Below are 144179 nucleotides of genomic sequence, written 5' to 3' on the forward strand. Positions count from 1 at the left end.
AATTGGAGTTCCACTGAGGAACTTTCCCAAACTTGGGGCTGGAAGGGTGTGCTTCACAGTGACAGTATAACAGGATCCTCCTCCTTCCCCTTTGGGCTTGTCAGTGAGGCTCAGACCAGACTCTCACTCACCCGTGGCGCCCACTTCCTCTTCTTCCCGCCGGCGGCTTCCTTCCTTCCTCCTCCTCCCCCTCCTCTTTCTCCTGCTCTTCCTCTTCCTTGTGGTGCCAATGCCCTGGGCTACGGGTTAGCCCGGGGTGTCGGCGCCACGAGGAGGAGGAAGAGCAGGAGAAAGAGGAGAAGGAGGAGGAAGGAAGGAAGCCACTGGCGGGAAGAGGAGGAAGTGGGAGCCACGGTGAGTAAGAGCCTGGTTGGCCTCGTAGCAGACCAGGCTCATGGAGCATCCCATCCTCCCTGCGTGGTTATAGTGGAGAAACGGGGCCACCGGGGTGGCTTGGACTTAGGAGGAGAAGGGCAACTCTCTAAGGCATTCCCCACCTCCCAGGCCAGCCCTGGAGAGAGTGGCTTGCTGGAGCATGGAAGAAAGAGGCTGACCCAGCTAGCTCGCCCTCCTCCTCCCTCCCTGCCCTTCAGGAGACGTGGAGCTGCCCCAGGGCCGCTCAGTGCCAGGGGATCCACTGGGAAGGAGGCGTCTAGGAGCAAGCCCCCAAGAAGGCCCTCTGTGGTGGGGAGAAAGAGGCAGCAAGAAAGAGGAGTGGCTGCTGCCATCCAAAAGTCTCCGATTTGGGGGCTTTTTGGGGGATCATCCTGTGTGACTCAACCAAGCAGAGATGTATCACATCGTAAAGACCTGCTCTTGGTCTTTACTCGGTCACCTCTGGATCTCAGAAACAGAGCCAGTCCCAGGAAAAAGTTCAGGAAAACTGGCCCCACCGATGGCTGGGTAGCTCTCTCTTCGGCAAACCTAAACAGCAACGCGCTCCGTGTTTCCCCAAAGTACTGGGCCTTTACCGGAGGGAAGAGTTTCCTCTATCCAGCAAAGGCTTGGCCTAGGGAAACCCGGAGCGCGTTGCTGTTTCTTAGAACTTTTGTTTGCCTACCCCCCCTCTCTCTCTCTGAGCACTGAACTGGGAGCCTCAATAGCGCCCCCAGGGGCTTGGTGCCTTCCGCATTTGCATACTTCGCTTACCGGTTCAGCCGCCTAGAGTGCAGTTTAAACTGAACCTACCTGATTGTCAATGAGTTTAATACATACACTTAGTTTATACCTCAATTCAGAAGACTCCACAAGAATTTGAAAAGGGGTTCCTCTTAGCAGGAAAGCTAAATTTAGTGGTTTTGTGAGTAAAAAAGAAAGCAGATTTCAATAGTTCCCTATATAACCAAGGCTAGAGCAGTGTAGTTCAGGGTAAGCTTGTGGTTATTATTTTGTGTCTTTGAGTCATTTCCAGTCATGGAGACCCCATGGAAACTGGTGATATCATTTGTCAGAAGGCTTGCCATTACCTTCCTCCAAAGTTGAGAGAGCTTGATTTTCCCAGGATCGCTCAGTGGGTTTCCACGGCTGAGTGGCAATTCATTCCCAGATTCCTAGACCAACACACTCAAATCGCTACACCATGCTGGCTCTCGAGAATTAATTTTTGAATGCAAACATATGCTCTGCATTGTTTGGGGTATTATTAATAACAAATGCAAGATCCCATCTGGCTGTTTCTTTGAGATTGTAGTTTGACTTGGAAGGCTTAAAAGCATTAGAAGTCTGTTCAAAGATCAAATATGTGGTGTTAATTTTTCAAGAGCTTGTTTTCTCTGTGTAGGAGGATATGCTCCTCCTTTCTTAATTGCTTTTTAAGTGGATTCTGGCACACCAACTACAGTATATGTGCAGTCTGTGGGAAAGATACTACTATGGCAGGGCACATGCAGACCATTGCAATGCTGCCAACAATATTTCCTGTGCAATACTGGTTTTAATCTTGTGCTATTCTTCCAAACACAGATGTTTGGGATCTTGTTAGTATTTTTTTAATCTAATTGGGGTAATGGTCAGTTTATAAGTACTAAGGCATTGTTCCAGCATAACACATAATGAGAATTACTCTACTGTTCTGTACCATCAAAGAACATTCTAAACAGTGGATACTTTCAAATAGCCCCTATTATAAAAGTAGCATATTGTTTTTACTAATGCTTAGAGTATAAAGATCTTAGATTTATAGTGTACTATCTTTTAAGCCTGGTTTAACATTGCTAACCTTTTCCCCACAAGCATGAATGATAATATTATTAAAATTTATTTTTGGTGGTCATCTGTCAGGAATGCTTTTATTGTGTGTTCCAGCATGGCAGGGGGTTGGACTGGATGGCTCTTGTGGTCTGTTCCAACTCTATGATTTTATGATTCTATCACAATACTCTGGAGATTGACAGCTCAGCAGGACTCTCAAGAATTCCCCAAAGGAAGTAAAACCATAGAGCAATCAACCCATGTCTATTGAGGCTTCATTGAGGTAAGGCTATTGAAGTAAGGCTTCATTGGTTGGTAAATTTAGGACAGTCTGGCAGTGGTGAATTGAAGTCCATGTGTTCCAGCCTGGCCAAGACCACATTGGTCCTACTGGACCATCACTTGCCATCCATGTTGCTATTACCACTCCCAGATAGCCACAGAGCTCTGTTTCGTGGACACCCATGTTGACATTAGCAGAGGCCATACACTACAAGGGAGAAGGAAGAGACGGATCTCCCCACCTTCTTCCTGGTCATACAGGTGCGTCCACTGATGTCAGCATGGGGCATCCATCGATGGCCAGGCTGTGGCCATTTGGAAGCATCTTCAGCTGTAATAATGGGCCTAATCTGTCCTCTTTTTCTCTGCAGTGTGGTGTCTGATATGAACAGCAAACCAGTCCAAATTAAACCCAGTCCTGCTGTCTACACTGCCCCTAAAATACATCCCCTGACTTTTCTTTACACAAGGCTAAATGGATTAACCCACTTTGCCTGGCAAGACTTACTGAAAGTGCAAGAACAGTGTGGGGACAGTCAGGAGTGAACTCAGAATGAGTATGGGTTACAATGCCCATGTAAATGAAGACTCGGTCTCTTAAGATCTGTTAATTATTATTTGTTTTGCATCCTCATCCAATAGCTCCAAATTCCTGCTGCATTACACTATCCTCCTCAGCTGCTGCACTGCACTCTGACTGCAAGCTCTTTGGTGTGAGAGATGAAATCTTGCTGTGAGCAGGAGCATCCAGTCTGCACTGCGTGTGAAAGAGCCTCTGCCTGGCAGGTTCAGGAACAATGCCTTTGCAAGCCAAGAGCCCACCTGGAGGAGGCAGCCTGGGATCTCCAATGAAATGAAACTTGATGCTTTTGAGCAAAGACACACCTCTTTCAGGGTGGTGTTGTGCAAATTTCTCTATTTTAATCCTAGGGACAGGAAACATGAAATGGGACAGCCAGGATCCAAAGTGAAGCTCTCCCATAGCCTGAAGTTTGTCAGCACATGATAAAAAGAGAATCAGAGGCTTGCAATGGAGCCCTTGTCACAAATATCCTGGATTGTCAGGAGCTTGGACATTTGAGGAAGTTGCTGCTTCACTACACAAACAGTTGGTGTGGGGTTTTTTTTTGGGGGGGGGGGTTGTTGTTTTGTTGTTTGTTTGTTTTTCCAAAACAGCATTGACATTACTCCTTCTGTCTGGAACAGCTTTACAAGACTTTTGTTTTTCCGTTTTTGCTTCTCATGCTTTATTATTTCCTGACTCTCTAGTGGGATGGGTTTCTTTCAAAAGCTTCTGATTCCTTCAGTAGCATTGGTCCTGGCTGTCTGTTTTTATTCAAGAAAGGAAGACTTTAAACCTGGTAAGTTATTCAAAACAAAGGCATTTTAGGACAAAACGGGGGTGGAGGAGAGAAGGGACCTTGCCGGAATGCCTTTTTAAAGAGAAAGGGGAGAAAACTGGTGTAAAGCCGAAAACAAAACATGTCTAGGCATTTCTTGCATTGCTGGTAATAGATGACTTGGCAAGGCTGTGAAATACATTAAGTGACAAGCAACCTTCCCCACCCCACACCCAGCAAACAGGTGAGATAGAAGGGTTGCGGTTTGGGTTTTCCGAGAGAGTTGATAGTTTCTCAGTTTAAGGAAGATGAAAAGATTTTGAACAGTGTTAAATGAAAGAAGGAATGTTGTTTCATTGTATGACTGCTTCAAAGCATCTGAAACGTCTAATATGCAAAATGGCTAAAAAAGGAATGCATGTTCTATATTCAATGAGAGGATTTTAAAAAATACAGACTTCCCTCTTGGCATGCCTCTGTGTCCTGGTGGAATGTTAGCAATTCTTGTTCCTAGCAATTTCTTGGGAGGAGAATGTGGGCTCAGTCAAATGACTGTTGGCACTGGGCACTTTTGGAGGCTGAAATGTAGGGCTATCCTCTTGAGTTTCTTGTCCTTTAGAGTTTTACTTGGGCTGGGGAAAAGATTTAATGGCATATTTATCAATAGATATTTCTGTATCTTACTTTCAGAAATGCTGAAAGGGAAATATGTGATTGTTACTGGGGCAAGCACTGGAATCGGCGAGCAGATGGCATACCACCTGGCGCGCATGGGCTCCCACATACTGATCACTGCACGGACGGAAGCCAAGCTGCAAAAAGTAAATGTCAAATGCTCAAATACACATGCCTTTCCCCAGGAATATTCCTTTAAAGGCAATCTTCCAACTATCAATGTAACCATGTGAACATGGAATTCATATTTGTGTAAATCGTGATAAACTGGGAGAGAGGGAAAGAAATCGGCGTTGCATACTTTATAAGTATCCATATTTACTAGACAGAAGGAATAGTCCTCCATACTGGGTGACAAATTTTACAGTACATTATCTACAGCATATTACTTTTAATACATACATATAGCTAGTAAGGAATGTGTCAACATGGGTGCATGTAGGTACTTCTAACTGGAGCATAATTGGTGAAAAGGGGATTTTCTATAATGAGTGGGCAGTCACCACATGTCAGCAATGCAGTGCTCATCCCCTTTAAAACTTATTTTATTTTCTATTACTTATGTAAAAGATTTGCACAGTAATGGATAAAACCACATGGCAGTTTCTCATAGGATACATTCACAAATACAAGACTACACTAAGCATTTTCAAAATATTAACACACCATACATTTGTCATTTTTATATAAATAAGAGTGTGTGACCTAAGTGTGTTTACAACCATCAAGAAGTAATTCCCAAATCTGTCATTACAAGGGAGGGGTGTGCGACAGTCCAGTGTACAAGTGTTGTATCATTATACCTACAAGGCTAAAACTCTATGCTGATTTACATTTTGAACCTTCTAATTCACATGCATTTTGGTCAGAGCTAACATTAGTACTCAGTTACAATGACACTTCAAATCACATGTTTTATCTACATATACTGCAAGCACATGCTGTTATTGATTTTTATAGTCACTGATTTTATCAAATATTCTTTTGATATTTTAGCAATGATATTGTGATATGACCTGATATAAAGGGAGTCCCATGAGAGGGATAATATGAGTTGCAATGGGTGACACCAACCCTAGTGATGCCACTGGATGTATAATTGGTTTTAAATTAATGGTCATATCCAGCTGATGGTGGCAGAAGTTGAGGCCCACATGTGGAGCATATACTGATGAGCATCAAGTGACGTGTATGCCATCTAATGGACCTACAGTTCCATTAACAGGCATGAGGCCTACTGGAAAGACCTAGTTCAGAACATGTATCATTGCAAGCCACAGGCATTTTAACATGGGTACCTGTATTGCAGTAACATGGCATCCAGTATAAGGAGAGCACAAAGTAAGTGGAATATAACTGTTTCAGGGATTATTTACACTATACTGTGCCAAAAAGTGTTCTGTGCCTTTGGACAATACTCTAAAATCTACCACTTATATAGATGCAAAACAGTTATTCCTGGTGCTGAGAATCCACTTTAGTTTTAACAACTTAGGCAGTGACTTGGACCAGCTGATGATCAGGTTCACCCATGTGAGAATCTGGCAAGCAGCAGAAATGTTGGGAGTTGTTGTGCTTGCACTTCACAAGGAGGGACAAACTAGAAGCATCCACTAGAGTTATAAATCTGGTAATAATGTCATCTATTTGGTGTGAGCCTACAGGCAGTCCCCAAGTTACAAACATCTGACTTACATCTGACTCATAGTTAAGAACCAGGGTGAAATATCTACCCCTCGGAAGAGAAATCCACTCCTGAAAGAGTTATCGTAGGGGAAAGGTGTTTCCACTGAAGCCTACAAAATCTATTGTGTTCGTAACTTCATGACTGCCTGTATAGGAGTCCAGGATCCTGTCTATCTGACCAGTGAATTAATTTTACAGGAACAATAATGAACACTTATGATAAGGTTATCTGCTGTAACAAAACAAAACCAAAGCAAATTGTAATCATTGCACATGCTCGAACTGAAGTAACATCTACACTTGGTTTTCCTTATTATTAATGGGATACAAAAATCTAGATACGAACTAGCTCTGGGCACCTCCATAAAGGAGCCCTGTTAAAGTAGCCACTAGCATCTGCATATTTCTCCTCCTCAGATTTTTTTTTAAAAAAAATCCCACTGGGCCCTAAATTGAAGTGGGCAGGAGAAGCGAAAGGCGAGGGGGGGGGGCTGTAAGTCAGTGAAAAAATTTGAAGGCCATAATTCTCTTGTGGCTTTCCACTAGCATACTAGGAGTTGGTCTAGTATAATTACATTGCGTAAGCCAGTATGCAATGTAAGCCAGTACCCACTTATGCAAAATTTTGCCAGAGCTTCACAGTGGCAACTAGATGACACCCAAGTGGAGCTGCAGCACATATTCCAATACGGAGGCATACCAAGAGGGCTTACTGTACTGTCACGCAAATGGATGCTTTTGTCCTCCCATTACAGCATCTTGATTTCCCCATATATGCATTGGTGGGACTTTGTGCTCTGCTAGGTTCAAACACATTCTTTGCCTCTGAAAGTTTTGTGAAAGTTTCAAGTCTATTACACCACTAACAGGAAATGGTGTACAGTCTCACCAAGAAGGGGCTAGGTTCTGATGTTAGATCCCCAAAACTGCAAGCTTTAATATTCAACTCTCAACACTGAAACCATGTGTGTTTTGTCAAATGAAACTCCATGATCTTTCAGCTGCACATTTTCAAAAAGCTTTTTTTCCAATGGAAATTCCCCGCTGATAACACTGATCCGTTAAGCAGGCAGACCGAAAATGTACTATCCAAAAAATCCTTATAAAGTGAACTATCCAGCTGTTTCTTTGCAGTAAAGTAAAGGGATTTAATTTGGTAGGAGGGGCAGGGGACTGCAAGAGCAATGAACTTCCATAAATCTCCTTTTGTATTTGTCTTAGGTAGTCTCTCGGTGCTTGGAACTGGGGGCAGCCTCTGCCAGGTATGTGAATGGCAGCATGGAAGACATAATATTTGCTCAGTTAGTAGTGAAGAAAGCAGAGGAATTATGGGGTAAGCTGACTTCGTGAACATGTTAAAGGAGCCTTTCTAAATCAGACATCAAAACGGTCTGGTCTAGCTATGGATGTAATATCTTAACTTATTACAACTTCATACAGAATTAAAAATGCACCAAAGATGTTCTCCTCTGTATAAAGTGACAATAACGTTTTGGTCTGTCTCAGAAAGTGTGTGTGTATTTACAAGACTAGTTTTTGCTCACAATGTTCAATATTGAAAACTAGCAACTGCTACCTTTTTGCATTATTAAAAAGTAGGCATGTTGGAAAAAACATCTCTGCCTTTGTGAGCATTAGCCTGCTTTTTGGTATTGGGTTTTTCAAAAACAGGAAAAAAAATACTGAGGCATTTGGGGGGGGGGGGGAGCACTTAATGTCACAATCTCCAAATGGAGGCGGAAAGTCCTGCATGGATTGGAAACTCAACAGCATTATCACTGTCTTTTTTCATCTTTTTTCCTTTTATTCTTTTCTTTTCCTTTTTCCAATTTGATTTGGGACTCAACGTTGCTTAAACGTGTCAAAACAAGCATAGCTAAAAACTAACAACATATAAAAGTTACAAATGTAATTAAACTAGTAAAAAAACCTATTAAAAACATAAACCATTAAAATGAAACAGCATATATGAAAATCAAGCTCATTATACAAAGCCTATTCCATTAAGCAAAACGTCTTCTAAGGCTTAAAAAGCCCACTTTACCAGCCTGCAGAAAATAGCAGGGTAGGCACACTGAGAAGAGGTTTACAGAGTCTGGAGGCAGCCACCAAAATGCCCTCTTGTGTTCCTACCAGATATAGCTATAGAGGTAGTGGGATGGAGAGAACGGCCTCCTCAGAAGATCTGAAAACATTGTCAGGTTTACATGGCATGCTGTGGTATAGCATCTCTTAACTGTGAACAAAAACTTGACAAAAATCTTCACCTCCTCAAGCAGTGGAGGCCAATGGGCCTCACATCAGTAGGTCTGTGGATCTGCTGTGGTTTGTAGCACCTTGGAGAGATCCTTTGAGGCTCAAATTAAAACCCAGAATAGATTTACCATCCAAGGGTGCATCCGGAGAGTCCCTTTAATGTGGGATTTCCCACCACAAAAAGGAGGCTGTCCAGATGACGTCTTTGGAAAACACGAATTAATTTGCCACAAACCAGGAAAAATTTGCCACAAACCAGGAAAACCCTGGTTTGTGGCGAATTAATTTGTTAGTGGGTTTATTCCAGGAAGGCACAGGATAAATCCACTACTTCTGCTGTCTGGACTGCTCCCTCAAAAGTTCCGGACTTTTGAAGGGGCAATTCAGACAGTAGTCTGAATCAACCTGGAAAACTGCAAGGGCACCAACCAACCCCCAAAACCCCTCACAAAACCCTAAAAAATAAAAAAGAAACTCACCAGGAGCCATTTGGTTTCTCTTCCTATCTGATGGAACATACCAATGATGCCCAAATAAAGAGGGGGGGGGCGAAAACACTCCTGGACACCCTATGTTTTGGGGCATCATTGGTATGTTCCCTCAGGTAGGAAGAGAAACCAAATGGCTCCCCGTGAGTTTTATTTTTATTTTTAAGAGGTCTTTTGGGAGAGTGACCACATGTCACCCCAGGATTTTATGTGGACAGCCAAAGGGGGAAGCCCATTTTTTCCCCTGCCTGTGTGGATTTAAACCCCCTTTGGAGTGGGTTTCTTAAACCCGCTCTGAAGTGGGTTTAATGTATGTGTGGAACCGCCCCATGACTCATGGGAACCACCAGCCACTACTAAGGCCAGTGTTGTTTCCCACAGTGGCCAAGTAGACCAGAGATGTGAGAAAATAGCCATTTCCCACTGTTGCTCAACCATAACATATGTTTAACAGCATTCCATCTCTAAACCTACAGCTTGCTCAAGTAGTCATCATGGAACCATGATGTGAGTGGTTCTGTGAGTGGCCTTCATGAATTTGTCTTAGACAATTCTGAGAATGGCACCTTTATATATGTTTGGACTTCAACTCTCAAGATCCTACAGATAGCCTTGCCACTGGTCAGGTTGCCTGGGGACTATGGGAGTTTTGGTCCTATCATCTGATGAATGCCAGACTGGGAGAATGTTGGTTCAGACCTGCTTTTAAGCTGTCTAAACTGTAACAGGCACTCTATCCCACTCTATTTGTTCTATGAGATATTTCTTTTTGCATGACTAAATCATTGCTTTTTCACTACCAGCTGGATGCTGAATTATTATGATAGCTCCAGGGTGGCAATTAAGGGAGTGCTTTATTCTCCATAACTATTTCACAGTCTTTGTCTCTGCGGGCAAGATCTTAAGTATGTTTATTCATGTGCCTTAGAAGGCGTGCTTAGAATTGCAGTCTTTTTCCAGTCAAAGCCCTCTCACTCACTGGACCTATTTGTGCACTTGCACTTTGCTACTCCAATGAAAAATAAAATAAGTATATTTCTGACCCCTCAGGGACAAAAAGAGCCAGCCTATTCCTTTGTCAGTCATGGGCACTGTCCCTGCTATGGTCTTTCATTTTATTAGAAGGAACACTATTAAGAAAAATATTTCCCCCTAAAGATCCCTTCCACTTAGGGAAGCTTTTACTCCTTCCTTTTACTGAATTTAAGTTTTACGTGTATCTTTAAATTGCCTGCCAACTTATGACATTTTTAGAGTTAGGCAAGTAACACTCAGATGTGGTTTTACCTGTTAAAATCATAGCAAATATTCTTGTCATCGGTGAAAAAAGAATATATCAACACTTTGGGACACTCCACTAAGAACATCCTTGCCTACTCTTCAACTACCCTGATTTGATGAGGGATTAATCCTCTGTTATCCCACTTTTTCATGATGTCCTATTTCTTGCTAGTCCTCCCACTTTCCTTCTTTCTCCTCAACCTATTTCAGTTGCTGCAAACTGATCTCAAAGTGCAAAAGTGTTTTACATTTAGTTAACAAACAGTGGGGAGAGAAGAAGTGCCAGATTCCCCAAAAGACTCAGGCAAAGGCAAACTGCTGCAGAATCTCCTAGCTTGTCTATTCTTCTTCATTAATAACTTTGCCATTTTAACCACATTCTGATGTCACTTGGCCACATATATCTGGGTTTTCATATGTGAAATGTTGAAAAAATCCTTGAGGATTTTTTTGCAAAAATAATGTTCGGCAGATAAAACAATTCATTTTATACAGAATACACTGCTTTCTGTGCAAAAAATGTTGTCTGCCCAACCAGTATTAAGATGATGTTAGCTGAAATTTGTATTATTATGGTCCATGGAAAGGGAATAAGACAGACTTAGAAACTTTTGAATATTGCCCAAGCATACCACTCAAGAAGGTGGGGGGGGGGGGGGGCAAAATGAGGGCACTGCTCCCAAATAGGAATTTTGCCCCCTCAAATTTAGTCACCAAATTTCTAGCATTCCAGAGTGAGACATTAAAATAGCTTACATCTAGATATCCTATGTTTGTGTTCACATTCCCTTGGTAACCTTGCCTATGTCTTTTCTTTTGATGCCTAAACTCTATTTCTAAATGTCCGCTTAAACATACTTCAATGCTAGAAATTTGGGACCTGAAGAAAAACAATATTTTGGTAAAGTGGAGAATTCTTACTGTCAAATTGCATTAATTCTTCAGTGCAGATGCACCCTAAAACAACTTTCTATGCACAGCAGTACATTAAAGGGAACATGCAACACCATTGATTTAGTTGCAAACATTGTTGTACATTACCTTATCTCTGGAGTCGGAATGACATAACAATGTTATAGCAACATGTGGCAAATAAGAACATAGGACTACTTGAGCCTTAAATCACCATCTACAATTGTCCACAGTAATACTGCTGAGCAGACATAGCATTTCTGCAATGACGGGTGTCCTCTACAGTTATGTCTTTGCCTTATTTATTTAGTATTCTGCTATTCTCCCAACAATGGGCTCCAAGAGAGGATTATAACATGCTTAAAATCTAGAAACAGTTAGAAACATATTGTGAAAGATATTATGAGTCACAAGCTTCAGAAACTGGGAAAGCATGAGAGACATGACAGTCTGTCACTGACCTTCCAAGTTCTGACATCTAAAATGATCAAATGAGCACTGCAGGGCCTAAGCCCAAAAATTCACAAGAGTAAGCAACTAAATGCACAGATCACAGATCAATACATTTCCAACTAAGCTGCTTATCCCAAGAAGGAAAGTTCCTATCAATCTTTGTAACTTAAAAGCAACTATTAATTTTAACCCAGGCAACTTTCAATAATACAAACATATAAAGTGAACCATATATACAAATTTATGAAGTGAACTGAAGATCAATATTTTGATATCTCTGCCATTTAAGTTTCCATTCGGCATTAAGTTTCCATTTAGTATTGATGCAAGAAATGTAGGAAAGGGGGGTTTAAATATTTTTATATTGGTGAACCTCAGTAAATTAAGTAGATAATATGTTATTAAACATTATATCTTTTACATTGGCAGAAATAACATGGAGAGAATAGGGATTGGTTCCTCTGCCACAAAAAAGGATCTCAACATGTTCCAATAATAGCAAGAACATTCATGTGAAATGAAACCACCAGACCACAGAAGCCACATAAGTTAGCTAACACATTTTGGACCATTGAGATGCCACATGAAGACTTCTTCCAAAAGTTGTCCTGGGATGAATATTTCTTCTTCCAGAATCCACTCTTCTTTTGATGTTCATTCTGGTGGCTAAACTTACAGATGTGTTTTAATTTGTTGACAATAGTTAGTGTAGGAAACTTGTCTGCTCTCCCCTTTATTAGTTTAATGTTCATAATACAGTTAAGGATTCTGGAGGCAGCTGCTGTTCGCCTTATGTGTTGTAGGCAGGCACACACAGCTATCACAAGATTCAGGCTATAATCTCATTCTTTCCTTGCTCCATCTTTATTGTCATTCACCACAGACATGTTACTGCAACCTGGTACTAAAAGTTTCCTCCTGATGTTGATGCTGGTTAAAAAAATATATCTCCCAACTAGATAAAGGACAAGAAGGAAAAGGGTGAGGAGAGTGGCCATAAAAGGATTGCAAAAAGGAGTGTTAACTAAAATGTGCTATATTCTGTTTTGTCAGGGAATTCGCAGAAACCCTTTTAACTATTGATGTAATAACATTACATTTTCCTGAGTCATGAAGCATAGGAAATCTTTGGAAAAAAAATATTTTGATGAATAAAACTAGGATGGGGAACTACAGAAGGTCCTTCTGGGGCTTAATAAAGTCATACTTCTTAAGATATCTGATGGGTGTGGAAAGCTGCCTCATTCTTTTTCCAAATATACCAGGGACCAGAAACATGTTTATGCCCATTGGCCATGATTGCTTCTTTTTCTTGGCAACTCCCCTTGGGCCAGCTATCAGTAGGTCACGGATTAGCTAACATCACTTTGGGTAGCACCCTAATCATGCCACTTATTTTTGGTAATAAAAATAGATTTTATTTATTTCGGTTTGTTTATTTGGGATCGAGTTTTCCATCCTAAAAGACTGAGATGTTCTTTAAATTCAAATATGCTGGTATGTAAGGCCATGCTTTTTGTCTTTGGCACTGATATTTATTTGGGCTCTCAGGTTGAAACAGGTACACCCCCCCCCCCACACACACACACACACCAATTGCAATATAGATTCATCTGGTGTGAGGAAATTGTTGACTGATCAATCGGGAAAACAGAATAATAGAACTAGAAGAGACCACAAGGGCCATCCAGCACAACCCCCTGCCATGCAGGAACAAACAACCAAAGCACCCCCAACAGCTGGCCATTTGGTCCCTGCTTAAAAACCTCCAGAGAAGAGTCCTCCAGCAGTGGCGGAGGAGGCAGCAGTTTCCATTGCCCAACATCTCTTACACATATCTTGTTGTGTGCTGTTAGGGAGTAACCAGAACATTTTATAAAGAAACCAACCCTAAAAGCCCCCCAAAACCATAAAAAAATCAAACCCAGATTAAAATATGCAAACATCAAAGGCAGACCTAGTTCTGGAGATTGCACATATTATAATTCAAGTGGGTCTTATTTTTGAAATTAGGTAGAAATGCCATAACAAATTCTATTATGGTATAAAAAAGTTATCATCTATTAACTTGACTTAAAACAATTCTTTACTCTCCTCAGGAAACCTAGATATGCTTATTCTGAATCATGTTGGCAGTTCCTACTTCAAATTTTTTGACAGTGATGTTGGGCATGTGCAAAAACTCCTGAACATCAATTTTCTAAGCTATGTGAGCATGACAGTAGCAGCTCTTCCCATGTTGAAGAAAAGTGGAGGGAGCATTGTAGTAGTTTCATCTATGGCAGGTGAGTATAAACTGCATGGAAGCAAGGAGTTGCATGTGTTGAATAATAAACCCATATATGATTGTACATGCAACAAGTTGCAGCTTCCAACTTTATGTAGACATAGATCCATTCTACCAAATGTACAGATTGTTGCATTTGATAATGAGATCACAACTTTAATGCTCTTAAGATGCAGCCCCCTGAAAAACAATCATAATCTTCAATGCAGCTCAGATAAACATTCATGCTACTAAGCAACATCAAAGGTAACACATTTTTCAGAGCTGTGATTCTGAATCAAGGCCCTACAAAGTACAGACAATATACAATGTTTTATTTGTGTGTACACACAGAAAATCATAATCTTCAAAGCAGCTCTCAATAAATATTCATGCTACTTAGCAACATCAAGGTTAAGACCAACCATGCAATAATGAGACCAGACATGGGAAGTTGGGTTAAATAAGTATGTCGATACTATTTAAATTGAACCTAAAAAGAATAAAAGAGGAGAGCACCCTGCTGTGGGTCAAGCTGAGGTGGTGTCTACTCCGAACTACTTCCTCATTCTTCCCTTGGGCAAAATGTATAAACTCTTGAGCACAATCCAATTAACCCAGATCATTCATACCCAAGTTCCAGGACCTTACAAGTGAGAACATAACCCCTAGGTGAGCCTCAAGGGTAGACTCATTTCCAACCCATCTGGTCCCAGGTCTTATAATTAAAGAGGTACAAAGAGGGGGGAGGGGAAATATTGGGCTTTAAATAGATTATCACCCACCCTTCCATATACTATGTTCAACCAACCTGCACAACATGCAAACTTCCATGCAGCTCGCCACATTAGCCCTCAAAGGAGTACCTTCCCTTGCAACACCTTTTGTCACTCTAGTCCAGGTCTATATTTTCAGAGCTGTAATTCTGGTGTTATTTTTCTATATGGTATGCACAGTACATCTTTTGTGAGTTGTTTAGACATGTCAACACAATTATTCCATATCCTGTAGTATGTCTGGAATGATTAACCCTGGTCACTTTCTGTGTTTGCGACATATTGCTATGTTTGCAGCCTAATTAGAAAAGTATCTTGTCTCAGAACAAGATACTATATTAGATGATTTTCCTACTGAAGATTACTAAGCTAAGGCCACTTCATAATATTGGGAGGAAGGGGGCAGATATTTTGCTCTTTGAAGTAAAAGCTAAGGTGGTGTGGCCATACCTCTGTTCCATAAACAGGCAGTGACTGTTTATGGGTAATTTTATTTCAACTTCTGTAATGTTGTGCCACATCTTTTTGGTGTGCGACAGGTTAAGAAGGCATACCTCTGTCATCTTAATGGGAACTGGGGATTATGATGCTCAGCATGAGGAGCTGCCCCTGATGCCCCCCAGCATTTGCACCTGTGCCAGTTACCTCACTTTGTCTAATACAGAGGTATGATAGATCTGGGCTGCAATTTGTATCTGTTTCTTACACCCTCTGAGGGCAACGAAAAATGCAAAACAACAACACAGAAGAAGCAGAAAGCTTATGTCTTTAAAAAGAGAGAAACAGATTTGCAGGGTATACTTTGCCCAGCTCAGCCTAATGTTAGGATCAACCCTGGTGTGGGATTTATCACAGTTGGGTTTAACAGTACCAGCTACAGCAAAAGTAGATTTCAAATTAACAGAATAGAATTAGATTAAGAAATGCCTCTTGAGCATCAAGGACTTTTCAGAATCAACAGCTTTCCCTTTTTAAGCATTCTTATCAGTACCATCTGAGATCTATGGCAGAACGCAACAAAGAGATGCTTACCAAACTATCAAGGGGATTTAATCAGCTAAAGTGAAGGGAATTAATTTCTATGGCAAATCTCAGAATCTGAAGAGGTTTGAGGCTTATAGCCTGAAACAGATATGGGATAGTACTTCCATGGCTATGATGTGGAATCAAAAGGGCCCAATGGTAAAGAAACACATTTCATTTCCATTCAGATAATCTATGGCTTAGAACCATGTATAGAAATAAAACTGGAATTTCCTTTTCATGGAACATTACACTGAGATTCCGTTTTACCTGGATGTTCTGGGTGCATACATATAAATTCCAATCTCTTCTAAAATTTCTAGTGTGAAGTATCTTGCCAGATCACAACTCAGAGGCCCTGCCTGTCCCTTTCAACTTTCTCAGTGTTCAGTACTGGCCCTGTCTTTTCCTTTTTCACTTGCTATGAGGCAAACCCTTGAGTTCTATTTGCTACAGTAAATAGGAGAGGCTGTCTCAGAACATTTATAGAAAACCGTGTGTGTTAATTAAGAATTATGTTCCACCAAGTTAAATATGACTTATTTCCAATGAAATAAATATGTATAGAATTGGGCCACTAACAGACTGGCATAATTTCTGAGTTGTAACATGGGCACCCTCACTAGGCACACAAGACTAAGCTTCTAAAAATTGTGATTATGTACAAGTTTTATTGCATTTGGTGACAGCATCTACTCCTATGTCTATGGGCTGGTGAATCTGTTCTAATTCAAACTAAATCAGCTATTCAGGGTGATGAGTCTATGCAGTCAATATGGTTCAGGACCTTGGAAAGCTCATTTGAAATTCAAACAAAAATCTTGTTGAAATTGAATACAATAGCCGATAGTATTCATTCAAAATTCTACACAGTCTATAAGAATAGTGCTCTATCACTGCTAACACCCCCAAATCTCTTTCTTGCCAATTTTTCTCTCATTCATATGTACTAATATCAATTCATCTTGAAAAACTTAAAAGGTATGTAACATATGTTTTTTAACTTTATCACTCAAGTAGCATCTCATGTTCAGATTTTGAACACCCAAATTATATAAAAACAAGTTATAAATAAAATAGTGGAAGTAGGGAGAAAGATACCAACCATGTTGGGGAAATCTATCACAGTGACAAGAACCATAGACCATTATGCTTCCTTGGCTGCCTTCAGATGAAGTTCCTTACACTTAACTGCATTTTTTATGTATTTCTAGGGAAAGTTGGCTTTCCATTTACTGTTCCGTATTCTGCAACTAAGTTTGCCTTGGATGGATTTTTCAGCTCCTTGAGGCAGGAATTTGTCATGCAAAACACCAATGTTTCCATCACGCTCTGTATCCTTGGACTCATCGACACAGGTAGGATTGTTTATCATTCTTATCATCCAGCTTTCTTCAGCTGTGCTCAGAATCCTTCAGATTTCAACCTCTATCATTTTAAAACCAGTAAAAATGCTTGTCATTTTTCCCCTGACCCAAATATTACAATGCCATAAAATAGCAGCTGAGAAGCAATACTGACTTACATTCTTCTGAAGCAGGGATTGCTTATAAATTATTCTGAGAGAGATGTGTGTTGATCCTGGTGAAACAAGATGTGGGAAATTTCTCCTGAAAAGATCATGTAAGCTTTTACAATGATGATGAAAGGTTATTTGTAACTCAAAAGCACCTGCCATGACCAGCAGACTATAAAGTAGCCTCCCAAATGAGATTGTTAACTTGGCATGGTGATCGGGGGCAGTGGGCTTTGCAGTCCAAACACATTTGGAAGACACCATGTTGAAGAAGTCTGTCACAGTTTATTTAAAACTAGCTGTACCCGGCCACGCGTTGCTGTGGCCCAGTCTGGCTAAATGGGAAAGAAAGGATAGAGAAAGAGGTTTCAGATATATGTGATTTCACAATGCTTGTGGATATGCGATATTTTTGGTTGATCCACTGTCTGTGCAGATTTAGAGATTGTGTGGTTTGCTGACTCTGAAACACACAACATATTATTGTCCATGTGAGTTGCAAGCAGGGGGCATGGCCCCTTGAAATGGGCAGGGCCTGATTGGATAAGGACTACTTTCCCTGGCAGAGGTATACAGTGAGAGAAAGGAAGACGAGGAAATTGAAAGAGAAAAAACCCAACAGCGTTACAAAATGGCAGCACTCGGGAGATAGAACAATAAGGCCCAGGGCAGTGTCCAATAAGAAGCCAGGATTCCTTAGAGCGGCAAGCATGCAGTCCAGTCAGCGGCGTCTCCCTCTCCTTAGCCCCCCCCCCCCTTCGCCTAACCCTGTGAAGCGTTGCTGAGCAGGAGGCTGCTGCCGGCTATGCTTTTTTTTTAACGTCTCTTGCTCGTGACATTTTTTTCCTTTTTTTAATGTAACCTAAGAAAGCCCTTCCTCTGTCATTTCTCCCTCCCTTCCTCTGTCATGGAGGTGTGGCTTCTGCAGAGGGATCCCCCTTTCTGAGGAAGTGGTGAGGCCTTGCTGCATGTCTTCTGTAAATTTATCTGTCTCAGGTGTGTCATTTGTGTGGTGTGACTAGCTTAAAGCACTCGCTTGTTCATATGCTGCATTGTGTCAAAATTTCGTAACAATCGGTGAAGTGGTTTGGGAGATATGATGTCTGTCATGAATGGACATTTATATTTTTATTTATATAGGTAGAGAGAGCAACTCTGCACTGAACTGCATTCTGATTAACACAGGAAACATACAACCTGTTTCCCAGCATGTTCCATACAGTTTTAAAAGATGTATTTCCAAGCCTGGTGACTTAATATCAAGCTTCTCTTCATTCAAACTGCAGAATCCTTGTAAGATCATTGAAAGGTCACTAAAAATGGACCAAAACACTTACCTCCAAATACATGACAATTCTTTAAACAATAATTTCTACTTATTTTGTGCACAAATTACAGGTTTCTGGTTATCTATAATTATTACACCAAGCCAGGTCTCACCAATAGATATGTTTCTGGCATCAGCTATGATTATTACTGCTGTTTTGCTTCTCTTCTCCTGACATCAGGCCCATTGCAATCAAAGCAGGGAATAAAAAGGGGTGTTGGATCTGAATGGGTAAAGCCTGCACATGGTAGCTTATGTTCTTTGTACATAAAGGTAAATGTAAAGGTTTCCCCTGACGTTAAGTCCAGTCGTGACCAACTCTGGGGGTTGGTGCTCATCTCCATTTCTAAGTCAAAGAGCCGGCGTTGTCCATAGACACTTCCAAGGTCATGTGGTCGGCATGACTGCATGGAGCGTCGTTACCTTCCCACCGGAGCGGTACCTATTCATCTACTCACACTGGCATGTTTTCGAACTGCTAGGTTGGCAGGAGCTGGAGTTAACAGTGGCCGCTCACGCCGTTCCCGGGGTTTGAACCTGGGACCTTTCGGTCTCCAGCTCAGTGCTTTAACACGCTTCTCCACTGGGGCTCCTTTGTACATACACACACTTTTATCCTATGTGAGACTAGAGGGGTTTTGTGGGATGCATTCTCTCAAGAAAGCTTCAGAGACTACCTCCTTCCAGATATCACAGCCAAATGTCCTGCAGAAATGTCAGTGATGAACACAGGAAACATCTTGCTCCAGACAGATTATTGATGGGCATAGAGCACTCAAGGAAAGCCCTGTTTCCTATCAGAATCGCTGCATTTTCAAACAGCCATTAAGTAGTACTAGTAGTAATGATGGGTACTCTTAAGGCAGTTCAAACAACGAACCAGGCCTGTATTGCTCTCCTCTACATTATCATTACAAATACACATCGAACAACTTATATAACTGTTTCTGCAAGCATGATATTAAAGAGTGAAACAGATTGGATACTTGTGCAAGGTTTTTGCATGTGGCACATACTTTGGCTAGCACGGGGGGGGGGGGGGAATGAATCTGTGACCCACCAGATGTTTGACTACAAACGTCATTAGCCCCAAGAAAAATGATCCCATGATAAAAGATTTTGGGGAGAGCAGTCCAAAAGATCTGAAGATTCCCAGATTCCTTACCTCAGTGGAAATGGGCCAAGACCACATTTGGAGCATGTTCACACCACACATATATAAGGTTGAGCAATGATGCTATATCAATTGTCATGGCAAAATTATCTGGATTCCTGGGGTTTGTAGTTTGGTGAGGCACTACAGTTCTCTAGCTCAGAATCCTAAGTCATCCTCCCTAAACTTCAAATCTTAAGATTTTATTTGATGTAACTATGATAATTTGAGTGGTGCAGAAGTACTATAATGACACCCCCTGTCCCCACAAATATTTAAGTGGCAGTACTTTGTAGAGACAAGTAATAAACTTCTGAAAATTACATCTAGGCTATTTAAGTTGGCAATTATGGTTTATTCATTACAACTGCATTTGTTTACCTAAGATTTAGTCTTACTGAACACACTGGGGTTTACTTCTGAGTAAGAAATCAGTACAAAAAAGCACTTAGCATTTGAATAACTAAGCAGGCAACACATACTAAATCAAGTTCTTTTTCTTTCCTTAGAAAGTGCAATGAAAGCCATTTCTGGCGTTTTTACATCTCCAGCAGCACCAAAGGAAGAATGTGCACTAGAAATTATTAAAGGTGGAGCCTTGCGTCAACGGGAGGTTTATTATGAATATACATCTACAAAGATCCCTCTATTAATCAGAGAATGGGCTCCAGATCTTTTGGATTATCTCATCAGGAGGAGCTATAATATGGAAAAACTGAAAGAAGATTAACTGAAGTTTTATGGTTATTTTGCTTGTCCTTCCATTTCTCATGTTCTGTTATGTATACTTATAGCGTTGCACCTACATCCCTTTTCAGGCTTAGGCTATTATTTAGCTTGAAGAGATGAAATTCTTCATTATGGTTCTCCTCAAAAGGACTAATTTCAGCAATTTTCTTCCCATTATGAGAAAGTCTTCAAAACCCATGCAGTTTTTGAATGCTATTTTCAATTTGGGGTCTACTCTATTGAAATGTTGCAGGTGTTTGTAGCCAAAAAAGCACTTTCTGTGCAGAAAATAACATGTTCTGCACAGAAGATAATATTTCATCATAGAAATGTTCATTCTTGCACAGATTTTTTTAAAAAAAAAATCACAATAAGTTACATCATTTTCTGTGCAAAAAAGAAGGTTTTTTTAGGAATTTGTTTATGTATGGAAATAATTTTTTTGGTATGCAAAAATACTATTTTGTTTACAAAACAGCCACAGGAATTTTTTTCACTAATGTCCCAAACTGCAAAGATAGTCTCCAATTCAGAATTCCTCTTCTCAGAATTCTCAGACCCTAAAAAATACCTTCTTTATAATTTTTCTAATTTCCCCCCATTCCTCCTAGCTAGTATGATGAAGGATTCTGTGAATGCTGGGATACTCTCGACCATTACATCCTAGATTTTCAGACTGCATACCTTAACTTTGAAATAAGGTATAAAACATGAATAGTAACTAATGAAGTGCCTTATGTTCACAAAATAGGTTTGGGCTGTTTTCAGACTCCTTCCATCAAAGGGTTCTGAGCAAGATGTTTTACAGCAGATCGAAGTATGAAAGAGAAAGTCAATGTGAAAAGAAGTTATAATGGAACAGTCCCTGCTAAGCCATTGTCTCTCTTCTTTATGCAGATATTCATGAATAGGTACAAACCATAATTTCTCATTGATAGTAAATCAATGCAAGCAGCATGATGCAGTTACAAAGACAGAGAAAAATTAGAATATTAACATGAAAGTTTACCCACACTGAAGTTTTAAAATTTTCATTTTATATTTGTTTTTAAAAGGTTGTATCTTATGGTTTCTTTCCAGATTAAAATGTATAGTTGTCATATTTAATATATTAGTGCTTAGCATGTAAACAACTACTGAACCATATAAGGTCAACAAGATCCATAATTGAAAATATTGTAGCTTTAAAAAACATTCAGGTTATATGATTTAGAAGATGATTTATGAGAAATTTCTTCCAAGTTAATTTCAGTTCCCACCACCTATAATAGGTGGAATGAGATCCTGAATTACTCTTCACTGCCTCATATTACAATATTCAGAATGTTCCCTCGCCAAGAACATGGCATAATTGTTTCATGTTTAAATTTATAATTAAAGGTATAATATAGAATTGACTGCATAAGCAACATACTTGTATAAGCCTTTTCAAAAGATGTTTTTGTGCAAACAATGGCTCCCCCTCCTGGCAAATGAAATTCACAGGCTGTATATGCCAGTGAGCTGAAACTGGAGCCAGGCACCTTTCAAGCTACGCAGTCTTCTATTGAATTGCATCAGAATACCCTAATGTTTTTTAAAAAGTTGTATAATGTTCTTGTACAATCTCTTGGTGTTTCATGTCAAGATGAGATAGCAAGTTGGACAACATGAAAATCTGCCTTTTAATATCAGAAATTATTATGTGTTCTAATGGCCTGGGATATTTAAGCTTTCTTCTCTGACTATTGCAGTGACCTGGTATTACTGTATATAATAATAATAATTATTTATTTATTTGACTAGTCATTTGACCATTTCAAAATACAACACAGATACATACGAGGCAAAAAGGAGGAGAGGGCAGTAGCTGACCTTCTGTTTACAGCCAGAGTCCTATTTTCCTGATTCTTCTTTCAGGAAATGTGCTCTTTTCTTGAAAGCTTTCAGAACAAAAAGGCTTACTCTGATTATGGTGGATCTTTCTTGTCCTTGCAAGAGGAATGTTAGTAGATCATTTATGTTGGGGGACCTGAAATTGGATAGTAATGGATGTAAATATCTGTATTGGAGTTCAGTATATGCTGGGCAGTCAATCAAAAACTGTTTGATATTTTCCACCATCCTTTCTCTCCAAATACAAAATCTCTCACTTCTTGGGATGTTGCTGTAGCAACCAGTTCGCATCATAATATCAATTTGTTCAAACCTAGCCCTGGTATATATTCTTCTTAGGGGTAACGGAACTGGAATAGTCAGATAGTGTTCTAAATGCACATTCATTTTGTGAGAAGCTAAAAACTTTGTGGCAGAAGACCTACCTATACTTGCTAAGTCCAATGGAGCATAGATCCCACGAGTGCGTTGCATGAGCACTTGTTTTGCCCTAGGTCCTAGATCATTCAGAAATTGTAAAGGAAGGCCAATTTTAGCCATCTCGTTGTTTAAGGCCACTACCCATGATGACTTGTGGGCACACTGGTCTTGATCCTCTAGACATAGGTGAGGAAGTCTACTGGAATTCATCAGATTTACCTTTGACCAGTAATTGAATTGTCTCATTTTACTGTATATAATTATTCTATGGACTTAGACATTTAATTCTAAGGTTTTTCTTGTCTCTCCAAGAAGTGCATGATTACTAGAAAATATGCCGTATTTTATTCTTGTTCCAGTGAATGGATGTCCTGTTCTCAGAACACCATGAAACAATACAGATCATTTTAAAATGGCCGACATCTCCTTCGAATAGCTATAATGCTCTTTACAATGTGATAACAGTGTCCCTACAGCCACAAGACAGAGAGAATCTCCCCATCCTGGGGAAGCTATAGAGGGAGATCTGACTCTGAAACCTTCCTGTCTTCCACTTTGCTTGATTCATATTGGTAGGAACTGGAAAATATCAAAGATTCCAGCATCATGTCATCAGGGCCCTTTCACACTACAGAGAGTCCCCATGTTATGAACAACATAGGTTCTGTAGGTTTGCTCTTAAGCTGGGTTTGTATGTAAGTCAGAAAAGGTACAAGTGTAACTCCAGCCAAATATACATGTATAGCTTTGGATAGCATAGGGAAGGGTTAACACCCATGGCGTTTGTTTTGCTATCTGTGCTCCTGTTCAGAAGATTTCACCTCACTCTATATCCGTGATAATTGGATTTTGAAAAATTCGGCTTGTTTGGAAACAAGGATCCACTAATGCCTTTAGTGGAGACACCTTTTTTCCCTGTGATAACTCTTTCAGGAGTGAATTTCCCTTCCTAGAGGAAGATTTATCTCATTTCCTGTTGTCTTCGCTTGGTTCTTAATTATGAGTAGTTTGTACATCAGATGTTTGTAACTCAGGGGCTGCCTGTACACAATTATAGGACTACAGTTCCATCTTAACTACTATGACTACATCCTATGGAATACTGGGTTTTGTAGATGGTGAGGCACAAGAGCTCTCTGGCAGAGAATTCTAGATACACATTGCTAGGCTTCAAATCCTAACGTTCCACAGCAGTTAACTGTAGAATTTTAGTGCTCGGACTGTGTAATCAACCCACAGTTACTGATTTATCTTTTGTGGTTTTGAATATTTGTGGAATTGAATGAGAACCTAGAGAGGCACAATCTCAGGTTTAAAGGGGTGGCTTTTATTTGTAGTTTTTCCACTTTCACAGGAGTTCTGCATCCCAACCCCCCATGGAAGTGGAGGGAACTGTAGTGTTAAAAGAAACCTAAGATAAAGATTAGAATTGTTTCATGACCAAGCCTTACTTAATTATATTTGAACAGAAAATCAATATCCTTTATTTTGTTCACAACTTTAAGGCATTCTGCCTCTTATTATCTCTCCTTCAGTACTCAAGCTCTCATTTTGATGTTCTGCTGGTAGCAGGAAAATACCCATCATTTTTTTATCATGAGAACTGCTGGCTGTGCCACAGCTCTCATTCAGTCCTTTATATTTTGATTTATTCTAAATGGTATTCATGCTGAGTAAATGGGAAACAAACTATAAAGCTAGAATACTTGTTTCTGTATTACAGCATATACTAGTTAGATTATCAGACTACCAGGCTTCAAACTTCCATACTCAGGAAACACATTATTGTGTCAATTATGACTAGAGGGAAATGAAGATATTACATTGATTAGAGCTTGTTTTTTTTTGTTTGTTTGTTTATTTTTTTGTTGCCAGGACAGGGGATCATGGTAGTTATACAAAGAGAGTTAGAGCCCTTCTACACAGACACTAAAATCAGTCCTGAAGCTGGCTAGAGGTTGGGGCGTCTACAAAACGTATAGTCCCCCCAGTGTGAGTTACATCACAAATCTTGCCAGAAAACAATGTGTTAAAAAACTCATGGGATATCCTGGATCAAGCCATAAAATCCGGTAAAGTTTATCTGTGTAAACAATGCATGGCACGAAGCAAACGACAAACATGGAGCACTTCCCAAACATATTCATTATTAAGCATTTATATTTTTTTACACACACACACACACACACAGAAGAAAAGCGGAAAAGTCATGTAAAAGAAAAGAAAAAAGAAAATATATAAAGAGGTGAGGTGGGAATAATGGAGTTGTTGTTAGTAATTTAAACCTTTAAAAGGTAAAGGTTTCCCCTTGACATTAAGTCTAGTCGTGTCCGACTCTAGGGTGTGGTGCTCATCTCCATTTCTAAGCCAAAGAGCTACCTTTATCCATAGACACCTCCATGGTCATGTGGCCGGCATGACTGCATGGAACACTGTTACCTCACCTCTCCAGATTTGAACCATCAACCTTTTAGTCAGTAATTTCAGCAGCTCAGCAGTTTAATCTGCTGTGCCACTGGGGGCTCCAATTTAAATCTTTACCAATATCTGATATGTCATAGAGGAGGGGTGAGAAGTTGAGGGGGCAAGAAACTAGGCATTGTACAGAATTGTAATTATTACATCTATTTTTCATTTATATGACACTTACAAATGTTACTTAGAGTATTAAAAGTTCCACATGCCCTCTATAACAAAGAGAGCACTTATACAGGGATCGGATTGTGGTCACTGTCCCTGCTTCCATCCAGTTTGTGGAGTGCCTGTGTAGGCACTCCAAAGTGAACTCTTCTATTTACATTCTGATTCAGATTACATGGCTATGTAGAAGCAGCTCCAGAAAATGCTAAGTGAACACTCTCAAAATCGGAAGAGCTATTTGTTCTGATTACAACTAGCATAATCTCTCAGGCAGCATTCCAGTGACTGAAAATGTAACGATTTCAAGTGCTGTCCTAATATGGCCAGGTCTTAGTGTGTTAGAAAGAGGGGCATACAAAATTGAGGGATTTGTTCTCCAGGACTACAAATCCACACAAGTCTGGAAATGCACTAAGATATGGTCAGGAACACACACACACACACATATATGCCATCATGGCTCAGTCAAAACAAACACTAATTCAGCTTGGTGTCATATTGGAGACATCTTGTGTCTCCACCAGATAATATTCTTCCATCAGAACATCTGCTTCAGTTTTGATTCTTTAGAATGAGAAGAGACCCACGTTTTCCAGTACTAATTTTCTCTCCATTTTTAATTATTTTTTGCAATGCGTTCCTGCCTCAGGGTGAAAAGAGGCCAGTTGTAACCTACACATGTAGGGTTCCAAGAACCAGTTAAGTATAATTATTTATTATCCTTCCAATAACAAAGATTCACCCTGGTTGCATTATATTTGTAAGCTAATTAATGCAGGATTACATCATGTTTCATGCAGTCAAACTAGATTTTATTTTAGTTACTTTAATAGTTACAGGAGCATAGGTTCAATACATGGAGGAGGAAGAATATCACATTGTTCCAGTGCTAACTCACGCTATGCCATATGCAGCTGCCTTATGCTCAGCTCTTGGTGTTGACTTAGCAATGAGAGGATGGGAGGAAGGTAGCTTTTGTACCAGAAGGCCAGCAGCACATAACATTCAGATTTTCCGCCAAAAGTTATCCAAAAGAAAAAAATAAGCAACTTTAGGAAAATGGGAAAGTAGAGGTTACTCTTTAAAAAGGTTTATCACGTAACATACGATTTTCCTCTGTCCCAGAAGTGCAACGATAAATAATTAGATACACAGTTTTAGACATAACATTCCAAGCTCTGATTCTGTTTACTCCAACTACCCTATCTTCTATTAAATTGCATTAGAATTGTCTAATGTTTTAAAGAACTTGTATACTGTTCCTGTATACTCTTAAAATAGGTCTTTCACATAGCACAATATTTTCCCTGGTCCCAGAAGTGCAATGATAAATAATTAGATATACAGACATAACATTCCAAGCTCTGGTAGATTCTGTTTACTCAAAGCTGTTCAGTATTCATTACTAGGTCTTTATATTCATTAGATTCTCTTTTACTTTTATTATGGTTTCCTTCATCCCTGGAAACAGTTATTGGGTAGCACAGTGGGACTTGCTGGGATGAATTTAGCTAATGAGCCTTGTTCAAATTAATATGACCATCCTAATCATTCCTTATATAATTTTTCCCAATTAAGTCAATAAGTTATATAAGAAAGGCAGCATGCTGTAGCGGTTTGAATGTTGACCTAGGTGACAAAGAGAGTTTGAATTCTTATTCCTCCATGGAAATCCAATTGGTGAGCTTGAAAAGTCACATCCTCTCAGCCACAGAGGAAGAAATAAAGAAAACTCCATGATAGGGTCACCATTAGTCAGAAATTATTTGAAGGAAAAAATAAGTTATGCAAAGCATGAGAATGGGTTTGTTTAGGATGGGAGAAGAGCAATGACCAACCTCGATGAAACAGTGAAAAGCAGAGACATCACAGTGGCAACGAAGGTCCACATAGTTAAAACAATGGTATTCCCCATAGTAACCTATGGATGTGGGAGCTGGACAATATGGAAGGCTGAGCGAAGGAAGATAGACGCTTTTGAACTTTGGTGCTGGAGGAAAATCCTGAGAGTGCCTTGGACCACAAGAAGATCCAACCAGTCCAGGAAATAATGCCCGGCAGCTCACTGGAGGGAAGGATATTAGAGACAAAGATGAAGTATTTTGGCCACATCATGAGAAGACAGGAAAGCTTGGAAAAGATCATGATGCTAGGGAAAATGGAAGGAAAAAGGAAGAGAGGCTGACCAAGGGCAAGATGGATGGATGGGATCCTTGAAGAGACTGGCTTGACCCTGAAGAAACTTGGGGCGGCAATAGCTGACAGGGAGCTCTGCTGTGGACTGGTCCATGAGGTCACGAAGAGTTGGAGACAACTGAGTGAATGAACACACACACAGGATGCGTATAAGTTCATTCTTTGCCTCCTTAAGGCACACTATAAAACATCAGGCCAAGGATAGATGGGAAAGCAGCCTGATGGGAAGGCAGCCTACAGATTATTGTTAAAATATTATCTTTGAATATAAATAATTGATACCCCCTTAGTTTGGAATTCCATTAACAGAATGTTAGGCATAGGGTGACTTTCATATCTTCTAGGCCTTTTGGAGGGATTTAATGATGGTGGTCCTTTTAGAGACTGAGTGCCCAAACTGGGGGGGGGGGGGGGGCAAGTGGGCATACAAGAAATATCTAGTTTATTGAAAACATTAAACTGGGCAACGTGATGAGATCATATATTGTTGAGCTTCTCTGTTGAGCTGGCACTCTGAATCTACACTGCCCTATATTCCAGGATCTGATCCCAGATTATCTGCTTGGAATTGGATTATATGAGTCTACACTGTGGGTTAATCTAGAATAATCAGATAATCTTTGATACGATTCTGGGATATTGGACAGTGTAGATCCAGCCTGAGCCACAGTCTATTTATGCCTCAAGTGGCAGAGATGGAAGGAGTCCAGTCACAGAAATAGTAATAAACACACCTGCTCTTCCAGGGGAAATGCAGCACAGGTCATTCACCTAATTCCTGTACATGGGAACCATAAATTCACAGAGCCTCCATTTGATTAGAGCTCAGCTTCTGTTTACTTCCTTAACTATGTGCCTAATTGGTTTCTTTTCAAAGAAAACATTCAAACTTTAGGGTACATATACACCGTACACCGAATGCAGTTTGTCAGCGCTTTAGCTGCCATGGCTCAATGCTATGGAATCATGGGAGTTCTATTTTGCTTAGGGACCAGAAAAGGCTAGAATATTATTATTATTATTATTATTATTATTATTATTATTATTATTATTATTATTGATACTTTATTTGTATTCCGCCCTATCTCCCCAAGGGGACTAAAGACTTGGTAAAACTACACCTTCTATGATTCCATAGAATTGAGCCATGACAGTTAAAGTGGTGTCAAAATGTATCAAAATTCAGTGTAGTTGCAGCATTAAAGGACACATCAGTCAGCAAGTTGAGCAAGGCATTTTATTTTCCCTCTCAAACAAGAAAAGAGCAATAGGAAACATTGAAAAAGAACTAAATCCAGTGCCGCCTAGTGACTAAACTGCATAATGATAAACAAGAAGTTTAAATATGCAGTACATGTTGAATATCCCTTATCTGAAATGCTTGGAAGTAGAAGCTTTTGAGATTTTGAAATTCCTCTATTTGCACATATGTATATAATTAGAAATGGAGATGGGACCCAAATCTAAACATGAAACTCATTTATGTTTCATAGACACACTGATAATGTTTTAAATAATTTTGTGCATGAAACTAATTTTGTTAACACTAAACCATCAGAAAACAAAGATGTCACTATCTCAGACAATCATGTGGGCAGGTTTGGATTCTGAAGTATTTCAGAATGCTGGATAAAGGATGCTTAATTTGCATATATGTCTGTGTACTGGACTCAGCTGTAACCTGGTGCATAGGCAAGTAATTAATTACAGATACTGCATATGTTCTTCACTGCAGAAGAACATGCGGGTCAAGAATAGGTCTCCACAGCCACCTACGCATCCACCGCCAAGACACTACACCTGGAGGACCATCATCCTTGAGCTCCGAGGGATCACCTAAGTAAGTAAGTAAGAGTCTCACTTATCCAAGCCTCGCTTATCCAAGCTTCTGGATTATCCATGCCATTTTTGTGTCAATGTTTTCAATATGTTGTGATATTTTGGTGCTAAATTCGTAAATACAGTAATTACAACATAACATTACTGTGTATTGAACTACTTTTTCTGTCGAATTTGTTGTATAACATGATGTTTTGGTGCTTAATTTGTAAAATCATAACCTAATTTGATGTTTAATAGGCTTTTCCTTAATCCCTCCTTATTATCCAAGATACTCGCTTATCCAAGCTTCTGCCGACCCGTTTAGCTTGGATAAGTGAGACTCTACTGTATAATAAATACCTTATTATAACGAGTTTCTGTAACACAATCAGGCTGAAATGTTGCAGCCCAGAGGATTTCTTGTTCTTTAGTGAAAGGGGGAAAATAGCCCATAGCAGCAAAGTGAATCTGTCCAAATGAAGATGACAGTTACAGCATGTTCAGGTCAAGGGTTGTTGTCGTGCACATGCAAATGCTGACACAATCATGAAATAATTTGCAATGAAGACCAAGCACTTCCAACTGTGAATTATTAAACAAAAAGTTAACAAAAGTCTTCCTGTCTCCTTTTGGTTAGGGAGACATAGGGGAAAAAAACTAGTGTGAAATATGAAACTATTTTTGAATGATTAAGCTGTGAGCAGAGTTCTGATCCAACTCAGGCTCCAGTTTTGAGCATATATTGAAAATCAATTATCCCTTAATTCTAAAAAGATATCCCTATTCTGCCTTCTTTAAAAGAAGCAAGCTCCTTATCCATGGACTCAGTATCCATGGTTTCACCTACCTGAGCTCCAAATCTTCTCTAGGTCCTCCAGTCTCATTCTATGTTATATATCAGGCCCAAGTGTAACCCAAATATAGGGCTTGCTATTCTCTGTGGTTTCAGGTATCAGAGATATTGGAACATATTCTCAGTTGATCAAGAGGATGCACTGTACTTTTAAGATAACTGGATATAAATAAGCAGTGATAGGATGATGCTCTAGGTTCTGTAATATCCTACTGCTGATCAGTTAGGGATGATTTTAGCAAATCATTCAATTGTCTAATTTTGGGTCACATGACTGCTGCCTTACTTGGGCAGCAATATATCTTTCCTTGGGAACCCTGAAAGAAGAATGCACTTATTGACTAGATGAAGTTGTACCTCCTTAAAACTCCCGTAATGCTCTCGCAGTGAATATAACAATATCAGGATAGGGTCTAGGTATTCATTTCAGCACATGTGGACTAAAATTGCACAGCCTTTATTCCATTCCTTCTCTGATTCTGGAGACCAAGAATCATGGAGAGTGGACCCAGAATTGGTAAATGCATATGCTGATATCTAATCCTAAATGAATTGGAACACTAAGGTTTCACACTTGAATGACATTTTAAAGTGGCTGTTTTATTTAAATTGTATGTTAGATTTATACTTAATAGACCTAGGGTAGAAGAAAACTTAGTGCCTTTATTCCTATATTTTGTTATCTAATTTCTCACTTGTCTGAGCTATTATTTTATTTAAACCTGGTTTTTTTCAAAAAAGTAGTAATGTTATAAAAATCAGCAAAGTGAAAATCAGCAAAGTGCAGGCAAATAACATTTATTGTATACTCTAATAGACACAGCTTTATACCAAGAACACATTTAAAGCTGGTGTATGGAAACTTCTCATATAGGTACATATTACATGATTATGGCTCTTACATCAGAGCACATCGAAAGCTGGTGTGTATGTTCAGACCCGGCTTGTGAAGAATGATCCATAGGATACCAATTACCACATCCCAGTTGGCTAGAGGTCCTCTACCAATTTAGCTGACCTGTTTTTTTGGGGGTTTTTTTTGTAGTTCATCTTGCTGAATTTTAATTTCCTTAGACAGATTGTTCATCACATCTGTAAACGGAACAAAGCAAAGCCGATCATAAGGACACTTGCATGTACAGTAGAGTCTCACTTATCCAACGTAAACGGGCCGGCTGAATGTTGGATAAGCAAATATGTTGGATAATAAGGAGGGATTAAGGAAAAGCCTATTAAACATCAAATTAGGTTATGACAAAGTGACTGATATAAAAGATATGGACAAGTTAACCTTCTTATTAAAGAAGAAGGATGGCAGAAAAACAAAAGAGACGGACTGGTCCTGTTTGGAGGATTATTTAAAGAAATAAAGAGACTGTAAACAAGTGAAGGCAAAAACGACAGAAGAGTAGGAAGAGAGAAGCATTAAGACAGGAAGTCGCCACACACCCCCTATTCTCCCCTCTAACTGACCCGTACCTATCATACCTTAGATTCACCCAAACTCCCTTCTCCCTTCCCTTCCCCTTCCTTCCTCCCCATTAGTCCTATCTACATACCCCTCCCTTATCAAAGTCAAAACCTTCTCTTTCCTTCCCTCACTTTCCACCTCCCCTTCCTCCCTCCTTTCCCTTTGTTTCTCCTTTCCCCCCATCCCCAATGTGTTTTGTTTTGTCAAAATTAATAAAAACTATTTTAAAAAAAAACAAAAAAAAACATCAAATTAGGTTATGATTTCACAAATTAAGCACCAAAACATCATGTTATACAACAAATTTGACAGAAAAAGTAGTTCAATACGCAGTAATGCTATGTAGTAATTACTGTATTTATGAATTTAGTACCAAAATATCACGACTACAAAAATGCGTTGGATAATCCAGAACCTTGGATAAGTGAGTGTTGGATAAGTGAGACTCTACTGTACTAGTTATTCTTCCTTTCTTATTTTCTGTTTCTATCTGTACTATTTTCAGTGATCCATAGGACACCAATTATAACATCCCGGTTGGCTAAAAATCCTGCCAGCAGTCTAACTGACCTGTCTTTTACAGTTCATTTTGTTGAATTCTAATTTCCTTGGATTGATTGTGCATCACATCTGTAAATGGAACAAAACAAAGTTGATTGTAACTCAGAACACTTGATTATTATTTTCTGTCTCTATGTGTACTACTGCCCAATTCAAACAATTATGGGAAAGAATTCTCATTCACCTAACATTTGCTAAATTGGGCTGAAAGAAGTCTATCCTTGTGGCAGTTACCCACATTTCAAGTTTGCTGAAAACAACAACATGCTCAGTTGGTCTATTTGTGATCTCTGTTAAAGCAACTTGAGCACATTTAGTAGTAGATCAGATGCAACTCTACATCATTCTGCCAGAAGACCTTCTCACACCTGGCTTGGAAGTATAGCTTCAAGGACAAAAATAGAAGGCTATGACTAATGGATGTGAATAGATTCATTTATTATTCTGGTCATAATTTATTATTATAATAATTTATTATTCAGTGGGACTAAAGAGAAGATGTTTAGATTCTTTCCCTTTATTAATGCAAGACAACAAACAATGTTTGGGGGTCATTTGCTTCCTATGCATGTATAAAAACCATGGACTAACATGGTACCATATGTTGTTTTTCTTTTCCACATAACACTGCATTCCTGCAGTTTTTTCTTATATCATACAAATGTCATTGAAATGTACAATATAGTAAATATTATTCATAATGTGCCATTTTCCTACATGGATACAAACATCTTACACTCATGATTCTTTGAGTTCAGACACCACACTTTTTACATGGCACAAAAAAACTAACCATAATTAGAAAACAACTGCCATGTTCAGGTGTAAAGTTACTGACTTATCCCTTTCTCTGTGAAAGTAACAGAGGACAATGATTTTAAAGACAGGAGCTTGTAGTAATGATCTCTATACTCCTAAATATTTAAAGACATATGAACCAAATGAAATGTTAAAATTAAGGCATTATACAACAGATAAACTGTGTCTGTGGGCCTGCACGGTCATCATTAACCATCCTCTTGAATACTTACCATGCAAATATTTAATTGTTGCACTCTCTTTTTCTTGAGTTTGCAGTCTGTCTGGAATTAATGATTAACTTTTCAGAAATAATACATAATTATGCAAGGCTTTTCTTATAATAGCATCTGCACTAGTTCGAAAAAGAATGACACCTAGCTCTAACCTACAGAAGTCAAAGGAAAATTCTCCCTACTGGTTTATGCAAATCCTTTCCTTTTCTGAATCCATCTGAGTCAGGGTTGTGATGTCATACTGCATTAATTATACAGTGTACATACAACCTTAATTGCTACAGAGAAAATTCTGAAGCTATGTTGCAAATAGGTGGTCAGTACCTCCTCTCTGCCTAAACCTTAGAAGTGTTGTGACCCAGCTTCCCACTTCTACAAATGTCTTACTTTCCACTGCACTGAGATTCTCCACTGAAAGCCTGTTGTCTTCTTTGACATTATCAGGTTTAGCGGAGAGACTTGTGCATTCACTCTCCAAGTCCTGCAGGTTTTGGTGCAACTGAGAGTTCTGAGTCTCTGGCTGCTGCAAAGAGAACAACCAGAAGAGCAAAGGGCTGGTTAGCAAAATAAATGATGAGTCTGTATGGTTCCTCCATATAAATAAATATTGATCTACACACATACATTTGAAAAGAGTAAGCCATTTAGTCCCTTAATTTTTTTAAAGGGCTAATTCAATGCGTTAAAAGAGAAAAAAAATGCCAGCTACCATAATGAACATTTGTGCTGATCCTTTAAGTGTGCCTCTCAGTGCTTCATCATACTTTTTGCTGATTTGCTTCCAAACACTATCTTAATTTTTAAAAAGGTTTAAAAGTGGCACATTTCAATTAGTAGTTGTCTTGCTTATGATGTGGGCATGTCCAGCTCTTTAGGACATATGGAGAAAAGGGGAAAAAAGGGTGGAAACATTCCAACCATAGGGAGAGGGGAATAATACACGCCTGCTTTGATCACCACAATTCACACAATGATAAAAAGAAATCTCACATTTCATTTAGGAAGAAGTCACTCCAGAATACTATGGAAAAAGAAGTGAAGCAACACAAAACTTTTGATTGGTAGAAAAGCATCCGATTTCAAAAAGTATGTACAGGAATACCATATTTATTCCTCTTAACATCTTTGCTCTATCTGGACCAGCCCACAGAATGACATTTTCAGAGATGAAAGCTGGACTTAATATGGTTCCAGAAGATAATAGGCTTTCTAGTCTGCATTAAGCATTTGTATAGAATCACTTTAAAAATGCTCTGCAAGGGGAAAATTGGCATTTGTTTTTTAAAAACAAAATCCATGTGGGGTTTAAAGTCAGTGTCTATGCTTCTGGGTCAGAATAGGTGAACAACTTAACCCATTGTTAGACCATATTGCTCAGGATGAGGATTATTAACATGAGAGACCAGGGATGGAAAACAGTAGTAGGTGTGAGTGCTATTTTTCCTCAAATTCCTCTCCAAATTCTGAAAATGGAATCTTCCCTAGAAATTGACAGAAAGGTGATGTCTGATTTATTTTGGAGTCCCAAATTTGCATGTGTGGGATCCTCTAAAATAATCTGTTGTGGCCCTTGTAACACAATTGTCAGGTTTTTGGCCAAAACACTGGAGGGGAGGTGCTGGGGACCAAAGACAATCTGGTAGGCCATATGTAGCCTAAAGGCCATGTAATTTCTACGGTGGTTTAAGCTTATTCATCTTGATGTTCGACAGTGCACCCAATTTAAATTCTGTTTTTGAGTATTCAAGGCTATAAATCCTAGCTGCTATGGATATTCTACATAACTCCTGGATAACTCCTGGAATGCTGGTTGGGTCTCTGGTGTTTGGCACAAAACAAAAAAATGCCAAGGGACCTTCAACCTAGAACAGCCTTTTAGTTGCTTGCATGAAAAAAAAAATCTAGAACACAATCCTATACAGAGATATAAGGAATTTACCTGAAGTTTGTTTTCCAAGATGTAAAGCTTGTTTTCTTGTTCGGCATGCTTGCCAGGCTGCTGGCTCCAGTCTTGTTTTAATATGTTGCACTGTTCTTTCCAGAGGGTACACTCTTCCTGTACAATAGCTAAGTTTCTCTAGTAGGTGATATGAGAGTCAGGTATAAACTTGTGAGAATCAGGGCATACGCAAGTTACTCTCTGGATGATTACTTCCAGAAGCCCCTAGGCAGTATGGCCATTAGACTTCTCCAAATATTGTTAGGCATATGTTAGCCATAATTAACAAATATGCTTTGTGGAAAGTCAAGTAGCCCTTTCCTATACCACACACATTCGTTCTGGTGTCTGTTTGCCTTTACTTAACTATTTAACTCAACTTCTTAGACCGTTGCTAAGATTCATGCCTATGGCCTGAAGAGTTCTGTTTGGGCAAGGAGCTGCAGATACTTGCTGTTTTTAAACTGCCAAGAACACAATGAAGTAGGCTCTGAAGCCATTGGTGGTCATTAATTGTATGATTTTCATTTCTTTGTGACATATGTTTCTCATAGACAAAGAGCTGTGCAAAACTCAAAAAGTTCAAACACCATTACAACAACTCTTCCTTCGCTAGAAGTATTCTCTAATATTCTGTGTCCCCTATTTATTAGCTTTTTATATGGTGCCATCCAGTGGAGAGAAAAAAAGACTGTAGGGTCAAGAAAATATATCCAATGTATTTCTGGATTTATTTCTCATCCCTTTCAACACCATACTGAGAATTGTTTTGAATAGCAACTAGCATAGTAAAGCAGTAATTTTTCCAAATTTGGGGGCAAAGGAGCTATTCATTCATTGTCAACAAACTAGTTTGGTTTGCATGTATAATAATATTTTGCTGTGGGAAGACAGCATCTTGTTTCCTTTTTATTAAGTAATATTTATCATTGGACTGTCTAAGAACATTGAAATCAGTAATTCATGAATATATAATGAAATAACATCGCACAACATTATTAAACAGTAACAACAGCAATGATAATAGTAATATATAATTCAGAACAATTAGAAGCTTTTTAGTGCTCAAGACATGAAATAAATATTCTTCAAAGGAAAATATCAAGAAAATGCAGGCTTTGCAGCATGCCAGATTAATATAGGTCATTTACAACCTAGGATTCTATTTCAGAACTTTACAATGCTGTACATTGATTCAAAGGGTTAATGGATAAATATATTCATTCATGCATTCTACTGCATGAACATTGCATGGTGTTTTCCTGACAGCTCTCCTTTCCTTCATGAAATCAGATCTGGGGCTTAGAAAGGATGGCAAAGATGTGCTCTGAACCAGAGACTCCTGGATTTGTAGCTTAGCCACTCAACCACCTTTCTGCAACGGTGGCATTTTTCCCCTATACATATTATTCCCTCCACTGGATATGCTCCTGTTTTTCAGCATGGATATATTTCTGTCTATGACATGAAAAACAAATGCTGAGAAGGGAGAAAGAACATTTTCAGTTGACAGAATGGAAATCTGTGAGCATTAGAAATGAAATGTTACTACCAGCAGCAAACCCCAAACCTCCATCTACTGCGCAACAGGAGATGATGCCTCAAACAGAAAGAAACACAGTGATCTGCTTAAGAAGATATTGATCAATCCTGCTCTGAAAACATACTTTGCTCTTGCTGCTTTCAAGTTTCACCTTCCTGGTTCACTTCATATGTAACAAGATACCTGCATGTCAGATGGAGAATGGGACGAAAATTCTGCCCAGTAGCCTAGAGGCACTCTGCTGAAATTTCATACCTACCTGGACATTCTCAAGTTGTCTTTCTAATTGCAGTTTCTCTTGAAGCAACTTCTGAAGAGACTCTTTCATTTTCTGCTGATAGTTCTGCTTTTGATCTTCTAGATCCAGAATAACTCTTTGTAAGTTCCGTTCTGAGTACTTCTAGAGAAAACAACAGAAAACTAGAGAATGATTCCTAGTGTTAATGTATTGGGTTGATACACTAAGGTGAGCAATTTTAACAATATTGTATTGTTTTATATATAATCTCATTCTTTTCTTTTTTTTCTCCTTCATCATTGTCATCATCATACATGCTCTCAGCACTGCTGGCCATTCCATCCTACATTTGGCTCTAGCCTTTTTGGAGATCGTGAGGGACTTTTCAAAACCAGTAGTGACTGTACGCATGAACTTCTACTAGGTCATCTCCTCATACCAATAAGCATGAAACGAGGTTTTTAGGTTTCATTTTTGGGTATATGTGTAGCAAGACTAGTGGGAAAAGACAGGGATCCCTCCGACCAGAGTATAGGTTCTTCACATTTTGTCTTTTTTGGGATTAGGCTTACTGAAATTGATAAGACATCAGTAATGAACAATTTAACTACCAAAGACCTCACTGGAATTCAGTCATGGTTTAATAATTTGAATTCAACTCATTAAAAGCAAGAATAGCCCTAATTTATCAAGATAGGAATCCTATCCTGGATAATTTTTGTACTGAACAACTTAGTAAAATCATTTAGGGAGATTGATCCAATTATTCCCATTAACACAAGATTAAAACTGGAGCATAGCAGCAACATTTTAAATCCTTATGGCTTAGGAGCATTTTTTCTTGTAATACAGGCCACAAAATCCAGCCATAATTATTTTTAACATAATTATTTTCAAAAATTCTGCTCTTATTATCTTTAAAGAAAAGCAGTGATGACATTCCTTTTGATTTCAAACAAAACATTAGTATGCTGCTTTCTCATGCACTTTCAAGACAGTCAAATGTGGTGATGTTTCAGCAATGATCATATTCATTGGCACACAGACCACAAATACTACAGTATTTTTATTTACAGCTCTAACTGCATTCAAGAAGCCATCCTGAGTCCCTTCAGGGAGAGAGGGCGGGTTAAAAATAAAGTTTTTACTTTTTCCAAAAAAAATCCTTTTAGATTTGAAATCCCGCATCAAACATTTTGGAAATGCCTAGCATTACTCTTAAGGAGTCAATGGACAACTAGAAAGAGCTAGGGATTTTACTAGAAGCATAAAAGGGTCAGCTTTGTACTCAGAGTCTGAGGTTCATCACCCTTAAACCAGAGGATGCCCGTGTTATTATATACCTTATCTATAACAAGACTCTGTCAGAATGCAGAAGTTCGCTATGTCTGACATACATGCCCAAGCTATCTCTGCTTTGAGAAACAGGTCTTTTCCTTTTTATCTGATGATGTTACCTGAGAGCAAATCAGAAGCTGATTTGTCAAATTATCCACTCTGTCTTTGAGTTTGTCTTCGTTTAAGTAATCCTGACAAGAAAAGAAAGTTGTAAATTTTGTATCACATTCTAAACATTGGTCAAGAAATGAATATATACAAATGTGTCCATATGTTGGAGTAGACAAAGTCAAGCCTGTGGGCCACATATGGCTCATAGCTATTTTTGTGGCTTTCTTTGTCCCTAACAAAAGGTATTGCCCACATATCCCAGCCAGACCACTATTTACTGCATCCTTATACACACATACATCAAACGTTGTGGAATCTCAGAATAAACATAAAAAGCTACTTTGAAAGCATTGTAACCAAGAAAAGGAAATGAAAATAGAAAAAGAAAATAGAATATTTTGATTAAAATGGTCCCCAAACTCCTTAGATAGCATTCGGGGGTGGGGGGTGCACCATGTTTTCGCTGTTCAGAGCCACTCCAAAAGAAGACTCTCTTAGCCTTAAAACAGTTGGAAAGGGGCATGGATGTGGCCAAACCGCTTCCAAATCCCCTATGAATGTGAAGGGGTCATTTTGAGCAATAAAGATAGATGTTGTACATCTTTATTTATTGCCCCAAATACATAACTTGCCTACTGCCATTCTATATTGTATTTCCAAAAGATAACCAATAATAGGTTAGAGTCCAATATTGAGTTAAAATATTGTTTGCTCTTTGATTAATGGCTACTAGTGCTACCAGTCAAAAGCTATTGCGCAGCTATTCTGTCTTTCTTTTCATAGTAGACATTATGTAATAAGAAAAAAGAAAGATAGGAGAAGAGATGGGAAAATACAGGGAGGTTACAAATGAAATATGGCATTACCTGAACAAGACAGGGTAACTACACAATAAAAGTCTAGCTTGGTTTATTTAAGGTGGGTTGATGATCTGTATTAAAGCAAAGGCCTGATACCATGGACAAATCTTGCCTTCTGTATGTGTAAAAATGCAACTTTGATTCTCATTTTATTGAAAAAGGAACTGACTAATTTCCTATTTTATAGCACAGGATTTTCAACAGGCATTGCCTGAAACACTGAATGCAGATAACAGCTTGTGGGTTTTTTTCCTAGATGCTGTTGTACTTAAAAAGTACATGAAGTACCTGGATTACGAACAAGATGTGTTCTGCAGGTCTGTTCTTAAGTTGAATTTGTATGCAGATTGGAATGCGTAATTTTTTAAAGTGTAACTCCAGCCAAATATTGGTTTAGTTTTGGATAGTATAGGGAAGGGTTAACACCCCTGTGGTGTTTGCTTTGCGTCCCTTTTAAGCGGATTTCACCTCACTTTCTGTCCTGGTGATAATTGGATTTTAAAAACTTTGGCTTGTTTTGAAAAGAATGATTGGAGATAAAGCTTCAGTGGAGGCACCTTTCTCCCATGGTAACTCTCCCAGGAGTGAATTTCCCTTCCTAAGGGTAGGTTTCTTCTGATTTCCTGTTGTCTCCCCTCCATTTGTTAGGAGTCGTATGTAAGCTGGATGTTTGTAACTTGGGGACTGCCTGTATTAAAAAAAACACCTGAGTTTGGAACAAGCTTTTGCTTTTCAACAGATTCATTTTTTTCTCATATTTCAAAAATTCAAGTGTCAATGTTTCTGAGCTGCAATCTGTTTTGAAATCCCAACAGCAAACTAACTGTTGTTCTGATGGAAAGTCAAAAATTGACTGTGGTGGAAATTATCTATCAGAACAGAAATGCTCAGAAACAAAAAGCCTGCACCCACCTGTTGCTAAGCTGAGGTTTGACTGCTGCTTCCTGCCTGCAAGACTGTCAGCCTATTTTTCCTTGATCCGGTGAAGTGTGACAGAAGTGTTACACAGAGGAAGTCTCAAAAACCACAATGCACCATACAAGACATTTCTGTTCTGACAGATCTCTTGCTTATCTTATTTTTCAATCCTTTGGCAAACTACATTGAACTACATTTTTTTCTCAGCAAGATGTGTTTTCTTCAATGTTATAGTTTCAAGACTCCATGAAGCTTACACACTGTGTCTGTCTGTGTGCCATCAAGTCACTTGTTGACATATGGTCACCACATGGCTCTCTTAGGGTTTTATTGGGCAAGGGGAAGCTTTGCTGATTCCTTCAACTTTATGAGGTCTTTATTGTAGAAAAACATCGTCTCCCTTTTGTATTTTCCCACAAACCTTCCCTTATTTTCCCACTGATTCTTCAATTTTTGTTCTTTTCATTCAAAAAAAATCTGAGGGGTAATCTGAAGAACCCTATGTTTCTATATAAGCTGACTGAGTTTTGAAATTTTCAAAGGTGGCCACCACACTCCTAGATGCAATAGAAGAAAACATTCTTGTTGCTTGATTCAATCTTCCCCAGAACGCCCCTTCTATACAGAGGCTAGACTAGATGCTTATTGGCAGCAGATTGAAGATTTTAATTTCTTTGTTTTGATAGATCCTTGGGAATTCTCTGGGTAAGGATTTTTGATAACTGTGTTGTATTGTTTTAAAAATGTGTAAGCTGTCTTGAATTCCAGGAATGGGAAAAGGAAATGATAAGAATTAGTTGATAGCACAAGAAGACTGATTGGAAAAGCCACTTTGATTGAGAGACCATACATTCTGGAGTTCAGTGGATTTAACACACCATCCAGTTATGAACTTCTTCTGTCCTATAGTGGGATATGATTGGATAGTAGAATATTTGGTCTCTGTTTTTAGTATGATATCAATGAAAACATGACTCTTAGAAAACAGATAAAGACCTAGCAAGGAGATAAAATATATGGATGGCACCTGCTAATACCTATAGCTTAGCACCTATAATATTTTTTGAGGCAACAACGTATCGCTCACAATCTGAGTATCAAGAAACATTGTAACAAAACTGAAGAAGAAAACGTATACTTATGTATATATATGCCTTTCTGTCAAAGAAAAACATGATTTTTTCTAACAATAAATGACTTCTGATGAAGTACTAACAGTGCTTTTGAGCACCTCTAAGAAGATACCAATAATTATGTATATAACATTATTAATATCATTAAGGCTTTTTTAAATACCTTCCAAGATTTTTCTGCTACTTGATATAAGTTGGATAGAAGCCCCTGTAAATTCACCATTTTCCGTTTCAGCAGTAGCTCTCGATATAGTGCCTCCTAGAAATGAAATAAATAAATTAGACAGTACAATGTGGACAAAAAATACCCCACTCCTAAGCAACTTCAGATTTTATCCCTCAACGTTTCTGCTGGGAAATGATAACAATGTAGGAGCCATCGTGGACCTCCAAGGGGCAAGACTTCCAAAACTGGGTTGCTGTTGGCCAAAGCCATTGTTATAAATTTGAACATTGCTTTGCTTGCATGGAAAATTAAAGCAACAATCCTGTAGTTATTGTAAGCCCTGGTATAGGAATGTGTATTGAACCAGTTTTGTTTTCCATATTTATTGACAGATTTTATATAGAACCACACTAAATTCTGACTCTGTAGCTTCGGAGCAGCAATATTGGTATGCCATCTTTTCCTGGTAATTTATTTGTCCAATGTGCTCTGAGAATAGTTTCCACTTCACTTTCTATAATAATAAGTTCATCATCAGTAGGTTCTTCCTTGAATGAATTTGTGATGAACAAATTATTGGCCTTGCAAAATTCCATTAGTAACTATCCTGCCTCATTTCTTGGCCCAAGGCCAAATTTTCATACAATCTTTGATTCTATTCATTTTCTTAATTTTCCATTCAAATGATCCATGATTAACAACTCCTGTTTAATGTGTGACCAATTTCCTACTGGATTGTAGCATTTAATCTTTGATCCCCCCCCTTTTTTACCTCTGTAATTGTAGCATAAACATCGATTGTGCCTATATTAATAGGTTTTCTCTGAAGTCTTTGATTAGACTTTGAATATCCTTTGAGTGCTTTTGCTACATTTCTCCCCACTATTTATGCCATCCTATTTCTTCTTAGGCCCCATCTACACTGCTATGATAATGCAGATTGAACTGAAATATGAAGCAGTGTAGACACAGAATCTAGTCCAATGCAGTTCAGTCTGAATTCTATGAGTCTACCGATCATATCCAGTTCAAACTGCATTATATGGCAGTTTAGAGGGGCCTTAAGATTTTCATTTCCTGAGTAAAACACTATGTAGTTATCAGTCTTAAAATGTCCCATTACTGTCCATTTTAGCCCCCTCATGCCAAGCATTGCAATATTTATACATCGCAGCTTGTTCTGTTATGTCTAGCTTTCCCAGATTCATGCATCTTATTTTCCATGTTCATAGAATAAGTCCTGCACAGCTTCAGATTTTCCTACCATCTCTGCACATGTCAAGCAATGAATGTCCTTTTGAACTGAATCCAGTTGCATTGACAGTCACAGTGGTGCTCATAGTTGTCTTATGCTGTGCCTTCCAAGCTTCGAGTTTCATTTTCTGGCACTGTCTCTTCTTTCCACCATTGGTGGATGGGCCCATGGGATTTCATCCCCCATATTCAATACCACTAGGAATCTAATAGTGGGAAATGACTGGTAAGTAGTGGTAGTCTTTACTTTGTTGAAAAATATACAAAACCACATGGTGGTCTTTAGGAAGTTTACTCAACTTCATCAAATGTTATTAAACTATGACCTTGATCAATGTTTTCCTTAATGTCCTAAGGGCAAACGTAATTTTTGTGTACCGAAAATCTGAGGAATTGAAAATTTTATACTCCAGCTCTGTATTTAATGTCTTAGGCACAGACCTATCTGGAGGTAAGAAAACAACCAATTCAGTAAATTCTTTTCTGAGGAAAGAGGAAAAACTGTGGTATTGTTTATTTATTTATATTGTACACAACACCAGAAAAATAAATAAGAATCTTGCACAAATAAACAAGTTTTACTGGCATCTGAGAATGCAGAGACAGAAGACTCCCCATCAGGAAGAAGTTGCAAAGCAGGGACTATCACCAATAAATCTCTGTCATGTCTAAATCTTCATAAATTACGACAAGTTAGTTTAAGAATTACTCACCTCAATGTAGATAGAAAGCTGAGTCACTTCCTGAAATAAAAAAAACATTTATTTATTATTCTATATGTGTTTAACATGGAAATGTCAAATCTGAAAAGGAAATGGAACCGGTCATTAATAGTATGCTAGACTCTGAGAATTCTGTTGGCCAAATAAATGAGCCAGTGTTTTGAGTGCTGCCGAAGGCGTGTCTCCTACCCCAGTCAAAAGTCACATGCTTAAAATTCATTTGCAGTAAGAAAAAGGCCAGAAGCTGTAGCAGAAGACCATGGGAGTACTGCAAGAGAAGGGAAGTGATATGATGTCTGGACTGACAATAAAATCCTAAGGAAGTGGTGAAGCAATCAAACAATAAGATTGTATTAAATCATATTGCGTTTAAATTATTATTATAGTTTTTATTGCTAGGAAGAAGTGCTTGTTAGTTTTTCTGCCCAAGGCCCCCAAAAACCTTGACCACCCTCAACACTCTACACAATGAGTTGGAAGGGAATCCAGGACTCACTGGTTACTTTACCAAATGTAGTAAAATTGTCCTTGGAAATACCCAAAAAAAACCAGGATGCTGAATGATTAAACAAAAGTGAAACATTTACCAGTATTTAAAGTGATAGTTTTGCAATCTTATATAGACAGTATGAAGGAAAAGTCGGGGAATCGGGCCGGCTTACACGGGGACCAAGCCTGACAGTATACAATAAAATACAACCACAAAAATACATGCCAATTACAACAAATTAATACATGAGAACTATACTTGTTTTTAATGTCTTAAGGAAACTGGATTCCCATCACAATTTCAAGTTCTGCTTACCTTATCAACAACTGTTTTTTCACAGCTGAAAAAGAAAAAGCACAGAACTTTATTTTCAGGCACTGGAATAATAGGACAGGGGTCCAGGTAATTATTGAGCATTTCAATGCAAAACAAACAGAAAGCAACCTACTGAAGAATTTACCAAAGATGAAATCTAGAAAGAAAGCTCATTGTCACTAAGTTCTCCCAAGTAGCACCACCAATGGAAAAACAAACTGTACTTTTACGTAGCATCCAAGTAGTAGTATATTCATGTCACATATATTCATGTGTACAAGTGTGAATGTTTGCCATCAGTTTCACTGAACTCATCCATGCTGCTGATTTGTATATGTCATGAAATGGGTTTCTTCACACTCATCACAACACAACTTCAATGAACAGAAACCCACTCATTTACAAAAAGCGTTGTACCTGGAATCACTGTGTCTGAACTACGTTCAGAATTGTTGGAGTCTTAACTGGGAGGTTCATGAGATTTCTTTAATGTTCCCAAGACAAACTGCCATGGGAATTTCTTTAAGATGCTTAAAAACATCTTTTTCACATCATTAGACCATATTTCTATAGGAAGATGTGGCTTGTGAAAGTAAAGTATCTAACAGAGAACTTCTAGAAACTGACCCTGGCAGTATTAATGAAAGACCCCAAACATCCTCCAGATTAAATTATAACTTTTGATACAAGTGGGAGGAAATATTTTGTCATTTATATTTAAAATTTCCAATACTCAATATTCTACATGAAACATAAGAAGTACAAAAACACACAGTAAAATACTTGCTTACTCTGTCTGTTGGCTTGAGTTTTTCTTTACTGCACTGGATTCCACAGTGGTTTGTGTTCCTATATGAACATAACATTCAATTCAAATACTTCAAACAACGGAGATTTAAATATTATTAGAGATTTTTGATAAGACTGTTTTTTTCTTGTGAAAGCAATTAAAGATGGCAGAAACAAATGCAGGTTTTTCTAAAAAATTAAAAGCCCCACTTCTATTGTTTTATTATTTCAATATGCATTTGATTTGTGAAAACAATATTCAAAGAATTTTGTCATATGTGGATAGGTAAAACCATATGTACTAATTCCATGAGTTTAGGGGTTGTACGGTATTAATATTTTAAAGTTTTCAACAGGAGAACAATTGTACTTAAATGTTTTAGCATCCTTGGAAAAATGTTCAAGTTATACACATAAATGTAGGAAATGCACAATCAAGTCACTGATTGGCTAGATGGAAATGTGATTTTAAACTTTTCTGCTTACCTCTAGAGTTTCTAGAAACTTCCACAGCGAGCTTGTTTTCAGAAGAGTCCAATTTGCTATCTACAAAAATATCACTGAGGTCGCACTGAATAGCCTTGTGATGAAGTTGGGTGATCTGATTACTCCAAGACTCCTGAAACAAAATTGTAATTTATTCTTTTGAATCTGTTTCTCCTCTTCAAGATGTTGGCCTTAACCCTGAGAAAATAAGTAATGGCTCACTTCTACTGAATTCAAGTAAACTGGGATTACAAATCTACTTTCTGAATTGTTCCAGTATCAAACTGTCTTCCTTAAAAGTAGCTTGCCTTATTTACTGTCTTATTATTATGCCAAAATAGCACTATTTTGGTACAGTATTTTAAAAAGAAAACAAAGCAAACTCTAACCAAAGCACCATCAACACTGACATTATAATGCAGACTGAACTAGATTATATGGCACTGTAGACTCACATAATCCAGTTCAATCTGAATTATATGAGTCTACACTGACCATATTATGCAGTTCAACCTGCATTATATGGTAGTTTAGATAAAGCCTGAAGCTCCCCCTCTAAGGCAGTGGTTCTCAATCTGTGGGTCCCCAGGTGTTTTGGCCTACAACTCCCAGACATCACGGCCAGTTTACCAGCTGTTAGGATTTCTAGGAATTGGAGGCCAAAACATCTGGGGACCCACAGGCTGAATACAACTACTCTAAGGAAACTGTGTCTGAAGTCAATTTGAAAGGATGTTCAATTATTTATTTGGTGGTAATAAATGAGGCCATTGAATTCACAGGTTTTGATTTCAAATTAACATGTTTTGAACTGGGCTTTAATTGATGTTCCTACTATATTACCTGGTCAGTAGACAAAGAAATAACTAATGTCACGGTAGATTTCTTCCATGGAAATCTTTAGTTCTTACCTCAGTAATCAAAGACGTTTTTGTGTCAGAAAGTGGAGGCACTTCTGTCATTCCAAGCTCTTCAATTCTTACATTCCTCCTTCTGAGAAATTCTTTTTGTCGTGGGTTTTGGAGTTGCATATTGGTCCCTTTCCTTTGGTGTTTATCCTTAAGATGGGATGAGGTCCAGCTTTTCCTTTTAAGCTGGACTTCATGCCTCTCCTGCAGGCGCTCATATTTTTCTTCATAACTCTCAGGATGAGGGCGGCGATGGATATGCGACTGACAAAATCTAGAAAGCATGTTCACTGCATAAGTCCCAACGGTGCACAACTTAGTATATATATCAGAGAGATTTTTTTCTGTGGAAATCAAAAGAAAACAAGTCAGCACTATATAGGGTGTACAATTTTGTGCATCACTGTATATTTCTTTATCGCTGTGTGTCACTACACAATATTATAAAATCAAACATTCTGTTGTGGACAAATATTCTGAGTTCCTACCATAGGAAAACCGTCCTCATTTCAAGTTATACTTTCAGTTTTCAAGCCCAACACACTTATTCTAGGAGCTACAAATTTAGTACTGTTATGTTATTTAGCCTTCAATAACATTTCCCAAGAAAATATAGAAAATAACTAGTGTAATGTTAGTTTGGAAAAGAATTATTCATCCAATCAAATGTTTGGAATATTGTTTTTAAAAAAGCCTTGCTTATGATGGAAAATACATGTAATACCCTAAGCATTAAAATTAGTTGCTGTCTTGAATCCCACTCTTGAGAAAAAAGTGAGAATTAAAGTGAGCCAATCAGTCGAATAAATGAAATTAATACTGCTGAACTACAAAGGTATCCAATGTGGTGCCCATTTTAGCTTCATTTTTAGACTAGAACCATTACTGTAACATCCCCAGAACCACTGCTAATTGTGGCTATGGCTATTTTAGAAAGTGGGGTATCTTCCCTCAACTCCTGTTTTACATTTGCATCTTCTGCTTATGTGCATTATTTGGGAATCATCAAATGAGCAGTTAAAGAAAATTCTTTACTATTCTTTACTATTCCTGGAAACAAAAAAATCACATATTTCTGAAGGCAAAGTTCATTGTAACAATGGACAGTTGTAGCACTTCATTTTAATTAATGTCTGCTTACCTCCTCCAGTGGCTTTCTTTTTCACATTCTACACTCTGTCCAAATTCTACTGTATTCCAGATGCTGTGTTATATCCCTTAATGATAAAACTTTAAATGCATTTACATTCACTTTGAAGGTGTAAAAGCTGAACCTGAAAAACTACTGCTCAAAGCCAGAGATTAATTTTGCTTCTACTTACTTGTTCTTCTGTGTTTATCTGACTATAATCCAAAAAACCTAAGTGGGTAGTACTATAATTCTGTCAGAAGAATGGGGGCCTTTGTCAAAGCATTACCTCGCTACTCTGTGGTATATGAAGTATGATTTATTAATTTTTACTTTTCCTAATTAAAACTTTGATGAGTCATGTGTTGCAATTTTGCTTGCCACAGGGAGTCCAAAGGGTTTAGGTTCTTTTCTTTTCTACTAGACATTGTAAGGAGAGAAAAGTGAACATACTTTCAAGAACCTTCACCCACATATTATTCTTGCTTCTCCATGGCTACTGACTGTGAGACACTCTGTGCCTTGAGCCAGTGGGTTAATCCCTGTAAGAAGGTTCATGTGAGCAAGCCAGGCACTCTGGAAAGAAGGTTGAAATGAAACTGGCAAATTTTGGAGTTAGATGGTTTGCTGGGTGGACACAGCACTAGTTTTGAATGATCTGAAAAGGTTTCTGGCATGCTTCTATGATTAATTAAAGGTACACTAGAGTCTCACTTATCCAACATAAATGGGCCGGCAGAATGTTGGATAAGCGAATATGTTGGATAATAATGAGGGATTAAGAAAAAGTCTATTAAACATCGAATTAGGTTATGATTTTACAAATTAAGCACCAAAACATCATGTTATACAACAAATTTGACAGAAAAAGTAGTTCAATACGCAGTAATGCTATGTAGTAATTACTGTCTTTATTTTGGGGCTAGCGTGGTCTTTGAACTGAAGGCACCCAGTAGATAGACAATCGATATTCATTGAAAAGACTGCTGCAAACCCACTTACAGAAGTGTTAGAATGCTATGCATAGTATATAGGGGTTCTTACCTTAGGCATTGATATTTTCAGGGCAGCAAGGTGGGGATTCTTGTGCTTCTGTTTTCTTTCACTGGACTTCTCTGTACATCGTTAATTTTCATATTCAATTAAGGCACCCGTACACACATTCAGAATATAGTTTCGAGCAAGGTGGGAACAAGACTTATTGAAATAGCTATGAAAAGCTTTTAAAACATTGTGCTCCCATTTATGTTTAAGTAACATTTCTTCTGTTATCTACAGCAACATGATCTCTTATTCCAGCAATGCTTTGTTGTTGAGTTTCCTGACCTTTATTTTAGATCATTACTATAACTCTATAGTGCTCTTTTCTTATTGAAAGACATATTCCACTTTCAGTTGGTATGTGTGTTGTTATTGCGTGCAGTTCCTCCATATGTGCTTGTTGCAGTGCTACAGCGAATTTGATTTATAAGGTGAAAATTATAGTCAGTCTTTGGGTAATGATGTGCCTTTTGTTAGGGGAGATGGTATGGAATCCACTATTGTTATAGAAAGGATCACTGTTGAATTTACTGTATTTACGAATTTAGCACCAAAATATCATGATGTATTGAAAACATTGACTACAAAAATGCATTGGATAATCCAGAACGTTGGATAAGTGAGTGTTGGATAAGTGAGACTCTACTGTATATGTTTCTGTAATTTAAAACCCTTTTTTGGTTTGGGATGAAGGCATGGTTCGCCAGCTACATTCATGCTGTGGATATGAAAACATGGACAGTCACACCCCATTAAATGAAATGGAGGCGCTTTTACTAGCATTTTGGTGGCACAGTGCATTAAAGCGCTGAGCTGCTGAACTTGCGGACCAAAAGGTTCCAGGTTCAAATCCCGTGAGCACAATGAGCGCCCGCTGTTAGCCCCAGCTCCTGCCAACCCAGCAGTTCGAAAACATGCAAATGTGAGTAGATCAATAGGTACCGCTCCAGCAGGAAGGTAACAGCGCTCCATGTAGTCATGCCGGCCACATGACCTTGGAGGTGTCTATGGACAATGACAGTTCTTCGGCTTAGAAATAGAGATGAGCACCAGCCCCCAGAGTCGGTCACGACTGGACTTAATGTCAGGGGAAACCTTTACCTTTACTAACATTTACTAATATGGAGTGTGGCGATCCAGTTGTTGGATATTGAGGATCTGGATCTCATGGATCTGAAAGCGTCCACTGTAACATAAGGATTGTCTGCTCCTGGTATTAAACCCACCTCAAATGTTCACCTATTTAGAATCTACTTAGAATATGACCGTCACCAAATGTAAGGTGAGTGACAGGACATTCTTAAGCCTTTATCCTCTACACGCATCCATTTCTGTGAATTCCAACAAATATTTAAAAACTAGATTTGCTGGGTTGTTTCTATGGGAATATGATTAATGTTCGAGCTTATACAATAGCATGCTAGAAGACAGTAATGAAGAGTGAAATCAGTCAAACTCATGTGAGGTTACAAAATAGATATGGTAACAGTGTGGAGGGCCACATCAGTCTTATGGTTACAACCTTCAAAGTGCTGTTTGAAATTGGAAAACTGTACAGATGTAACTCCTTTGCCCTAGCACTGAAAGCCTCACAGACCACATAAAATGATGTGATGGGCTGGATCCAGCTTGTGGGCTTTGCGTTTGACACATGGGATCTAATGGGAGTTAGGCATATGGTACTCAAGATGTTTTTCTTTTTCTCTCTTTTTTTAACAATTAGAATGTTCTGACACAGCTGGATCCTAGCACTATACAATCACTGCTCAGCTGCAATTGATTTTTCATAGTATTGCAACTATTGTGATATATAGCTAGGTATATGAGAATGTTGCTATATCTAGGCTATATACCGGTACTACTATATTCTGGAGCAATAGTTGGGCCATGATGGTATAGCTAACATGAGTGGGGACATATCAGTCTCAGCACACATTCACAATAATCTTCATAGTGGGTTCCACTTTTAAGGGCACCAATAAACCTAGTATCTTAATGCCATGATGCTATAATATCAGTTCCAACCCACCATTTTAAATGCTGTCAAACTCGAGGAGAATTCGAAGTTTGACAACAATGACAACAATATTAATTCAGCAATAAATCAATAACCCAAGCTGATATTTGTAGGTCCCCAAGTATGCCTTTTGCATTACAGCAAGCCCTCCAATAGTTCATTGGGGAAAAAAACTGGCCAAGAACCACCAGAAGGTAGTTAAAAGAGTCAAAGCTATTAAGCAGGAAAAACAGACAAGCTAGAAGGGGAGGCTACAGGCAAAATTAAAAACTGGCTACACCACCTTTTTCCCTGAAACAAATTAACTGAGTGCAAACTACCTTTGCTTCAGTTTGCATCAACTGAGGTAAAGTGAGGATGAAGAAGGAAAGTGGAAGGTGAGTGAAACTGGGACCTTTAAAAAGCACCTGAAAAAGATAACAGCTATTACATGGCCCCTCTGTATCCACAGACTGAACAATCTATATTTGAAAATATTCCAGTAAGAACAATTCCAAGGTGCAAACCCTGATCTGCCATTTTAAATAAAGGACATCATTATACTAAGCCACTGTATATGGCTTGAGCATCCATAGATTTTGGTATCCATGGTGGGACCTGTAACCAAACCCCAGTAATACCATGGGCCCACTGTGGTCAAGGTAGTCCCTACTAAATGAAGCTAGTTGGAGGATATGCTACAGAGCAGTGCTGTTAGTGTCTGAAAATTATAGTCCTAAAGTTACTTTTACAAACTTTGTATGCTTTTACAAACCTTGTGTAGACATTTGTAACAGATGTCTCATTGGTTCTTTTTATACATGAAAACAAATATCAGATACATATCCTAAAGCAACAGGTGATTTGTCATGAAGTTAATGAAAAGGGCAGCAAAACCTTTCACTGAATTAGTGGAATGTCCTCCATGAACTCACTCACTCTCTCTCTCATATATATATATATATATATATATATATATATATATATATATATATAACACACACCTCTCTCTCGTCTAAGTGCTTGGACTGGCAAGAAACAATTGATGGTACTTATGAAATGCAATAATTCAAAGTAAAGCAAATACCCATGTTTTCTGTTGAACACCCCCACATGTTCATCATTTGCCACAAAAGAAAATACAAACGCTATTGCTGACATCTTGGCATTAATGTGAATTTTCCTCCAAGAATTACTTAATTGTGTAAAACCTTATATCCCTTATATTTACACAACACTCAACACCATATTGCAACAGAACTGCAAGATATAATGAAAGCAAATCAATAACATAAATATGACATTGCATTAAATGTCCAAACAGTATGGTCTTTGATGTACAGTGCAGTCAATGAGATGTAAGTCTATTGGAATCAGAAGTTTTAGTTGCTGCGAAGAGGTACTAATTCAGATGACTGAAAAGGTCATCACTACTAAATTCCTTCTGCCAGACCTTCCTAATGCTTCTGCTAGCTTCCTTGCATGGTGCCTATTTTTGAAAATTTTTAAAAAAAAAAAACCATTCATGGGGACATCATATTCTTTGCCCTTATTACTGAAACTCATGTACTCAAGTGTTTCTCACAGAGGTCCACAGAGTAATTTATAATGGGTTTTTAACTAGACATAAACAGCTTTGCAACCAATCTGGATTTCCATTTTAATGTATTTACTATAAAAACCCATTTTTAAAAGCTAACTACATTTTGTCTAGTTTTAATATATGCAGTGGACAAATATATTGAGATTCTACAGAACTTCCCTCTCCCAACTATGGACTGAGTCCTATTTCTGCATTTTAATTTAGTGACCCTGCAATGCTGCCCTTAGACTCTTAAGCGAAATAAATTGCAGTTTAGACTGCTTTCTAAACTCATTCCAACAAGCTCAGAATAATTGCTTCCTTTCTTTACTCTAGATTAAAACTCACAGCTCAGGATGCTGAAGTTCTACCAAATGAAACCACCATCCTCTGACTTTTCAAGGCCAAGAGAGAACCCTTTATAGCAAAAAAGGCAATGGCTGACTCTGTGGTGTTGAGATGGACTGTACCATTTCAGATTAGAGGTGAATGTCCTCTTATGCTTTTAGGAATAACAACCCTCTGATTTCCTGTAAATCAGAAGTGGAACTACAAGCAATGGACTGGGTCCTTCTCTCTGATGAAGTAGTTTGTTCATAGAGTTGCAGAAAAAGGATTAATGGAGTAGGCTCATTAAAAATGCAACCCCATGGCACAGCCTGAAATGGTACATCCCACTCTACCACTTTAGGATGATTCCACTTTATTCTAAAACAGGTTGTGTGGAAAGATTGGTTCTCCAAAACTGTTGAATTGAACTGCAATTCCAAATATTTCTCATTGTTGGCTATGGTGAGAAGAGATCAGCACATTGCTTACTTCTGTTCTACTGCATTCATAGCTCAGACCAGGCATGGGCAAACTTCGTCCCTCCAGGTGTTTTGGACTTCAACTCCCACAATTCCTAATGGCCAGGCTCTTAGGAAATGGCCCAGACCAAAGTGAAATGTTACCCAGTAAGAGGTAATTTCAACTTGCAGTAAGAGGTGGAAATTTCCTGCAATTCCTGTATAAAAGTAGGAGTAGAAAACCATTTAGATTTCCTCTACCAGTGTCCCATCTTGAATTACCAACCTCTAAGATGTTTTGTAATATATATCTGGAGTTGTATTGTAATTGAATATTTGTTTTTATTGTATGCAGACCATCCCACTATACAACATATATGAATAAGCAACTTCCTACCTGGTACCTTTTTGTTTTTTGCTTTTGTGTTTTAAGGGAAGCCCTGTGTGCAATTGCTTCCTCCCATGCATTTTAATATATGTGCCAGATGGAGCTAAACCACCTTGGAACCCATCTTTTTCCTCCTCCAGTTATGGCAAGTAACCCCATTACTGTGTGTTATGAAAAACTGTCAGTATTGATTAACTGAACAAATCACGTGTATTTGGATGTTACAAAACAAACAATTACAATTACTACCCTGACTATGTAGATGTATATCTCAGTCATATTACCCACTCCACAGTTTTGTTTCAGTTCTTGTTTAGAGGCTATTGGTTTTTTCCTTAATGTTGAAAAAACTATATTTTTATAATATAAAAACAACCAATGTTTAATACTCAGTAGTGATTATGCAGAGGTGGTTGTAATCTCTTCTCTCACTACCCTTGGCATCCGAATTACTTGCTTACTAATAACATAAAATAAACCCATAAGCACTTTTTTCACAGACAACTATCTGCTAAGCCCCAGCTCTATACCTTTCAGAGTTTCTGTATTAAGCAGCTACTTGAAATATCTGAAACTCATTTCGAGCAAGAAAAATGAGAAATATTTGCTCAATTTATTGAGCACATTTGGGCAAAATGATGGGGCCTTATTATTATATTATGGGGCTTCCTTCTCTCTTGGGCCAATATATTTGTCTCGGATAAATGCAAATGCCATTAATCTTTCGGCACTGTTGTGCTGCCCAATTTAAGCAGTAGGAATATTGCGCGTTCATCTTCCAGCATCACGTCAACAGTGCTGGGAAGTGGCTTGGAGAAAAGGTTACTTTTTAAGGCTGTATTTGCTTTCTATAGACGGAGAATTAAAATGGAAGCTTGCTACTAACAATTGGAGTTCTTACCTTGCCTTGCCGTTTCCGTGGCAGGTCTGGATGAGCTCTGAGAAGCTCAGCTCTGCTGTTGCTGAAGCACAAATTAAAAGATGCCTGTTTAGTTATCAAGTACTAACATGCTATAACTGTCATCTTCATTCGGACGGATTCACTTTGCTGCTCTGGGTTATTCCCCCCCCCCCCCCCGCCCTCACTAAAGAACAGGAAATGCTCTGAGCTGCAACACTTCAGCCTGGTTAGTTCCTCTCTTCCCCCTTTCATTCTGTCATATTCTGATATGACAAGGGAGTGACAGGAAACCCAGAACTTTGTAAGCAGGTTCATGTTGTGGTCAGTCAAACCCGCTGTTGTTGGGTGGTCGACATGTCCATTGATATCACGGAGACTCCAGAAATATCTCTTTGCACACTTCACGTTATCAGCACTGGCACCTTGAACCTCACTGTCACGCTGTGAAAATGTGGTTGGCACTCTGGGACCAAATTTAAGTGTGATACTCATGGGAAGAAGAACTTTCTGCCTGAGTAGAAAATAACTTGTATTCGTTTTTTAATATTGTAGCATGCATGCATGTGAATAGCCGTAACTTTGCCAACTTTGAAGTTCGGTGTCTTTAATGTGAGTGACATCTAAGGTGCACCTACACTATCAAATTAATGCAGTTTGACTTCATTTTGACTTCCGGGGCTCAGTGCTATGGAATCTTGGGATCTGTAGTTTGGCATGGAAAGCTAAAGCTACAACTCTCACAAATCCACAACACCGGGCCATAGCAATTAAAAATGTGTCAAACTGCATTAATTTGACAGTGTAGAAAGGAAATTCCACCTGAACATTTGGAAGAACCTCCTGACCATGAGTGCTGTTCAACAGTGGAACTCTCTGCCTTGTAGTGTGGTGGAAGCTCCTTCCTTGGAGGCTTTTTAACAGAGGCTAGATTGCCATCTGTCGGGGATACTTTGATTGTGCTTTCCCTGGATGGCAGGGGGCTGGACTATATGGCTCATATGGTCTCTTCCAACGCTATGATTCTTTGATTCAGGTACATTTTTTAAAGTATAACCAGCCAAACATATATATGAGTTTCACTTTGGATAACATAGGGAAGGGTTAGCACCCCTGTGGTGTTTGCGGTCTGTATCCCTGTTCAAAAGATTTCACCTTACTTTCTGTCCCTGTGATAATTGGAGTTTGAAAAAATCAACTTGTTGTGGAAACAAGGATCGGTGACAAAGCTCCAGTTGAGATACCTTTGCACCATGATAACTCTTGGGAGTGAATTTCTCTTCCTAGGGGTAGATTTCTCTCACTTCCTGTTGTCTCACCCCTGTTCTTAACTATGAGTCATTGGTAAGTGGGATGTTTGTAACTAGGGAACTGCCTATACTGCATATTTAAACTTCTTGTTTATCGTTGTGCAGTTTAGTCACTAGGTGGCACTGGATTTAGTTATTTCTCAGCCGAGTCTGATGTTTCTTGTTGCTGTTTACTTGTTTAAGAGAAAATAAAATGCCTTGCCCAACTTACTGACTGACGTGTCCTTTAATACTGCATCTACACTGTAGAATATAATTTAACACCACTTTAACTGCCATGGCTAGGTGGCAGCATCAAAATGCGAGTTTAAAAGTGTGGCAAACGATACCAGAACCTGTCTGCAAGTCCACACACAGACCTGACAGTCCCGGAAAATGGTCCCCCACTGTCCTCACTCCTTCCTTTGAAGTGAATCAAGATGGAGAGGGGGATGGAGGACATCTGGCAGAAGTTTTTTTTAAAAAAATCTCCAAGAGGTGCTGGACCTCATATGGGTACATGAGAAGATCCCAATGTACACACAAGCGGATTTCTTATCTCTCTCTTCACCCAACTGTTAATTCAAGCTCTGATTAATATGTGTATTATAAGGAACAAAGGAATGGCTGCAAAGAGTTCTAATTGCTTTGCAATTGTGCTTCCCTTTAGTCACCTGTGTGTCCATGGCTCCATTTTTCACAGCCCAATCAGCTGTTTTGAATTTAAACCAGATGGACAGTGTACAGTTACTTTCTGGGAATCAATAGTATTTTGGAGAGTCTCTGAACTCTTTCTCTAGAGCCTCCATTTTTACAATTCAAATCCTTGATTTAAGGGTTAACCTGGGGGTCTGGGACGCAGGCCAGCCAGGGCTTGCTATTCTTGAAGAGTGAATCCACAATTGGCTGCAGCAGAAGAAAACCAGTCCTCCAACTTTCCTGAAGCCAAGGAAGTGGACAGAAAAACAAAACAACTCAAATAATGTTTGGTATTGCCCTAAGGATATCTGATGGTATTGTACTTTTTTTCTACTTTCCGTTTCACCAACCCCTTGTTCTCTCAGCCTTGGGATAAGGAATAAAATATTTAGCTTCGTCTGACCCAAATCTCAACACTTTATGTTTCTGCATGTGAAGAGCCCAAGACATCTTTACAGCATTTCTGGTAGGAGTTGCAGCTCCCCTGAGCCATATGACCAGTAGCAACACTATTGGGTGAGTTTGCCAGGTAGACTTCTCTTTTTCCAATTATGTTGATTGGAGAAAGATAAAAACCTCCCTTGGACCTTGGAGATAATGAGCTATGAGATGAGCTAATGTAGAAAGTATCAATTGTAATTGAAACTGAGCACACAGAAGGTGTAAGATAATAAGGTGTGAGATATGAGGTAAAATCACCTTAGCACTTTTTGACCAATTATGCTAAACACTGACTTCAGAGGATGTCTTTGCACTGCTTTACCTATAAAGTATATGTACTTGGCTGTGCCATCTTTTTGGCACCCATAGTTATGTGTTTTCTGTTTTTATAATTTTTTACTTGTTTTCCAAAATAAAATTCTTCTCTCTTGAAATTAATAATGCCTGGTTGTTGACTGCTGTGTTTTAAAACCCCACCTTTAAGAGATCAGGATGGCAATATATCATATACCACAAAGTAGGGATGTAATGTTTTGTCAAAGGCACCCATTCTTCTGACAGAATTATAGTACTACCCACTTAGGCTTTTTGGATTATAGTCAGATAAAAACAGAAAAACAAATAAGTAAAAGCAAAATTAATCTCTTGCCCTGAGCAGTAGTTTATCAGGTTCAGTTTTTACACCTACCGGTACTTCAAAGTGAATGTAAATGCATTCAAAGGTTTATCATTAAGGGATATAATACAGCATCCAGAATAGAGTAGCAGTTGGACAAAGAGGGGAACATGGAAGAGAAAGTCACTGGAGTACATAATAATAATAATAATAATAATAATAATAATAATAATAATAATAATAATTTTAAAAACTTTATTTTTATTCCACCCTACCTCCCCAAAGGGACTCAGGGTAGCTTCCAATTATAAAAGGCATACATTCAATGCCTGAACATAACAAGCAATAAACACATAATTACAAAAGTTGACAACTCAACATATATAAGCAAAGTGTCCGTTTCCCAAAGCCAGCAAGTTTCCTTTGGGGCAAAGACTGGTCAGTGCTCAAGCTGTCTACTGAGCTAGTGGGCAAATGGCATGAATATGATGATAAGCACAGATCAGTTAAAATAGTGGCACAACTATCCATTGTTAAAATGAACTTTGCCTTCAGGAATGTGTGAATCGGTTGCTTCCAGGAATAGCAAAGATTTTTTAAACTGTTCTTTTCATAATTCCCAAATAATGCACATAAGTAGAAAATGCAAATGTAAAACAGGAGTTGGGGGAAGATAGCCCGCTGTCTAAAATACCCAAAATTATCAGTGGTCCTGAGGATGGTACAGCAATTGTTCTACTCTAAAAATGAAGCTAAAATAGACACTACATTATAATACCTTTGTAGTTCAGCAGTATATTAATTTTATTTATTCAACAGATTGATTGGCTCAGTTTACTTTTTCTCAAGAGTGGGACTCAAGACAGCAGCTAATTTTATTGCACAGGTCGTTAAAAATAATTACAAGAGTTACATGTAATTTCACTTACAGTAGAGTCTCACTTATCCAACATAAACGGGCCGCAGAACGTTGGATAAGTGAATATGTTGGATAATAAAGAGGAATTAAGGAAAAGCCTATTAAACATCAAATTACATTATGATTTTACAAATTAAGCACCAAAACTTGTTTTACAACAAATTTGACAGAAAAACCAGTTCAATACGTGGTAACGCTATGTAGTAATTACTGTATTTACGAATGTAGCACCAAAACATCGCAATGTATTGAAAACATTGACTACAAAAACATTGACTACTAAAAGGCAGACTGTGTTGGATAATCCAGAACGTTGGATAAGCGAATGTTGGATAAGTGAGACTCTACTGTATTCAGAGCCGGCCCTAGGTATTTTTCAAGTGTAGGCAAACAGAATTTTGCACACACCCCCCCCCCCAAAAAAAACTATCACTGAAAAATAAAAGCATTGGATAAGTGAAAATGTTGGATAATAAGGAGAGATTAAGGAAAAGCCCATTAAACATCAAATTACATTAAGATTTTACAAATTAAGCACCAAAACATCATGTTTTACAATAAATCAACAGAAAAAGCAGTCTCGACTGTGCCCCCGTATGTTTGGCGCCCGAAGCGACCACTTAATTCGCCTCATTGTTGGATCGGCTCTGACTGTATTTTCCATCATTAACAAGGCACTGAAAAAATAATTGAAACATTTAATTGGAGGAATGATTCTTCTCTAAGCTAACATTACACCAGGAATTTTCTATATTTTCTTGGGAAATATTACTGAAGGCCAAATATCAGAATAATACTAAAGTTGTAGTGAAGGGACCATAAGCCAGAAAATAGTAGACTTTTGCATATATAGCTTTGCCTCAGCTTATATCATATTAGCTTCATATAGACAAAGTAAGCTCTTTGTATGAGCCAAAGTAACAAAGGACCAGTGCCTCTCCCTTTCTCTTAGGCTGGTACCTTCTCCAGAAAGTTCCAAGGCCAAATGCTAGCTTGAGACCAACAAGTGAGATCATAGACACCACTTGTGCCAAAGAGGTGTGGAGGTGAAGAAGACCCTCAGTAATTGGTCAAGTTTAGATAAGCCGACATATATGTCCTTTGTTTGCGACGCCACGCTTCGCGGCAGCCATTTGCAAGTACAAACTTTTTGGGGTGTGTACGGCTGTCCCACCTTCTCATAGCTATGTGAAAATAAACTTTGCTTTTGTATTCTCACAAGACTGGGTTTTCTGTCTCATTGCCTCCTGTGCCAGAACTCCTTTTTGAGATAAATTGTCTTACAGTAGCTTCTAGAATAAACTTGCGAATGTTGTGATTGGTTTGGAAACTGAAAGTACTACATGGTAGAAAGTCTGGTAGGAACTCAGAATATTTGTCCACAAGAGAATATTTGATATTATAATATTGCATCCTCAAAGTGATGCTATTTGCACACTGTCATGGAGAAATACTTTCTTCACAGCGATTCACAAAATGTTATACCCAATATAATACTGATTTGTTTACGTTTAATTTCCACAGGAAAATATATCTCTGGTATATTTAGAAGTTGTGCCCTGTGGACTTCTGCAGTGAGCAGCATAATTTTTAGATTTTGCAAATCGCATGGTCAGCACTGCCCTCATAATGAGTTACGATGACAAATATGAGCCCCTGCAGGAGAGGCATAAAATCCATCTTAAAAGGAAAAGCTGGGCCAAGTCCCTTCTTAAGGATAAGCACCAAAACAAAGGAGCCAATAAGCATCTCCAAAACCCACAACAAAAGGAATTTCTCAGAAGGAGGAATGTAAGAATCAAACAGCGTTGTTATCTCTTTGTCTACTGATCAGGTAATATAGTAGGATCATCAATTAAAGCCCCACTCAAAACATGTTAATTTAGAAATCAAAACCAGTGTATTCAATGGCCTAATTTATTACTGCCTTTATATGGTCTATGTTTTAGACACGACTTCAGTCTTTATAAACCACTTGAAATCTGTAGCAATATGGCAAAAATAGACCTGTTAGCCTATTTGCCACATTGTTGAAGGGGCATGGTTGTAAAAGATGTAAAAATACTCCTCTTAATCCAAAGTCAAAAGCAGGAGGCCCCTTTTCTGTGAAGAGGGTGAGGAAAAACATCACAAAAGTTGGATCTTCAAACTGCAAAAGAACTATTTATTGCGTGGCCATAGCAATGTGACAAATACATGCATACATGCAATCAAAGGATTTGTCCGAATTTCCAAAATGGTTGCAAGGGTTTTATTACCTCCACAGAAATTAGCAAGCATATCCTTATTGGCTTACAAAGATCATTTACCCCATTTGTCTAATGTTGTCTACGTCACAAGCATCTTAACCATCATGCAATCCCATTGGGTTTCTATGCTGTAACAACATGTAATTCTTTAGACAATGGTGCTTTCATGTTACTGACCCTGACTTGTTGCAAGTATATGCTCGAAATCGTATGGGAACCGGTTCTGACTTGATGTATTGTTATTATTTGAAAATAACTTCTTTTCTCTGGAACAACTCTTTTCCCAAACATCAGCATTTTCTCCCAAGTGCAGGCCTTCCTCAAACATAGGCCTTTTGCAACTTAGGTCAATCAAAACATATGGAACTTATAGTCATTACAAGTATCTTTGAAAATTCTTTTTAAACCCACGTCTCCCTCACTGTAAAGCAGTGGGAAATTAATTGTCTGACATCCAGGGGTAGAGCTAGACTATAATTTTCCCTAGCAGTTGGTCAGACCATGGTGTGATGGAGCGTGCCTTGGTTTGCTTATGTGAGACAGCCACACACCCCGATCCGCCTCTTTGAATCTTTTTGGAAGAGGGAGAAAGCAGCAGTATTAGCTGTTGCCTCAGATTTAATGATTGGAAAGGAGACTGGGGCATTTCTCTGTTTACTTGCTAATATTTTTTATTTACTTACTTATTTGTGTTTTCCCTTTAGTGAGAGGGACGTGGGTTTAGAAAAAGAATTTTCAAAGACACTTGTAATGACTATAAGTCCCATATGTTTTTATTGACCTAAGTTGCAAAAGGCCTATGTTTAAGGAAGACCTGCGCTTGAGAGAAAATGCTGATGTTTGGGGAAAGAGTTGTTCCAGAGAAAAGAAGTTACTTTCAAATGATAACAATACATCAAGTCACAACCAGTTCCCATACGATTTCGAGCTTATACTTGCAACAAGGAATAGATAAGGAGGTACTGAGATCAGGATCAATAACATAAAAGCCCGATTGTCTAAAGAATCACATGTTGTTACAGCATAGAAAACCAATGGAATTGCATGACGGTTAAGATGCTTGTGACATAGCCAACATTAGACAAATGGGGTAAATTATCTTTGTAAGCCAATGCTTGCTAATTTCTGTGTTGATAAAAACCCTTGCAACCATTTTGAAAATTCGGACAAATCCTTTGATTGCATGTAGAATCATAGAATCATAGAATAGTAGAGTTGGAAGAGACCTCATGGGCCATCTAGTCCAACCCTCAGCTAAGAAGCAGGAAATCGCATTCAAAGCACCCCCGACAGATGGCCATCCAGCCTCTGCTTAAAAGCTTCCAAAGAAGGAGCCTCCACCACAGTCCGGGGGAGAGAGTATGCATTTATTTGTCACATTGTTATGGCCACGCAATAAATAGTTCTTTTGCAGTTTGAAGATCCAACTTTCGTGGTGTCTTTCCTCGCCCTCTCCACAGAAAAGGGGCCTCCTGCTTTTGACTGGATTAAGAGGAGTATCTTTACATCTTTGCCCCTTCATTAGTACCTTTAGTAGCTTCCCTTCTTCTTTCATTTCACCTGTAATTAATTTGAGTTCTTTGTTATTTACCTTTGGTGGGCTAGTACAACAAACTGGGACTCCTTTTCAGTTCCTTTCAGGGTCGTTTGGGCTTCATATCTAGGCTCCAGCTGAGCCTGAGCTGTAGGCCGCCATTTGGCTGCTTTTGTCTGGCAGGAGATTGGGCCTCATTGTCCAGGCCTGTTAAGCTTCCCTGGTCATGAGGTGTTTAGGCAGCTCTGATACCTGCTGCAAGAGGTCTAATTGGTGGGCATCCAATCATTATATCACTAGTAGGCCCATGCCATGTGCTCAGCCACCATTTTATTTAGTCATTCATTCATTCATTTATTTAAAACTGGAAAGAGAAGGTATAGGTAAAAACAAGGACTGGGATCAAACCGCAAAATATATGACAGCAGCAATCCAAGCAACTGTAGCTTTTGGATGGAAAGAGCAAAAGAACTGTGACATTTTAAAATGTATTTTATTTGGTTATGCAGGTATAATTTGCTCTCCTTTTATTGATATAATCTTGTAGCATATAATCTGATAAATATTCATACAGTTTTTTAATTTTCCATTTCACCCTCTGTTGTCCTACTTAAAAAGCTGTTTTGAAAATGTCCCAGTCTCTTTCACCTTCACCCCCTACTTCTGCCATGACCTTTGTTTACTTCAAATGCTGCCAACAGAGCTGAAAAAATACTTTGCGCCCAATGAACACAGCAGAAGAGGAGAGGAAGGAACAAAATTTTGCTCTTCTCCATAATATTAGACAAAAGCAGAATTGTTGCAGCTTCCCTTATCTAGTACATTTGCCACCTTTCCATTTTGATATTACTTATTTATTTGTTTGTTTGTTTGTTTATTTTTTTTATTTATATACCGCTCTTCTCCCCAGGGGGACCCAGAGCGGTCTTACACAATGGCAGAATTAGATGCCACATATAATACAAAATGTAAAACACAAAAGTCGATATCCAAATCCAATTAAAATAATAAAACCCTTGTGACTGTTACAACAGGGGCAGTAGAACTGAGCCAAAAGTCAGAGCCAGTCCGTGTTCAACTTCATATTAATACTAAGAATCCATCAGGTCATATCAACCCATATCCTAGGATGGGCCAAAAGCTTGGTCCCACATCCAGGTCTTCAGCTGCTTCCTAAAAGATATGAGTGAGGGGGCTTCCCAAATCTCCCTTGGCAAGGAGTTCCACAACCGCAGAGCCACCACCGAAAAAGCTATGTCTCTCGTCCCCGCCAACCACACCTGTGATGGCTGCGGGAACAAGAGTAGGGCCTCACTCGAAGATCTTAATCTGCGGGACGGCTTGTAGGGGGAGATACGTTTGGAGAGGTAAGTTGGACCAGAGCCATTTAGGGTTTTGTAGGCCAAAGTCAGCACTTCAACAGGTGTTGATTTTACATCAACAGACATCACTTTGACAGGCGTTGATATTACTTCGACAGGCATCTCTTCGTTTTCATTTCTGAAATGTTAAAAGAAACACACTGTATAAATGTTGTATGAAAATACAAAAAGAAAGAAAGGAGAAGATAATAATACTTACAATTTTTGTGTACAGTATTTCTGGTAAGCCCAGTCTAGCAACAGCCAACAAAGGATGAATAAAAATGCTGTAAGGAAAAAGGGGAGAGAAGTTATTTTTATAAGAACCAACCAAAGAGTTTATTTATTTTATTAGGTAGTAAATAGCCCTTTTATCAATTAAAATAAATATAGGTGGTTATTACCAAATTTCCTTCACATACAGTGGGACTATGTGATTTATCCCAGCACTAAACACCTTAAGATAAAAATACTCCAAGTATTTATATTAATTATTCCAAAACAACAGGTCTTTTTAAAGAACCTATAATATCAATGCTTGGAGCTGCCCCCATTCAGTGAACCAACAAAGCCAAAAAACAAACACACACACACACACACACACACTCTCCTGTGTTATTTGTCTTTTCAGCTATCAGTGTCAAACTTTTGAAAATTCAAGCTTCTCCCAGTACCTATCATTGGGAATGTGGGAAGCCTACCAATCCAATATTTGTAAAATGCATGTCAGGAATTACAATTAATAGATCAGACTAAAGTTACTCTCAAAGTGTAAACAATCTAGAAAGGCACATCAAAAAGAAATATGAAGCCCACAGGCATTGTAATCTCATGACAAAGCAAAATATTCATCTGAAAAGTAATAAATGACTTTGCATGGCTTGACCTATTTACATTTTCTCAAATTAAGTAAAATTGGAAACATAAAATCAAGTAAAGGATTAAAAACAGAAGTTTAAAGAGTAATCAGCAATAAAGTTCCTTGCCCTAATGAACTAAAGTTATAAAATTTTCTAGAAAATAATAGAGAATTACTTTTAAACACTAGAAAATAATGTCTCTAGAATGGAGAATCACTCTTTTTTAAAATTTTAAATTTATTTGATACATCCCAACAATTAACAATTTTTTGCCATACATGACTTATTTCAGTGTACATTATTCCAAAAGTGACTATTCCTTAAATGACATTTTAAACGATCCTCGGAAATGTATCACTCACCACCGCCGCTCTCCCCCCCATTCCCCCTACCCCCTAGAACAGCAATATAAAATATTAATAAATGCATCATTTTAACCGTGTGAAACGCCTGGTTCAAGGTGGTGTATCTTTCATCTCCGTCTATTTTGTCAATAAGCACGGATCATTTCCTGAACCAGTCTTGTTCTTTTAGGTTATTTGTATACTTTTTTCCCTTTGATTGATGAAGTCATTAATTATATATTCTGATATATAAGCCCACCAAGTTTCTATGTCCCATTTTGTATCATCCCTCCATCCTCGGGCTATCGTGGCTTGTATTGCGGCTGTCATATATTTTAGTATCTCTGTCCAATTATTGTTATCTTCCTTTACCTTTATCGTGAGAGACATGTATCTGGCTTTGTCCCATATTAATTCTTTCCCTGTTATTTCTTCCATTACTTTTCTTATTTTACTATAAAAGTTCTGAATTTTTCTACAGTCCCACCACATGTGGGAGTATGAACCTATTCCCCCACATTTGTGCCAACACTTGTTTGAGGTATTTCCCGTTATGTGTGCTAATTGGAGGGGCGTCTGTACCATTTAGAGATTATTTTCCTTTGAGTTTCTTTGATTCTTATATGTTTAATTTATTAATATTATAAATCCAAGACCCGATTAGTTTCTCAGTGAAGTTTTTTTTCCTGTTTCCAGTTCTCTATAAGAGTTGTTTTTGTATTATAAGTTAAGGTGGTTAGTTCGTCATACAATAGCCCAGTCATTCCTTTCTATTTTCCTTTTAATTATTCTATCCGGTGAGGTTTCAGCTGTTTCTCTTCTTTTCATGGCCTGAGCTTTACTGGACAGACCTAACTATGCTATCCAGTTCTCTTGACCACATTTATCTTTTATTTTATCCCACTTTAATATTTCTCCATTGGGATCCATGAGGTCCCCAATCCTTTTGATACCATTTTCTTTCAGTGCCCTAATTAGATTCCTGAATGTTCTATACTTATTTTCCAATGTTTATAATGGGAAAGGGTCAATTTTATTTATTTTTAATTTAGTTTGCTATTTTTTCCAGATTAACAACATTGTTAAACAAGGGCAGCTTTTAAGTTCTTTAGGTCTTTTCCATCTATTCTCTCTCCCATTGATGTTTCTTTTTGCCAACTATTTGCTTCCTTTTCTAGTTGCACCCATTTTTGACCCTTCCAATTCGAATTCTAGTAACCTAGCTAACTGACTTGCCTCAGAGTATATTCCCAACGAGGGAGTCCCCCATCCACCCATTTTTTGTTTACTATAATATAAGAAGTTAGCAATTCTGTTTTTGAGATATTCACCGGGAGGATCTGGAACAAGAATAAGAACTTGGGCAAGATCTTCATCTTGTAAATTTTTAGCCTTGTGGATATATCTCGAAATTTCTTTCCCCATGTGATGATTTGTTTGCTTATATTTTTCCATAGATTATTGTAGTTCATTGGTATGATATTATTGATTTTTTTTTTTTTTGGTATATCTACCCGCAGGTATTTCATCTTCCTTTTTCCCCAATTTTACTCCCATAATGTTTTGAACCTTCTTAAGTTCTTTCCATGTTAGATTTTTATGTAATATCTCTGATTTCCCTAAATTAATTGTGAGGCCTGAAGTTTTATCAAATTCCTTGACTGTTTAGACTATTGATTGTAGTGACTCCTTCACCTCCCCTAACATTATCATAACATCATCAGCGTATAGATTGATCTTAATGACTTCCTTGCCCACTTTATAACCTTTAATAACCGGGTTGTTCCTTACTGAGTTTGCTAAGGGTTCGATGGTCAGTGAAAATAGGGCTGGAGAAAGGGGGCATCCCTGTTTAGTTCCCCTATTAATATTTATTTTTCTAGCTTGTGCCCCATTTACTGAGATGGTAGCTTTGTTTTCACTATATAGTTATTTTATTACCTTACACACTTTCCCCCATATTGCATTCCTCACAGAATCTATTCAAATATTTGTGATCTAATGAGTCGAATGCTTAGCAAAAGTCCAATTTTAATATGAGTACTTTAGATTTTTTTCTGTGGCATGGTTCAAAATGTTCAAAATATTCCTTATAGAGTCCGCTAATTTCCTATCACTTGAGCCAGATGGCTTTACAACAAACTTTTAAAAATATTTAAAGACGAAATTACTCCCAACCTATTTACACTCTTTAATGAAATTATGGAGAAACAAAAAGTACCAAATTCTTGTAAATTCTCTGAAATTATCACAATCTTAAAGCCAAATAAGGATGAAACTGATTGTAACTCATATAGACCAATATCCCTATGCAATGTGGATTGCAAAATATTCACTAAAATATTAGTAAATAAACTGAAGGATATAATTCCAGATATAATTCACGAAGATAAATGCGGATTTGTAAAAAAAAAGAAAAGAATGTAGAATCACTCTTAAACGCTGTAGTTGAAGCAAAACAATTGAGTCTATTAAAGATACTTTGAAGTGAGAAGAGGAATTTATTCATCAGATTTTGCTACATAGCCAACATACTAACATTTAGATCTTAATAATTTGAAAATGAATATTTTAATAATTCCATAAATTATTCCAGATTGAACAAGGTTTATTAAAAATAGGAAATGATGACAAAGCTAATTTACTTTAAGTGCCACAGTATTCTTTGTTGCTTTTGCAACACATACAAACATAGGAGAAAATGTACAAGAAATAGTATTAAAAGGGATACCTTCGGTTCTTACAACTGTTGATGCCTACTGCTAGAGGCAATGTCTACACACTTTAAACAAATGTTCACAACATGGTATCATATGCATCTTCCAACATCTTAAGCATTCGCTCAACAAGCGTCCTAATTTGATCTCCCTTGCTCCTTCCCCACTGCAGCCAGAAATGAAAAAATGTGCAGCCAGGATCATTGGTGAATATAGTGGAGAAAATAATTTTCCATTGTTTTTGCCCAGAAATCTTTGTACAGATTATGTTTTTCTGCATGGAAAGCATAATTTGTTTCAGGGAAATAATTGGATCTTTCTTTCCAACTTCTAAGACAGAACTGTTGGCATCTGAGTATTTATGCACGTTTTCATCTGATTCTTATAGGAGCAGATTTGGGAATGGGGTTCAGCACACTGGATATCTCCTTTGAAATTAGACAAAGTCACCAGCTATGCACTGCATGCATTATACACGTACAGTCTCCACCCCAACATAATGTTTTATTTTCATAAGCTTTGTTTAACACAAGTCAGTAAATGTTTATGCAATTCTGCTTTATTTATTTATTTATTTATTTATTTGCGACATTTATATACCGCCCTTTTCACCTCAAAGGGGACTCAGGGTGGTTTACAAGTATATATACATACAATATATTATATTATACAACTATATTGCAATATTATTAGTAATATTGCATGTAATATAAATATACAATTATAATAGTGAATTATAATTATTATTACATTGTATTACATCATAATATTATTAATATTACATGTATATACAATGTATTATAATATTAGTATAGTATAATATTATTATATATCATTATATCATTAAATTGATACAGGAGACATGGTGGAAAGATGTCTTCCCGGCCCCGCCTTCTTCATTCTGCTCCAGATATAAAACTAGCATAGCATGTTATTGCGGATAGGGGCCTCTAGCTGATGTAAAGAGACAAGATGGAACTGTCTTCATGGCTCCCTCTTAGCTCTGGCACCCGAGCGTCAGTTGGAGATGGTGGGAGGGGCCTCAGCTGATGTAAAAAGACAAGATGGAACTGTCCTCATTTTACTAAAAAGAAACAACCTATTTCTGAGGAAAAAATTAAGGAGCCAGGAAATATAAGTTCTCCTACAGCATCTATTTACAAATCTTATACATACTCAGAGAACAGGTTGGCAAATAAAGTGCCCACTGTTTCCCACCAATGTAGCGTATAAAAGATGTCCCTACTAATGTATAGCCAGCATTACACGAAACAACAACACTTATCTTCAGGCTCATAATATCTTTTCTTTCCCTCAATGATCAACCATTATGGATAATTAGTAGAGATATTTCTGATGATGCCCTAGCTGAAAATGAAAATAAATAATTATTAACAAAACAAAGCTAAAAAACGCCTTAAAAAAGCAACTTGTTTGAAAATAGGATGTCCTTCACCAAAGGTAACCCATGTTATGAAAAGAATTCATGTAATGTGATCCAGACTTTTGTATTCAAATTTAAGGTCTATCCTAGATCTTCCTGGGTGAAACATCATTAACAGATTTTAATCTAAAAACATAGGAGAGGATTCCTTAATAAGGTAATAACTTTATGCAGTGAAATTCACTTATACAGTCATCCCAGAACTTCATACTACCATTAAGTACCTGTTTTTCTCTGTGTTTTCTCTCAGAATGGCAATTAGAAATGATGCAATATTACTTCTTGTTACTATTTTGAAGGGGATTGAAGAAAATAATATTTGGGATTATTGTGGAGAGTGTGGCCTGCATGGGGATCAGGTGGTGGAATTGGCCTTTTCTCCCCTGTCCCATCCCTGCCATAAGTGATAGAATGGTGGCCATATGAAAGGAGCTGCAACCATCCAAAGGAACCCAAAACCAGGCAGTGTGCCCTTTGGGGCTCTGGAGCATCCCCCCCCCCCAACCTAGACCAAAGGATGTTGATACATAAGAACTGAATATATACCTACACAAACAAGGTTTCACAGGAGGATCCCACACATTCTAGCCTTGGCATTCTGTAGACATCTCCATTGTGTCATCAGGAAAAGAATTATCCTTATTGCAGGTCATAGTAATACTCATTCCAATCACATCTGTAGATAGCAACATCTGTATTGTTCCATTTACAATTAATGGAGTGCCACATATTTCTGGACCACCTGCAGGAAAGAAGTTTAAACCAAATTATAAAAATAGGAGGTCCATGATTGCACAAAGTTATAAAAACTAGAGGCACATAATACAAAGCAAAGACAGAAATCACTCCCAACATGTATTAATTTCAGTTACCTGCCCTTACATTATCTTTTCAATATAGTGATCAACTCATGTCATGGCTCAGTTTCTGATATCTTATCAAAATTTCTTATCAAATTAACTAAAAACTAATGTCAATTATAACTGGAAATTGTAACAATGTTAAGTTTACACAACACTAAAAGTAACAAGAGAAAGGAAGATATTTGTAAAAGAACCAAGGCAACAAACCAAACAAACAAAAATAAAAGATAATTCCTGTCTCTAGACAGGACATTGGAATTCAGGATTAGCCATGGTGTATCTGAAAAGGGGCCCAAAGGAATCAGGGAACTCTAGGCCAAGAGACCATTCTCTTAAGTATCAAGACCTTCCTTAGGCCCTTGCAACACTACCTTTCATTAATATAATAAAAAGTACATGCTGGGAAGGAAACAGAGAAATGCTTATGGAATGGTACATTGGGAACTTACTGTGAAGGTCCATTCTTGCCTTGGAAAGAGAAATCCAGGAATGGGTTTGAGGCAAGGGATCATGAGAACCAAAGAATGCTGGGAGTTATAGTTTGGTAAGGCACCAGCACCCCTTGGTAGAGAAAGCTAAAAACACTGTAAAATGTTCAACTCCCACGATTCAATAGCATTGAGCTATAGCAGTCAAAATAGTGTCAAATTGCACTAATTTGGCTGTGTAGATATACCCAAAGACTTTGAACCATGGTAGAGATGTTGGGTTACCCTTGAAATATAAAAAAAAATAGTGATTATAACAACATGGAAGGAAAATAAGTGAAGAAGCCAAGAAACATCAGAGGAGTGCTGACATGTTGTTCTGGGCAAAAGAAAAGTGCCTGCACGAGCTACAGAGCCAATGAGAAAGACTTACCGTAGGTCATGTGATCTCTTTCTTGCCTGGGCAGTAGAAGGCATTAAGTCCTTCCCAACTGCCTTCTTCTTTGCTAGCAGTCTGCCTCAGTCAGTAAGAGGGGGCATTTACACCGACCACTTATTAATGCAAAGGGCTGGGGAATCGGTTCCACAATGGCCAAACAAGGGACGGAGCTGATCTGGGTTAACATGGGCCAAAGCTTCTTAAAACAGGCTTGAACCAGGTTAACTAAAGTCACACAATGCTCTGAATTCTCCCCCAGAATCTGGAGCAACTGCAACTTTGGAGCCATGTAAACGTTGGGCCACTTAGTTTTCATGGCAAGAATACTGGGGTGGTTTACAGACTCCAGCAATACATGGAGCAAGAGTTGCCAGATGTCCAAGCTGGGTTCAGAAAAGGCAGAGGAATGAGAGACCAAATTGCCAATATCCGCTGGATAATGGAGGAAGCCAGGGAATTTCAGAAAAACATCTACTTCTGCTTTATTGACTATTCTAAAGCCTTCGACTGTGTGGATCATAATAAACTATGGGATGTTCTTGGTGGTATGGGGGATATCAAGTTACCTTGTCTGTCTCCTGAGAAATCTGTATAAAGACCAAGTAGCCACAGTAAGAACAGACCACAGAACAACAGACTAGTTCAAGATTGGGAAAGGAGTACGGCAGGGCTGTATACTATCACCCTACCTATTCAATTTGTACGCAGAACACATCATGCGACATGTGGGGCTTGAGGAATCCAAGGCCGGAGTTAAAATTTCTGGAAGAAACATTAACAACCTTAGGTATGCAGATGATATCACTCTGATGGCTGAAAGTGAGGAAGAGCTGAGGAGCCTTATCACCAAGGTGAAAGAATAAAGTGCAAAAGCTGGGCTGCAGTTAAACATCAAGAAAACCAAGATCATGGCATCAAGACTGACTGACAACTGGCAAATAGAGGGAGAAAACGTGGAGGCAGTGACAGACTTTATATTTCTAGGCGCGAAGATCACTGCAGATGCAGACTGCAGCCAGGAAATCAGAAGACGTCTACTTCTTGGGAGGAGAGCAATGGCCAACCTCGATAAAATACTGAAAAGCAAAGACCTCACACTGGTAACGAAGGTCCGCATAGTGAAAGCAATGGTATTCCCCATAGTAACCTATGGGTGCGAGAGCTGGACCATAAGGAAGGCTGAGCGAAGGAGGATAGACGCTTTTGAACTCTGGTGCTGGGGGAAAATCCTGAGAGTGCCTTGGACCGCAAGAAGATCCAACCAGTCCATCCTCCAGGTAATAATGCCTGGCTGCTCACTGGAGGAAAGGATATTAGAGGCAAAGTTGAAATATTTTGGCCACATCATGAGAAGACAGGAAAGCTTGGAGAAGATCATGATGCTGGGGAAAATGGAAGGAAAAAGGAAGAGAGGCCGACCAAGGGCAAGATGAATGTCATTTAAGCATTACTTACTTTTGGTATTATGTATATTGAAATAAGACATGCATCGCTAAAATTTTGTTAATTGTTGGAATGTAATAAAAAAAATTTAAACAGTGGAAAATTTAAAGAAAAGAAAAGAAAAAAGATGGATGGACGGTATCCTTGAAGTGACTGGCTTGACCTTGAAAGAACTGGGGGCGGCGACGGCCGACAGGGAGCTCTGGCATGGACTGGTCCATGCGGTCACGAAGAGTCGAAAACGACTGAATGAGTGAAACGACGACGAAAACGTTGGGCCAGTGCTGAGACTGTTGACAAGGCCATCCCATGCTCTCTTGACTCAGGCAGCCTAGAAACATGGGAGGGCACTCATCCCCCCTCCCCGAGATAGTGATATCTTTGTTTTCTGATAATTTAATGTAGACAAAATGTGTTTCATGAACAAAATAATTTAAAACATTATATAAAATTAGCTTTAGACTAAGTATATGTGTATATGACCTTGGAGATGGGACCCAATCTTACATATATACATATATGCAAACACAGGAATTTCATAATTTAAACACATTCAAAATCCAAAACATTTTTGGTCCCAAGCATTTTGGATAAGGGATGTTCAACCTCTACAATCTGTCTCTAAGTTACACACAAGATAGGTTGAATTAGGTTCTGATAGGTTTTGTAGGTTGAATTAAGTTGAATTTCCTTTTCCCCATGATTAATCTTAGGAGTGAATTTCCCTTCCTAGGAGGTAGACTTCTTTCATTTCCTGTTGTCTCGCCCCCGTTCTTAACCATGAATTGTTTGTAAATCAGATGTTTGCAATTAGGGAACTGTCTGTACTGCATATTTAAATTTCTTGTTTATCATTGTGCAGTTTAGTCACTAGGTGGCACTGGATTTACTTATTTCTCAGAAGTCTGATGTTTCTTGTTGCTGTTTTCTTGTTTGAGAGAGAAAATAAAATGCCTTGCCCAACTTGTTGACTGATGTGTGCTTTAATGCTGCATCTACACTGTAGAATACGGTTTGATACCACTTTAATTGCCATGCCTAAATGCTATGGAATCATAGGTGATATAGTTTCACAAAATCTTTTCTGTTAAAGAGTGCTGGTGCCTAAGGAAAATACAGCTCCCATGATTCCTTAACATTGAGCCATAGCAGCTAAAATCATGCATTAAAGATTTCATCTCACTGAAGTCTTTAAGTCATCTCACTGAAGAGCTCCCAGTGGTGCAGTGGATTAAACCCTTGTGCCGGCAGGTCTGATGACTTGAAGGTTGAGTTGCTGATCTGAAGGTTGCTGGTTAGAATCCAATCCAGGGAGAGCGCGGATGAGCTCCCTCTACCAGTTCCAGCTCCATGACTGGACATGAGAGAAGCCTCCCACAAGTATGGTAAAAACATCAAAACATCCGGGCGTCCCCTGAGCAACATCCTTGCAGATGGCCAATTCTCTCACACCAGAAGTGACTTGCAGTCTCTCTTGACATGGAAAAAAAAACACTGAAGAGGTCAAGAATTTGGGAGAGCAGGGTTGCCATTCAGTTTAGGCATACTCTGTTTTGAAATTAAATTGATGATTTTCCTATCTTTATCACACACTTTTCAATCTATCTGCTTTACTCAGGAGTCCTCCATTGATCTGCCATCACACAGTTAAGATTTGTCCCCACCCACTGCCCCCTCCCCCCGCCACCATTTTCTTTGTGGAAAAAAAAACATGAAGAAAATTGCTAACAGTAAAAGATAGCTGCTATTATGGAAAGTTATGTACCATTACAACTATTTAAAATCCATCAGTCCATAGCATCAATATATGGCAGTTGAAGTGGTGTCAAACTGCTGTAATTCGACAGTGTGGAGTATCTTCCACAAATTCCCTAACAGTGTAGAGTATCTCCCACAAATTCTATGCAGCAAAATGGCCAATTGCAGATAATTTACAAAAAGTCATGTGTCAACCAGCTTGGAAAGTGTCTGAAAAGATAACCCTTTAAAATGCTTTAAAAATGCCAAGATATCTCTACCCTACATTTGAAGCCTATGTCATGTGATGAGCACAGTATGTTGCCGTTTCTTCAGTGGGTGGCTTAGTAAAATTTGATGAATGCGATGAAGTGCTAAGTCTATAGTATAGATGCATCATAAGGTTTGGATGTTTCTTTGAAAAGGCACATAATCAAAGGCCAGTAAACTAAAACTGAGCCCTGATCACATGGATGCTCTGTGAATTTGTGGTTCCCACATACAGGAACTGGGTAAATGACCTGTGCTGCATTTCCCCTGAAAGTTCAGATGTGTTTCTTATGACTTTCTGTGACTGGACTCCTTCAATCTCTGCCACTGGAGGCTTAGATAGACTGTGGCTTGGAGTGCCAGTTTCTACTAGTTGTCGCCTTTCCTGGATGACCAAAATAGTTCATCTACTGGAAACTTCCTAACATGACTACTGCACTATATTGTATGTAAGATCATGCTTCAATAAATAGGATCATGCTTGAATTTATTGAGCACATTAAACTGGGCAAAGTGACTTTTTTCATGCAGGAGCGACTTGAGAAACTACAAGTCACTTCTGGTGTGAGAGAATTGGCTGTCTGCAAGGATGTTGCCCAGGGGACACCTGGATATTTGATGTTTTACCATCTTGTGGGAGGCTTCTCTCATGTCCCCGTAATGGACATGGAGCTAACAGAGGAAGCTCACCTGCTCTCCCCGGATTTGAACTGCCGACCTGGCACCCATTGCGCCACTGGGGATTCTGGACAAATTGATGAGACCTTATTTTTATATTATAGGGCTTCCTTCTCTTTTGGGCTAATATATTCATCTCAGATAAATGGAAATGCAGGTTCTGGAGATTATTCAAATGTTAGAATGTTATCCCATGCTGCCCCCACTGTTTCTAGACACTTTAAAAAGGAGATAACACTGTATGATGAAGCCTGTCATAAATCATTTAAAAAGTGTCTCAGACGTCCTTGAAAATGGGAAGGGTTGAGGGAAGAAGAGTTCAGTATATAACTGGAGAAAACAACAAAATAACACATGGGATAGGAGCTGCCCAATTTTCCCTGTGCTGTGGAATAAGGAGCATTTCCATTTTTATTTTATTGATAAGCAAGTAATCCAGATGCGAAAGCCAATGGGAGAAGATATTTCAGCCATCCCTTTTTAATAGTTATTGAGTATTAAAAATCTGGTTGCTCTTTTGTTATGAAACTATGCACATGATTTTCAACAACAGAAGCTAGACAAAATGTTCAAACAAATATAAAAGCAAAACTCTGGAATCGACAATGTGAACGGTCTCTTCCAACTGGTGACTCATTCTCATTGTTACATTTTAACGACTTTAAAACTATTTTAAATTAGTATTTTCAACAGATGGTTCATTTAGTAATTTTTAAACATTTAAATGTTTCCTTTTAGCTTTATTTCTTTTTAATCTATGATATGAGCCAGTTTAGGTATAATTAATACTTTAATCCCCAGTATTTAGGTCAACGTAAATCATAAACAAGATTCCAGTTTACAAAATATGGGCATTATAGCAGAACGTTAAAAACTTATGATCACATTTAAACTGCTTTTAAAATCTTTGGACAAGGCAGTGCCTAGAAGATATGAAAGTTACCTTATGCCTAAGTCTGATGATTGAATTCCATAACTGGGCGGTGGGGGGGGGGGGGGTATCAATTATTTATTTTGAAAGATATTTTAACAGTTATCTGCAAATACTGGTTGCTTTCCCATCCCTCCTTGACCTGCTGTTTTATAGTGTGCCTTAGGGAGGAAAAGAGCAAATTTGTATCCTAAGAAAACCCATTCTTATGCTTTACATAACTTGCTTTTGTTTCCCTTAAAATAATTTCTGACTAATGGAAATTCTATCATGGGTTTTTATTTGCAAGCTTTATTTCTTCCTCCAAGGCTGAGAGGGTGTGACTTGGTCAAGTTCACCCTAGATTTCCATGGACGAACAAGATTCAAACCCTTTCTGTCACCATCCTAGGTCAACTTTCAAACCACTACACATGCTGCCTTCCTTCTATAACTGTATAGGCTTAATTGGGAAAAATTATGTAGGTACTGAGTAAGATGTTAATATCAAATTGAGCAAGTCTCATTAGTCAAATTCATCCCAGCAGGTCCCACTGTGCTAGATAATGACTGTACTCCCAGGGATAAAGGAAACCTTAATAAACATAAAAGAGAATGTAATGAATATAAAGATCTAGTCATGAGTACTGAACAGCTTTGAGAAAACAGAATCTACCAGAGCTTGGAATGTGACATCTCTAGATCTAATTATTCATTATTACACTTCTGGGACAGGGGAAATAGTGTGCAATGTGATAGACCTATTTTAAGAGTAACCTTCACTTTCCTGTTTCTTTAAAGAAGTTTAAATTGTTAATTCTGGATTACTTTCAATGAAAAAATCTGAATGCTATAAGCTGCTGGCCTGGTACAAAACACACCTTTTCCTTTCTCAACAATGCTGCTGCAATATGAATACGAAAATGAGAACCCTGAGCATCCTGAGGATGGAAACTATGAGACAGAAACCAAACTTTTGGGGTTGTTTTTTTTTTTTTTTTTCAAAACACCATTGTGCAGACATTGCTGTGTTATACAAAGATCGCTGAGGCTTCTGCCCTCCTTCTCCTTGCTTTATGAAATAATGTTATCAGGCAAAGCCATGCCCTTCCGACCAGCATTAACTAGGATAGTCATGCCATGGTGATGCTAGCTTGTAGAAATAAGAGATCTCTTCACCTGGCCCCTGGGGCTGTGCTGTTTCGCCAGCGAAATGGCAGGCACCTGGGGCGCCCTCTCTCCTTCCCCCATCACATAGTGGGGACGGGACAAGGTGCGTTGGTACCCTGTCCCCATCAAATGGGTGAAAGGGCAGCAACACGCATTGTGTAATCCTAAAAAATATATACCAAAATCTGATGCCACCTGTGTTAGAAGAACAAACTGAGCAAACTGCCATGGAAGTGTGAAAAAACATGAGAAACAGATAGTGCAATCAGGCTTCTTCTATTAGCATTCTGAGTCCTGAAAATGTAGGCTAGTAATAGCTTTCACAAAGAGGGTAACTCCACATCACATGAGTACTCTAATCATGGTTGAAAAAGAAACATGCCACTGTAAGCAGACATCCAAATATGTTTCTACCGAGGTATGTACCATATAAGAAGACCACTGACACCATTAATCCATTCAGAAGAAATATCAGAGTCACATAAAAAAGCAGGATCTCCAGTTCCTTCACAGCTTTGAAAGGGCTGAGGTATGCTCCCCTATTTACAATCCAACACTTCTGTGTTTGAATACCAGTAGAATTCACTGCCCCTGTGTACATGCAGTACCAACTGGCTAGCACAACCACACTGAAACCTAACTGAATATCCCCTTGTGATCAACACATATTCAGTTAGTTTGCCATTCATAATCATCCAGAATCCACTAAAAATGGTGCTTCAACAATGGTCTTGAAATATGAATAATAAAGACCCATTTCAGTTCAAAAGGCCATTTCTCTTTCCAGAGTTGAAAGATGAGAAAAGCGGCAGTCATTCTCAAAGAGAGTTTTTATGTGGTACCAATGAAGCATTCCTGCAACAGTCACCAGTATAAGTGTAATCCATATTTTCCTACCTGCTCTTGCAACAAATATTGCCAATTCCTTTAGAGAAGCCTCCCCAGTGAATGCTACAGCCCTTAGAAGAAGGAGGCAGTGGCAGCGGAAAATCCTGAGGTTTATAGATGGTGAGGCACGAGAGCTCTCTGGCAAAGAATTCTAGATACACGTTGCTAGGCTTCAAATCCTAACATTCCACAGCAGTTAACTGTGAGATCCTAGTGCTGGGACTGTGTTCAGTCAACCCACAATTACCAAGATATCCTTTGTAGTTTTGATTATTTGTGGAATTGAACGAGAACCTAGAGAGTTTTTTTTCTGGTAAAAAGGTGTTTTTTAAAAATTGAAGTTTTTCTACATTCACATGAGTTCTGTATCCTAACCTTCACAATAGTGGAGAGCCTACTGTAGTGTGAAAGGGAGGGATCTAAGATAAACATTAGGATTGTTCCATGGCCAAGCTTTGCTTGATTATATTTGAATAGAAAATCAACATCCCTTACTTTCTCCCCAACTTTAAGGTATTCTGCTTTTAATTATGTCTCATTCAGAAGTACTGAAGCTAATCTTTTGTTGTTTTGTCACTGGCTGGAAAACGACTATCATTTTCTTATCAGAACTGCTGGCCACGCTGGAGCAAACATTCAGTCCTTCATATTTTGATTTTACTTAAATGCTGTTCATGCTGTGTAAATGGAAAACTCCAGTCCCCATGAAAGTGGGGAAATATTACTGAAGGCTAAATAGCATGAGAACAGTACTAAAATTGCAGCTCCTAGAATAAGTAGTGTGACTTGAGTATTACTTGAAATGAGGAATCGTCCTCATTGGCCAAAGTGGCCAATGTGAATTTCCAAAACTAACGACAAAAATGCAGAATATTTGTCCATAACAGAATATTTGATACCACAGTACTGCATCTTCATAGTGACATTATCTGCACTCTGTCATAAAGTAATACATCATGATGCACCAACTTTTATACCCTATATAATACTGATTTGATTTCTTTTGATTTCCATAGGAAAATAACTCTGATATATTTGGGTTTCATGCACTGGCTTCTGCAGTGAGCATTATTTTTAAATTTTGCAAATTGCGTGGCCAGAACTGACCTCAAATTGAAAGTTATTGATCAGATCAAAGATTTGGGGGATCTCTCTTCTCAGAAGTTAAGCTGCTTCTATGCTCCTTTGTGCCAGGATCCAAGGTCAGTCCAGCTGCGAGGAAGATGCCTAGGTGGGCAACAATGAAGCCCGGTTTATTTTTAAGAGCTCTTTAGGCAAAGATCACCCGTAGAGGACTGTCCCCAAATGCTAGGACCAGGTAGCGGCTGCTCTTTTTGTCTAAAATTTAATGGGACCCCAAGCTGAGTGTCCCTTCGTGGTTGCCAAATGATGTGGAGATCAAAGATTTGGGGGATCCATGCCAGACCCAAAAAGAGGGTTGCACAACACCTGGCAAGCTTGCGAGAAGCAAAATAAAGATTTCCCTATTCCCAATAAAAGGCTCACTAAGTTCGAAGCAGAGGTCACTGAGTTTTACTCTGGACCAGCTGGAGCAGGATGATGGCAGCAATAAGTTGCAAGAAGAACCGGCATGCCATTACACAGAAAAATACACATTTTATACTTTTACAGTTTGAATTTCTGGCTCAACGCCCACCCAGAGGGGAGCCACTGACTTCACAAGGCAGGAGGAGCAGTCTGGGGGCTCGCGCGCCTCATCCAATGGGAGCACGAGCCCCGCCTGTGATGTCTCTCCCTCACTGGCCAATGGGGGAGATGGAGGCGCAGCAACAGAAGTAACAAAGGCAAACATATGTTGATGACAGGATTAATGAATGACCTTATGTCAGGATCTTTGTCAAGTGGTTTGGCAAGAGCCTCAGGCCCTGCAAACCAGACCTAGCTATTAATACCTTGATTGTAATAACAAGTCCCTTGGATGGGAATCTGACATCTGAAAGCCAGTCCTATTGTCAAAAGAGCAATAGCAACGGAAATCTTGATGGGATTAAAATTATTCAATCCAAGGAAGGAAGATGGCTTTGTCTGGACAGCTGTGGCTTACCCTTGTCTCCCCGCAGAGGGGGTAAGCCATTTAGGTGAATGATTAGAATGTCCAAAGGTTTCTTCATTCTCAAATGGTCTGGCCTTGCCCTCCGAGGTTTGAGAAGAAGTCCATTGTTTTATTTTCCAGAGAGTGATCATGGTAATCCATACTTTTAGTACATGACCTGAGGCATCCTGATGGTGCTCAGGTCAAGATGGTGTGCTGGTCAAAAGTTCACACCAGAGTCCCAGTGCTTCTTTTATAAGGGGCAAGATATCATAAAGTATAATAATAAAAATAAAATAAAATTGATAGGAGACACATGTGGGATTCACAATGGGGGAGAAACACGAGCTCTAGCATCCCCATGTGTTGGGAGAAAGACGCAGCTAGTCCCATGAGCCGTGCAAAGGGCTTCGATCTCCTTTGGGTTTCTCATGGGGGGGGGAGAGGAATCCCAGAGGTTCTCCAGCAGCCCAGCAGGCAAAAGGGCGTTTTGGGGTTCCCCTAGAACTGGGAGATGGGGCAAGGGATAAATGGGGTTCATGCAGGGAAAGGGGAAAGGGGTCCCTGATATCTAAAAAGTCCATAAGACATAAAAAGACATTTTAGATCGCGTTAGTTTAGAAAATGGTCTGGAGTGAAATGGAATTGGTCCGGAGTGAATCCGTTGAGTTGCGGATATGGGACCCGGTGGGTTTCCATATCTGTGGTTGAAAGAACTGCATTTCCTTGTTCCCGAGGTGGTTCTGGACTGCCTCGGCCAAGCCGGCTGTGATCGACAGCTCGGAAAGGGGTTTATTGTTAATTTTTGGTTATAGGAAGCAGCCTGCAAAAGAGCTTCTTTTGCAAGCAGAGAAGTGAAAGCAGCAGCGGATACAATTTATTACACTGAGTTAATATGTAACAAAGGACTATGAAGCCTCAATGGAGAGAGGCTGCCTGTGGTTTTTAGCTACTGTATGGTAGGATGCAATGTATCTGTCCGACTGAAGTCCATTTAGAAAGGAAAACCAGGGTTCCTGTGAGCCTATGGAACTCCTGGCAAAAATCAGCTGTGTGTCGAAGCAATGTGAGTGTGGAAGCCTGTGTGCTTGACATCATTATGATGAAAATATAAGCACCTGCAGAACAGGCATGAAATACAACTTAAAAAGAACAGCCTGATCAGGTCCCTTCCCACGAATAAACATCAAACCAAAGTGGCCAATGTGAATTTCCAAAACCAATGACAAAAAGAATTTCTTAGAAGGATGAATGTAAGAGGTAAGAACCAAAGATTTCCATGGGAGATCAACAGTGACATTTGCATTCTTTTTGTATATTGACCAGGTAATACAGTAGGAACTTCAATTAAAACCCAACTCAAAACATGTTACAGTAGAGTCTCACTTATCCAACATAAACGGGCCGGCAGAATGTTGGATAAGCAAATATGTTGGATAATAAGGAGGGATTGAGGAAAAGCCTATTAAACATCAAATTAGATTATGATTTTACAAATTAAGCACCAAAACATCATGTTATACAACAAATTTGACAGAAAAAGTAGTTCAATACGCAGTAATGCTATGTAGTAATTACTGTATTTACGAATTTAGCACCAAAATATCACGATGTATTGAAAACATTGACTACAAAAATGCGTTGGATAATCCAGAACATTGGATAAGTGAGTGTTGGATAAGTGAGACTCTACTGTAATTTAAAAGCCAAAACCTGTGAATTCAATTGCCTGATTTATTACACCTTGATATGAATTAGCCATGTCTGCAGTCTTGATAAACCACTCTAAATCTCTGGAGATATGGCAAAAAGAGACATGTTAAATAAATAACTGAATTGGCCCTGAAACACAGTTTCTTTTCCCTAAAGGGAGAGTTTCACGCCCTATCTACACTGCCATACAATGTAATTCTATCTGCCTTATAATAGCAGTGAAGATGGGATCTTCGTTATAGTTTTAAAATACCAAACAAGAATAAGACAGTAAATGAGACAAGCTACTCTTAAGGGCCCCTGGTGGCACAGTGTGTTAAAGCGCTGAGCTGCTGAACCTGCGGACCAAAAGGTCCCAGGTTCAAATCCCGGGAGCAGAATGAACGCCCGCTGTTAGCCCCAGCTCCTACCAACCTAGCAGTTCGAAAACATGCAAATGTGAGTAGATCAATAGGTACCGCTCCGGCGGGAAGGTAACGGCGCTCCATGCAGTCATGCCGGCCACATGACCTTGGAGGTGTCTACGGATAACCCAACTCTTCGGCTTAGAAATGGAGATGAGCACTAACCCCCGGAGTCGGTCACGACTGGACTTAACGTCAGGGGAAAACCTTTATCTTTACCTACTCTTAAGGAAGACAGTTTGATATTGGGGCAATTCAGAAATTAGAGGTGGGGCCATTTGGGAGACAATCAGATTTCTTTCTAGCTTTCATCTTTGGTGAATTCTTCAGTAGGTTGCTTTCTGTTTGTTTTGCATTGACATGTTCAATAATTTTCTGGACTCCTGTCCTATTATTTCCAGTGCTTGAAAATAAAAGTTCTTTTTTTCAGCTGTGAAGCAGCAGTTTTTGATAAAGTAAGCAGAACTTGAAATAGTGCTGAGAATCCAGTTTCCTTAACACTGAAAACAATTAGATGTGTTATGTAGCAGCACAAAACTGCCCCAAGAAATATACCTTTAATGCCATGAACTATAGACAAATGTTATTTTGCCCTTAAGAACTGAATGAAAACTGTTGTGGAATCTGGGCCGGTCGAACCCAAAAATAACCCTCAGTTAGGTAAAGTTCACCAAATATAACAGAGTGCCAGAACATCAGTTCATAACCCGCAAAAACCGACCATGTGGTGTGCAAAAATATGCTTCATGTCTCAGGATGGCTAAGGATTACAGATTCCCATCTTAAGGTTTCAGAAATTTAATTAAGTAAAAAGAAGTACATTCTTGATAGATAAGGTTTGGAGCTAACTAGCTTACAAAACTTCATCTTCTAAAAAAGAACAAAAGGTAAAAATCCAAAAACTACATTTTTCACTCAGACATAGGCGAAAGCATGCTCTCAGTAAAAGCGACAGAAGTAAAGATGGCATCCAAGACCGCATGGCCTTCTTGTCAGAGGGCAGTCTTTTCCAACAGTACATTCCCTCACAGTATTACATTGCCATGTCATCAACAGGGGAGGAGACAGTAGCTTCTGGAAAGGGAAGGAAGGAAATTTTTCAAACACACACAGGAATGTGTCAGAAGAGATTCCACAGTTGTGCTCTGCTCATAGTTGCCTTCTGTTGTACCCTAAGGTTGAGTGCCTTCCAAGCTTAGAGTTTCATTTTCTGGCACTCTTTTCGTTGGTTATGAACTGATATTCTGGCACTCTGTTATATTTGGTGGAATTTCTCTAACAGGGCTATTTTGGGGCTTAACTGACTCAGATTCCACAACAAAGGGTCTACGGGCCCAGCAACATGTGCACTGAGGAAAAACATTAAATGCAAGTGCAAGATTTTCCATTCCCTCAGATTTAAGGTCCTAGGTCAGAACTTAGGCCCCTTCCACACAGATGAATAAAATCCCATATTTTCCACTTCTAACTGGAATATAGATATTCTGGGTTATATGGATGTGTGGAAGGGCCCTAAGTCTACTTCTAGGATCTGTCAATAAATATGGGAAATGAAATAATGGCTCAATACACATTCCAACACCAGGGCTTGCAATAGCCACCGGATGGTTGCTTTAATTTTCCATGCAAGCAAAGCAATGTTCAAATTTACTACAATGAGGGCCCTTCCAGACAGGCCCTGTATCCCAGGATCTGATCCCAGGTTTTCTGTTGTCTCAGGTTATCTGGCAGTGAGGTCTTATATAATCCAGTTTAAAGCAAAAAACATGGGATCAGATCCTGGGATACAGGGCCTATCTGGAAGGGCCTGGACTCTGACAAATGGCAACCCAGTTGTGGAAGGAAATCCACTTGGCTCCTATATTATTTCCCAGCAGAAACATTGGAGGATAAAAGCTGAGGTTGCTTAGGAATTGGGTGTTTTGTACACATTACACAGCCGAATTTATTTATTTCATCCTTAGGAGGCAGAATATTGAGAACTGCTGCGGAAGTGGAAAATGGTGAATGTACAGGGGATTCTAACCATGTTTAGTCAAGCAGCAGAAAAATCCCTGCTAGCTGCCTATCTCCTTGCTGATAACTATAAACTTGTGACAGATGTGGTCGAGTTCCAACAGAGGGAATATCTGAGCTCCAAAGACCTCCTTCTGTTTTGATTTTTTAAAAACTGCCTTCCTTTGGAGAAAGAAAGGAGGGAGGGGCTCCAAGCGGCTGTGCTACAATTATGTGAAGAAAGACTGAAAGCCAATTTCTGAAGCCAAAATGCACTGGCAGCTATTGCACAGTGAATTACAGTAATTCAGTTGCCACCTTTGAAAACTTTAATTCTCCCAAGGCCGTGAAGTGCCGCTTGTCCACTTACAACCTCAGTGCAAAATCTCTCAATGCAACTGGGTTTCTTATTTAGAGATGAATGTAAGTATGGTCTTACAACAGTGGCCATATGGACAATTGCCTCAAAACACAGATGTATTTATCATGTCAGAAGCGACCCAAGGGTACAGTTATAACTGGGCGTCCCCGGGCAACGTAGACAGCTGATCTTTTCACACCAGAAGTGACATGCAGTAAAATACAATTATTCCCCAGTAATTGCAGAGTGAACAAATAACTATGAATCTTAAAACAATATATTTTATTCCAGGTGCTTGAAACCACTCTTCTCGAAGATAGTGGTGGTATTACATTATTATTCATAGAATCCTAGAGTTGAAAGAGACCACAAACTTCACCATGCAGAAACATATAAAGCACTCAACCTTTTATTTAATGGGATGCTGTCAGTAACTGGATCATGGCCTATACTTATAAAGTCACTGCCGCTCGAGTCACAACTTCTGTTGAAATGCTGAGGTCTGCAAAATAGTCTTGAGCTTTGAAAGCATTCTGGAGATTTCCACACCACGTACTAAGACCTGTTTTCATGACAGGATACAAGATTTCCGGGACACTGAAAGAATAAAACCGGACTCTGAAGTCACTGCTTATCTTACAGAATGTGGCTTGGATAGTGAAGACCCTCAATGGGGATAGAGACAAGCAGTTCTCAAAGCTCTTCTGGGCTGGAAAACTATAGGCTGCTGGAAAGCCCAGCAAAACGCCAAAAAGAGTACATAGATTACATTCAGTGGAGATGATGGGGCTGGATGAAAGGATCTCAGATGTGTCTGCTGCCTGAGCTTTAACATGACCCAGTATCTTAACAAGGTGACCTTTTATGAAATCAACATCTTCGGGTTCACAAAAGCCGGGGCATGTCCTGGAAGCAGCCACATCAATGAAAAGCACAGTGTTCTTTTGCAGGACCGTTTCCAGCCACAGCTCCATCATTTCCAAATTGATGAGGAGGACATTTTCAGCTATGCTGAGAATGTGTAGCCGGCCTCCAAGCTGACTGGTGCTCTGAAGCTCCTGAACATAACTCACAATCTGAGAGATCCCAGCAGGACTGTAATCATACAGGAAAGCAGGTTTCAATCCTGCAGCTACAGCAAAAATCTCCCCAGCCAGGTTCAAGGAGGCCAAGGGGGATAAGCATTTCTTCTTTCTCATTTGGAGGTGACGTCGAGCTGCAGCGATAAGAAGCTGAGAGAATGGCTCCGTCTTCATCATCTTTAAATGGGGTCAGTTTAGGAAGCCTTCAAATTGGCCATTACACCCAGCCTCTAATTGCCTGCTAGTTCAGCCAGGATCTAGGAGATAATACAAAAACAGAAATTAATATCACTGAAACAAAAACCTCAGGAGTACTTTTTTTTTTGCTTTAAAAGCATCATCCCTATTGGAGAACCAATAGTGTATAGGAGGGGTGTGAATCCCAGGTTGTGAGGCTGAATCAGCCCCTCCTTGTGTTTCCCAAAAGGCCCAAGTCCCACTATCACTCTCGTTTGATTACACAAGCTAACTAAATCAAACTTTTCGTTAGTTATCAGAAATGATAGTAGCACAGTTTAAATCAATTTTTTATGATTTTAAATATGTCTTTATTTTTTTTCCATCACAGTAACTTTTTAAAACAACAAATGGTACATTACAGCAGACTACTGTAAAGTCTGTACATTTCACATATTCGTGTAACACAAGCCAACAACTAATTTTCATCAGATATAATTTTAGGTCATTCTTATAGCATTTTTTGTGCTGAATTCAGATTGTGTTAATTTTTTTCTATCATGTAGTTTTGCGATGAGTCAAATCAAATAATGAATGCATTTACACACTGATATCAATCGAATCTAATTGATATTACTGCGCAAATGCATTCCTTATTTGATTAGCCTCATTGCAAAAATTACACATGATAGAGAAAAAATAAACACAGATCTGAATTCAGTGCAAAAAAACCCTATAAGAATGACCTAAAATTATATCTGATGAAAAATACTTATTGGCTTGTGTTATTTCCCCCGTATACATCTGTGTTTGTTTACATGGTGGGACCCAGGGTGAATCTACCCCAAAGTGTTCATGGAGTCTGACACCATTTGAAGTGCCATGGTTACAAGGTATCTCACTTTTCAGGAAGGCCATTTTCCCTTTATGTTGTTAAAAGCTTTCATGGCCAGAATCACTGGGTTGCTTTGAGTTTTCCAGGCTGTATGGCCATGTTCCAGAAGCATTCTCTTCTGACGTTTCGCCTACATCTATGGCAGGCATCCTAAGAGGTTGTAAGGTCTGTTGGAAACTGACTTTAAATACCTGTGGAAAGGCCAGGGTGGGAGAAAGAACTCTTGTCTGTTTGAGGCAAGTGTGAATGGTGCAATTGGACAACTTGATTAGCATTTAATGGCCTTGCAGCTTCAAAGTCTGGCTGCTTCCTGCCTAGGGGAATCCTTTGTGGGGAGGTGTTAGCTGGGCCTGATTGGTTCATGTCTGGAATTCCCCTTTCTTCTAAGTGTTATTTATTTACTGTCCTGATTTTAGAGGGTTTTTTTAAAAAAAATACTGATAGCTGGATTTTGTTCATTTGCATGGTTTCCTCCTTTCTGCTGAAATTGTCCACATGCTTGTGGATTGCAATGACTTCTCTGTTTAGTCTGATATGGTGGTTGTCAAAGAAGTCAGCCATAGCAGAGCACTTGATGGACCAACCTGGACACAGTATATTATTTGAGCACACAGAAATGGTGGACCACTCTAACAACCACCATGTCAGACTACACAAAGATGCTATTGAAATCCACAAGCATGTGGACAATTTCAACAGAAAGGAGGAAATCATGCAAAATGAACAAAATATGGCTACCAGTATTTTAAAAACTCTATAATCAGAACAGTAAATAAAGAGCAACACTCAGAAAATGGGAATTCTAGACAAGAAACAATCAGGGTCAGGTTTTTAAATTTATTTTGTATCAAAAGCATTGCATAAATTAGTATAAAACTGATAAAAATAGAAGGAGCACAAGCAGCTAAATATCTTTTGACCAAAAACAGGCAACAGCGACAGCATTGTCTGTAGCCTCAAACAATTCTTCTTCTGTACATGAGGCAAGACATTGCGGACAAGCATAAAGATGCGGAGTTGTCTCCACAGTCGCACAAGGTGGAGGATGCTTTTAGGTAGTGCCTTTTTGCTAGGTTATCTTTTGATCTGCCTACTCCGCTTCTGAGTCCGTTCAGGGACTTCCAAGTTGCCCGTTCTTGGTTTGTCCTTAGAGGAAGACCCTCGTGGGGGGCCATCCATCCATTTAGGACTTCCTGGTGTAACTGCCCAGAGTGAAACTCTTGTTGTTGATGGGGGAATGTTGAGAGGAGTGGACACCTCCCAACAAAGGATTCCCCCAGGCGGGAAGCAGCCAGACTTTGAAGCTGCAAGCAAACACTATAAAGGTTCAAAACATAAAAAGAGATGTGACATGTAAAGGCCACAGAAATAGTCAGGCCTCTCTGAGTATAGAGCTATCTTCTTTCTATGTGAAAAAGATAAGCAAATACTATAAAGGTTCAAAACATAAAATGCACTATGTAATTTAGAGCATCATGTACAAACATTATTACCTGAGAGTTAACAACAATAATGAAAATAATAAGTACAGTCAACTGTTGTAATTCACAGTAGTATCTTCCAGACTGTAATGTTTAAAGAAAACTGTAATTATCACGGCTTAAATGTGGACTAAAGTCAAAACATATCAAGTAGTCTCCACTATTTAAAGTTTCTGAAGACTCCAATTGGATTTGGCAACCAACATAATATATACACATTCAACCTTTACATTCTCTTCGACATTGTCTAGTATAGACATTTGTGTGTATTTATCATTTGAAGCTGCAAGGCCATTTAATGCTAACCGAGGTGGCCAATTGCAACATTCACACTTGCCTCAAACAGACAAGAGTTCTTTCCCCCACCCTGGACTTTCCACAGATTTATAAACCCCACTTGTCTAGTTTCCAACAGACCCCACAACCTCTGAGAATGTCTGCCATAGATGCAGGCGAAACGTCAAGAGAGAATGCTTCTGGAACATGGCCATACTCAGCCTGGAAAACTCACAGGAACCCATTTTCCCTTTGTTTCTATCTTTCGTTGGCTCTTTAAGGATGGATCCCAATGTCTTTTCCCCAAATGCACCGCTCAGTGGCTCAAAGCACAGCCTTTGAAGAGGGCGCCCCCTTTCGGAGACGCAAAGCGCGCCTCGAGTCCTTTCTTGCCTTTGGAGCCTGCCTTTCCTGCTGGAAACAGGGCGGGAGTCGCTTCGGAAGAAGCCGCCACAGCGCTGCTGTTGCTCCCGCTGCTTTAGGAGGACGCCTCTCCTTCCTTCCCCTCCCTCCCTCCTCCCCATGCATTGTCGTCTTCCGGCCAAACGCGATCATCCCGCATTTCCGCTTCCCTTCTATCAGATGAGGCGCAGAGGGGGAGGGAGGAAGGAAGGTAATAAAAACCCTCCTCCTCCTCCCTTGTCCTCTTAAAGGCAACCTTCCTGCAGCAGGGAGTCACCGCGAGCGTCGTGGCTGTGCTTCTCCGCTTTATAGATGTTATTAATAATCTGGCCAACTCTCAGTTCAGACTCTGCTGGAAGAATATACCGCAGAAAGGAATCCAGGCTGAGCGTCCTTTATCCGAAATGCTGGGGTTTTATTTATTTATTTATTTATTTACAGCATTTATATTCCGCCCTTCTCACCCCGAAGGGGACTCAGGGCGGATCACATTACACATATAGGCAAACATTCAATGCCTTTTAACAGAACAAAGACAAACAAACATGGGCTCCGAGCGGGCCTCGAACTCATGACCTCCTGGTCAGAGTGATTCATTGCAGCTGCTCTCCAGCCTGTGCCACAGCCCGAGCCCTACACTTTACACTTTACCTACACTTAGCAAGTAGACCTTACCCAGTCTACTTTTACAACCTCTCCGTTTTAATCCATGTTTTTATTAGTTCTTGTCATTTGTTTTTATTGGCGAATGTTTAAATTTTTATAATTGTGCATGTTTTTTGGCTATTGTTGTGTTTTATATTGCTATTGTTTTTATTCGGGCTTGGCCCCATGTAAGCCGCCCTGAGTTCCCTTTGGGGAGATAGAGGCGGGGTATAAAAATAAAGTTGTTATTATTATTATTATTATTGACACCGCTTGAAGTGCCATGGCTCAATGGTATGGAATTAGGAGAGCTGTAGGAGGCATGAAGTCTAAAAAGACCTTGTAAAACTACAATTCCCAAGATTCAATAGCATCTAAAGCAGGCATGAGCAAACTTGGGCCCTCCAGGTGTTTTGGACTTCAACTCCCACCATTCCTAACAGCCTACCGGCTGTTAGGAATGATGGGAGTTGAAGTCCAAAACACCTGGAGGGCTTAAGTTTGCCCATTGCTTTTATTCTACAGGGTCGATGCACCTTGGGAGCAGAAGTGCTGGGATTTTGGGATTTTTCCGGATTTGGGGATACAGCAGAGTCTCACTTATCCAACATAAATGGGCCGGCAGAACGTTGGATAAGCAAAAACATTGGATAATAAAGAGGGATTAAGGAAACACCTATTAAACGTCAAATTACGTTATGATTTTACAAATTAAGCACCAAAACATGTTTTACAACAAATTGATAGAAAAAAAGGAGTTCAATACATGGCAACGTTGTGTAGTAATTGCTGTATTTACCAATTTAGCACCAAAACATCACAATGTATTGAAAACATTGGCTACTAAAAAAAAGACTACAAATAAAGATAGAATTGTATAAAATGAACTTACAGTAAGAACATTGTCGGAAGTTAAATCCATAAAAAGTTCAGTTCTGTGAATTTTTTTTTAAAATCTGTGATTATTGCTTGCCTAGAGAAACTGACGTGGATCCGTGCGGGAGGCAGACTGTGTTGGATAATACAGAATAATGGATGAGTGAAGGTTGGATAAGCAAGACTCTAGCTCTATTTGCGTGTACATACATAAGTTTATTTATTTGCTACATTTATATGCCGCCCTTCTCACCCCGAAGGGGACTCAGAGCGGCTTACAAATTAAATTTACGTACAATATTATATTATTAGCATAGTACAATACTGGTAATAAATTACTATATTGTACTGTACAAATATATTGTAATATTATTAGTATAAATAATAATAAATAATAATAGTATAAATAAATCATATATTGTGGACATGGGACTCAAGTATAAACTCCAAATCCATTTATGTTTCACATACAGGTGTTTATATATATATATATATATATATATATATATATATATATATATATATACACATACACACACACACATATACACATACAGTAGAGTCACTTATCCAAGCCTTGCTTATCCAAGCCTCTGGATCAGGGGTCCCCAAACTAAGGCCCAGGGGCCGGATGCGGCCCTCCAAGGTCATTTACCCGGCCCCCGCCCTCAGTTTTATAATATAATCTTTTTATATCATTTTTAATAATATAATATATTGTATTTACATATAATACTGATAATAATATTATAATGTTATACAATATAATACAAATAATAATACCATATAATAATATTAATTATATGTTATATATTACATATACAGTAGAGTCTCACTTATCCAAGCCTCACTTATCCAAGCTTCTGGATAATCCAAGCCATTTTTGTAGTCAATGTTTTCAATATATCGTGATATTTTGGTGCTAAATTCGTAAATACAGTAATTACAATATAACATTACTGCATATTGAACTACTTTTTCTGTCAAATTTGTTGTATAACATGATGTTTTGGTGCTTAATTTGTAAAATCATAACCTAATTTGACGTTTAATAGGCTTTTCCTTAATCCCTCCTTATTATCCAAGATATTCGACTATCCAAGCTTCTGCCGGCCCGTTTAGCTTGAATAAATGAGACTCTACTGTAACATTACAGTATAGTAGTATAGTTCAATATAGTAATATATAATGCTAATATTGTGCAATGCTAATAATATAATATATTCTATGTACATACAGATGCTCCGAGTCCCCTTCGGGGTGAGAAGGGTGGGATATAAATGTAATAAATAAATGTAGCAGATGAATAAATAAATATTTTTAGACTTAGGCTCGCCCAAAGTCTGAAATGACTTGAAGGCACACAACAACAACAACAACAACAACAATCCTAATTAACTTGACTATCTCATTGGCCAGAAGCAGGCCCACACTTCCCATTGAAATCCTGATAGGTTTATGTTGGTTACAGTTGTTTTCATTTTTAAATATAGTATTGTTCTTTCATTGTTGTTGTTGTTTTGCACTACAAATAAGACATGTGCAGTGTGCATAGGAATTTGTTCATTTTTTTTTTCCAAATGATAATTCGGCCCCTCCACAGTCTGAAAGATTGTGGACCGGCCCTCAGCTTTAAAAGTTTGGGGACCCCTGCTCTGGATAATCCAAGCCATTTTTGTAGTCAATGTTTTAAAAATATCGTGATATTTTGGTGCTAAATTTGTAAATATAGTAATTACAAAATAACATTACTGCGTATTGAACTACTTTTTCTGTCAAATTTGTTGTATAACTGTCAGGACCCTGGCTGCAGAGCACCAATAACCATGCGCAGAGACCAGAATCTATCTAATATCTTTATTAAGAAAATATATAAAGTCAATAAAAACAAGTGTAGAATATAGTTCAGAAGTAGACCTTTCAGGAAAGGTCAAATATAGTCCAGGAAAATAATGTCCAATATGTGATATTAAAGTCCAAAGTTATAATCCAATAACCGAAACACACACTTTGCCAAGCAAAGTGTGGGGAGAAGACAAGGTCCTTAAGTCCATAGAAACTTGGCAAATAGGCTGGAAGCAAACTTGATACTTGGCTAGAACAAGACTCGAAACAAGGCAACAAGAGCAAAAACAAGGTCCGTGGTAAACGCGGGACAAGGCAAGGCTGGAAACTTGATCCGGGAAACAGGGAACTGGAGTACGAAGTCTACACACGATCTCACTCCTCCAGCTGACGAATTGACTCCGCAAAGTTTCCTTTGCGGCAAACACCTAAATAGGGTCTCGTTTCCCGCCAGAAGAACACTTTCCCTGGAGAACTAGAAGTGAAACTCAACTTAGTCCAGATGCAAAACTCCTTAGAATTTCCCAAGGGAAGCAGACCTAATCATCTAATTGTTTGGCTGCGATTCTGGCGCTTCGGCGATTCGCCTCCCTAGCGCCTCTATCTTTATTATAATTATTTTTACGAGAAAACGGGGGAGAATTCTGTCCAAGGCTTGTTTGGCTGACTTCTTGAGGGCAAACATCCTCCAGGTGCAAGGGCTCCGTTTCTGGCTGAAACGGTGTAAATCCCATGTTTTCCTCTTCGTCTGCCACAATAGTACTAGGAACGGGACTACAAGGCCCATGAGACATCACAATAACATGAAGTTTTTGGTGCTTAATTTGTAAAATCATAACCTAATTTGATGTTTCATAGGCTTTTCCTTAATCCCTCCTTATTATCCAAGATATTCGCTTATCCAAGCTTCTGCTGGCCCGTTTAGCTTAGATAAGTGAGACTATACACATACATACATGTTGGTACAATGGTGTTTTTTTTTCGTGTCAGGAGCAACCGGAGTTGCTTCTGGAGTGAGAGAATTGGCCGTCTGCAAGGACGTTGCCCAGGGGACGCCCGGATGTTTTGATGTTTTTACCATCCTTGTGGGAGGCTTCTCTCATGTCCCCGCATTGAGCTGGAGCTGATAGAGGGAGCTCATCCACACTCTCCCCAGGTGGGATTCGAACCTGGCAGCTTTCAGGTCAGCAACCCAACCTTCAAGTCACTTAGTCCACTACGCCATCTGGGGGCTCCTGCAATGGGTTAAACTGATGGCTTGAAGGTTGGGTTGCTGACCTTAAAGTTGCCAGTTTGAATCCTCGAGACAGAGTAAGCTCCCACCTGTCAGTTCTAGCTTGCAGGGACATGAGAGAAGCCTCCCAGTAACTCACCAGGGTGTCCCCTTGGCAACATTTTGGTAGACAGCCATTTCTCTCACACCAGAAGCAACTTGTAGTATGTTCTCAAGTCGCTTCTGACAAAATAAAAAAGCCCAAAAATACAATCATTTGAATAATATTGTGCACGAAACAAGGCATTTGTAAGTCCTCCAGTGTGATCCTGTGATCAACCTCCAGCAGAAAGGACCTAGAAAGATGTTCTTAGGTTTAAAACCATTGGTTTTGTTATTTCCATTTTTTCCAGGAAGCGTGGAGGGCCAACTGTATATTAGGTTACAATATGCATTCTGTTAAAAATCACTCCCATTCTGCATTCTTATTTACTTCTACCAACAACCTTTCTGAGAACTCGCACTGTGGGAATACAAGAGACTGCTTAGTCTGGATGAATGTTCTGCATAATGGTTTCATGTCCATAATATAGCTACCAGCATCTTTATTAAGAAGTTCATAGCCTTTGGCATGTATTGTCTTGTGAACCGGTTCAACAGTTTTGGAAGATCAAAGCAGTCTTTTCCGCCCATATTGCAGAGAGAAGGGGATTTCAAAAATGGTGGAATAGCCAAAACCTATCTGGAATCATTAGACAAAGGATACTTATTTGTGCTCATTGGCTACAATTATTTTTTGGGGGAAACCCATCAGGGATTGGTAACCAATGGTTGGCAGTGGTCCATGGACCATCATTTCTCAGTTTCTTGGAATTCAAACTACTGGTTTGGACACAGCTCTATAACTCAGAATAGCAAGGCAGAAAATCCCACAATATCTGCTTTCAATTGGATTATCTGAGTCCACACTGCCATATATTCCAGTTCAAAGCAGAAAATGTGGGATTTTATTCAGCTGTGTTGAAGGGGCCTAAGGTTTTAAGGCTTTAGTGCCTTAAAGGAATCCTTTCTCCATGGAACTTATTTCTTCAGTTAACATGCAGTAAGCAGACTACTATTATATTGTAAAGGAGTATTTATTAAATTTAGATCATATCTTTCTACTTGAAAACATAGTAAAGGCTACTGATGATAAGAAAATACAGGATAATATATGGTTGTGATCTAAGCATAAAAGAGTGATAATTAAAACACGAGTGAAATGTGTTAAACACCACCCAGTCATTTAAGCCTAATGGAAGCAACAACAAAGTTCCTATTAAACACAAGGTGAGATATTATCTGCTCATATAGTAGGGAAAAGTATATTTGGTGTCATGTGTGAAGCACAATGAGCATTTTAAGCAGTTTGTTAGTGCTATAAACATCTCGTTTGTTGCATTTGAAAAGCAATGAATGTTGTCAGCTCATTTTTAATGTCAGCTCCCTGAATTTACCGAAATACCAAAAGAAAAGTATTTGAGCTGCATGCTTAAAGTACACGTTTGTTCAGCCTAGAGCAAACATTATGTCATTCGGTGGTTATTAAAACAGGTGGAAAACTGAAACAGTAATATTAAATGTTAATGAACATTTCTGATGTCATACACTGACATTTGTTTTATTCTTGCAATTGCTTTCTGGTCTTGGGATTGAAACCAGAAATGTAAGCTAATCTTTTTTGTTCCTTTCGTACATTTGACCAATTATTTTTTTGTGGGTGAGAGCTCCTCCTTAATTTTCTCTCTCGGAAATTAGCAACTCTTGTTACTGCCTCTGCACTCCCAGAAAGGTTATATTATTGCCCAAATGACAGAATGTTTTATATAGTATAAAAAAACTCTGAAGCATTCAAGCATCCTTATCTTTCACATTCTTTCCCACTTGTCAGTACATTTACATTTGGACCACACCCCCCATCTTGATTGAACAAGGAAAAAACTCAAGTTGCTATTGCTAGCCTACATTATTATTGGCAGTGGCACTGTTGTAGAATATGTAGCTCGCATGCATATCGGCTAAAAATAGATTTTATTTCACAAGCTGTAATTTAATCCTCTTTAATGCTCTGCTTAAACCAGTGGTGGGAATGGCATGCTCCCATCGAGCCTGTTTGCAGCCTTCCACAGTTTTTATTTCCTCTAAGTCTATTTACTATGCTCACATCACTCCTGTACACACACAGCCAGCAGAGGTGGATTTAGTTTGAGAAACCCTGCATCCCTCTCAGTTGCCACTGAATTTAGAAAGCCATAACTCAAAGTGTTTCCAATATCGTGTTTGGTCTGATTTTTCAGACAAAAATAGCATACCATACAGAGGCCTGTGGTGGAAACTGAATGTAATGACAGCACAGTCTGGACTTAGACTCACACTAGGCGTAATCATCAAGTTTTGTCCAAGTTATTTGCCTCAGAATGATTTAAAGAAAACATCTCTATTGCAGTGGGTAGGTAGTCAAAATTACCTAGTACAAGATGGGTATGTCAACAGAGGTCCTGGAAATAACGAAACAAGCCATCACAAGGAACAAATGTGTTTATCTCAAAATGTGGAAGGTTACGCAAAGTTCTACAATCTGGAAAAACCTTATACTACTATTTAAGTGTCAGTAGCTCATCTGATTGAATGTTAGACCCTGGGAAGTAGTTTTCTGGACTAAAACCATCTCATAGTCTGCCACTATTGATATATTCTATAGCATCTAAGATTATCAAGGAAAGTGTAATTTAAGACATAACAAGCTAATGACAGCTGCTATGCCTACTCCTGGTTATTCAAAACTGAACCTTTAGTTTCAAGGTTAGTCTCCCATTTAGTTAAAATAAAATAACAGGTAAACACATGAATGTACGTCACTTGATCTCATGGCCCTTGTAGTCTTTTCCAACTCTGATTCTAGGAGTACACAAATTGTTTTTACTAAGATGGCCCTGGATTGGATGCTCTGTCTGCAACAATCTGCAAAATTTTGCAACCAGGCAAGTCAACACCGGTGCTGCAACCAGCTGTTTAAAATGGACCAGTATCTTGCCTAAGGCCATTTGATGAATCAATTTATTGAAGATTCATAAAATATAGCAAGGAGTGGTGACATCTATCATAGCACACCTTGCTGATATTTAGATAGAGAAGTAATTGGGTACCTGTAGGAACTCTTGTTTATCCAGTACAAGGAAGTTGTTGGTGCATGTTCCTGTTAAAGAGTATTAAGTATCTAAAACGAGCCGTGGAGATTTACTCCATGGGTTATCATATTCTTGGAATCAATTAGCAGCTTGTCTCCTCACATCTCAACTTACCAAACCAGAGAAACAAGCCAGCATGCGACTGCAGTTCAGGCAATATGATAAATCATGGAGCAAAACTCAGTGGCTTAGCTAAACATATACATATTGTTCACACACAAGAAATCAGTATTGACTTTGTTGACCAAAGGCAATTCTGAAAACACTTCCAGAAAGCAAGGTTCCTTGTGTATTTCAGAAGATCCAGATTCAAACTCCCATTGAACCAAGAACTTTGTGGATGACCTCAGGCTAATCATTCTCTCTGAGCCTACCTAATGGAATAATTCTTATCAGGACAAAGTTGATAAAAAGAAAGCCATGCATTCCACCTTGAACTGACTGAAAGAAAAGTAGCATATACAGTAGAGTCTCACTTATCCAACATAAACGGGCCAGCAGAACATTGGATAAGCAAAAATGTTGGATAATAAGGATGGATTAAGGAAAAGCCTATTAAACGTCAAATGACGTTATGATTTTGCAAATTAAGCACCAAAACATCATGTTTTACAACAAATCAACAGAAAAAGCAATTCAATACACGGTAACATTATGTAGTAATTACTGTATTTACGAATTTAACACCAAAAATCACAATGTATTGAAAACATTGTCTACAAAAACATTGACTACTAAAAGGCAGACTGCGTTGGATAATACAGAACGTTGGATAAGCAAAGGTTGGATAAGCAAGACTCTACTGTAAATGTAACTATTGAATTACTTGGGAAAAAGAATGCCAGTTATCTTGGATATGAAAGTTATATATGTCTCAGTTAACAACTACTGCTAGTAAAACTTTGGCTCCTGAACACATGATTATAGTTCCACAGAATATTTGAGAGTATATTTTAATGTGTTTTCTAGCACTAAAAGCAAACATGAAACACCACTGCCTTCAGAACAAAATATTCAAAATGCTTGTCTTATTTACAGTTGGCTGCATGACATCATTAACAGTTTTACAATGTTCTTGGTGTGCAATTTGTTTACATAAGTATAAAACGTACTACACAGAAGAAGCAAAGAGCTTTATTACCCTAGCAATTTAATATTCAAACAAACATTGCAAATGTAGCTAATATTTCTTTCTGTCTAAAAAGAAACTCTATTAAACAAGCTAGGGCACACGTTAATTAGCAAATAATGGGTTCATCAGAAAGCCTTGTGTATCCTCTTTGTCTCCATTCAGTCATCAACTAGCCTGGAAACAAATGATTTACATTCACTCTTTTTTTCACACTATACAACTGCCGTAGATTGCATAGTATAGGACACACTTGATAGCTTCTCACATAGCAACGTCTACACATCTCAGTTGTATTTAAGTTCTAGTGAGCACAACTGATGGCAAATTGAAATAAATACTTGTGTTCAGGATTAAAATAAAACTTGAAGTCTATCTTTCCTTTGTTTAAAAAGGAAGGAGTTATCAAACACCAGTGGCTTATTCATATAAAATTCAGAACACCATTGTGATTCAGATAACTATTTTGCAAAGCAATTTTACTGAAGAGTTGAAATACTTGTTGAAATACAAAACAGTGATGACAAGTGTGTTTTGCATTGATCAGATATCGTATGTGCCAGCACTACTATTTTTTAAAAATATATAAAGTAGAAACATTCAGTTTATGTAATAATGTGACTATATTTCCCATAGCATAAAGTATGTATAATAATAAAGTATTTGTGTTAAAAGCTCTTAAAAATATTTTTGAAAAATAACATTTGAAATCTGATCACATATAAAGACAGCGCTGCTGTGTTACAAGCAAACAAAAACATAATTCAACATTCTTTCATATATGTACAGTAATTGAAGAGATTTTTAAAAACAAACTTTTTGTGTACATGCATTGACCTTCATGCACTAGTAAATAAAAACTTATATTGGAAACTGAAGGCATGAATTTTAGTATACCCCCAACAGAAGACATTTAGATTTTTTTTCAAATGGGACCAACTTACTGATACACAGAACACATTACTTCTGCTTTGCTGCATCATGATTCACAAAACTGCCTGAGACATTTTTGTAACAGTATGTTAGAACCTTGTTGGGACTATTTTTCTCCCAGTAATTTTTAATTTATAGACCAATACTGCGTGCAGCAAATTATTGAAATGGGGGACATTGTTTGCAGCCATACTGAGGACAATATGATAGAATGCATGCAATGTTTTAGATCTAGGGAATTTGGATACACTATACTAGTGCATGAGGGTTAATTCAACACAATTGCTACAAAGTATTCGCCACGCACTCGAGAGTTGTTTACAATTAACTGAAATAAAAAACCAACATTGCACTACAATTACAGTAACCACACAATTTCCTAATCCAGTCAATTCCTCATTTGGGCAAGACCTGCTCATTACTGCGCTGCAAGAGGTGGAGTCATGTGCATGTTTGGTGGCTGCATAGGCCAGCCTTCTTGATGATTTTGCAATAGACGGTAGAGTTGCTTCAGCTGAGAAACAATGTTGTCCTTGATATCAGGGATAGAGATCTGGAGCCGCACACTACCACTGTCAAAAGAACGGGTGAAGTCACCGGAAAACATCTCATAGATCATCCGGGCTACGACTGGAATTACCTGTTTCAAACGAAATTCCACAGCATTAGTCTAGATAAAATTATCATTTGTAACATTGACACCTGGGAATATAGTTTTAGTGAACATAGTTATAGTTTTTTTAGTTTTAGTGAACATATTTCTAGTTATGATATGAGCTGAATAGATACAATGGTACCATCCTAAATTAGTAGACATTTTAGAACAACTGTCTTCAAGGACACAGTCATTCATGCCTGCTGCACGATGTTCACATTGCAAATATACCTGCAAAGGAACAGAAGGAATGGTGCTGACGTTCCACTGCACTATATAAACTCGCTCATTTTTACACAATCATTTAAAACATAATAATATCATATAATAAAACTGTATTTGTATTCTGCCCTATCTCCCCAAGGGGACTCAAGAGTGGATTCCAACATACAACAGCAAACATTCAATGCCTCCATAAAACAAATACTGACATAAAATCCCAGGAAAACCCCACATATGAAAACAGCAATAAAACCTAATATCAAATTAAAGTTAAGATCAATGAATTAAGCCTAACACCAATAAATTAAACCAACATAGTCAAACAAAAATTATATAACATAAAATCTGAACAAACATCTATATTCATTTACAGAAACCAATTGGAGTTCACAAAGTTGTGTAGGTTTGTTGTGTGTCCTATGGTGGTAAATTGGGTTGACAGAGCTCAGATGCAAAATAGTTCTCAACCAGGGCCTGGTAGTGGTCACTCATTGTCTAATCCTCCTTCACTCCGTATGCTAGTGAGCAGAAGTGGGTTTTCAGCTGTTATTTGAAGGAGAGGAGGGAGGCGGCCAGTGTTATTTCTTTAGGAAGGGAGTTCCAGAGGTGGAGGGTGACCACAGAGAAGGCGCTCTCTCTCGTTTCCACCAGCCGTACTTGGAATGGCGGTGGGATTGAGAGCAGGGCCTCCTCCGATGACCGCAGTGCCCAGTCTAAGGCTGGTTTGTAAGAGGAGATGTGATCGGTCAAGTTGCCAGGACCCAAGCCATTTAGGGCTTTAAAGGTAACTTTGTATTTAGCCTGGAAGCAGACGGGCAACCAGAGGAGCTGGCGTAACATGGGAGTGGATCTCCACCTGTACGGAACTCCTGTTAGCAGTTTGGCTACTGATCTCTGAACCAGTTGAAACATAAAAACATAAATAACACTACATTTACAAAATGTCCTTCCCCATTCTTGTCAACAAAGAGCGCACATTATTTTTCTGACCCAGATTAAAGAACACATCTTGAATCCCTAGAAGGTGGTGGTCTAAAACCTTTATCGCTGGTCATATTAGTTGAAGATTATGGGAGCTGTAGTCCAATATCATATAGAGAGGATGGGAATTGCTCCCTACAACAAAGGTGGACATAAAACTGTCCAGAACCTACAAACAGCATCCAAGTTCTTGTTTGTGGCCCCAGATTCATCCTGAAGGTACAGTATAGCACACAAATCTCTCAAAGACCTCATAATCATCTAAAATCACAACCAGAAATAGAAGTGACATTCAAGTTTCAGGACAATTCCTGTTGGAATGTCTCAACTGATCAGTACTGCTACCGTCACTGAAACAGAAAATAGATGTTTGAGTCATCTTAGCCTTCCCTAATTTAGAAATTTAAAACTTAATTAAGTAGGACCCTAAGCCAACAAAAGCTTGGTTAAATGTTTGTATATTTATATCTACATATGCGCACAGATCCCACTCTCTTATGTATGTACAGTAGAGTCTCGGTTAACTGAACCCCGGATAACCAAGTCTCCGTATTATCCGAGGCGTTGCTGGGGGTGCCCCTCCCTCTCCCTCTCCTCTCAAGCGAAGGGAGCTTGAGGGAGAGGGAGGAGGAAGCGCCCCACAAGCACCCCGCAATCGGCGAGGGCTTGGCCCAGAGAAGTGCCCCGCAATCGCTGTAGCAGCGCTCATGGGGTGCTTCCTTGGGCCGAGCCCTCGCCCCATGGAAAGCACCCCACGAACGCTGCTAGGCAGCAGTGCTTGTGGGGTGCTTCCCAAGCGGCAAGGGCATGCCGAGGAATCTCTCCCTGGATCTCCCTTGGCCAGGCCCTTGCTGAAGGAAACTCTTTACTCCAGCAAGGGCCTGGCCGCGGGAGATCCGGGGAGATGTCCCTCAGCGAGCCCTCGCCCCTTGGAAAGCGCCCGTGAGCATTGCTAGGCAGCAGCGCTCACAGGCACTTCCCTCAGGGAGGGATAATAGGGCCTCCCAGCAATCAGTGCAGGAGGGATAATAGGGCCTCCCAGCAATCAGTGCAGTTCGGTTATCTGAGATTGGGCCCGCCCCTTTATCTCAGATAACCGAGACTCTACTGTATGTATGCATGTGCATGTGTGTTTGTGCATATGTGTGTGTATACATATGTACACACACACACACTCACACTCACATATATGTATATGACATCTCAATACATATGTGTGTTTATATCAAACAAATTTCCACGTGCAAGGGTTCTAGATCTATTTATAGCTGTTTTCACCTTCCCATGGCTATTCAAAGTACAATGCATACAGTTTTGATCATTTATAGTTACTAATAATTGTACAGGAAAAAGTAGTGCATTTACATTTTAGCAGCACAGAATATGAGTTATTTTGAACACAGAATTGTGTAGTTTGGTGGTTCTAATCTCTAAAGAATTGTTTTTGTTTTCACAATAAGCTCTGTTATTTTTAGCAATTTCTTTGTCTCTTACCTGAACAACTATCAGTTTTCTCTCTTTTGATTTTCCATCTGGCCATTCTTCCCCAAAGCAAAAGTATATCTCATAGGATGGAGGTTTCGCAATCTGTCCTTTCTGATGGCCAATCAGTTCTAAGTGGGGTGAGAAGCAAAACTTGATGTACAGTGAAGCATACATGCACCCCAAAACTTTTACTCAAGACTCCTTCCATTCACCACATATTTTATATTCGTTCTCTAGTTTTCTTATAAAATCTGGGCCTTCTTTTCCTTAATTTCTTTGTCATAGATAACAAAACTTCATTAGCCATCTTTCTGTTTTTCTTTCAGCTTTGTACTGGACCAGTGATATAATAAATAGAGCAAATTCATTTATCATAATCAACAACATGAAATTGGCCAGATGTGCAAGCATTTCAGGACTACATTATAAGAACCACAGCTACATCTATGTTGCCAGGTGACAACTGAAATCAATGTAATAGGAGAATGTTACACAGAGCCCAACAGTACACCGTAACAAGATTCCCAGTGCCTGCATACAGAAAATACAAATTTATAATGCCACACAGCCCTAGCTGACTGAACAACACAAAACCTAATCCCAGACCAAGAACAGAGTGTACAAATATTACATTAGCTACTCCAACATGTTTTTTCAAAGAGCACTAGAGTTACTTACCACTCAAAAATGTCTCTAAACAGAAAAGCTTGACTTTCTTTTGCCTTTCAATCAAGTTTGGTGTGGTGGAAGAAGGTGCACATGGTCCAGACCAATATACTTTGCACTGGCAAAGCCTGATAGCATAAATAGCATGGCCACTGACTTCTAGAATCAGCCCTCTGTCCATGACATCAAGCAGTCGGGTTGTGAAGAGCTTTTGCTTTTCATTAGTGATCTGGTCTGGCCCCGGAAACTTTACTTGCTCCAAATTAATAGGACCAAAGAGTTCTTCTTGATCTGGCATAGGTCCCAGTTCTCCATAGAAAAGTCTGCAGCCTTGGGGATTGCTCACTGTCATTGTTTGTCCAAACTCTTTGCCTCGATACTCAAACTTGATTTCCAGGTCTGTCACTGAGTCAAAGAATAATATTATTAGAAACATGACAACCTGGAACATAACTGGGAATTCTAGCATTAACTGACATTTCACTCAATTACATATTAAAGTGAATGAAATCTGGACAGAAGAGCTCAGTCTTTTTTACACATCAGATCTTGAATCGCTGCTTTTGGGAAATACAACTCCTAAGAATATTCAATTGGGCCAATTTAAGGAGCCATGCTTTCACAATGTAACAATAAATAGCAACAACATGACATTTTATCCAGCTTTTGTGGGAAGTCCAGCTGTTTACACAAATGCAGTATTTAGCAAAAGATGTGATATATATAAACGAGACTTGAAATCATGCAGCTCTCCAAATATTGTTGGAGTGTAACTTTCAGCAGCTCTAACTAGCATAGACAAGGGTGAAAAATGTTGGGTATTGTAATCTAGCAATATCTGGTGGGGCACATTATTTTCTGCTCTGGTAGAAATTGATATGCTTGATCAACAATACAATATCAGCTATTTCACAGTGGCTATGCTGTTACTATCACAACATCAGCACCAGTTTCCAACTAGGGGCACAGCTACACTGAAGATTTATTGCAGTTTGACACCACTTTAACTGCCATGGTCCAATATTAAGGAATTATGGGAGTTATAGTTTTACAATGTTTCTAGCTTCTGTCAAATACTGCTGGTACCTCAGCCAAACTACGTCTCCTATGATTTCATACCATTTAGCCATGGTGGATAAAATGGTGTCAGACTACAGTAATTCTACAACATAGATGTATAGAGTATTCATTAGCTACACCAGTATAAATGAAGGAGAAAGCTGCAGGATATGTACAGCTTCTTTCTGCAAAATACAGGAAATTCACATTGCACAGATATATAGCTTTTTATCTCTACACAGATATAATATTGAAGCCAAAAATGGAGGTGAGGCATACTTTGGACATATCATAAGATGAGTTATTGGGGGCAGGGTATCAATACTTTGTAAAGCTGAAGGCAGTAAAAATGAAGAGGACCACAACACAAATATACCGATTCAGTCGAGGAAACCACAATCCTGAATTGGCAATACCTGAGCAGGATTGTCTTGAAAGTTATTCATAAGAGTCAATTAGAGATAACAAGAGAGATGAAACTTTCCTATGCAATGATAGCAACAATATATACTATTTTGATCTATCTATTTTAGTAATATAAACATCAAGAATGCATACTTGGAAGAGAACTAATCCAGAGTTCGGGAGAGCTGAACATATCATGCTGCAGAGGTGGAAGTGTAGGAGGCATAGGCATCTCTATATCTTCAGGCTCGTTTTTTGGCCATTGAGCTTCAGGACTGCAGGTTTCCACACTACTGGGTGCTATTGGAGAACCTAGCCAGAAAGCAAGCATTTTATTACTTCAAACACTTAAATACCAAGATCTGCTAGCATTATCCATATTAATACATAGTGGGTTCTCCAGAACCATGGGCTCTGGATGTATCAACGGATTGCTGTGCCCTTCATTATTAAATAGTAGTGACATGAATGCAGGGTTCCACAACATTGAATTGAAGGACAAAAGAGGAAAGTAAGAGGAAGAGAGAGAAATTGGGACTGTAGGTTAGTGGCAGAGCAACAAATTCTGCTCTCTCCCACTCTACCAAATTAAGTTGCATAAGGCACAGTAATACCAGAGAAAGATCCATAAGCCACCAGAAGATGTTCACCAAAAATCAAATATTTTTTAAAGTACAGTAGAATCTCACTTATCCAAGCCTCGCTTATCCAAGCCTCTGGATAATCCAAGCCATTTTTGTAGTCAATGTTTTCAATATATTGTGATATTTTGGTGCTAAATTCATAAATACAGTAATTACAACATAACATTACTGCGCATTGAACTACTTTTTCTGTCAAATTTGTTGTATAACATGAAGTTTTGGTACTTAATTTGTAAAATCATAACCTAATTTAATGTTTAATAGGCTTTTCCTTAATCCCTCCTTATTATCCAAGATATTTGCTTATCCAAGCTTCTGCTGGCCCGTTTAGCTTGGATAAGTGAGACTCTACTGTACTACTATATTTATATTATTACAAATGTAATCATTTAAATAGTTTAGGCATGATATTGCTGCTACAGAAGTACTTTTTCAAAATATTTTCCTAGTTTTGTCAGAATTGAATTCATAGAGTATAAAAGCCAATGTTTGCAGCTTGGTTCAAAATAGTTCCTGCATCACAGCCAGCTTGTCTCAACCTGACCTAAACAGCATTCCAAGAGTTCATGGGAAAAGATTTACAATCCCTTTCCAAACTCACCTAAAGAAAATTACCATTCAGATTATTATTTAAGCAATACTCAGAAAATTTGCTGGATTGTATTGTTAGATCCCCATTATGATGACAAAAACCAGACAGAATGTGAGATTTTTAAGAGACAAGATTTAAAAGAATACACAATTGAAAGAGACCTTTTTTTAACAAGGTTAGGTCCATGGGAAATGAAGGCAGAAATATCTTCAAAGAGAATAGTATAGTTAAAACTTGCAAAACCTGCCCCTAGCTCCAGGGAACTCCACAGAGGTGACTTTTAAAGCTGCCCCTTCATTCCAGGCTGCATATACTGGCTTGGCAAAGAGATGTGTCTGCTCTTGCGATAATGTGGGAATTTAACTTTTTTTATAGAACACTGACTAAATTTCTGACACAATGCCTTGATGTGAGGCAGGATGAGCCATGTTTTGGCACAGTCTATCTTTGCTCCACCTAGAATAGGGATGGTGGAGCCATCATGAAATACACTCCTCCCTTTTCCAGGGTGATCTGCATCATTTCCTCCATGGGGCATGCTAGCAGCAAAAGTGACAAAAGAAGTTGCAATTTCTTTTACAACTGATCATAGACAGAAGTTACACTGTACCAAGTATCTTTATGAAGATCTTTAGACAAAATAATCAGGGGTGAAGTCCCAACATTTTGAAACAGGTGAGTAGCAAAACAATAAAGTTCAATGAATATGTGGAATTGATCGGGCCATCCCTATTATTAGGCAAACTGAAGCATCTGCTGCAGGTCACAGATGCTAGAAAGTGGAGAGCCATGGCTAGCTTGACCAGGGTTGAAGCAAGATTCAACTTCTATACCTGGAATTATGAGAAGTGAGGTCTTGGACCCCAAGCAGCAAAACATCATGGACCCAATCTGGTAATTTCACATAAGATCATCATTATAACAAAATAATTACAATATAAAAATAATGAATTTGGAGGGTGAGCCATCAACTAGAAAGAACAGTAGAAGATTTCTGTCTAAACCAATTATGTGATATCTCATAAGTAGTGTTACAAACAATTCTCCTTTTCCTATTTTCTAAAATATATTGGTTAATCAACTGATAACAAAGTGGCTGATCTTTGAAATTATTGACTAAAATGTTGCCTAACACATTAACAGAATGTGGCATTTATAAAAGTAAACCCAATGCTTAATATGCAGGTGTTAATTCAGTGCACACCCTGTGCCATACAGTATGTACCAACCATTGATAGTAAGAAATGGAAAGGTGTCCTGTATAGGTACATTCTGAGACTGGTTCAGTTCATCCTCATCTTCATCATCAGGGTCATTATCCTTTTCATCCCATGGAACTGAACCAGTAGAACCTGCAGGAAATGCAGAAAGAATTAGCAAGTGATGTACATGTTTGTTATCAACGAAGGACAGTAAAGACATGGAATTGCCTTTGTTATGAGCTACTACAATTAAAAAAATGTTCCCAGCAGCACTTGTAGAATGGCATTAAGTACAATACAACCCACATATATACACGGAATATGTTCCCATACTTTACAGGGATGTGTGACACCACAAATAATAATGAACCCTATTATTTTCAGTGGGATGAACAACAAAGGTACTAAGAAGAGAGTGTAGCTTGTATATGAAGCCCTAAGAAATAAGTGAAACTGAGTAAATGAAATCACAGATATTGGTTCCATGGATATGGGGATCATACATACTGTTGGTTTCCTTCTTACTTCTAGAAGCAATGCAATGCTATCAGCGCCTAGAACCTTTCTGTGCTTCCCAACTTATTCTTAGAAGGCTTCTACTAGTCATTAAGCACTTCCACCTCTTCTAAAGTATGTACACAAAAACTGCCTCACTAACACTTTCAGCTGGTTTGTAGGAGGGTCAGAAAATGTCTATCCGGATCTGAATCTGTTAGCTATCTACTTTCTACAGCTAGCTTCCAGAATGCTTGTTCCAGTACAAACACACACACGCACACACACACTTCATTTCTGTATTGACAGATGTGCTAGGAGAAATTCCAGATGAATTACAACAAATAAAAATTTCAGGAAAAATTCAAAGAACGTGTTCTTACTTGCATATAAGGAAGTAGGAACATTCTACAAAAGCTTATGCTATCAACGTCTTTCTTTCTAGTCTTTAGAGTTCTCGAAGTTTCTTTTACATATTGTTTTATTAGTAGTGTACTTGGCTAGTATCGACAAGCTAGAGGAGAAACAAAGGGGGAAAAGACACAAAGAAAGCTGAAGGAAATGCAAAGAAACTCCCTAAATCCATTAACTTTCATTCTCTTCCTACTCCTGCACTTAATTGTAGAAGACTACATACGATCCTCAAAGCTTTTCCAAAACAAGCATAAAGTGTTCTTATTTTATTCAGGGGGCAATTTGTACAAGATAGCTTCATACTTGCCTAGAAAGAAAATTAACCTAAAATGAATTTTGTGCAAAAATGTTGCACCAAGGATAGCCAAATATAATCACTAAATGCAGAACGAGTCAGATGCTTCTTTTAAAAGCAAGTGTCTCTGTATTTCTCACCTGGGTTAATGATTCCTCCTTGGGATTGTGGAATATCACAGACTTCATATATTTTAATAGGATTCATTGGCACTTCTTTGGTGCCATCGTACATCAGATTGAATTCCCGGCTTTTGTTAAGTGCACATCTCAGCTGGGCTTTCCATTTGGCAGGGTCAGGATCATCAACTCCTTCCTGATACTTTCCTGTTTCCACAGCCCATGCCTGGGAGCAAAGTACACCATGCTCAGTTAAATACTGTCATCATGCCAGCTTCTGTTGAATCATGTTGCCAAACTCTCATCTATCACGTGCATCTAGGCAATAAATACCTTCTACTGTAGCTAACTAGCCATTGCTACTTATAGGCTCAGCTTTTTCCAATACAAACAACAGTAGAATGAATCACATAGGGATTTTCCAAACCAACATTATTTTGTATAGTCTGATGGACCATTTCTTCATAGACTACCTGGCTGAATCCAATGAAAGTCAACTCAGGGGAAAACAAGCTTCCCTCAACTTTTTAAAAATGTGGGATTAAGTTTCTGGTTTCATCTAGATAACATGAATTTGCATATGAATCTTCCAGAAATGTCTTAGTTTATTGCTAACACAGAGCTTGTTAAACTTACATGAAACAGCAGTAATCATAATGCCAATCCTCCCAGTTCTTAAAAAAATATAAAATCATAATTTAGAACCTTCTGTTTGGGAAATGGCATTTTAATAGTTCATGTAAAGGAAGGCAAAATCCATCTAATGAATCAATAAAATCTTAGAAGGCAATTTAGTGCAGGTCACTCTAAAGTGAGTCCCAAGAAAACGTGTGCAATTGATAAAGGACTAGGAAGATACATAACAAGGCTCAAACATGAGAAAAGGTCAAGAGTTGAGAGTCAGATAATTAGAGCCTTGAATCTGATGTTTCCCAGAATGGAAGCTACTAGGCAGCTTCAAAGGGAAACACGCCACAACCTGATAAAGGCAGGTACAGCTTAAGAGTATACACAGGGGAGATAAGACAGTGAGTATCTTGTTGGAAGGAAGGGAGTTGTATCTGCTTTTGAAAGCAGTAATGAATATATCAAATTCATTTACATTTTGGGTTATGAGTGTGGTGCTGTTTATATAAATGGTGATAGATTTGTTGTGTGCTTTCATGTCATTTTCAAGTCATGGCGACCCTAAGGCAACTCTATTGTGGTGTTTCCTTTGAAAGATTTGTTTGCCATTGCCTTCCTCTGGGGCTGAGAAAGTACAGTATAACTTTCCATAGCTGAGAGGGGTTTTGAACCCTGAGTCGTAATCCAGTACCCAAACCATTACTCAACTAAACACTGCTAGATACACAATGTTGTATTCTATAAACACAAAATAGTTTAACTAGGGCCCCTTCCACACAGCTAAAAAAAATCCCACATCTGCTTTGAACTGGAATATATGGAAGTGTGGACTCAGGTAACCCTGAGTCCACACTGGGTCCACAAGCAGATATTGTGGGATTTTCTGCCTTGATATTCTGGTTTATACGGCTGTGTGGAAGAGCCCTCAGTAAGCAGAAACCAAAAAGAAGACAAAATGTTAACACTTCTGAAGTAGTATAATGATGTTTTTAAAGCCTTCAGTATTGTAAAAAGAACTAATAGTATTGAGTTACATAGTGGAAAATTAAACAAAAGATGAATAAGAAATACCATATTTTTATTTACTGAAGTGCCATTTTCAAGAAAGCTTGGGTAGTGCTTTGTTTTTGAAAGCTTTAAATTGTGAGTACCTTCCAATACAGTCAAGAAAAGATGAAGATCTAATCACATCCTTATAATACTGCCTTGTACCATCAGGACTGTAACTGCCTTAAAAATTCAACTAATCCATCAATGATTCCATGGAACTATTAGACTAGTTTATAACTAAATATTATGGAATTCCACTAAAGCAAAATTTAAAATAGCTGCTGCCACATAATCAATTATTCAAAAGTATCTGCTAACTGCATGGGTCTGTGGGACTTAAAGATACAGGTAAATGTGAATTCAGCAAAAGGCAACACCAAGCCACAGACTCAAGTATGCAGACACTTTTACTATGTCTCTTCCCTTTATTCAGAGAGCACAGGGAATTATGGATGTCTGCTGGTCCTAACTAGTCCAACCTTCTATACTATGCCAATGCTCCAGCAATAGAGAACGTTCTTCAATTACCTTAAAAATTGTGTTTTCCTCCTCATGCTGAGGGCTGTGTCGAGTCGCATGCTTCCAAGGGATCTGAAACCGCTTGGCATCTCTGTTAAGCCAAACAAGGCCTGGATACATACCACTGTCTACCTGAGCTACCAGCCAGGGTTTCAATCGGACTCTGCGTGGGTGTAATGCCATTATCTGGAGGGGAGAAAGCACACAATCAAATAGCAAACAAACCACTGAGGAACTTTGACTTTCTAATGAATCGAGCAATAGAAACCAATTGTAACCGACAATCTTATGCCAACTCCTTCAGTTTTCTTGAGGGTCTAAAGAGACACATTCCATTCAACTTGGCTGTCATACAGATAAGCTGAGCAAAGCTGAGCCCAAAAATGTGAGTACATAAAAAATTGAGGGTACTGAAACACCTTAATATCTTGAGAGTATCCATTACAACATGGGATATAACCAGTGCTCAAACTGGATGACATCAGAAGCTCTTTGTTTGTATCTGGTAATAATCAGCATTAAATAATGCAATATACGTTTAGCCAATCAGCTGCATTTTGGTTTTCTCTTTTTTGCAACATTTAGGACAACTTAGAATCATTCTGACATAATAATATGGTGTATATTTCTGGTCATCATCAAAGTGGGGGCACTCGCAGGGAAACACTTGATATCATGAGAAGACTGAGACGTGACAATTAACCATGTTTAAATATATAAAGGGTTTGAGCATCCCTGGGTTTTGGTATCTACTGGGGTTGAGAGGGAGTCCTGGAAACAGGACTACAAAAAGATGAAGCCAAGGGAGAAAAACACCCTGGCACTGCAGACATGACTCAGCAATAAATTGGTGAAGTAAGATGGACTGCATGCACAAACACCTGAGTTTTGTGTTGCATGTTCCTATTTGAATTGATATCTGATTGTGAGAACTTTGCAAAGAAATGCCAAGATACACTAGGTGTGCAAAGGGATCTTGTAGAACCTTTGAGGCTTCGCTACATACATATAATAAAGTAGTTAAAACAAAGAAAGGGCTCTAATTGTCAGGTGTTACTCCAACTATTGTTTGCAGAGTAAAGTGCAAAACAAAAAAAATTGGAATGCAGCCATGTGCCAACAGTGATAGGACACGGGAAAGATTATAAATGTCCTTTTAAAAATTAAAATGAAGAGATGGTCAGCGCCAAAAGGTGCATCTACAAGAGACACCTCATACACTGTAGAATTAATTTTGGGATATGTAGTTTCTAGAGTCACCACCACTCTTTGGCAGAGAAGGCTAAAGATCTTAGAAAACTACAACTCCCAATATCCCATAACATTGAGTCATGGCAGTTAAAGTGGTGTCAGGTTGCAATAATTCAATAGTTTAAAGGCCAGTTAAAGCCACAAAGAGTTGGTGTTACAGTGTGTTTGTTTGTGCTCAAGATGTGGGCCTTTTTCTGCAACACTTTAACACAGTCATCCTTGTAAACAGAGTTGACCATTGACACATTGACCTTGGTACATGCCAGTGAACACTAGCCAGTCAACCAATGGATACAAGCTCTCCAGTGTCTCAGGCAAAAGTGATTTCCGCTGTTAGGAGACCAAACCATATCACTGACCAATTTTCCTTATCATATTGTACAAAGCTGGCAAGATGCCAGACACCCAAGGTGTGACTACTTGGATGCAATGAAAAAGTATTTCAAAGGGGCAGGTTAGTGGTAGTTTCAATACAATACTCTAATTATGAATGCACAGCAAATGCAAAACCATAGTTGCAGAGTTGCTCTACTCTGTAATATACAGAACTCCAAGAAGATTAATTGTGGAGTATTATAATTATCCTATCTTGGTGACGAAGCATGAAAGGCAACTTCACCATCAACTTTTGCTATACCACTTGCTCCTTTTTCCACATAAGCAATCTGAAATTATTATTTATGCTTCAGCTTTCTAATTAATGTCCTCAGAGCAGCTTACATGTTCCATAGGACTGCATGCAAATACAGGAAGCTAAGCTAGGAAAGCTAAGAATTTTAGATGAATCTGCTCTTTAAAAAAGAAATTCACTTTTCAACCAGCCTTCCTCTGTGGCTTGCCACATTGAAAATATGAGCAATGTCTAGTGCAATGGATGAGCCTCACCCTGGGAAAACCACCTTCATGATCATGGTATCTCCCCTGCCGGGTATGTCCAGTGAGATATAAGGAGGAAAAAGTAGCTGGATAATATTTCCAGAGAAAAGGTGAAATTGGGCATCAAACACTTACATAGCCCTCCCCATCTTTAACAAAAGTAAAGCTTAGTGATGCAGTATGGAGGTGGGGGTAAAAATTAGTATTATGAAAATTTAAACTGACTTGTTTAAACAACATACGGTAAGCTTTACATATAGAACAACAGCATATTGTTCCAATTTCTCAAAAAAATAAAAACCCAACAATCCAAAATTTGGCTATATAACAAAGTTTCCTAAAGCAATATTGTGCAACAAATCAGTAAAAAGGAAAATTGTGACACTTATTTATTTATTTACTATATTTATACCACACCCTTCTCACCCCAAAGGACTCTGAGCGGCTTACAAGTGGCAACAATTCAGTGCTGCATAAATAGACATACAAATAAAAAACATATAAAAAGGTAAAGGTTTCCCCTGACGTTAAGTCCAGTCGTGACTGACTCTGGGGGTTGGTGCTCATCTCCATTTCTAAGCCGAAGATCCGGCGTTGTCCATAGGACCTTTTGGTCTCCAGCTCAGTGCTTTAACACACTTCGTCACCGGGGCTCAAAAAAAACATATATTGTACATTAAAAACCCAAGGATTAAAAACATCTAATATTAAAACCAATAACCACACAATCCAAAATCATAATTTAAGGAGCCATTCAGCTTCTCCGCAAATTAACTGTACTGTATTTTAAAGTCTCAAATCTTATCCAAACAAAAATAATCCTATGTGTATTAAAAAGTGTGTTTTGTATGTATTCATGCATTTTAAATCTATTTTGGTCTCAATACATAAGCATCCTAATATTACGAAAGGATTACTGATGAAGACTCTAATAGTAAAGAGGAGGATGCAAAGATGATAAAGTGTGAGGGGCGAAAGTACATGAAGACTAGCAATAGAAATTAAGAACACTGATGCCCCATCTAAGGTTACTTCTATGCAGCCATATAATATAGTTTGAAACTGCATTATATGGTCAGTGTAGACTCCTCTAATGCAATTCAATGCAGTTAGCACTATATGAGTCCACACAGACCATACAATGCAGTTTCAAACTGCATTATATGGCAATATATATAGGGCCATAGAAATATAAACTCAAAAGGGATACCAAAGATCATGTTCAACTGACTGCCAATAAATAAAATCCACAGCTAAAGCATATGTAACAGATGGCCATCTAAGCTCCGGTTAAAAACATCCAATGAATGGAAGTCCATTACCTTCAGCAATAGTATCTTCTGTCACCTAACAAATCACACCATTAGAAGTTCTTCCTAATACTTAATCAAAATTTATCTTTTTGTGACTTGAATCCATTGGGGTGGATCCTGTCCTGCAGCACAGTTGAAAACAACACATCTTCTGTGTCAGAGCCTTTCAGGCACAACAGCCTTCTTCAGAGATCATATCTCAGTATTCTCTTCTCTTGGCTAAAGATACCCTGCTCCCTCAGTTGGTCAAAAGCTTGATTTCTAGACCCTTTATCATCTTTGTCAACCTTTTCTGAGCATATTCTAGCTTTTTTATTCTTTGCCACAAACTGAATTAATGCCAAATAAGGTGTGGCTAATTCCAATGGGTCTAGGCAAACCTAACTCTGCATATGCTGGAGTTAGAAATCTGTCTCTATCTTTGAACTTTAAAAAACCACAAAGCAATTCACAGTAATTAAAATATACCACAAAGATACAGAATAAGATACTGTGGATGTAAAAAGGTATGGACATTTCAATTTTTAGGGTCTTCTCCTCACAGGTTTGCAGAATGATTGGTAGAACTGACAAAATATACCATCTTAGATCATAAACTGGAAACAATCAAACCACATATCAGGAAAAACCCAGATTATTGGGCAATAAGGTTTCACATCAGACCTAAATGTAGCACCTTTACTCTAGAACTTAGCTATTTATTTACTATTTTATTTACAGCATTTATATTTACAGCTACTCCAAGTTACGGGATTCATGAATCAATGCCAGTCCACAAGCTATTGCCTGTCTACAGTGAATTTATGAGAAATAAACAATGGCAGAATATGAGCATAAATATGGTAGAAATCCCCTATAGAATAGGAAAAATACATCACAGAACCACTGCTGGGAGACACATATGAAATCACAAATACAACTTACTTGAACTTAATTGGGATAAATGTAGAATGTAGCATTAATACCAACTTATCACATATAATCCCTTTCCCTTATACTATACTGGGTTTTACAACTTTCTAGAAATATGCTACCGGTAATTTACTCCAGCATTTTTACTTTGTGCTTTTCATTACACAACTGAAATAAAATATGTCACATCAAAATAAGAACCGGTACCAAGCACTATACCTTACAAACAAACCCTAAAACTTCCTTGTGTGATCTCTGAAAGTACAACAGAGATGAATGAATTGTAGGGCAACCAGTCAGCATTAGTCAAGATACAAGCAGAACCACATAGGGAAAATGTATGTGCATCACCTGTTGTGCATATCACACTTGAAAGAACTGCCTTCAGGAAAGCAATATAGTACAGTCAGTCCCCAAGTTACGAACGAGATAGATTCTATAGGTTTGTTCTTAAGCTGAATTTGTAAGTCTGAACAGGTACATTTTAAAGTGTAACTCATGCCAAATATAGACAGACACAGACAGACAGACAGACAAATATAAAATACCTGGCTAGCATAGGGAAGGGTTACCCCCCCCCCCCCCCCCGTGGTGTTTGTTTTGCTGTCTCACCTCACTTTCCATCCCTGTGATAATTGGATTTTGAAAAATCTGGCTTGTTGTCGAAACAAGGATTGGCAGTAAAGCTTCAGTGGAGACACCTTTTCCCCATGATAACTCTCAGGAGTGGATCAGAGAAAACAAAAGTTTACAACTCCTTTGAAATGGGGTTGTATAGACTTTATCTCACATTTAAAACCGGTTTGTTCACTTCAGTCTTTTTCATAATGAAACTAATCTAGTTTAATCAATCTGCATCACACTTTTCAATTAACAAATGAAAAGACATGTATTACAGTTGGCTCTCTGGTGTCCACTGATTCTGCATCCATGGATTCTTCCATCCAACACTTGAAAATGTTTTTTTTAAAACCAAAAGGCAAACCGCAACTTTGTCATTCTAAATAAGTGACATCGTTTTACTAAACCACTGGATATAATGGATCCAAGGATTTAAGCATTTCTGAGGGTTCTGGATTAAAATCCCAGCAGATACCAAGAGACAACTGTATTTTGAAAGTAAAGCATGTACGTCTGGGATTTTCATGACTGAGCTAGGCGAATCTATCATAAATTAATCAGATTAAGGAAGAAATGCAACTCTGAACTTCTTCATTTTGTTCTGCAAATGGCCTGGAATAACACAAATTTTACTAGACTACAGCTTTCATAATTCCTTGTAATTGATCATAATGGCTTTGACTGATGGAACTTGAAGTCCAACAATCTGTGGAAGGTCAAACGTTCCCCACTTTTATTACATCCTTATCCCTGTTTTGATTCCTAACCATCTATTCCCAATCATGTCGAAACAACATGGAAATAATTTGCAGACAGGGAAGGGCTAGAGTTGAGTGGCAGGGAAGAAAAATACCAGCAGAAGCTCTTGAATCAAAGTCTAGCATTTCCAGGTGAAACTTAGTCAAGAATGGCCGAAATGGATTAAGTAATGGTCTAAACTGCACATCTCCCTGTGTTTTAAAGCTGGATCATTTCTGGCAACTGAGTTTTATAACCAAGGACATTGTATTATGTACAATAAAGAAATATAAATGTCAGATAAGTGGTTACAAATCACAATCAAACTGTTGCATTCACAGTATGATGAATAGTAGTTGCGTTCACAATATAATAAACTTTATTTTCCTGATTCTTTGATTGTTATTTGTAACCACCTATCTGACATTTATATTCATTTACTGTACATAATACAATCTTTAATGATATCTAATACATTGTTATTGTTCCATTCATGGGTACTTGTCAGTTAAACCCTCAGGAACCCATTTTTATGACCAAAGAACATCCTCAGAGCTATATCAAGGCAACAAAACTTAGTGATCCCATTACATACTAGGGCTCTTCCAGACAGGTCCTATATCCCAGGATCTGATCCCAGGTTTTCTGTTTATCCCAGATTATCTGGCAGTGTGGACTCAGAAAACCTGGGATACAATCCTGGGATACAGGGCCAGTTTGGAAGGGCCCCAGGATTTTTCATATTCATATTACCAATACAAGATCATCAGTCTGGTTTTCCACCACTAATTTAAAGCATTGCAGTGTTGACATCCAGTCAGCACCTACCCACAGAAGACGGGGGTACTTCCCTTAAAACAAACAAACAAAGCCATGTCTACAGTTTAATTTACTTCCTCTGAGACTGAGTGTGACTTGGCCATGGTCACTCAGTGGCCCTGACCGCCAGAATCACCGTCAAATATTCAGTTCCAAGCCACACTGGCTCTGACCAACGTTGGGTGCCTCTACACTAGGCACGGGCAAACTTGGGCCCTCCAGATGTTTTGGACCTCAACTCCCACCATTCCTGACCGCCTCAGGCCCTTTCCTTTCGCTTAAGCGGCTGAGGGGGAAAAGGAAAGGGCCTGAGGCGGTCAGGAATGGTGGGAGTTGAGGTCCAAAACCCCTGGAGGGAAGGCCCAAATTTGCCCAAGCCTGGTGTATAAATCCCTCCCCATGAGTCTTGACCAGACAAGAGCCCAGAAGCAATGGAGGTGAGTTCAGATCCTTAGGCGTCAAGATCATGGGAAGTAAGCCAGGAAAAAACAAACTTTCAACACCAACGCGAACAAAGGCAGAGCCGGACAAAGTTTCACATTAAAGTTTGACAATGTCTTGGGGGCCAGAAAAGCTGGAGGAGGAGAACAGCAGAAACAAAAAACGACCCTAACTCTTTTCTCCGAGCCACCAAGGCCTCCGGAGGAGGAAGAGAGGGGAATTCCTGCAGGTAGACTGGACTTCAGGGGAGAGGTCTGGGCGGGAGGGGAAGGGAGGGCGAGGGGCTCCTTCTCGGGGCGCAGGGCCACCTCTGGCCTCTTCGGGCTCGGCTCACCTCTCCCGCGCTCCTGGCCTGGGCTGCAGGGCCTCCGCGGCGCGCCTCGCTCACCTGGGCCAGGTGTCCCTGCTGCTCTGGCTGCTCCTGCCGGGCCCGCCCTGTTCCGCCTCCCCAAGGGGTGGCGACGGGAACCGGGGAGGAGGCGGCGGCAGCAGAGGCGCAGGTCCAGGCGGAGGCCGTCTCGTCGCGGAGGGAGACTGTCTGGTTTCATTTCCTTTGGCTTGGTTTTATTACCCTGCAGCCCTTAGGCATGTCCAGAGTGTTTTCCTCCTGGCGCTGTCTATGAGGCAAGAGCCTTCCCCCATCCACACAGCTGAATAATGGCAGTGTGGACTCAGATAACCCAGTTCAAAGCAGATACAGTAGAGTCTCACTTATCCAACATAAACGGGCCGGCAGAATGTTGCATAAGCGAATATGTTGGATAATGAGGGATTAAGGGAAAACACATCAAATTAGGTTATGATTTTACAAATTAAGCACCAAAACATCATGTTATACAACAAATTTGACAGAAAAAGTAGTTCATTACACATTAATGCTATGTAATTACCATATTTATGAATTTAGCACCAAAATATCACAATGCGTTGAAAACATTGACTACAAAAATGCGTTAGATAATCCAAAACATTGGATAAGTGAGCCTCTACTCTAGTTCAATATGCAGTAATGCTATGTAGTAATTACTGTATTTACGAATTTAGCACCAAAATATCATGATGTATTGAAAACATTGACTACAAAAATGCATTGGATAAGCCAGAAAGTTGGATAAGCAAGTGTTGGATAAGTGAGACTCTACTGTATTGTGAGTTTTTCTGCCTTGCTATTCCGGGTTATAGAGCTGTGTGGAAGGGCCCACAGTTTTACTGTGCTATAAGTGGATTTTAATTTTTCTTTAAAGTACAGTATTATTTCTTTGAGAGAGGGAGGGAGGGAGAGTATATGTTGCTTCTGAGTTCTGGTTGCTTGAGTTTCAGTTAACTAAGAGTCTACTGTGCATAGATAAAAGGTAAAGGTAAAGGTTTTCCCCTGACGTTAAGTCCAGTCATATCTGACTCTGAGTGTTGATGCTCATCTCCATTTCTAAGCCGAAGAGCCGGCGTTGTCCGTAGACACCTCCAAGGTCATGTGGCCAGCTTGACTGCATGGAGCGCCGTTACCTTCCCGCCGGAGCGGTACCTATTGATCTACTCACATTGGCATGTTTTCGAACTGCTAGGTTGGCAGAAGCTGGAGATAACAGTGGGCGCTCACTCCGCTCCCAGGATTTGAACCTGTGACCTTTCGGTCTGCAAGTTCAGGAGCTCAGTGCTTTAACACACTTTGCCACCGGGGCTCCTTGCATAGATAAAAACAAGACAATTAAAACACACATTACAGGATTTGGTTGTGTTGATGTGACTCATGACAACCTTATTGTGGGGTTTTCTTAGGATTTGTTCAGAATGAGTTTGCCTTTCATTCCTCTGAAGCTGAGAGAGTATGACTATTCTACAGTGTAGATAGAGGTACCTATTCTAAGTGGGAATTTGAACCCTGGTTTCCAAATGTCTTAGGGTGCATCTACACACTGTAGAATTAATGCAATGTGATCTCATTTTGACTGCAATGGAATCATGGAAGCGAGAGTTTTACAAGATCTTTAACTTTCTCTGTCCGAGGCTCCTTCCACACAGCTCAATAAAATCCCACATTTTCTGCTTTGAACTGGAATATATGGCAGTGCTGACTCAGATAACCCATTTCAAAGCAGATATTGTGGATTATCTGCCTTGATATTCTGTGTTATATGGCTGTGTGGAAGAGCCCCAAAAATGCTGGTGCCTCGCCAAACTACTACTCCCAGGATTCCATAGCATTGTATCATGGCAATTAAATTAGTGTCAAACAGACTGTTAATTCTACAGTCTAGAAAGTTACCCCTAGTCCAAACTACTACACTGCACTGACTGTCATTTAATGATTTGCTTACTTGTTTTGACCTACCTTCAATCCACCTTATTGTAAGGGTTTGCTAGCTCTTCCATCTTTCATTTTCCACTCTCCATGGGAAAAAGTTGAACTTGGAGCAACTGGTTTAACTAGTACGCCCCCATTGCTAAGCTGCTCTGCCTTGAGGGTTCAAGATAGGATCTGAATAATGATTCTTTTGAAAAATCTAGTTCTGCTATTATACCAATGTCTCATTAAAACTTCTCAGTTTCCAAGAAAGTAAAGGCGGTATTATTGTCAATCTCAGAATAATTTAACACAGCCGGCTAAATTGGCACAGCTTAAACTAGAGCGGTCACTTCTCCCAGGTGACACAATTTAATTCCTAATATTTAGGATTCAGTTCTGGAAATTACCACCCAAGTATTTCAGGAGTATCCAAAACTTCTGGATTTGATATTCAGAGTTATATTGCCTGGAAGCATAATGGTTCTATTTACTTCTCATGGCTTAGGTGATACTTTGATGGGGCTTTCCTGCTGAATAAGTATTTTGTCTTTTACTATTATTATTATTTATTTCTGTCTGATCTTTCCTCCAATGAACTCAAGGTGGTATTTTTAAAAACTCAAAAGTCCAAGTATTTTCTTTATAAGGTACTTCAACCTCATTATCAACTAGGTGCAAGTTTCATGTGTAATGACCCTGAAACTAGGCCAGCCCTACTTTTTTTTTTTTTGCATAAAATTTCACAGAGTCTAGCCCACTTCCATTAGCTGCAAGGAATGTAGCTCCAGTAGGTATCTTATTGATATGCATGCTGGGGCAGGGTGAGATCATGTAAATGCAGTAGAAAAAAAGGAGATGATTGCAACAGTAGTTATTTTAACATTTTTAAAAAAAGACAGCATAGATAACCCTGGTCTCTATGTTCAATGTTCAAATCACTGCACTGGCTCAAAGAAGCTTATGCTGTAAAAAATTATTTTTTTAATTGTTATTTTTACTGCCTAAACATCTTATTTGTACCTTGTCCAATGCCTTTGCTTGATTTTTTGTTTTTTTATTCCTAAATAGGAAAACAGAACTGTTTTGAGTTCCATTAAGAAAAAGTCCCCCCACTGTCTTCCCTTTATCTTACCATCCTGTAATCATCATTGCTGCCTACTAGTTTAGCTGTTTCACTGCACATCTACACTTAAGTACACAGTCATGCAGTAGCAGCCTAGTAAAGGTAAAGATTTTCCCCTGACATTAAGTCTAGTCTTGTCCAACTCTGGGAGTTGGTGCTCATCTCGATTTTTGTGCTGAACAGCCAGTGTTGTCCATAGATACCCCCAAGGTCATGTGGCCAGCGTGGCTGCATGGAGTGCCTTTACTTCCCCACCAGAGTGGTACCTATTGATCTACTCACATTTGCATGTATTCAAATTGCTGGTTTGGCAGAAGCTGGGGCTAACAACGGGAGCTCACCTTGGTCCCTGGATTCAAACCGCTGACCTTTCAGTCAGCAAGTTCAGCAGCTCAGTGGTTTAACTCGCTGCATAATTGGGGGCTCATTAGCATCTTAAAAGGTAAAGGTTTCCCCTGACGTTAAGTCCAGTCATGTCTGACTCTGGGGTGTGGTGCTCATCTCCATTTCTAAGCCGAAGAGCCAGCGTTGTCCATAGACACCTCCAAGGTCATGTGGCTGGCATGACTGCATGGAGCACCATTACCTTCCCGCTGGAGCGGTACCTATTGATCTACTCACATTTGCATGTTTTCAAACTGCTAGGTTGGCAGGAGCTGGGGCTAACAGCGGCTTACTGAATCTTAAACATGCTCCCAGGTAGCTTTTACTAGCAGTGATGGTAGTGTTACACTGGTGTTCGGGTGGAAAGCGTGATCAGTAAAAATATAATTCATGTAATAATGTATTGTCGAAGGCTTTCATGGTTGGAATCACTGAGTTGCAGTGAGTTTTTTGGACTGTATGGCCATGTTCCAGAAGCATTCTCTCCTGACATTTTTCCCACATCTATGGCAGACATCCTCAGAGGTTGTGAGATGCTTCTGGAATATGGCCATACAGCCCGAAAAACTCACGACAACCCATTAAATGTAATAATTTGCTGTTTTTGTGTACCAATACCCACATTTATCTGTGTGACTATTGGAAATCTGTTTGAGTTGTCAGAGATCAGCACAGCAACAGGCAATGCAAGCATGTATTTATTTATTTATTTACAGCATTTATATTCCGCCCTTCTCACCCCGAAGGGGACTCAGGGCGGATCACATTACACATATAGGCAAACATTCAATGCCTTTTTAACATAGAACAAAGACAAACAAACATAGGCTCTGAGCGGCCTCGAATTCATGACCTCCTGGTCAGAGTGATTCATTGCAGTTAATTGCAGCTGGCTTGCTCTCCCGCCTGCGCCACAGCCCGGGACCAGCCAGTATTCCCAGCTAGTGCCGTCTCTCAGGTATTGAAAGATCTCTGCTTCAAACATAGGAGTCTCGTTGCTATTCACGGTGAAACAGGAAGCTCCCTTATACTGAATCAGACACAATTTGTCCATTTAGTACAGTGTTGTCAATTAGTACAGAGTGCATCTACACTATAGAAATAATGCAGTTTGACACCACTCCCATGGCTCAGTGCTACAGAATTAAAAGCTAATGCACAGAATTCAAATACAAAGAGCAACAGAACGCTTTGGCAAATTTCAGTTCCCTCATTCCAATATTACAGAAGCACATGTTTATTTCCTGCAATTGTATTATGTATTTTCTCCTTGTAACAGGCATCTGACTTCAGCTTGAGTTCTCAGTAGGATACATCACTTTAATCCATATTCTAAGGTGGGGAGGGATGACTCAACTGTGAATCTTGGTTTCGAGAGGTTGTACACTATAATTGTGCCTAAGTGAATCAGGGAAAAGGGAAGGGGTTCCCTTTTTTTCTTCTTCCCACACAGACAGTTGTTTCCTTAAAATATGTTTCTAATTTTGGAAAAGCTGACTTAATACTTAGTAATCCGCTGTATGCCAATGCTTTCACCTTAGTTCATTGTTCTAAAAGTTTGGACACAAATAAACAAAACATGATTTAACTCTTATATTTTGATAGCAGCCCCCCCCCCCCAAATATTCATTTTGCTTCATCCCTGAAATGCAAGTGAAGTAAATATATCAGCACAAAACTGTTTGCAAGGCAATTCCTGAAGCCCAGAGATTTTTTCTTATTCTTGCCAACTTTGAATCAATGACATTAAGCACAATATCCCTTTATCATAAAAATAAGGGTGTAACTTTACTGCAGGAAGTATACCTGTGTTGTAGGTCAAATATTGTTTATTGTGCCTCTTAAAATCAGGATGATAATCCAGTAGGCACACACAGCAAAGTTTAATGTAAAAGAAGGAATGCTTGACTCTACTTAGGACTTAAGGTCTTGCCTAACTCTAAACTGGATTATTTTATTTATTTATTTACTATATTTATATCCCAACCTTTTCAATCCCGAAGGGGACTCAAGTCAGCTTACACATAGGTAACAATTCAATGCCTTAAAACAATGAACAATTAAATAAACAGAAAAATTAAAATAAATTACATTACAGTCACTATTAAAACCACACTATTCGCAATCGTAATCCAGACCATTCCAGTAGTCATTGTAAGTAATTCCAAATCCATCTATTGCACTATAATTATTTTCTGAAGGCTTGAACTCAAAGCCACATTTCACTCTCTGAATGTCAAGAAGGCCCTGTCTCTCGTTCCCACCAGTCGCACTTGCGAAAGAGGCGGGACTGAGAGCAGGGCTTCTCCACTTTCAAAGAACAAACAAATTAAACACCACTTTCAAAAGGAGCCCCCAGTGACGCAGTGGGTTAAACCTTTGTGCCAACAGGATTGCTGACTTGAAGGTTGGGTTACTGACCTGAAGGTTGCCAATTCAAATCTGGGGAGAGCGTGAATGAGCTCCCTCTGTCAGCTCCAGCTCCTCATGCGGGAACATGAGAGAAGCCTCCCACAAGGATGGTAAAAACATCTGGGCATCCCCTGGGCAACGTCCTTGCAGACAGCCAATTCTCTCACACCAGAAGCAACTTGCAGTTTTTTAAGTCGCTCCTGACACACACAAAAACCACTTGCAAAGAACAAACCAATATAAAACTGAAAAGGAAATAAAAGGTTCAAAAGTAGGCAAGGATTTCTGGATAAAAGGAAATGCTGAAAGCAAAGAGGGCCTGTTTCTCTTTTTCCATGGAATAATCACAAACTGGACATGACAGGGTAAATCTGGTTACTTGGTGGTCTAAATTTTGTTGCTGCCCCATACCTCAAGTTGCTTCCAAACCTAAGGCAAACCTATCATGAGGTTTTCTGCGGCTGAGAGTCTGTGACTCACCCAGGGTCACTTGGTGGGTTTTGATGACTGAATAGGGAATCTAACTTGGCATCCAGAGTTGTGGTCCAACACTCAAACTACTACACCACAATGATTCTTTGGACCATGCTGGTCTAAAGCACGGCTGGATAAAGTACGACTCTCTAGATCTAGATATTTTCCCCATATGTATTAAGTCAGGGGTGGGTCAACTGTAGCACTCCCGTTCATTGGACTGCAACTTCCAGCAGTTCTAAGCAGCATTCACGTGATGGTGAAAAATACCAGAATTACAGTCTAGTTATTCACTATTGTTAATACCACTTAGGGCTGCTAAGAGTTGCAGTCTAATAAGTGGGAATGCCACAATTGGCCCACCCCTGGATTAAAAATATATGAAAAAAAGAAAGTTTAAGTGATATAAAAGGCTTCAGTTTTTTCCTCATATGATATGCTTAACCTGTTCCTATCTACCGTAAATTATTAAAAAGACTGAAACTGTGTTCATTGTCACATCCTGTTTGGCTTGATTTAATCCAAAGAATACAAAACAAGTTTATGTTTTTACAACACCGTGTAACAATTCAAAAGGGAGTTGCACTGTATTGAGTGGTAAGTGGGATAGGCTTGATCCTTAAGGTGTTTTTTTTTAAACTATCATTTGCAACTCTTCCTCCATTTCATTTAGTGTGGATTCATGTCTCGGGCAAGTTGTGCTTTTCCCAGTCTCACAGTGTAGGACCCTGACTAATTCAGGAGGTGATCTTCCAATTTCCCTACTTTAGATCGGGAATGCCCCATGACTAGGTTGTGATGCATTCTTATAGTATAGTGTACACTTCCACCTTTTTGCATCACTTGTCATCTACACCTAGTAAGCAATTGCCTTTTTCCATTTTACTTCAAGACTGCTTTATCTATGAGGGTAGAGCATTCCATAAACAGAATTGCATATTATTATTATTATTATTATTATTATTATTGCTATTATTATTATATTCAAAACTATGGAATAATGAGAACTGTAGTTTTACAATTCCTTTAACCTTCTCTGCCAAATACTGCTGGTGCCTCACCAAACTATAAATCCCAGGATTCCATGGGATTGAGCCATGGCAGTTAAAGGTATAAAACTACATTAATTTGACTGTAGATGCACCCAATGTCACTGTTCCCTTCAGCAAAGGCAAAAAAAAAAAAGAGTTTGGTTCAGAAGCAGGACTTCATCCCGCTATTTTGCTCCTCTGATTTTTTCTATCAAAGAATTATATACTTGAGGAGTGTTTAAAATCTGTTCTGAAATATACACAGCAATTATCAGGAAGAAGAAGTGGCAGAAAGGAGGACTTAAAAGCGGCAGAAGGGAAGAATTCAGTGTGAAACCCGTTAACAAAAACTAAAGAGCTTGAAATGCAGCTATATGTCTAAACTTCTGCATGGTCATCATTAATTGATTTTAAAAACTGGTGCTTTAAGTAGTGCTGGTGGTCTCAAGGATTTTACGCAATTATGTTTCATTCCTAACCTTCATTAGATGCTGCCAAACTGTGGACAGGATCAGTTTCGTCTTCTTTATTCTCTTGTGGCCAGCAACAGCAACCCTACTGTTTCATACAACTCCAGAGCAGCTTATTTTGTCTTGTGCAGCCACTTCCTGGATTCCCTTCAAGCTTCAATGCAGCCAACATGTGGAAACATGCTTTGTAAGTAGCCTGAAGGAAATGAATAACCTGTCTTGTCAATTTCTTCCAGGTGGGAAATATCTGTGCTCTCATCTCTGATAGCAATGTGTGTGACTCACTGGGAACAGCATAAGATTGCAAGTAATCTTTTCCTTTGTACCTTGGTAACCCATTGCAGTTCTCACTATAACATCAAATCTTTTCCCTTGTCTTCTTGGAGAACATTTGGTACTCTCACAGCTATTTCAATTCATAAATCGATCTAATTTGGGGAAATTCCAGCACTTTAAAGTTCTGGGGAATTGTCAGCAAACTCTGCATATAAACTAGTTAGTAAGACACGCAATACTTACATTTACTGAAAGAAATTGATCGTTCCACTCTTAATTCTAAATACACTTTCTTGGAGTACATGGAATACACACAGTGGGTAAACACACACACAAGAATGCACTGTAAATTGTAGCTCTTTAGAGTGTGGCAAGATTATTTTGGTTGCCTTTTTCTGCCATGTGAATCAGCTGAGAGCAGGTATGCAGAAAAAGTAATCCTGTGAGCAAAAATTAAAGAAGCTAGGTTTGTTCCAGAAATGATGCCATTAAGAGATTATGTTCTAGTCTGAAAATACAGATGAATGAACACCAGAACAGATTTACATTGGATTGTAATGGTGAACTCTTTTCCATTTGAAGTTTCAAGCAGCAGGTAAACATCTACTAAGAGTGTTGTCATAGAATATTCTTTACAACAGATAGTTGAGGTTATTTTTCAGTTTTATGACCTGGTGGAGCCAGCACATAAAATACATCATTAAAGAGATTATTGCCTTTTTACAGCATTCATGTAACTACAGACTTAAAATAACAGTGGGTACTGTATCATAATAAACAAAAAAAACTTACATTTGCACATGTATTGGGTGAAGGCTCCTGGCTTGAAGCTACAAGAACATTCATTTTAGCAGTGATATTAGTATTTACTAAGACTAAGTTTGATTTACAGAAAGGAGCAAAATTAATTATTAAATATGATATTCTTTGTAAAATTAATACAGTAAAGCGATCTCGTCTTCCTAGGATCAAATAATTACAATCCCAAACTATAAAACAAAATGATGTAATGATGACTCAGGCATGTAGGATCTTGTTTGACATGCTTGGTAGTCAAATTTCAGAACAGGAAATGTACAGACCAAAAAAGAAAAGAAAAGAAAAGAGAGATGGGTCTCTTTATTTGTCATTCCATTCACTAACTAAGAAACTCGGGTTGTTTCTAGACAGTAGGTTCCCAGAAACAGGAACCCAAAGGCATAGTGCAATTGTTCTATATGAATGGGGGTTTTCTATTAAGGTAAAAAAATGTACAGAAGGTAAGCACAAAAGGGTTACAAATAGGTAACATCTGGATTTCTGTAAATGAAGCAGGATGAGATTAGGCAGAAAAAAATGAAATGCAAAGATACAGAATGCCTGGCTCTACAACAGTACATGTGAAAAAGATCTTGGAGTCTTCATGGACAACAGGTTGAACATGAGCCAACAGTGTGATGCACAACTAAAACGCCAATGGGATTTTGGGCTTCATCAAAAGAGTATAGTGTCTAGATTGAGGGATGTCAAGGTACCTCTCTATTCTGCTTTGGTCAGACCTCACCTGGAATTCTGTGTCCAATTCTGGACACCACAATTTAAGAGAGTTATTGACAAGATGGAAGGTGTCCAGAGGAGAGTGACTAAAATGATCAAAGATCTGGAGACCATGCCCTATGAGGAGAGCTTCAGAAGAGAAGGTTGAGAGGAGACATGATCACCATGTTTAATTATGTGAAAGAATGTCATTAGGAAGAGGGAGCAGGCTTGTTTTCTGCTGCCCTGGAAATCAGGACTCAGAACAGTGGGTTCAAATTAGAGAAAAGGAGATTCCACCTGAACATTAGGAAGAATGTAATGAATGTAAGAGCCGTTCAACAGTAGAAGTCTCTGCCTCGGAGTGTGGTGAAAGGTCGTTCTTTGGAGACCTTTAAACAGAGGCTGGATGGCCAAATCTCCATTCTGTTATAGAACTTTGAATACCTTGTGCGCTTATTTTTCCATGGATTGATGGCAGTGAGGTAAATCTAGTACAGGTTTTAGTTTGAGATTTAATTAGGAACTATCCAATAGAGATGTGCATGAAAATTTTCTTTCGTTTCCTTCGTTCTATTGTTTTGTTTCGACTATTCGTCTACACAAAACAAATTACAACATTTTCATAGGAAACAAGAGGCAACACGAAAATGAAAGCTGCACAGTCATTGTGCCTGCTTTCGTTTTCCTTTCATTTCGGCCCTAGAACAATAAGCAGGTACTGACAGAGGGCTGCTTCCCCATGACATCTGATGTGTACCAATGGGTGATAATAATAATAATAATAATAATAATAATAATAATAATAATAATAACGATAGTTATTCTGGGACGCTAAGATGAGTCTGGGAGAGGAGTGCCTCCCCATTACATCTGATGTGTGCCAATGGGTATTAATATTAATATTAATAACAATAGTTACTCTGGGACGCTAAGCTGAGTCTAAGAGAGGAATGCTTTCCCATGACAGCTGATGTGTGCCAATGGCTATTAAGAATAATAATATTAATATTAATATCAGTAGTACTCTGGGGAAGACCCAAACATTTAAAAAGCTGGTGGGCTAAAAGAGGTCGAAATGCCCTCTGTGTGTGGCTATTTTCACCCCTCTAGCCCAAAAGCCAAGCGAGAGGGTGAACCTCAGAAGCCCTCCCATTGCAGCCAATGGTCCGAAAATTTTCATTTTTTTCGTAATACAGACAAAAATTCTGTTTGTATAGATGCCCCATTTTTGTTGGTGGGAACAAATATGAAAATGAGATGACAAGAATTAAACTACACAAAACAAACAGCAATTCCATACAAAAGCACAATACTAATATCCAGTCTCTTTGGTTCCGCACTTTGGATAGTTTCTTTAAAGTTTGCACCAAGGATTTTCCCTGAGCTGAGTAGGTATCATGCTATTCAATAAAATACATCTGCCAAATGGGAAACATCAGGCATGAGCTAATATAGCAAATGGAACTACTTTTAAGAAGACAAAAGCAAGATACAGCTAAAGGAGATATCCCAGGTGCAACTATTAATATCAATATAATATTTATGTGCAGGTAGACAAGTGCTGAGACACTACAACAACAGTCCCAACTGCTAGGGAGAGTATAACTGGAGTGAAAACAAACTGGAGCTGAAGAAAAGAAAACTCAGTAAAATGGGGCATGGGGAATACTTCCTATTTGTTTTTAAACATCTGTATCACTTTTTAAATTGTGACTAAGTCTTCTACAGGCAAACATCAGAATTTAACCTAACAATTCTAAATATCTAGTTTTTATGCTTTGGTTCTTCCATTAGCTTGATCTGTTGGTGGGGTTCCTATGCACCATCAGATGCAACTCACTGATCAATGCAGGGTCTCCCATTAGAGCATCCCCAACAGATTGCTGCCCAACCTCTTTTTGAAGACATCGAAAGAAGGCGATACCATCATTACTGTAGGCATTTGGTTCCATTGTCAAACGGCTCTCACTGACAAGATGTCCCTGCTAATGTACAGTTGAAATCTGCCCTTCTTAAAACCATTTGACCTAGTTCTACCCTAGTTCTACCCTCTGAGCCAGTAGACAACAGGCCTGCCCCACTGTCTTTGTGACAGCCCTTGAGGCATTTAAAGAGTGTGGACATGTTATTCCTCAGTCTTCTCTGTATCAAGCTGAACACGTGACAACACGCCCAGCTCCTTCAACCTCTCCTCAAATATATTGTTCTCCATAATGCTTATCCTTGTTCCCCTTTTCTGAACTCACTCCAACTTGTCTATAGTCTTCTTAATAATGAGTCATCCCCTTTTAAATCCTGAGCACCTTGCTATTATTACATCAAAGTTACCATTGCTTCCTATTAATACTGTACCAATCCTCTTTGAATGGAATCCCATTTGTCTTATCAGAAGAGCTCAAGTACATCTATAGCAATAGGTCATTTGTTTCCACTTGACATGAACACAGATTTGTTCTTGGGAAATAATGAATCTGTGGATTTTAAAATGAGAGGAGATACAGCAACTGGACTAATGTATACTTTGCCTTCTTCCCTACACAGTGCATGAGATAATAGAGATGCATACTTAATATCCATTTAGTAGAGTATGCAGCATTTCATAGCAAATAACAATCCATTTGGAGAACACATGGTTGAGCAGGGTCTGGACACAATAATTTTCACTAATAAATAAGTCAAAATGCAAGTGTGGATTGCTCAAAGGTTATGCAGAGAAGAGGAGAGTTAGGGACACTGTGGTTTACTGGAATGAGTATTTGTAGACTGCCTACCATCCATCATGTTATGGCAGAAAATCAGGACATGTGGCTGAACAACATTAAAGTGTGGTCAAAGGTGTGTTGGCAGGTTATGAGAGAACAGCCTTATTAATGTGGAAGGAGCATGGAAGTGCTATTTTGAGCAGATTGCAAAGAAAATAATCTAACAAAACAAATAAGCCAACAAGGAAGGATAAGACTCCACTTTCTCCTCCCCCTCCTGTTCAGTTGATTGAGCACAATCTACTTTTGCACTTTGACCTCAGTTTACAGGAATTGATATAAACTGAAAACAAAGTGAGACTGGAGAGAAGAGACAGAAACTGTGACATTTTACAAGTAGCTGATAAAGTGAAATGACAGAGAATTAATCAAAGCCATGGAACTGGGAAGGTTTGTCTATGAATCCCTGTTCATCCAACAAATTCACAAGCCACACCAAACCTCCACTACTCCTTTAAAAAGATGTTGTCATGATAAAATGCACACTGACTGTCCCAATTTTGGTGAAAAAAGTGTGTTGGGGGCAGAGCCGGCCCTAGGTATTTTTCAAGTGTAGGCGAACAGAATTTTGGTGCCCCCCCCCAAACCAAATCACTAAAAAATAAAAGTGTTGGATAAGCGAAAATGTTGGATAATAAGGAGGGATTAAGGAAAAGCCTATTAAACATCAAATTACATTAAGATTTTTACAAATTAAGCACTAAAACATCATGTTTTACAACAAATCAACAGAAAAAGCAGTTCAATACTTTGCGGAGGCAGGCCGCAGGAGACAGGAGTTGCCTTGATGGCACCCCCAACAAGATGGCGCCACAGGCAACTGCCTAGTTGGCCTGGTGGTTGAACCGCCTCTGGTTGGGGGGTATATAAAGTCTGAAGCACAAGTATCAGAAGTATATTTTTAAAATGCCCCTGAGAAAATTTTATTCTTTCATTTAGATCTGAAGTGTTCTGTTCTTTTGTGGTTTATTTATATGTTCATCTAATTGAGTCATATTGTCAGACACTCGTTCTAGTGAGAAAGAAGGTCTTTTGCAAATTCAGAAAAGTCCAATGTATGTTTTAAGGACTTAAAGCAAATTTTTCAGTTTTAGACTATTACAAGTTAATTTATTTAATTTGTTTGGGGGACTTCCAGACATCTGCAAATGGCAAAAAAAAAAAAAAACCATTCAAGTTCAAATGTCTACACCAGGGGTCCCCAAACTAAGGCCTGGGGGCCGGATGCGGCTCTCCAAGGTCATTTACCTGGCCCCCGCCCTCAGTTTTATAATATAATATTTTTATATCATTTTAAATAATAGAATATAATGTATATACATATAATGATAATAATATTATAATGTTATACAATATAATACTAATAATAATACCATATAATAATATTAATTCTTTGTTATATATTACATATAATATTACAGTATAGTGTTATAGTTCAATATAGTAATATATAATGCTAATATTGTGCTATGCTAATAATATATTGTATGTACATACAGCTCCTCTAAGTCCCCTTCGGGGTGAGAAGGGTGGGATATAAATGTAGTAAATGAATAAATAAATAATTTTAGACTTAGGCTCACCTAAAGTCTGAAATGACTTGAAGGCACACAACGACAACAATTCTAATTAACTTGACTATCTCATTGGCCAGAAGCAGGCCCACATTTCCCATTGAAATCCTGGTAGGTTTATGTTGGTTACAATTGTTTTCATTTTTAAATATTGTATTATTTCATTGTTATTGCTGTTTTGCACTACAAATAAGACATGTGCAGTGTGCATAGGAATTTGTTCGGTTTTTTTTCCCCCCAAATGATAATTCAGCCCCTCCACAGTCTGAAGGGTTGTGGACCGGCCCTCTGCTTTAAAAGTTTGAAGACCCCTGGTCTACACAGACATTGACAGGGTATATACAAAGTTAATTGTCTTTAGCAGAAATATTAAATGTTATTGTATATGTAAATTTCAATGATTATATTTTAGTTTTCTTTTTGTTAATAGCTCTCTTGTAAAATTTGAGGGAGACAACAAGGCTGTCACAAAAGTGTTCATTTGTATGAGAACAGCTGTATGAATGGTTCAACTTTAGAATCAGCAAGTAAGGTGTGATAAAAAGCACTTAATTGGGGAGCTTTTGGATATGCATATTAACATCAATGCTTTGGGGGAGATATTTTTCTGAGACTTTTAAGCAAGGCACTGATCTCAGCCAACTGAAGGTTTCTGTGACGTATGAAGGGAATCTCCTAATGATCTTAGGCATCTTTATCTTGTGCTGGCTTAATTGGTGAACACACTCCAGGTTGCAGTAGTATACACTTGGATGGGCAAAGTAAAAAGAAGAGGCAGAGACGTAGCTTGGTTTAAATATGCAATATTCACTGAGGGAAGAGATCAAGAACAAACACTGGAAGAGGAAGGTGGAAATATAAGCAAGAAGAAAGAAGAGTCCAAGCAGGAAAAAAGGAAAGAATTTTTCTCCTCTGTTTTCCACCATGGGACAGCATTTCACTAATGAGGAAGGTGAACAAGTTGATATTGATGCAGCTGAACTTCAGGAATGGTATAAGAAGTTTGTAGTGGAATGTCCAAGTGGGACTCTCTTCATGCATGAATTCAAGCATTTCTTTGGGGTACAGAATGATGAGCAAGCTGCAGAGTATGTGGAAAACATGTTCAAGGCTTTTGATAAGAATGGGGTAAGTATTATTGCTGTGTTTGATTTGATTTGATTTGTTTTAGTTAAGCCTAAAGCTAAAGTTAAGTCTTTAGAATTACCTCTACAGCAGAAAAACCACCACCTGTTCTTTTTCTAAATGTAGATTTTTGTTCATTGGCTAGGTATTAATTTATAAGTTTTATTACGTTGTTATAAGTGACTGGTAAACCATAATGGCTGTAGTTTCCAGAACTTCATATATTGAGAAAAATGCAAATGGCAAAATACTCAGAACCTTAGGTTTACCTGTTATTCTCTCAACATCATAAAGCATAAGTGTCACTAAGATAATCACAATCTAAAGTCTGATGTATTACGTTTTAAAATACTTTTTTGATTGAATGAATTCAAGGATTTCTCCTGATCTGACAGTAGTTTCCATACTTTATAATAATATACAGTAGAGTCTCGCTTATCCAACATAAACGGGCCGGCAGAACGTTGGATAAGCGAATATGTTGGATAATAAGGAGAGATTAAGGAAAAGCCTATTAAACATCAAATTAGGTTATGATTTTACAAATTAAGCACCAAAACATCTCTTTATACAACAAATTTGACAGAAAAAGTAGTTCAATATGCAGTAATGCTATGTAGTAATTACTGTATTTACGAATTTAGCACCAAAGTATCACGATGTAATGAAAACATTGACTACAAAAATACGTTGGATAATCCAGAATGTTGGATAAGTGAGACTCTACTGTACATCTGAAAATTGGGAAGCATCAGGCATGGTGATCTAATATAGCAAAATGAACTACTGTGACAAGATACATCTAAAGGAGATATTCTAGGTGCAGCTATCAGTATTTTTATAATATTTAGATGTAGTTGGAGAAGTAATGCCTTATACAGTAGAGTCTCACTTATCCAACATTTGCTTATCCAACATTCTGGATTATCCAATGCAGTCTGCCTCCCTCCTGGATCCACAGCTGTTTCTCTAGGCAGCAAGGACTGAACTTTTTATGTATTTATTATTTATTCACAACAATATTCTTGCACAATTTGATCCAGGTCAGTGAAATTTACCACAGTATTACAGAATTACCTTATGACAGTAGTACCTTTCCATGATACAGTAGAGTCTTGCTTATCCAACATAAACGGGCCAGCAGAATGTTGGATACGTGAAAATGTTGGATAATGAGAGATTAAGGAAAAGCCTATTAAACATCAAATTATGTTATGATTTTTCAAATTAAGCACCAAAAAAAATAAGTTTTATAAAAAGTTTGCCACTTGTTTGGGAGTGTGGCTGCACTGTGTTGTTGTTGGGCATGTTGGCCTGCTGCACATTGCTGCCTAGAGAAACAGCTGTGGATCTAGGTGGGAGGCAGACTGCGTTGGATAATATCGAGCTTTGGATGAATGATGGTTGGATAAGCAAGACATGAGATTACATGTTCCTGAGAGGCAGGAGGCTATGCTGCTGGTAGCAGTGCTCCTAGTAGGCAAATGTTTTCTGAGGAGCTAAACTGAATATGCAAAACAGCTACTGGGCACGAGCAATAGGGTGGGGGTGACACTAGGAATCTTTCAGGGATAATGTTATGGTACTATATTAACATTATAAATACAGTGCAGAAAGAGGGAGAGTAAAACACTTTTGAGTACCTTTCACAACAAAAACCCTATGATGAGACAATTAAAAATGAAAAACACAAAATAGTGTTGAAGGTGAAACCTCTAAGTTGGAAGGTATTCAGTGAATTACTGGGGGGCAACAGAAGAAAACTATGAATAGTGCTTTGATTAATGATTCAACTCTTTGGAGGCTTTTAAGCAGAGGCTGGATGGCCATCTGTCGGGGGTGCTTTGAATGCGGGTTCCTGCTTCTTGGCAGGGGGTTGGACTGGATGGCCCATGAGGTCTCTTCCAACTCTACTATTCTATGACTGTGATTCTATGGAGTCAAACTAAAAGGAGGTTCAGCTTTTGATGTGCTAAGAGGTAAAAGGAAAGTCTGAAGCTGCACAACACAAAGAGACATGAAATATGAGAAGCAAGTGAAACAAGAAATGAAATATAAATATTGCAGTATTGATATGAGTGAGCTAAAGCAGAGAGAAATGAGGCCTTTTAAGTCAAATAATTACACAATGTATTACTTAAGAAATTGAAAGTTTAGAAGAAATTGGGTGGCATTTATTGTGAAGGGAGACTTAGAAATAATAGTCAAACACCTAATAATGTCAAAAGGATTTCAGGGAAAAACATCACTATCCATGTTTCTGCTCCAACTACAGATAGCTAATATAAAATCAAACAGAAATTGAAGAGGTTCACTTTGAAAAAACAAGACCAGGAGCGGATTGTGGCACAGGCCATGAACTCCTTATAACAAACATCAGAAGAAACCTAAAGAACACCAAACCAAGCAAGAGGCTAAAATACAACCTGAAAAACAAGTAACAAGTGCCAGATGTTCAAGCTGAATTCAGGAAAAACATTAGGGATTCAGAAAAAAACATGCATTGGAAAATGGATTGACACAACAAATTTCAGAAGAAAATTACTTTGATCGTTCTGACGTTAATCAGCACTCAGGAAAAGAGGTTCCTTTCTAGACAGAATTTGGAGAAATTTAATGGTTTTCATTTCACAAGGAGATCAGACAAGTGTGCACTGAATTATCCTAGCTGTTTAACTTGTACACTGAACATATCATATGTAAAATAGGATTATGCTCAGAAGATGGAGAATTGAAGGAAGGAATATCAACAATTCAAGATATACACATCACACCATACTACTAGCAAAAGACTTAGAATAACTACTGAGGAAAGTCAGACAAGAAAGTGCAAAGACAGATTTACAGTTATACAGTAAGCAAACAAAAATAATGATCACTGGTTTACGTAACTTTAAAATAGAGGATAAGCATTTAAATAGTTCAAGATTTTCCATAACTTTGGCTCAATCATTAATCAAAATGGAGACCACAATCAATAAATCAAAAGAAGAAGGATTTGAAAGGGCAGCTATGAAAGAATTAGACAAGATTCTGAAGATTAAAGTTATATCATATATACTAATATTAGGATGGTCCATTTCCAAATTTCTGCACAATAAAAAAAACCAACAGGAAGAAAACCAATTCATTTAAAATTTGGTGTGGGAGAAGAGCTCTGTGGATATTGTGGATGACTATAAATGGGTCCTAGAGCAAATCAAAACTGAACTTTCCCTAGAAAACCAAGAATGGCATACTTTGGACATGTATGAGAAGACATGACTCACTAGAAAAGACAGTAAAGGTAAATCTGCATTATGGAAGGATAAGCTCAGTCAAGGATTGTCATGGGTGGCCATCTGTCAGAGGTGCTTTGAATGTGATTTTCCTGCTTCTTGGCAGGGGGTTGGACTGGATGGTTCACGAGATCTCTTCTAACTCTATGATTCTAGGGAAGCCATGGCCCTGAATGTGTGAGACCTGAGCAGGGCTGTTGATAATAGGGTGACTTAGAGATTTCCCATTCGTAAGGTCACTATACATCAAAGGCGGATTGACAGTTAACAACAGCATTACAGAAACTTCACTGTAGGAGGATTGTCTAAGTGTCCCCAGTTTGATTTAACTGGTCTTGCCCATGGAACAGCAAAACAAAAAATAGATATGAATAAAACAATTGCTGGAGAGCACTGAATTATTCCTAAGGAAAATGACTTAATTCTATAGTCTGTCAGCTAAGGAAGTGCTTTGCAGTATGAATATAAAGATACCTGAGCACATGTACATAAAATTATGGACACCAGCCAGTTCTGTTACCAGGACTGCTTCTAAGCCAACAGTAGTCATAAGTTTGTCACACTTCTGGATAGATAAACCTAGGACCTGGAAATATAATCTTTTTGAACTACTACTCTCAGTATAGTCCCACCCATTATGGCCATGGAAGCTGGGAAATCCAACAAAGATTCTAACAGTTGTCCCAAAAGGGTTTCTAAGGTTTGGGAAACTGTTATTTTCCCCCTTATATTACATTGAAAGTGTTTGAGATATGCAACGGAGCCACCTCTGAAGATCTCAAATTTTGTTACTTGAACACAGCATAAAATTGTTGCAGATATCTTGGCACCAAGCCTTTTTTATGTTTTGAAGGTCATAACCAGTACCCTGGAAGAAAATTAGAAGACTGGTGTTATATAGTCTCTATTATCTATTCCTGGCAGCTGCATTTTGCACTAGCTGCAGCTTTTGAAAACTTTTCAAGGAGAACCCCACACAGGGCACATTATAGTAGTAATTGGGAGAAACAACAACAACAATAATCCAGTATATATAACTTGTTTGCTGTTTCCTACTGTGTCTTTGTGTCAACAACAACAACAATTTTATTTCTTACTCGTTTCTCCTAGTGACTCAAGGTGGGTCACAGCAGTCAAAACATACAAGCATTGCAAAAATTCTATAAACACACATATTAAAACATATTTCTAAAATACATATTAAATACACAGAACAGATACACAAACCACTGTGGCCAGATCTTCCCCAGGAAAGAGCAAACCTGGTACACTCCTTTTTAGCCTACCACAATAACCTAATCTTTCAGGAGCAATGCTGGGTCCAAGAACACCCCCAGCTACAAATTTGATATTTCAGAGGGGGTGTGCAGCCAGAATAGGTTGCGATGCCAATCCCAGATTGGTTTTGCTATTGACCCATAACACTTCCATCTTTGTAGCTTCAGTTTATTCACCCATGTCCAATTCTTCATGACATCTAGACAACTATTCAGGGCATCCACAAATTCCTTCCCATTTATTGAAAAGGGGAGATGGAGCTGGATATTATCAGTATACTGATTACATCCAATCCTAAACTTTTGACAGCTTCTCAGAGCAACTTCATAGAGGCATTTTAAAGCATAGAAAGCGGTTTTGACCCCTCTGAATCCCCACAAGCCAGTAGCCCAAAAGCTGAACAAAAATTCCACCATACATCCTCTGAGAACCTTCAGCTAAGAAAGATTAAAACCACTGCAAAGCAATGCCCCAAGTCCTATATCAGCCTAGAATGCCATTACTGATTGCAACAAAAGCCACTGTAAGATCCAGGAGGACCAACAGGGACACGCACACATCCAAGAAAGTCTGGAGTTTGTTGTCACTACCCATTCAAGGACTGTGGCTAATACTTAGGGGAGATTAGAAAGAGACTGATAGTTAAGTAGGGAGATGGGAGTCCAATGAAGGCTTCTTCAATAAAGTTCTTACAGTTGGTTTTTTTAGAGAAGTTGGAAGGCAGCCCTCTTTCAAAGAAACATTTAAAGCTTCCACCGCCCAATTGGGCTGTGCTAAATCTAGCTTTAATTAGCTAGATTGAGCATAAATCTAATAGAAAACTGGCTAGCCTAATCTCTCCAGGTAATATTTTTTAATTTTGAGGTTGTAATATGATTGACATAACACATTAATATGTTCATCTCTGACATCAGTCCAGATATATTTTAATGGCAGGGAGAGTAAACCTGGGGGTGTCATATAGATATATAATTTCTCACAATTAAAGAACTGGAAAAGCAACTGTCACTCCTTGACTTGAAGAGAAAAGTTGAATTCAATCAGATTTAAGCATGTGCAATACAAAATTGAGGATTTGCTGTACTGAGAACACATTGAAAGGAATGCCAAGTCTGCCATATTGCATGCTAAGATCAAAACAGTCAATAGCAGTGGTTCTCAACCTGTGGGTCCCCAGGTGTTTTGGCCTACAACTCCCAGAAATCCCCGCCAGTTTTCCAGCTGTTAGGATTTCTGGGAGTAAAAGGCCAAAACATCTGGGGACCCACCGGTTGAGAACCACTGGTCAATAGACTTATGGACAGTGCTATCTACCCTACTTATTTTAATCCATATCTCACAAAACCTGATTCTGTCACATGCAAATCCATTTCTTTTTCCTTCATCCAGGATGCCAATAATGGCTTTCAGAACAAGTACTGAGACTATCTGTTGTCGTCATTAAATAGAATTAAATATGATGGAGACAATAGCAGGAAAGCCATACATAGAGATTGTGTTTCTCAGTAACCATAATATTAGACAAGATGAGAAAGTTGGCAGCAAATGTTGAGAAAATAGCTATTTATCTTATAAAGCATATTCATATGGGACACACTTATTAAAACTAACAGGTATTTTTATACTTTCAGTTAGGTGCCAGAATGCAGTATGAATGCAGCATGTGCGGTCCATGAAATAAATTGTTCAATACTCGCTTTGAGAGTAAGGGGCACTGGTGCTTTGTTTCTAAAGTCACTTTCAAATTTTGAAGCAAAAAATTGAAACTTTCCAAAAATTCAGAATATTCCTATGTATCTCGTTAATGGTGGATGCGCATGCGCATGAAAGAAAACATTATTGTCAATGGGGAAAATTGAGGGGCTTCTCTCTGCCACATTTTTGAGCTATCCTAATGAAATTCGCTACAGTGGTAGAACACAAAAACTATGGTTAGCTCACCAAATCTAAGAGCATTTGACTTATCCTCAAATTTTTGGAGAATTTTCATAGTTTTTATAAAAACTTTTTTAATAATAACAAAAATCTGTTCCTGGTTTGAAAGTGTTATTTCCTGTTTCACTGGGTTGTCTTTACTTTGAAAGTCATTGTTCTACTTAGAAACTGTTTTTGTGGCTGAAATTTGTTAAATTGGTGGACAGAGACTCAACAAACTATAATGTGCTATTTATTATAGGATGATGTCCCTTGCGAAAAGCCAAAGTTTTGGCAGTGTAATCAAGTTTCACCATGTTTTTATGACAACCAATTCGGAAATGACATTCATGAACTAGGAACAGAAATCATAGCACACCATCAAATCACTCCTGACAGATGGCCTCTGAATAAGGAAATCTGTTCCTGGTTTGGAAGTGTTATTTCCTATTTCATTGGGTTTTTTGGGGCTGAGAGTGTGTGACTTGCCCAAGATCACCCAGTGGGTTTCCATGGCTGAGTGGGGAATCAAGCCATAATCGGAGTCCAACTCTCAAACCTTTACACTACACTATGCTGTCTCAAAATGGCCCAGTGCTAGCCAGGAGCGAAAACGCTCCAGGCTTGGTTTCTATGGGGCTCTTATGCCCCAATGCTATATCCAGGAGTGAAATTGGCTCTAATGCCCGATGCTATATCCAGGAGTGAAATGGGCTCTAATGTCCGATGTTATATCCAGGAGCGAAATGGGCTCTAATGCCCCGATGCTATATCCAGGTTTCTATGGGGCTCTTTAGCCCAATGCTAGCCAGGAGATTGGTTGAAAATGCTTTCTCAGATATCCGAAGGTTATCTAAAGGTATTCCTAGGATGGGCTCCAACGCTTCGAATTGGAAGGTTAATTCAGAAGCCCCAAACCACCTTGGAACCTCATTCAGAATCCAAAATAGATACAATTTTACTACGATTAATGATGATTCCTATTAATTCACCCATGCCTAATAAATAGGCAACTAACACAACTACTCAGAGGAGACTACAGATATTTTGTCTCTTTATTTGTGATGAGGTTTTTTGTATGTAGAAAAGAAACCATGGAAATAAATGGTAAGAAAATATAGGAGAGAAGAAAGTGGAAGACAATTTTATCTGAACCCAGCATAAAATTATGTTACTAAAGATTGGATGATAAAAATCTTGTCAAAAAGTATCTGGTATCGCCAATGAGACATTACTCTTTAAAAGGGTATCTGTAAAAATATGTCATCTTTAGAGCAACTATAATTTGAAATAGTTATAAGAGCTTTTGAAAATAAAATATTTCCTGTCACTTTATTTTTCTACTTGATGATGATTCCATTTATTTATATCCCTCCTTTCTCTCAAAATTGGAATTCAAGGCAGCTTGCACTTTAATAAAGAACAATATAGATAGAACACATAAAAAATTAAAATCTGCACTTAAAAAGAAAAAAATACTGCAGTTTGAAATTGTATAGCACTCTCACAGTAGTCTCTAAAAACTTTCTGTTTTATAGGTCAGTCAGAATAACAAGGTATTTCCCTGCCAATGTAAGCACAACAAGCAGGTGACCATTCTGGTCTTTCTGGGATGGGAGCTCCATAGTCTAGTGGTAACCACCAAGAAGACCTTGCCTTTTGACCACACCAACCATGTTTTTGACAATGGTGGGATTGAGAGAAGGTTGTCTCATATAGCATGTTATAGTATGTCACATAGTCAAGATCTGAGTCACATAAGGCTAGAGAGGTACAATATAGGCTATAGATTGAATTATTATCCTTTTTTAAATTTCAAGCATAAGAAAATTGTGCTTAATGTCAATTGAATTTCATTGTAATACTAATTTTGATGTTTAGTTCTCATTTAATTGATTAAAAAAGACATGCAAAATATCTTTCTCTTCTCACAAAGTCTTAGTTCAAAGAATATTTTGCAATTCTCCAAGGCACTTAATATATGAAACAAATATTGTTTACAACAAAGGGCAAGGGCTGTTATAGGGTGATAATAGTTGAGCATAAATAAGTATTTCCAGCTTCACCTGCTAATCAGATCATAAACAGTTCACTAACAAACTTAAGTTTTCTTACTATGCTTATAGTATATGTTTATCAAGAATCAAATGATTAATACTTGAAGTTTTGAAGTGGGGAAAAGAGGAGGGAGTTGAAAATGGTGTCAAATTTACATCAAAATTGCAGGCTAGTATCAGCACCAGGAGAAGAACAAGTAAACTGAAAATAATTCAGAAGTCAACAGATCAGAGGAAATAGGTTAGGTGTCAATAGGATAGAGATAAGGCTCAAGAATATATGCTAAACAAGGAAATGAAAGTTGAAAGAGTAAGCAGGGATTATGTACTTGTAGCTCTGGGCAGTAGCCCTCAGAAAGCAGGGCAATCCTGAAGAGAGGCAATGAGGACAGTTTGTTACAGTGACCCAATCAAAAACATAAATTTTGATGTTATGTTTTCAGAAAATTGTAAGGTGAAGGCAGTTATCTGAAGCCTGTACAGATATCTGCTATATTGTGAGTGATGCATCCTCATCTTCAGCAGTTATCTTTTCAGTCTGAGTTGGAGAACCTTTTATGGCTATAAGTTTTCATGTTTTTTTCCCAAATTCTACACATAGCTCTCTTACGTTTTCCCACTGTTTTGTCTTTCAGTTTTCCTTACCACAAAATATTTGCAGTGGAGAAAAATGGAGGGAGGCTCTTCATTGCTCATAGTTAAGGGTTCTCTACTGGGGAACACCCCTTTCTCTATTTCTTTTAAGGAAAGATGGCACAAATCGCAGCATATAGACATTAAGCCTCTCTCTTTCGCCGCCCGGGGAGGGGAGGAGGGATCCCATCCTCCCCTCCCCGGGCGGTGAAGCCTCTATCTTTCCAACCCTGGCCACGCCTCCCACGCTGCGTGGGAGGCAGGGCCAGGGTGAATAGCATGGGAGGCGGGGCCAACCCTGGCCCCGCCTCCCACCCAGCATGCCCTGGCCCCGCCTCCCACGCAGCGTGGGAGGCGGGGCCAGGGCACGCTGGGTGGGAGGCGGGGCCAGGGCGCAGGAGGTGGGGCCAGCGGGGGGCGCTTTTCAGCACCCCCGCTTAATATTTAAATTTATCTCTGACCGGCCCTGGCAACACATGACCCTTCCCCCGTGTTCCACTTCTGGCAATTTACATGTCTCTGCAAAGACTTATCACAGGTCACTTGTAATAAAAATTCATGGCAAGTTTCACAGATAAATCCTGTCGATTGCCAAATGTTCTGATAGTAACAACAAGATGACCTCATTTGTGCATATAAAGTAAGACGTGCATAGATGCTCATCTTATCCTGGAGGCCTCTGGCAAACTATTTCTCTTAAAATTGAGGCTTGTAGCTCTCAGAGTCTGGCTTTGAGATATAAAGAGCAGCAGCACCATCAAACACAGTGATTGGGGGCCAAGTCACATCAAACATGAATGTTGATCATTCTTGCTTGAATATGTATGGATAATCAGTATAAGGTGGCTATCACACCTACTGCTCCTATTGTATACTTTCATGCAAGCTTATGGAATTATAGAGCTAGAAGAGACTGCAAGGGTCATCCACTCCAACCTTTGACCATGCAGGAACAAACAAAGTACCCACAACAGATGGTCTTCCAGTCTCTGCTTAAAAACATCTTCCTTCCTTCTCGGTTAGGAATTGTGAAAGTTGAAGTCCAAAACACCTGGAGGACTGAAGTTTTCCTATGCCTGGGCTAAATCCAGTGTGGATTTCTTACCCCACTGACATGGAGGCCATATACCGCTACTCCTTTCTAACACTTCCATGCAATTTAATATAATCAAAATTGATAGCTCATGTGAAAAATGATAGTACTACAACTGAAATACTTTTCAGTACACTATAAAATGAAAGTGGTAGAACAGAACATCATGATGAAATTTTCCAAGAGAGCTTGTGTGAACAAGTGGGCTTTCACAAGGCATTTAGATCTTGCTATGGTTTCTGCCTTCTGAACCACGCATGTGTACAAGTTGAGCACATATAGACTCTCTCCCAGAGATTTATACCCCTAATACACAAATCTATGTCACAATGTGGTTATCCCCTGTGATGTTTAAAACTATAACTCACATCTTTTCAGCCTGTTATTTGTGCTGAGTGAATTGATGGATGCTGCAGTTTAGTGCACCCATAAAAATACACTTTGGGAAACCTGTCCGATGTTTCTGGACTGCACTATATTATATTGAAATTTTGATTCCATTTCCTTTCTTCATCTCAAGACAGAAAATAATATGAAGATGATATGACAAAATACACATTAGAGTAGGAAAATGTGCCCAGGCACATACAAGCACATAAACTATTTTTCTTGTAGAAGTTAATTTTACAATTTAGGGTGTTACCAGAGGGACAGGTTCTTGGGGCACCAGTCAAATGTCACAATGCAGTTATAATGTGTTTCCTTGCTTAACAGATCATCAGTAGTAAGAAAGTTACATGAATTTTACAGTGGAAAAAGTAGTGGAAAACATGAGTCTTACAAACAGAAGACATTGTCTAGACTCCCTATAAAATTCCATGAATGAGACAAGTTAATTGCTCTGTAAAAAGACAATCCTATGCTACACTGTAAGAAAGAATTCATATGGAAACTGTTGGCATCTTCCATATCAGTTGTGGGATTGGTAGCTGGTTTCTGTAAGAGTTTATCACAAGCCTTTTTTGTGAAAAGGATTCAAGACAAGTGACACAAATGCCCCCAGGGCACTACACAAAGATCGGTCTTCCTTTGAGAATATATAAACTGACGTAAAGCATAGCCTAGGAGATTTCTAGATTACATTTAGCAAATTTCTAGATTACATTTGCGTCAGACAAAGACTAAAGTGGAAAACAATGGGGCATAACAAAAGAAATAAACAAAGCATACCTGTATGACACCAACATGTAAAATATAACTACAGTACCAAATTTAGATACACCAAAGAATTGAAATTTTCCCAAACAGCAGTCATCCTATTTATATTGCCATTCTTTTCCATTTTGGGGGACAAATTTATCTCTACGTTTTGTTTCAACTAATGAAATAAGACAAAATGCTGATCATTGCAGAGATGCTGCCATCACGTTATAAGCCATGACAGACTTTTTTTCACCTACTCTATTTCCAGGATAAGAATAAATTAATTTCCAGGATAAGTGAAAAACAACTGGTTCCATTTTGCTATACAGTGTTCCCTCACTACTTCGCGGTTCACTTTTCGCGGATTCGCTGTTTTTCGGTTTTTCAATAAACTCTAAAAGACTATTATAAATCATAAAAAATTACAATTTACAGCATAAGGAAGGGTGGAAGGAGAAGCCGAAGGGAGAGAAAAGGAGCCCAAGTGGCAATGGGAGGAGCAGGAGGCAATTTATTAACACATGATTGGTTGATAAAGACTTATAATAGTGTATAACTACTAAAATAATATATAAATTTTAAAATAAATATAGCTTCCCTACTTCGCAGATTTTCACTTATTGCGGGTGGTCCTGGAACCTAACCCCAGTGATAAGTGAGGGAACACTGTACATATTTTGTTTTACAA

The 144179-nt window shown here is 38.7% G+C and overlaps 5 protein-coding genes and 1 long non-coding RNA gene across 19 annotated transcripts in view; 2 read left to right on the forward strand and 4 right to left on the reverse strand.

Moving 5' to 3' along the window:
* Positions 1-3160: 3160 nt before the first annotated feature.
* hsd11b1 (hydroxysteroid 11-beta dehydrogenase 1) lies at positions 3161-22129 on the forward strand. The gene is made up of 6 exons (XM_003220431.4): positions 3161-3833; positions 4503-4633; positions 7395-7506; positions 13663-13848; positions 16843-16986; positions 20134-22129. Exons 1-6 carry the CDS (start codon positions 3746-3748, stop codon positions 20352-20354), a joined length of 882 nt encoding a protein of 293 aa, XP_003220479.1. The 5' UTR covers positions 3161-3745; the 3' UTR covers positions 20355-22129.
* An 8811-nt stretch (positions 22130-30940) lies between these two features.
* Positions 30941-54623, reverse strand: traf3ip3 (TRAF3 interacting protein 3). Of its 11 annotated transcripts, XM_062978644.1 has the most exons (15): positions 54260-54618; positions 53002-53188; positions 46438-46778; positions 45527-45659; positions 45043-45100; positions 44252-44276; positions 43438-43467; positions 41468-41563; positions 38402-38473; positions 36966-37106; positions 35164-35301; positions 33612-33747; positions 33222-33272; positions 32200-32259; positions 30941-31250 (listed from the first exon to the last, which is right to left on the reverse strand). In XM_062978644.1, the coding sequence occupies exons 3-14, from the start codon at positions 46717-46719 to the stop codon at positions 32207-32209; spliced, it is 1215 nt and encodes a 404-aa protein (XP_062834714.1). In that variant the 5' UTR covers positions 46720-46778; positions 53002-53188; positions 54260-54618; the 3' UTR covers positions 30941-31250; positions 32200-32206. The 11 variants fall into 11 exon arrangements, 9 of the variants coding, with proteins under 9 accessions (XP_062834714.1, XP_062834716.1, XP_062834712.1 ...); XM_062978646.1 differs by lacking the exon at positions 53002-53188 and having other exon boundaries at positions 36966-37103; positions 54260-54623; XM_062978642.1 differs by lacking the exon at positions 53002-53188 and having other exon boundaries at positions 54260-54617.
* Positions 54624-62477: 7854 nt separating this feature from the next.
* LOC103278734 (uncharacterized) lies at positions 62478-77716 on the reverse strand. Its single transcript, XR_506287.2, has 4 exons — positions 77564-77716; positions 69280-69471; positions 63585-63651; positions 62478-63503 (listed from the first exon to the last, which is right to left on the reverse strand). It is a non-coding gene; the product is annotated as an uncharacterized LOC103278734 (long non-coding RNA).
* Positions 77717-84339: 6623 nt separating this feature from the next.
* On the reverse strand, positions 84340-88570 carry c4h1orf74 (chromosome 4 C1orf74 homolog). 2 transcript variants are annotated; one of them, XM_016993340.2, is made up of 2 exons: positions 88385-88570; positions 84340-85419 (listed from the first exon to the last, which is right to left on the reverse strand). In XM_016993340.2, exon 2 carries the CDS (start codon positions 85337-85339, stop codon positions 84533-84535), a length of 807 nt encoding a protein of 268 aa, XP_016848829.2. In that variant the 5' UTR covers positions 85340-85419; positions 88385-88570; the 3' UTR covers positions 84340-84532. The 2 variants fall into 2 exon arrangements, with proteins under 2 accessions (XP_016848829.2, XP_062834721.1); XM_062978651.1 differs by lacking the exon at positions 88385-88570 and adding an exon at positions 86242-86385.
* An 8566-nt stretch (positions 88571-97136) lies between these two features.
* Positions 97137-124952, reverse strand: irf6 (interferon regulatory factor 6). Of its 3 annotated transcripts, none has more exons than XM_008109823.3 (8): positions 124850-124952; positions 109701-109877; positions 107517-107721; positions 106200-106322; positions 103888-104046; positions 102283-102675; positions 101614-101732; positions 97137-98901 (listed from the first exon to the last, which is right to left on the reverse strand). In XM_008109823.3, exons 1-8 carry the CDS (start codon positions 124853-124855, stop codon positions 98680-98682), a joined length of 1404 nt encoding a protein of 467 aa, XP_008108030.1. In that variant the 5' UTR covers positions 124856-124952; the 3' UTR covers positions 97137-98679. The 3 variants fall into 3 exon arrangements, with proteins under 3 accessions (XP_008108030.1, XP_008108031.1, XP_003220481.1); XM_008109824.3 differs by lacking the exon at positions 124850-124952 and adding an exon at positions 117051-117194; XM_003220433.4 differs by lacking the exon at positions 124850-124952 and adding an exon at positions 116997-117188.
* A 6356-nt stretch (positions 124953-131308) lies between these two features.
* The window catches only part of guca1b (guanylate cyclase activator 1B), a 24900-nt gene continuing 12029 nt past the window's right edge, over positions 131309-144179 (forward strand). The window contains exon 1 of the mRNA XM_016993341.2: positions 131309-132098. Within this exon, the coding sequence (XP_016848830.1) occupies positions 131895-132098 (204 nt within the window). The 5' untranslated portion in view covers positions 131309-131894. The remainder of the gene's footprint in view (positions 132099-144179) is intronic.

This window comes from Anolis carolinensis, chromosome 4 (genome assembly GCF_035594765.1).
Source record: "Anolis carolinensis isolate JA03-04 chromosome 4, rAnoCar3.1.pri, whole genome shotgun sequence".
In the NCBI taxonomy this organism is placed as follows: Eukaryota; Metazoa; Chordata; class Lepidosauria; order Squamata; family Dactyloidae; genus Anolis; species Anolis carolinensis.

What these genes read in the sequence shown, in the direction of transcription:
- irf6 (XM_008109823.3), bottom strand. An exon ending in AGGAAAACACAATTTTTAAG is followed by an intron (nt 107,722 to 109,700) that starts GTAATTGAAGAA and finishes CTTTGCTCCCAG; the next exon opens with GCATGGGCTGTGGAAACAGG. An exon ending in AGGAGGAATCATTAACCCAG is followed by an intron (nt 106,323 to 107,516) that starts GTGAGAAATACA and finishes CATTTCCTGCAG; the next exon opens with GTTCTACTGGTTCAGTTCCA.
- hsd11b1 (XM_003220431.4), top strand. Translation starts at nt 3,746, where the DNA reads ATGGGTTTCTTTCAAAAGCTTCTGATTCCTTCAGTAGCATTGGTCCTG. An exon ending in AAAGGAAGACTTTAAACCTG is followed by an intron (nt 3,834 to 4,502) that starts GTAAGTTATTCA and finishes TCTTACTTTCAG; the next exon opens with AAATGCTGAAAGGGAAATAT. An exon ending in CCTTGGACTCATCGACACAG is followed by an intron (nt 16,987 to 20,133) that starts GTAGGATTGTTT and finishes TTCTTTCCTTAG; the next exon opens with AAAGTGCAATGAAAGCCATT.
- c4h1orf74 (XM_016993340.2), bottom strand. Translation starts at nt 85,339, where the DNA reads ATGATGAAGACGGAGCCATTCTCTCAGCTTCTTATCGCTGCAGCTCGA.
- traf3ip3 (XM_062978644.1), bottom strand. Translation starts at nt 46,719, where the DNA reads ATGCTTTCTAGATTTTGTCAGTCGCATATCCATCGCCGCCCTCATCCT. An exon ending in AGTTTCTAGAAACTCTAGAG is followed by an intron (nt 45,101 to 45,526) that starts GTAAGCAGAAAA and finishes ATGTTCATATAG; the next exon opens with GAACACAAACCACTGTGGAA. An exon ending in AGCTTTCTATCTACATTGAG is followed by an intron (nt 41,564 to 43,437) that starts GTGAGTAATTCT and finishes TTTCATTTCTAG; the next exon opens with GAGGCACTATATCGAGAGCT.